This window comes from Silurus meridionalis, chromosome 15 (assembly GCF_014805685.1).
Source record: "Silurus meridionalis isolate SWU-2019-XX chromosome 15, ASM1480568v1, whole genome shotgun sequence".
NCBI classification, from domain to species: domain Eukaryota; kingdom Metazoa; phylum Chordata; class Actinopteri; order Siluriformes; family Siluridae; genus Silurus; species Silurus meridionalis.
This window is the reverse complement of record NC_060898.1, coordinates 12781845-12926023: the sequence shown is the minus strand read 5'-3', so window position 1 is coordinate 12926023 and position 144179 is coordinate 12781845. Positions and strand designations below refer to the sequence as shown.

At 36.2% G+C, this 144179-nt stretch overlaps 8 protein-coding genes across 11 annotated transcripts in view; 5 read left to right on the top strand and 3 right to left on the bottom strand.

Annotated features, from left to right (window-relative positions):
* Nucleotides 1-27739: 27739 nt before the first annotated feature.
* On the bottom strand, nucleotides 27740-38840 carry gpat3 (glycerol-3-phosphate acyltransferase 3). The gene is given in 14 exon segments (XM_046868756.1): nucleotides 27740-29058; nucleotides 29546-29570; nucleotides 29573-29624; nucleotides 29733-29861; nucleotides 30050-30135; nucleotides 32065-32120; nucleotides 32268-32383; nucleotides 33144-33237; nucleotides 33317-33406; nucleotides 33564-33638; nucleotides 33898-34192; nucleotides 35369-35435; nucleotides 35916-36068; nucleotides 38287-38840. Coding segments are annotated over 13 exon segments (1323 nt in total). The 5' UTR covers nucleotides 36063-36068; nucleotides 38287-38840; the 3' UTR covers nucleotides 27740-28967.
* A 3876-nt stretch (nucleotides 38841-42716) lies between these two features.
* On the top strand, nucleotides 42717-51303 carry abraxas1 (abraxas 1, BRCA1 A complex subunit). The gene is made up of 9 exons (XM_046868492.1): nucleotides 42717-42978; nucleotides 45065-45155; nucleotides 45285-45321; nucleotides 45423-45489; nucleotides 48179-48375; nucleotides 48514-48633; nucleotides 49030-49114; nucleotides 49193-49307; nucleotides 50657-51303. Exons 1-9 carry the CDS (start codon nucleotides 42892-42894, stop codon nucleotides 51043-51045), a joined length of 1188 nt encoding a protein of 395 aa, XP_046724448.1. The 5' UTR covers nucleotides 42717-42891; the 3' UTR covers nucleotides 51046-51303.
* Nucleotides 51304-51715: 412 nt separating this feature from the next.
* Nucleotides 51716-53517, bottom strand: mrps18c (mitochondrial ribosomal protein S18C). Its single transcript, XM_046868493.1, has 6 exons — nucleotides 53362-53517; nucleotides 52470-52525; nucleotides 52299-52382; nucleotides 52159-52216; nucleotides 52017-52076; nucleotides 51716-51863 (listed from the first exon to the last, which is right to left on the bottom strand). Exons 1-6 carry the CDS (start codon nucleotides 53432-53434, stop codon nucleotides 51787-51789), a joined length of 408 nt encoding a protein of 135 aa, XP_046724449.1. The 5' UTR covers nucleotides 53435-53517; the 3' UTR covers nucleotides 51716-51786.
* A 2442-nt stretch (nucleotides 53518-55959) lies between these two features.
* On the top strand, nucleotides 55960-69331 carry helq (helicase, POLQ like). The gene is given in 19 exon segments (XM_046867018.1): nucleotides 55960-56409; nucleotides 57237-57789; nucleotides 58450-58527; nucleotides 58530-58627; nucleotides 59700-59900; nucleotides 59996-60068; nucleotides 60148-60245; nucleotides 60349-60447; nucleotides 61778-61923; nucleotides 62013-62252; nucleotides 63532-63673; nucleotides 63749-63853; nucleotides 63937-64141; nucleotides 64777-64934; nucleotides 65915-66013; nucleotides 66178-66351; nucleotides 66534-66647; nucleotides 66978-67112; nucleotides 69066-69331. Coding segments are annotated over 19 exon segments (3009 nt in total). The 5' UTR covers nucleotides 55960-56217; the 3' UTR covers nucleotides 69165-69331.
* A 1637-nt stretch (nucleotides 69332-70968) lies between these two features.
* Nucleotides 70969-90324, top strand: hpse (heparanase). The gene is made up of 12 exons (XM_046868704.1): nucleotides 70969-71314; nucleotides 72741-72885; nucleotides 74381-74486; nucleotides 75285-75458; nucleotides 78659-78830; nucleotides 80496-80543; nucleotides 81371-81464; nucleotides 83944-84050; nucleotides 85384-85498; nucleotides 87751-87875; nucleotides 88083-88235; nucleotides 89714-90324. Exons 1-12 carry the CDS (start codon nucleotides 71088-71090, stop codon nucleotides 89868-89870), a joined length of 1623 nt encoding a protein of 540 aa, XP_046724660.1. The 5' UTR covers nucleotides 70969-71087; the 3' UTR covers nucleotides 89871-90324.
* A 1336-nt stretch (nucleotides 90325-91660) lies between these two features.
* LOC124397949 (myosin light chain 5-like) lies at nucleotides 91661-103473 on the bottom strand. 3 transcript variants are annotated; one of them, XM_046867855.1, is made up of 7 exons: nucleotides 103393-103473; nucleotides 94730-94837; nucleotides 93326-93401; nucleotides 93118-93222; nucleotides 92137-92215; nucleotides 91976-92024; nucleotides 91661-91877 (listed from the first exon to the last, which is right to left on the bottom strand). In XM_046867855.1, the coding sequence occupies exons 2-7, from the start codon at nucleotides 94763-94765 to the stop codon at nucleotides 91776-91778; spliced, it is 447 nt and encodes a 148-aa protein (XP_046723811.1). In that variant the 5' UTR covers nucleotides 94766-94837; nucleotides 103393-103473; the 3' UTR covers nucleotides 91661-91775. The 3 variants fall into 3 exon arrangements, with proteins under 3 accessions (XP_046723811.1, XP_046723812.1, XP_046723810.1); XM_046867856.1 differs by having other exon boundaries at nucleotides 103318-103420; XM_046867854.1 differs by lacking the exon at nucleotides 103393-103473 and adding an exon at nucleotides 94956-94987.
* Nucleotides 103474-104180: 707 nt separating this feature from the next.
* Nucleotides 104181-117183, top strand: btc (betacellulin, epidermal growth factor family member). Of its 2 annotated transcripts, none has more exons than XM_046868622.1 (6): nucleotides 104181-104542; nucleotides 106769-106870; nucleotides 108644-108761; nucleotides 108955-109101; nucleotides 111157-111281; nucleotides 116266-117183. In XM_046868622.1, the coding sequence occupies exons 1-5, from the start codon at nucleotides 104503-104505 to the stop codon at nucleotides 111278-111280; spliced, it is 531 nt and encodes a 176-aa protein (XP_046724578.1). In that variant the 5' UTR covers nucleotides 104181-104502; the 3' UTR covers nucleotide 111281; nucleotides 116266-117183. The 2 variants fall into 2 exon arrangements, with proteins under 2 accessions (XP_046724578.1, XP_046724577.1); XM_046868621.1 differs by having other exon boundaries at nucleotides 111154-111281.
* A 20523-nt stretch (nucleotides 117184-137706) lies between these two features.
* The window catches only part of amacr (alpha-methylacyl-CoA racemase), a 10525-nt gene continuing 4052 nt past the window's right edge, over nucleotides 137707-144179 (top strand). The window contains exons 1-5 of the mRNA XM_046868614.1: nucleotides 137707-137762; nucleotides 138930-139180; nucleotides 140190-140333; nucleotides 140696-140856; nucleotides 143890-144076. Of these exons, the coding sequence (XP_046724570.1) occupies nucleotides 138934-139180; nucleotides 140190-140333; nucleotides 140696-140856; nucleotides 143890-144076 (739 nt within the window). The 5' untranslated portion in view covers nucleotides 137707-137762; nucleotides 138930-138933. The remainder of the gene's footprint in view (nucleotides 137763-138929; nucleotides 139181-140189; nucleotides 140334-140695; nucleotides 140857-143889; nucleotides 144077-144179) is intronic.

The window sequence follows — 144179 nt, the reverse complement described above, 5'->3', positions numbered from 1 at the left end:
TGTTTCACACATAAAAAGGATTGCATTTGTATAAATATATTTTAATTTGGTACACGTGTATTAAATGCAATCTTTTTAATGTGCAGAACATAGTTCAATTTTGAGCTCTCACAAAAGTGGCAGAACGCAAGTGTGTTTAGTCTCTGCCTTGCACTTTCAGTTCATTTTTTTAAAATATTATTAAACGTGAAAATGCAGGGGGTGTATATATAACAACAAAAAAAACTAGAGATAGCACAGTCACTGTGAATACTCACTCTGTTCTGGAAATAAGATTTGTTTTGTGTATGCGTGAAAACAATAAAAATCAATAGTGCTAGTGTTTGCTGCTAACCTGCAAGTGGCTAGCGGCTAATGCTAGTTCTTTGGATTCTTTACAGTTTCATGTCCAGCTTCAATAATTTTGCTTAAAAGGATAAAATCCTGACAATTTCGCATATTGAGGGAGTGAATGAATGAAGGATTTTGGAAATTTCCGGACTGTGGGACAAATAAAGGTTCATCTTATCTTATCTTAATGATAGAAGAAATGAAGACATTTGTTAAAGTATGCTGAAATAAGTAGAACAGTTAAGTAGATCATATCTTTAGAAAATGAAATATTAAATGTAAAACACACACACCTATACACACACACACACACACACACACACACACACACACACACTTACACCTTTATTACCCAAATGGGGTCTTACAAATGTAAACTATTTAATTACATTTTTATATTTATTAAATTGTATTTAATACATTTAATTTGTCAATTTAATTGATTATTTAATCAATATAATTAAAAATATATTGAATTAATTGTATTTTTTTATCAAATAATAAAATATATTATTTTATTAATTATTTAACCAAGCAGGCATTTTATTTAAAATTGTTTTAGAGTCATAAACTGCATTAATAAAAAAAAAAAACGACAAGCACCAAGCACTTTTATGTATTTTATACTATTGCATTGAAAATAACACTAATAAATAAGGTGCAACCTTTTTGACTTCAGGGGCCTTTTACAGCTCTGTAAAACCTACTGCATGTGGCACGAGTGGACTCTTCGACGTCCAGAGATTAAATGCTTCTTCACGTTAGTAATGTCAGCACAAAATGTTTATCTTCTCTGAATAATTTATCCCCCAGCCTGTCTGCTTTAATTCTTTTATCTTTCTCCTCTTTTGGCTTTTTTCCCCCCTTCTTTTACTGAGGAGACGGTAAATGGCTGTTAGTCTTCCGAAAACCTATAGATTGTCTTTTCCATCAATCAATTAAAAAACACTTCCCTCACCCTTGCCATGATTTATATCTTGTTAATAGAATTGTCTCACGATATCCCTGCATTGTTATGCTCCTAAATTACATTAGCTGTTTTTAGCCTAATGCTTGTTCTGAAACTGACCTCGAAGAGGCAGAGAGAGAGAAGAGAGAGAGAGAGAGAGAGAGAGAGAGAAAGAAATGGAGGTTTAATAATAGAGCCTGTGCACTGATTGAGCTCTTTCTGTAGGTCACATTCCCCACTGAATCAGCTACACACCGGCGTGACCTCTTTATTGGCCCACATGTCGCTCCCCCCTCCCAGCTTTAAAGAGCTGCATCACCACACGGTGAGGAAGATTGATGCTCCTACTGGGGAATTTTAGAAGGCATCACAGTAAACATGAAGTTTCTGGAGGTTGGATCATCAGTGGCAAACTCCAGGAAAAAATGATGAGAAATTATGGTCTGAAATCAAAGAACTACATTATAAATGCCATTATATTGCACGTTTTACAGGGAGGCTACAATTCTCACAAAGCGAGTGTAAAATGCAATAATAATTGATTTAGAAAAATAGCATTTTCCTCCAAATTGCATTATATAGCTTTGGGATTTTTCAAAAATCAATCAAACATTTGATCAGACAAAGAATATTAGCCTTTAGAAGCACAAGCAATATTTTGAACTAAATTTGGAAATTAATTGTAAAAATATATATATATATATATATATATATATATATATATATATATATATATATATATATATATATATATATATATGTATACATCATTTAATTTTTACTTCATTTAACATTTATTTTATACAGAAAACTAAACTGTTTTGCAGGCCCAAAAACACCCAAAGGAAATAACAATAAGAACAACAATCAAAATAACAAAAACAACAACAATAATAATAATAATAATAATAATAATAATAATAATAATAATAATAATAATAATGAAATTAATAATAATAATAATAATAATAATAATAATAATAATAATAATTTCATGTCTTATTGCCAAACAAACATTTCACTTTTCGTAAAGACTGAATGTAAAGACAAAGCAGAGTGCATGACTGATGCTAATACACCGTTTAACGAAGGTCCCTCAACACAGCTGCATGTAAACTGCTTTTAAAATATTTATTACCACACGCCCTGAAGACCTATTACTGTCCTGAGATCCATGAAAGCCCCCGGGACACTGAGAGACAGCAGGATTTTACAGGGATGAGTCAAAAACTAGCAGGTAGTGTCGCTGAATAATCAATCATGCAGCTCAGCCATGACTGCACTCATCTGTTACTCAAACATGTTGCATAACATTTCAATACATTACATACAAATAAACAGCAAACGCATGGCACAGTTAGCTGCTTCAAAAAGCCAAAACTGACTGTAAACATTTCATAGCTATCCTTATTTAACTTTGATATTTTGTTTCTGAAAGAAGAAAGTGATGCTGAGCAGCAGGAATGAAGGTTGAATATTTTTCGCATACGGTTATTAATCTACGCAAGCTCTTTTTATTATATGTGGTGAGAAGACAAAGAATATACAATTATTTCATGCAAAAATATCTATCAGAAATAACAAAAATAAACAGCTTGTTCCTCTAAATTGATATTACAGTGCTTTGGAAATATGCTATATCAATCAAATAATCAGAAACTCAGAAACATGACCCATAATCTAAGTAGGCAAAAAGATTTGTACAAATAAGAAATAGAATAAAATGTACATTTGGAAATATCCTAAAAAAATGTATGTTTTACAAGGAAATTAAAATGTAGCAGGTAGCACAAAAATGTTCCTGTTATTTTTTTTTGGGGGGGGGGGCAACATTGTGTTTTACTTTAACCAATAATGTACCTCGGTTAATTATCTCAATGTGATTAATGTCATTCATGTTTTATATGTGTAATAATAAATATTTAGCATATTAATATTAAGAACATAAGAATATAAGCCTTAAAACAAAATTTAAATACACAAAAACTTACACGACTACTGCAACTATTTTTATTTTTATTTTTTGGACTAAAATGCTCCTTGTTCTATTTTTGTTTTACCAAAATTTTTCTTCAAAAATACATTAATAAGCCAGATATTATATCTTATATTTAACAGCGAAGTTGTAGCCATAGTGTACAACAAGGCTGCATCTATTTCACATGCAGTATTTTCTAAATTAGAATGCACTGACAAATCATTATATGCTGAAGCTTCATCCCTTATTACAATGTAACTAACAGAGCAATTCTGCATTAATATGGAAATGTGTAATCACAATCAATTTAAATAAGCAATTATACATTTTTTGGCAGCAGTACAATCTGCTGAATTGACAAAAGGTGATATAAGTTTAAACTAGGTTTGTTCAACAGCATACTCTGTGATTGTTATTTTTTTTTTGTGTTAAACCAGGCTAACAATGAACAAAGAAAAACATATTTTTTTAATGATGAAAAGAACAACATCCAAATGATTTGCTGGAATTATACACAATATTTGTACAAGTTTTGTTATTCTAAAGATATGCTTACCTATTACCTTAATAGATACCTATTTATTTATTTTCAATTTATGATAGTTAATATAACAATATAACAAACACAATATTTGAATGTATATTTCTGTTCGGCAATCAGGCAGTCAGCATGTGTCACCAGTGAGGGAAAAAAAAGTTATTTGTTTAAGTTAAACAAAAGCTGCAAATGTTTAATATTAAATGTCTTTTGTCTCTATGTGACAGGATCTTGAGCTGAAATCTGACGGAGCACGCCGTAGAGATGGGAATGGTTCAGAGAGCGGGAGGAGGTGTGAAATATCAGAGCCGGGGTTTGATCTGAAGAGACGGAGCGTACAGTAATAACAGGGCCGAGAGCACAGCCCCCCCGTTGTGAAAACACACGGCTCCAGAGCTCAAGCCAAACACACAGTTACACTTTATTAGATTATCCTAAATCCTCATGGCGTGATCAATAGCAATGTGTTTATTTTTGTGCCTTGAGTTATTCATTAGAAATTCAAACAGCCTTAAAGAGGCTCATTAGGGGCAGATCCAGCAGGGTTTTTGGAGACTTATTGTGCTGTTGTAAAGAAGAGAGAAAGACCAAGGCACAGAGAAGGGCATGTCCTTACACCACACCATATGCTAAGCTTCATACAGATGCCGATGTTTTATTAGATGTAGGATCTGTTGTATATTTATGGTTTGACACTATGACAAAATAAGCAGTGTGAAAAATGTGAAAGTGATCTGCACCTCTTGGACAGAAAGCCTAATATATATATAAAAAACAGAACATTTAAACGTCCCGTACTGATAGATGCTCTTGAAATTAAATCACGTAAGAAATGCAGGTCCTTTTAAAAGCCAGGCACTAAAAGCTATTTTGTCATTATCACGTTATTGCATTACGATTACTCGATGTACAGTAGCCGCTTGAGATAATTCATCACAATTGCATTAGGGAGCTCAGATCCCATTTGCCTGCATGGGGAAATAGAACATTAATTGGCATTTGTTCAAGCCAAACAAAGAAAGAACATCAGAGGAATACAGGCAAATTAAGAGACTTTCAAACGCACAGAATAAATCCTCAGTGACTGAGACAGCTTTTTTCCTAAAAAAAAAATGGACAGTAGGAGATGTCTTTTTTTAATCAACTAAATGTGAATTATACATATTTTAATTTGTATTTAATAACGGAGGCAACACTGTCTACTGTTACAGAGTCAGACATATACTACAAAAGCTTTTTTTATTTTATTTTTTTAGCTGCTTAACAGTAAAATTGTTTTTGCATGTGTGTAGTTTATAAGTAATTGAAGCCTATAACCACTGTAATACATACTTTTTTCACAACCAAACATTTTCATATCTGTACTTGTATTTGGCTTAAAATATACAGTGTATTTACAGTATGCATTTATGTATGAATGTATTTATTTTTGCATATTTTCAAATTAACCTTGTGCCTCTGGAAACATCTGGAAAAAAATATCTTGAAATGGCAGCACTGTAAGTACTGACTGTAAATTTTGACTCTGACAGTTCCTCAACTTCAGCTTCATCATTTCACTTCAAGATCGGTCTAAACAGCAGATTTGGTTAATTTTTATTTTATTTTTTTTATTATGCTTATGCATTATGTTTGTACCTAGTATCTATTTCAAACCAGCACCACCCTGACCAGGCAGTTACTAAGGAACACCTGATAATGGACATAGTCAATGCTTGTCTCATGACCTTAATTCTTAAAATCCACATGCTTACACCTGCATCATATGAAAATAAAAACCTCCCAAATTTTTAATAGAGTACGATGGGATCTATTTCAAATAGGTACAAAAAACATAAAAAGTACAATTCCTATTCTTGTATAGAATATTATATCTGTTCAGTCAAGTATTGTATTTGTATTTAGGGACATTCTTGATTTGTTTAATGCTTTGAACAGGGGAGCAAGTAAACAAAAATATCTATGAGTAATAACATAAGGAAAAAACCTGATTACTGCAAATTCTGTGATGGTTTTAGCAAAGCCAAGATGACAAGAAAGTAAATCTTTAACAAATAACTGTACCATGTTGTCCAGTTTGAAGGCTCCAAGAAGGTGGGTGGATTTTTTTTTTTCTTTTTATTTATTTATTTCTCGTCACTTTCCATCTGGGTGCACCTGAGTGAATTGATGAAATGACCTGGACTTGATCTTTGAGGGCAACATGCCTGATGGTTCCCAGGGATTGATAAATTGATTCAAAACTATTACCACAGTAAAAAAGCAATAAGGTCATAAAAATTGCATCGGTCCAGCTAAGTAAATCCCCAGGAATTTATTTTTGGGGAAGAGGTCGCGAAAAACGATGTGAGGAGCCGAGGGCATGAGACAGAATGAGAGAGCGAGAAATGACTTTGAAGAGCTCATCATCTCCAATCTATTTTTCCTGCCTGTGCTTCATGCTGCCGCATAGAGGCACTTCATTACAGGGGAATAACTGTACACAGGCTGAGGGGACAACCAAGCAACTGACAGACCGACCATGCCTCCTCCTCCTCCTACCACAATCCCCCCTTGGTTCCCTTGAGGAGTTGCTTGGGCTGCTTAATACCTCATCACCGGCTTCATTGAACGCTTTAATCTGCACTCCTGTGATCAATAGCTGCCCGCTGTAAATTAAAAGGGCCATTTCGTGTAATCAAGCCTGTTAATGCTCATTCCGAAAACCATTATTTGTGAAAGGCATTTAGGGGGGAAAACAGCTACGGTGACAAGCCCCCCGTGCTCACGGAGATTATCCAAGACTAAGGATTTGGATCAGGCGACCAGGAAAGGGCAAGAATCATAAGGGGGGTTGCTAGGCTGTCCCTCTGAGGAGTAACGTGCTGTGCAGACAGAGAAAGGGATTGAGAAAGGCAAGACAGGAGGAGGAAAATCTGTCTTTCACAGAATAAGCCAGAAAGACAGATAGACGACAGAGAAAGAGAGAAACAGAGAGAGGCAGAAAAAAAGTAAGAGACAAATACAGAGAGAATCAGAAACAGAGAGAAAGAGACTAAGAAAGAAAGAAAGAGATTGACCATTAAGGGAAGATGGCGGAGGGATAAGATAAGTTTAGAGAAGGGAGGTGCCTGTCTGCTCGGGCCTCATGCACGGCCGATAGGGGAAGAAAATGAAATTTTCCAGCCAGCCATTTCTGCGGCAAATTCAATTACTGCAGGCGCTTGTACAAAGAGCTGTAACTTCCCTGGGCCTGAAATTGAAAAAAGCTAAGTGCTGATGAGATGGTGAATAAGTGCACTGGGTTTGACAGCAGCCAGGTGTGAGAAAGTCCACAACGATCGCACTCAGCCTGCCGCACAGCTCATCGCGCTCAGGAAATGCAGAGCCTTGTGTAGATTAAATAAAACTGACTGAGTACCAACACAAGATACAGCTATTGTTCATGATGATACAAGCTAGATAGCAAATTGTGTTTTATATTGATTTATTATTTATCTTTATTTAATTATTATCATCTGTTTGTGTAATGCTAATAATTGAAATATTACATTGTTTAATGCTTTATTTTATAGGCTAATAGTTGCTAATTAACTGCCAAGCAATATTGTGCTATAAATATGTCATTGGCAAACGTTTGGTGTAACACAAAAAAAAGATCCCCTCACTGAGGAGCTATCATTTACTGTAACACTAATCAGATTCCTTAACCTAATTTAGTAGTTTATTTTATTGAGGGTCCCAAGTTTACTAGCTAATTATGTTTAGCTTCTTGAACGAGAGCCTATCATTGCCACAGCTAGCTAGCTACAAATTATGTTCATGTTCATAGTTGTGAGAATCATTTGGTGTTCCAATAAACACTGACTATATGTAAAAACCTAGTGGATTTAGCTTGTTAAATTTGTTTATTTACATTAATAACAACCTCTCTATCATCCATCTTTTTATATAATACATTAAAGTAATGTCATAGGAATAAATCTGTCTCATGGATGCTCTTTAACATTTAATGTAGCAGAAAATGTTTCAAAATAAATCATTATTCATTCATAAATGACAAATTGTATACAACTAGTAATAACAATTATTTATGTTAAATAACATATTTAGCAGCTTGTAAAGTTATCTACCATATTATTTAAAACAAGTCAATAAAAACAAACTAGACTTAATTTGCTTAACATTATTTTACATTGTAAAAAAAAAAAAAAAAAAAAGGGGTTTACCTGAATTGAAACAACACTTCGCAAGTTGAATTCCTGGCAATATTAAAGCTATTACAGGAATGTCACATTGGAAACTGAAATTAATAATTAAAATTTTTTTTTGTTTGTTTGTTTTGATGTGATTTTCCACTTCAGTACATCATAAACTCAGCTGTACCAGAAAAGTCAGGTTTTATCAAGCGGAAAATTAGTGGCCTTTCTTATCATCCTGATCTCCTTCCCTGTTTTCTTTGTAGTCTTTTTTAAATTCATTTTCAGCTCCACAATATCTCCGAGCACGATGACGAATATAAACAGATAGATTCTGTGGCACAGTAATCCTCCCGAGACTTCATAAGCCTTGAGAGAGAAAAAACAAGCTATTAAACTTGTATTTTTTAAAAGGTCAGTAACATTTATGTGTAATGACTTTGACTATGTAATCCAAATAAAATATGAGTCTGTGACTAGAAGCCCCATCTCTGGATGTTGATAGACTTGAGTGGCATTGAAGGATCTTCTAATGTCAAAGCATCAGAGAGTGAGTGATAATATGAAAACGGCACTTAGAAATTCGTGTTATCACAAAAACACATTGCCTTTCTTCTCAGTTATTCACATTGTTTGACTTGAAAGAAAATTGTCATGAAAATCAACTGCCATCGGTGAATATCAGCTCTCATCTCTAGTCTCTGCTCGATCTTCCCGGATATGTGATGTCATGTTTGCTCTTGTGGTGGCTCCTGAATCAACATCTCATCTGCAATGTGAGACAATTTCCGCACATGAAAGGACACTGTCTCGAGTCAATAGAGTATAAATTGCCCCTTGGTAATGAAATTATATTAAATAAAGGCCTGTTGGTGCCCCCATCACCCATCCCCCCAAGGTCTGGAGACAAACCCCGCCTTTTTTAATAATTGATATGTTTGGCAGGTTGGTCAATTTACTTTGCACCTCTGCTGTTCCAAAGGCCATCAATCAGTCTCACGATGCCTTAAAAGTCCTGCTACAGTATTACAGGTTATTAAAAGAGACGTCAAGAAGGCGGTCGCACATGTCAGCCAGCACCACTTTTCTCATTTAGTAAGAGTGTGAACCTGCGCATAATCTAGTGATTCATCTTCACCTTCGCAATCAACAAGTGGCAGGGGAGGCAGATCCCTAACACAGAGCTCTCCTTTTTATTTCACCTTCTAAACATGACCATTGTTTTTGCTCCACATCAATGCTTTTCCACTGCCGTTTCTTCTGGTTTTACTGAACACATATGCATCTATTTCTACGACCTAACTAATAATTAAATAATGGTAATAATATTTGATCAGACAAAGAATATTAGCCTTTAGAACCACAAGCAATATTTTGAACAAAATTTGAAAATTAATTGTAAAAATAAATAAATATATATATATATATATATATATATATATATATATATATATATATATATATATATATATATATATATGTATGTATACATAATTTACATAACAGACCCTCAGTGCCGGTCCCAAGCCCGGATAAATTGGGGAGGGTTGCGTTAGGAGGGGCATCCAGCGTAAAACATGTGCCAAATCAAACGTGCGGAGGATCCGCTGTAGCGCCCCCTAACGGGAGAAGCCGAAAGAAAGTTTTTAATAATAATAATATGAGGAAGAAGAGGAAGAGTGTGAAGAGATTGTATTATTATTGTATTTTATTTTGTATTATTTTTTTATTTTGGATTATAATGATTTGGTTGAGTTTCATTATTAAATTTAGTTTTAGTTCGTTTTAGTGTTTTAAGGATTAAATGATCTTAGTTAGCACTTCGTTTTCCATTTCATATATTTGGGTTAGATTTAGCTTTAGGTTATTTGATTTAGTAATTTAGGGATAAGGTTGGCTGTAATAGTTCTGTTTCTGATTAGATTGCTAATGTAATATTTGATGTGGGTTTAAGTTTATTATTTTCAGAGTTATGAGTGTTTTAGAATTTTTCTTGTGGTTTTGTGGGATATTTTTTTCAAAATCACTTTATCACAATCAACACGGCAATGGATAAGCAGCCAATCCACAAAAACACAAAAAAAGAGGTAAATTATTCTTAAATCGGCATATACAACACAGAGCTATAATTTCACAACAGCGATAGACACAATAGCTATAGCATGAGAGTTTTCTCAATTCTATGCAAATTGTTTTATGAAGTGATAAAGCAACATTTAACTGAATGTTCCCTGATGATACTTTTCAGTCAAAACCTACAAATAGCTTTCATTTACTGTTACTGTTTATTTTTCATTGGATTGCAAAATGGGCCCCACCCACAAATGCATGGATTTGCTACAAAATCACAAGTAAAAGACAAGCTACTTGTGACATAAGCAACTTGTTGCTCACAGCAGTTAGAAGGTTATGGTTTAGGAATTGACAACAAATCATCTGTTTAGAAAGACACTGTTTATGCTTTAAGGTCGTGTACTGAATGTATTTATTTCTGTTACATTGTCCTTTTGTTTGTGTATAAATAAAAAAAAGTGTGTCAGAAAGACTAAGGAACCACCAGCAGGTCTGTTTCAGATACTGAACAACTACACAAAACCTACTGTGCACCATGCTAAACTGGAGGCTATACGATTTTTTGTTATTGTCATTTGTTAGCTACATTATCCTTATATCTCTGGGCCTAACTGAACAAGTGAACTCACTCTCTTGGCTCGATCAGGACTGTGATGTAAGTGTAAGTTTGGGAGTCATGATTCCCCTCGAAATATAAGTGTCCTGATGAGATTGAATTTTACAGGAGTGTTCTTCAAAAAAAAAAAATGTCTTTGAAAAGTGATTTTTACAGTCAACAATGAAACCAGAGCTGGCAAAATAAAGGCAGGAAAAGTGCCACTTGTTACAGTTACATCACATTCAGCATATTTAACAGTGACATATCGAGGATGAATGATGGCCAGCTAAAATGTGGCCCATTTCCAGAGGTTGGGAAGGAAAAAAAAAAGATAAAAACTGAATGGACATTTAAATTGCAAATCATCCACTAAGACTCTTTTAGGAAGATTGATGGCAGATTTTAGGATTTTGATTAAGCTTTTGTGAAATTGCTCTGATTAGTCAGCACTTAAAGTCTGAGCAATATTAATCTTTTCACGAATTGAAAGAGGAATGTGTTATCATTTGGTATTTAAATAAGACAAATGATAGAAATCATTTCATCGCCTCTATGCGAAATGTGAAGCTATATTACCATCAGCATTAAGGACATTAATAATACCATTTTAAAATTTCCACACGTTAATCATCAGAAGCTAAGTGTTGTGTGTAAGGAATAATAATTGTGCTTTTGGTATAACCCAAGCAAAACCCTAATAACTAATATATTAAGCTTAAATTTACTTCAACCAGTGGCCTACACTCGTCATTTTTTACTTTATAAATTATATATATATATATATATATATATATATATATATATATATATATATATATATATATATATATATATATATATATATATATATATTTTTTTTTTTTTTCAAAAATACACATATTATATACAAATTAAATACTGGCAAATCAGATATTATTATATAGTAACTAAAATAAACATATATTGTCTTAGAGCTGTTTTGGAGGATGAACAAAGATTTTTAAATGCTATTTGTTAATGTCCAAGCCGTGATAGATTTATTAGAAAAGAGCAAACTGTCTCTGCCACCGTCACTCGGCTGACCCCATACATCACAGCCTCTGTGACCACATATTAAGTGCTTTTTTCATCCCACACCCATTAAAAGTAAATAATCTGCAGAGAATGAGACATTTGTTAGGGAGGTGTCCTATTTTTCATACGTGACAGCTATCTGTTCGCGCACGAATGGAAGGTGAAGCGGTGTGACTGGAATGATGATGAAATATCTAAAGACTGGTCCAGAGTTCATGTTCATGGTCCTGTTCAGTCCAAAAGACTTTGTGCAGATTTCTATTTATCGCATTTGAAGGAATACAAATCACAAGTTTATACTAATGTGCTTGTTCTAAATGCATTACAGTAATAGCTCCTGCACAAAGAATTGTATACCAAATGCTCCACATCAACAGAATTTTATATTCATGTGTGCAAATATTGCACAAAGCACAATGCAATATTTACGTATTGAAAAATATACAATAACAGTACAATAACAATAAACAAGTAAAGACAGTGCCTGCCAAAAGTTTCTCTAACAGAAGATCTTATGTAAGATGGAGAACAGTAGAGAAGATGTTACCCTCACACCAACAGTCAAACATGAAGGTAAAAGATTAACGATTTGGGTATGCTTTGAATTAGGCAAGGATGGAGACTTATTCCAGGTAAAAAATACTGAAATAACATTTCTACCATTCCCTACTTCGGCACCATTCAATTCTATTTGGACTGTGGCTATAAAACTATAAAACGATACTTTGAACAAATAAACAAAGACTACTGAGGAGACATCATTATACACCATGATAAAATGGAGACTATACAATTATTTGTTTCTAAATCTAATTAGTGTAACGTAAGTGATCTAATGTATTTTGTAGATGTTCCAATTTAACTATAAGTGGATGAAAACCATTGTTTTTTTTTTTTTTTTCAAGTGTCTACTACTTTTTACTTCACTACATTTTAATGTGTAATATCTTACTTTTTTCAAATACAATTCTGAAAAACATGCTTTTTCTCACTACATTGAAGAAAATACATAAATCACATTAATGATAAATGATAAACTGTAGTGAGACCACAAAACTTTGATATAGTAAGAGATTGCTTGAAGAAAGGGTACTCTCATTGTGTGTCTGAAACTACAAAAAACTCTTATTAAAAGGGTATAATGGGCAGGAGAATGGAACACTGAATTGCATAAATTATTGAAATATACGAGGTGGTATAAAAAGGTTTTGTTTTGGCAAAATATATCCTCCTGTGTACACCAGGAGCTGTGCAACTGGTTCCATTCTGACCACATGCGTTTTCACGTCTGTGTTACCACGTGCCCACCCTATCATCGAGATCTCCTTACACGTGAGTTTCTCACCGGAAACAACAAGATCTCACTTCTGTACCCACCCTACTCACCTGATGTGGCTCATGCGCACTTTGCCCTCTCCCCATAGTTGAAGACCCAGTCCAAAGGCTACTATTTTGAGACCAGAGTGGAGATCCAGCTTGAATAGCAGCAGGTGCTTGACACGCTTCAAAGAGAAGATTTCCAGGAGACATTCCAAAAGTGGCAGGAACGCTGTGAGTGCTGTATTGCTGTTCTAAGGGGACTTTTTTGAAGGTGATAGTGTGTAAATGTAAATAATTAAAGTATTTTTGTGTAAACAGAGCTAGTTTTAAAACTTTTAGATACCATCTCGTAGTTCTCATAGATCAGTACTGTTACTTTCGATGCTTAAATACATTTAAAAGTACTAGAAATGTCATTTTAAACAGATTATGTATTTTTATTCCACTACAAGAATGATGAACTTTATACTGATAAAAAGTAACACACCATTCTTTAATAAATAATAACAGCAAATTGTTTTTACAGAAGCAAAAAAAAAAAAAAAAAAACGTATAGGAGAATAGAAAGTTGTTGAAGAATAATGCACTTCATCACTCAATACAGTATATTTTACAATAACATTATAACACTACAGGTCAATTAAGAAATGGTGATGTGTTGAATTGTCGTTAATTTAATGCAAAAAGAATTGTAAATACATTTAAAAAAGGTATGAATATTAACTTCACCCTAACTCAACCCCTATGGCAAAACCACTAATCCCTGAATTTTAAATAAAATGAAATAAAATGTTGCAAACAATGATGATCAATACTCAAGTAGTCAATTTAAACATTCAATTAAATTTATTAAACCAAAAGTAAAGCTTAAGTCGATCTATGAAATGCTTATTAAGAATTTAATCATAATTAAATTATTCCTGTACACAAATAAGAAAAGAAAGTGTGCCCAATTATTTATTAAGTGCCTGGCATTTTGGAGCAAAGGAACATTATTCAGCTTATGCTGATTGCACATGCATGCATATTCATAATGCTAATTTGATCTAATATTCCTTATATAAATCATGCAACTTCATTAAGTGAAGGTTCGATTTTATTGCACCATATGAACTCTTGTTCAATGCACAAGGTGGCTTTGGAAAGGAGCCATAAGTGATGGTTACTTAGGGTTTATTTACAACCTGTCTATTAGTTTTATTATGCTTTAATATGCAGGTGGAAAACAACAAGCCATTTGGTTAGAATGGTTATTATGTCATCTACAAGCATTTGGAGCACATTATTCTAACATACTGTATATTCTCATAGTGGCTACATGACTGCATGAATGCCTTGATTTTGCACTAGAGCTATGCTTCTAATGTTGTTGACTAATGATATGGCACACTAAAAAGTATTTTCCAATGAAAACACCAGGTTTTTAAATATGCTTCACTTCCAGAGTTCTTTTAATTTGGTTCCTAAATTTTGAGAGGGGTGGGTGATACACATGGTATCGATTATGGTTCTGACAATGAAGCTTCTGAAATAAAGTGTTCTCCCTATGGTCTTGGGATCGTGTACAGGAATCTTGACAGTGCCAAAGACATCTGTGGCAGAGAGGCAAAGAAGCAAAAATGGTCATACTTTATGAGTGGGAGGGAAGTCATACTCTGTCTCACTACTGTCAATCATGATGACACAAGCTGAGGCAGAGAATAGGCAGAGAAGTGTGGATGGCATTATTCACTAAGTCTGGTAATAATGCATTGTATGCATTGTAATAAAGCATAGGCAGTAACCTTAGTAGATACATTTGGCTCTCTTTGCTTGTCTCAGAAGAATCGAGTGTTAGTCTTTAGCATCCCCATGGTAAGAATCTATTGTGTTGATTGAGAATTGGCAAGTGACCAAACTGGGAGAAAAATAAATGTGATTAAAATTTTAATTAATGCTAGTTTCAGTTGTATAACATGGTCTTTTTCTAAATGAAAAAATACCAAAACAATTGTTTCTCCTAATCGTTTTTTTTTTTTTTTTATAAATACAAATTGTTGTTCTTTTCAGTCTCCAAAAACACACCTTTTGTCCATTTTTGTCCACAGCTTGTTTCTAGGAGGTATTAATATTCAGTTGTACAAATGTAATAACTAAACACTCAAAAAGCATACCCTGCGGTCTAGTAAAGAATTTGTATTTTTTTTAACAATATAGATGCAACAATGTTATTATACATTTTTATTTGCATGTTAGCATAAAAAAAATAATAATTATAATACAGCAGTTTTCCAGCTGTATTTTAAGATATATATGGACAAAACGCTCAGTAGTTTCCAGCCTTTCCAGATTAAGCCCTTGCCTGCATTGCACTGAGTCTGTCAGCACAAAAGCCTCCTTAAATAAGATACTGCATATGTAGAACATTTGGCATATGACCAGGCCAGGGTGGAAATGATTAGTCGTGAATGGAAAATGGAAAACCCCTAGATAGGACCCCTGGTTTGGGTCGTAACACTGTGATTGTTCTTAACTAGTGTGAGTGAGGGAAGCCAGCTGGGTCGTATCTCCCTCATTAAGGACTCATTTTGAGAAGGGGGACCCTGATCTGGATTGCGCATTCGCGGCAATTTGGCACGATTAATATCCGAGGGTCACGGCGGGTCACTTTCAATTTCCACCCCAGAGAGCTGAGAAACGGACGCAACTCATTTGCACAGATCTGAATAATTTGCTAGTGTGGAGGGGAAAAAGGAGGGCAGAGGAAAAAGAAAGAAAGACAGACAGGATAAAGGGGTTGAGGGGCTTGAACGCGGCTGCACCTCGAACAATAAAAATCCGTGCAGCCTCCATCGGCTTGCATAAAGGCAGTAATGAATATGATGGAGGAGATGAATCCAGATGTAGGAATAAAGCCTGGCTTTCTCCTGCTGTCTCAGCCGGGCGTGTGCGTTTGCCTCGTGCAAGCTTTTTAAACTTATCATAAATGTATTAAGATTGCACTGGGCCATGAAACAGCTGTAGACAATTAATCTTCTGCAAATCTTATCTGAAGAATTGGTTTCTGCAAAGTAACATCTGCCGTGAGAGGCAATTATTCATGGGCGACGCGAGCACGACACGCTTTAATGCATAGGGCATGATCATTGGCAATGAAGTAAAAATTTATAGTTTTGCCTGTTCAGTAAAAAAAAAGAAAATAACATTCAGCAGCATTAAAACACCATCCATCAACATTGTCTCCGGGCCCCGGAACCCATCGTGAGCCGAGAAATTAAAGAAAATATTCATTTTTGTGTGAATGTGTAAGTGTGATGCTCCACTGGGCTGATTTTTTATTTTTTTTTCAGTAGCAATTTTTTCTTTCCCTCTTTGGAGAAAATGAAACTGAACGGTGCATTTCAATATCACTGCATCACAGCATTGCTTTTGGTCCTGATGTGAAATGTAGAAAGTGTGACTGCCATTACAATTTTCTCATGATCTGTGCTGAGGAAATAATGTCATTTCCTGAAGGTTTGCATAAAATAATTTTCAAATTTTTGAGCAGACATCATTAGCTATCGCAGCAAGCTATCCTTAATTAAACAGCGCTTATGTGTAGGCAGTTTGCCGTTTTCGGATGTGCTGTATTGCATACAAATGCTACACAGGGGAGCAAAGAATTCATACAGTGTTAGTGATAGAGGCATTCTTATTGCAGAAAAAAAAGAAAATCAACTCATAATGTTTTATGGAGACACTGCCTCTTTTATTTTCTCTACATTAATTATATTCATGTGACTTCTTATTTCCCAACTGTCGGCACCTCACAGATGGCGAGATTATTTACAATCCTCGGTGTGGCCTGGAAGCATGCCAACTGCAATCCTAATATCAATTTGATCATCTGTAACTCTACCAGCTTGTCAATTAGTACAATGTTCCAACAAATAAAGTGGTTCATTTTTATTTTCTGACAAAGTTTTTCTTTTTTTTTTTTTTTTTTTTATTATTCAGAATACATAAACATTGCATAATAAAGCAAATTATTAGGGTAAAAATAAAAGATTTATATATAACATCCTGGACTAAGAATACACTTAAAAAAAAAAACAACAGATCTTTAAAAAATAAATATACACAACTAGTCTTTTGCATCTGAATGACAAAGAGAATGAAGCCAACAGGTGAAAGAAGCTTGCAAAATGCATGTATAAATGAATACACCATAAACCGATTTATTAACTCCCTTACAGAAAAGTCACATATTATTTTTCACACTTGTGATTATGTGAATAATATGTGATCATTTATAAAAAAAAATAATAAAAAAGAAAACCTCACTTTTCACCATGTTATGCACTAAAAGTCAATGTTGTCATGTAATAATAACATGTGATGAATCATATGTAAAAATAAATGTACATCATTTACATCTGAATAGTTTAAATGAATTGTGAACAAATTTCATGTGAATAAAACTTGTTCATCAAATAGAAATGTTCACTACATGTGACATTTAGAATCTAAATAACAAGAAAAGGATCATAGTCGGTGTATCTGATCTTTAGGCACAAAAAGTGCTTTTGTTTTAGAGTTTACTTCTGCACCTGTGGTCCTGTGGCAGTTATTAACCTTCCTTTCCTGTTACCTGTACAAGATTGAGGTTGTATAGTTAATTTTCTTCTTCTTTCAGCTTCTGATCATCCGTCTGCAGACCCCCCTGTCCTCTACATCTGCCTCTTTCAAACCATTTCCCTGCATGTCTTCCCTCACCACATCCATAAACCTCCTCCTTGGTCTTCCTCTTTTCCTCCTTCCTGACGGCTCCATCCTCAGCATTCTCCTACCAATATACCCCATGTCCCTTTTCTGCACATGTCCAAACCATCTCAGTTAATACACCCCTTTAATGTTGCTTATATATATCCCGAGCTGTGCCTTTGGACAGGGATAGTCTGCCTTTTTTATGTGACTTCACAGTCCTCAACCGTCTTAGGCAAAGTCTAGAGATAGACATACTGAAGGGGAACAGTGGGAGAATGCATTTGTAAGAGGCCTTTCACTATGTGTCTCAATGGGTCTTAATTTGACCACAGGCCTCTAAAAAGCTGCTGCTCCTATGGATGAATAGGAGCCATTTGTGATAGTTGAGACACTTTGAGCACACCTTGTCAGCTCAGGCTACAGCTACACAGCGCAGTGGTCTCCAACCCCCGGGCTGTGGACAATTGGTACCGGGTCACACAAATAGATAACATAACTTACATTATTTCCGTTTGATTTATTATCTGATTCTGAAAGATGTTTTATTTTGGAAAATTACCAGATTCTCTCCGCCACATCTGTCTATGACACACTCTTGATGCATGTCATGATGCCTCGGTCACATGTCTTACCTACATCCTCTACCTTCTTAAAGGGGCTGCTCCGGCCGGTAACACAATACATTACCGGTAAATTGAAACCCCCAAGCTAGCAAAATGACCAAAAATCAACACTGTGGATTCACTGAAATGAGAGGTGCATAGGTTGATATGGTAAACTCTATTAGGAAATCCCACTGACCCTGAGCCAAACCAAGAGCCAGAGACATTATATAAGACAGTTGTCTTGGGACCTCCTGTGGACAAAGATGTCTGTTTAAATTAAATTAAATATTCTTGCATGTACTTGCAACCACCTGCGTTCTCCTAATTACATGACAGAATGGGATAGGCCTGGGATCTTTTGGGATAGGTTATATTTTAATGTAGAGAATCAAAGAATCACACCTTGGGGAAAGATTGAGACACTGAACAAAACTGATGTGGGATGTGATTTACACATGCAGATTTAGAGTGCCATGCTGAACAGGAAACTACAGTATATGTAAACTTGAATTGCTTGGTAGCTTGATTAACTTTATGACAACAGTGTTAAAGTAAAGAAAGGTCTTTATTTTTTGAAATGTGTAATTATATTAAGCACATTTTTATTAAGGGTAAAACACCAGATTTGTATTGATTTCTATTATTTATTTTATATATTGATATATATCTTGTATTATAGAAGTTGATTTCCTTTGTTTGTTTGAAGCCTGGTGCTTGGTTTCCCATTTGTTTTACACAAAACATCTGAAAGCACCTCCATTGTGATTATAATAGCCTATAATCCATGAATAAAATTCAAATTTTTTTATTTTTCTGCTTTTAAACAGGGATTAGGTTTGAATCTCTCTCTGTATTGTTCAATGCGACATGCTCAATTTATCATTAGTTGTGGAGAAAGAACGGATGAGTACACATTCAATTTAGTTCGGATGCTTTCTTCATTCATCACACGTCCCCATCCATCATTTCCTCCCTTTGATTTGGACAAAAAAAACACCCTTTCATAAGTTAAACACAATTAATCACGAGCCCAGATAATTTTCCATTAATGGACTGTGACCATTATTTCATTATTTATTTGATGAACTTGTAGAGTGAATTTTGCATGGAATATGTTCAGGGTAAAAAAAGCCCACCTGCTCACAGAGCACTTCTTTCTAACTCTCTGTTGCTTTTCTTTTGTGGCTATATGTACATTTTCACACACAGTCACTTCACTTTTTCTTCAATATGCCTGGATGTTGTCTCCATATAACAAGTCTTGACAAATTGGAAAAGTCGGAGCGATGGATTATGTGGTGACCCGGAAACAAAAGCAATCATGGTAAAGGGTGAAAGAGTGGAACGGTGAAGCGAGCACACATGCAGCGATGATTCAAGGTGAAATTCTTCCACTCTGTCAATAAAAATGGTGACTATTTATGACCAGGTTTATTTCATACTCACATTTCTCTAGCTGATAATAACAGAAAGCTCAAGACTGCATGCATGTTATAATTAGTGTGGAATTTATAACAGCATCTAAACACTTTAATCTTTTTTTGTTTAATGAATTATACATCACAATGGCCTTTGAATAGGCTATATCACCCGACTTCCATTAATTTGATATAGGACTATGTATGATTATGCAAATTAATTTGCATATTTATTTTAATTACTAATTAAAACAAAGTTTTATTCATTTTACTGGAATTAATTAGTGTGATATCTAAAATGCCCACACTTGAAATATTTTGGATTCTAGACTATTTTCATCCCAGAATAAAAGTTTATTTTAATTTATTATAGAATTAACTTTCATTCCAACATTACTACATTTTAATGACTGATAAACTTTCTAATGGAAGTTCAAGGCCATTAATGTCATTAATTCTAGCATTATAAATAATATTAGTGAAGGGAATCTTGATATTAAAGATTTTTCCAAAATGAAACAGCAATATAGCTATTATTGTAATGAATTCGCAAACGATAATTAAATACATACCTAATTATTTCTGGAGCTGAATAGTCCTGGATTTGCACCACAAATCAATCAGCCCGGTGGTGAAAGACATCAGGACTTCATCGGGTCTCAATCAAAAAGAGAAAAAAAATCGATGCAGCCCAATTATAGCCAGTTTCATTAAGTTATGTTAATCATGCTGAGCTGGGAGTGAGTTGGTGTTGTGTTTCCTCTCCTGGAGTCTCTCAGTACAGTGCAGTGTAAGGATTTCTGACAAACAGCATTCATTCAGGCACTGAAGGAGACAACTCAGGTGGAAATACAACTACAGGCAGGTGATGCACTGTACTTCGCTTTGAGAAAGGAATTAAACAAAGTGTCATTTACTTTTCTGTATCAGTGTTTTTTGTTTTTCTAATGAGGCAATGTGCAGTAGTTTGCCATTGTTTACCCTTTTAAACATTTTAAAGATGTGTCCATGTATTTAAAAACATTTGCATTTATAATATCCTCAAAAAGAATAACAATTTCTGTAGCACTGTAGTAGCTACAATAATTTTTCTCTGAATATTTCTGAGACTCCAATGTCTTGAAGACTTTGAAGCACCTTTTCATTTTACTTTTAAACACTTTGGTGTATCTATGTACCCTCACCCTGCCCCCAAACACACACACACACACACACACACACACACACACACACACACACACACACACACACACAAAAGTAAAGGTAGCTAATGCATGTCTATGTCACATGAAATCTTATATATGAATACATTTATATATATATATATATATATATATATATATATATATATATATATATATATATATATATATATATATATGAATTCATACATTTATACATTCCAAGTTGGCATAATAACTTTTATAAGTGGGTGGTGTAAATTTTACTAAACTTTATCATGCTGCTGGAAACAATCATATATGGCTGCCATACGGTCACTGTTACTCATGTCACTGGATGTTGCTACCTTTCACAAAAAAATTCATACATTCAAATTTACAGCATTTGGCAGATACCTTTCTAAGTTTATGCAACTGAGGGTTAAGAGCCTTACTCCAGGTACCCACAGTGGCAGTTTGTTAGTCCTGGGATTTGAACTCATGACCTGCTAGCCAAAATGCCACTAAGCTTACACTTACCACTGTGAGTCACTGTAGTTTATTATTATATATAAATTAATCTTAAAGCATATTTACCAACTACTATGCATTATTCAGTGATTACACTCCTTATCAAATACTTTAAGATTCTTTTGCATAATTCATAAGGGGTTTCTACACAGAATCCATTCTGATAGGGACATACTTGCAGTGGGGTTCCATACTTCCAGAGAGTTTAGATTTTCCCTAAGAAATAAAGAAGACAGTGGTTTATTTATAAAAAATAAATAAAATAAATAAGACTCAGGTTGTTGAAAACGAGTTTAAAATTAAGGTATTCACATCTTGTAGTCATATTTGCTAAAAAAAAAAATTAAGCATTGATCTGTGTGATAATCAGTTGTTTGATTTACATGTGACATGTTCAATGTCATAGTTTCAGTGGTGGCTTAGCAAAGCTAGCTACCTGTATTAGCTACACTGATCAGAGACAGCAATGATATCTGCAACTTTTAGACAAGCTTTTTAATATGTAACGTGTATAAAAACACAATGAGAGATTTTATATGACAGGATAAGATGAAACAACATTTATTATATTTTTTATTATTGTATTTTGCGCTTAACCGCGCATCAGTAAATAGGAACTAGCTACTAAAGTTGTGAGGGGGAAACTCTAGAAATTCACACTATATGCAGTATAGGATGGGTTAAAAAATCTTGATGTTTTTCTATGTAGCACCTAGTTTGCATAGAATCTAGAGAACCTCAAATTGAATGTCAAGTTATAATGGTGTCACTATTGGTTAGTGTGAACATAGGGCAAGTTAAGATGAAGTAGATTAGTTAAGGCTGAACTCACAAAGCCGTATATATAGTATTAGTGTATGAAGGACTACAATAAGAAACTAAACGCAGCAGTAGGAGATGTGAAACTATTACAATTAGCAAAAAGTTGACTTTTCATTGTAAGTCATTGTAAACAGATTGTTTCCTGAAATCAAGGCGTGCATCAGTGACATTGTTTAATGAAAAGCATGGATACATTGAATTTAATCAGGTTGTGTTTGTATCAGATCAAATATTAAGACCTATTACGGGATGTGGTGTCTGTGTGTGTGTGTGTGTGTGTGTGTGTGTGTGTGTGTGTGTGTGTGTGTGTGTGTGCGGAGATTTCACTCTATATTGATTTGTCCCTGTGAGACACCGTCTCTCGTTCCTTCACCATGTCCTGCATTAAGTGAAGCACGTCCACGTGGCTCACAGAGAGGATCGTAGAAGAATGTATTTAAAAAGCATTTCCCTCTCACTAATGGCGGCTGTAGGGCAGAAGCAGGGTCATTTGGCCTCCCGATTAGGTAAAGCACTCAGTCTTGGGCTTAAAATGATGTTCGGTTTGAACTCCATTCTCCGGGAAAATGATCTAATTCAGCGGTTTATTCATATTTACTGAGTGTACCGGCATTACATTTGTATAGATCAAACAGATGCAGAGAAAATCTAATCAAGTTCTCCCAGACATGATGGCCAATCATAAAGCTTATAGAGTCTCTCATGCATGGAGCTGAACCTTCAGGGGTCACACACACGCTTCTTTTTTTTTATGATGTCTTTCTAAAAAAAATCTATCCGAATCACATTAAATTGGATATAAAGATGTGCAGACACATACATCACAGTAAATGGTGTGGCGGAGCATCGAGGTGCACGATCCCACCTCAACAATCAGGTTATAAAACCGGCTTCAGGAGCCGATTAATAATTCACAATCCTGTTAGCAGAGAACAAACATTTCTGCTCAAACAATTTAAGGGTGCAGGATTGTTATTAAAGCCCATGGATGGAGGGAGGATAGAGAAAGCAGAATGTGAGCAGCTGAGGAAGAAAAGAGAGAGAGGAAAAGCTGTGAAATCTAAGCTCTGTGCTAAAGAAGAACTCGCTGCTATTTCACACTCACTGCTTTCTTTATTAAAGTGCCGTCACAGTAAACACGCCGCATTCATCCCTCAACCTCCCTCTCCCTCTGTGTGTTTATGTGTGTGTGTTAATATTTTGGTGGAGATTAAATGCTCCCAAAAGGATAAAAATATCTGACAGTTTGAAATTTTTTTTTAATGGATCATTTTATGGTTAGATTAAATTTATGGTTACACTTATGTGTAGCATAGCATTTATCACCTGCGTTAATTATTATGTCAATGGAAAGTTCTTATAAAAATGCAATAGGTGTGCGTTTATAAGGTTTTTCTGTTAAGGTCAGCAAAAACTTTTTGAGCAGAAAAAATTAATTTTGGCCAAAAGCTGCTCCAAGTCATTGGTCTCTAATGAGTTTATAACGACAGGCGTCGAAATTGAGCCACGTGTTAAACGAGTCACTAATATTGCAATCAGTAAGTCAATGATGCTCTTATCGTCATTAATGCTGAGTGACACCAGATGTCTTGGGAAAAAGTGTCAACTAAATCTTTGGTGTCAGTTGTACGGTTACAATCAGACTGGAAGCAATGTGTTTAGTGACCACAGTGTTCAGTGACCAGTGGTGCCAACTCATTTTTTAGGGGAATGTAGCTATTGTGTGCTCAAAAGTCAAAATGTGATAAAATTGCATATTCAGTGAAGGCAATGACAATCAGATATACTAAATCCAACAAAACAGAGAAGAGCAGAACAGAGCAGAACCAAGCAGAGCAAAACAGAAAAAAAGAAGAGCAAAACAGAAAAAAAGAAGAGCAAAACAGAACAGAACAGAGCAGAACAGAGCAGAACTAAACAGAGCAGAACAGAACAGAGCAGAGCAGAGCAGAATAGAACAGAGCAGAATAGAGCAGAGCAGAGCAGAGCAGAGCAGAGCAGAACAGAACAGAACAGAATAGAACATAACAGAATGAAACAGAGCAGAACAGAACAGAACAGAGCAGAAAAGAACAGAGCAGAAAGGAACAGAGCAGAGCAGAGCAGAGCAGAACAGAACAGAACAAAGCAGAAGAGAACAGAACAGAATAGAGCAGAACAGAACAGAACAGAACAGAACAGAACAGAACAGAATGAAACAGAGCAAAACAGAGCAAAACAGAGCAGAAAAGAGCAGAACAGAGCAGAAGAGAACAGAGCAGAACAGAACAGAACAGAATGGAATGGAACGGAACGGAGCAAAACAGAGCAGAGCAGAGCAGAACAGAGCAGAGCAGAGCAGAGCAGAACCCACCTGGACTGAACATGTCCAGTTTTGCTCTCTTGACTTCCAGCCATTGATGAATGTGGCATCATCTGGCTTTGGGGATAATTTCTTGACTATAGAGTGATTGTTTTTATTGTTTGAGTCTCAGGAGCTAGAACAGAACAGTGATGTATTAGAATGGAAATAACAGATTATAATTTATTTCTTATAGAAATAAATAAACCAGTAATAAAACAGTAATAAAACAGTTTTTTGAAAACAACACAGACAAAAGGAAGTAGTTTAAGTGAGCAGGCAGGAAATAGACACAAAGACTCAAAAGACACAAAAACTTTTTTTTTTACTGTATAGTATTTTTTTTTATATTATTACACATTTGCATTTTTACTGAATTGCTGTGAAGGTCACTAAGATGGTGTCTACAGCAAAGTGGACAGGTGGACAAACAATGGTGATCAGTGATTGAATGTTGGGAAAATTGGCTTTACACATTGATGCTGGGGCGTGCGAACCTGCTCCTTTAGCCCATATAACCAGCATCAGGAAAGTGAGCTGAAGATCTGTGCAGGACAGTTACTAACCACTGCTCAAACAGTCGCTAGTTTTGTTATTGGAATCTTTATTTTAAATGAAGTCACTAAAAGCATCTAGACCTTGACCAAAGCCTGTGTTTTGGTAAGACTACTAATGATTGTCCGATTGGCAACAAAGTTTAGTAAAATATTAAGAATTTTACCAGTGGGATTGTTGGACAGTGTTCTGTTTTGTTCATTGACTCTAAAACATTGTTTCTTCAAACTCGCCTCTACTGACCAAGTTATTGAAACTTTCTGTGCTGCGAAAAAATTATTTACCCCAAATAAAACAGTAAAGATAATTAAAATATATAAAACTATTAATTGTGGTTATCTGTAACCTATTGCCAAACAAGTTCAGCACTGGTATTGTAAATTATGGTGAAACAAAGCGTATATCACACCGACACAGATTTATTAGATTTAATAATAAAAAAAGATTTGTAGTAACTACTAGTAAAATAAGCATAAATGTAAAAAGTGCTCCTTCAAATAGCACAGAAATTATTTATCGCTCCAAAGTTTTTATTGTAAGATGTTATATTACTTTTATATTTTTAAGCTGTATGGTTCTTCAGAATATATTATAAGAAATTCAGCAATTTTCTTCCTATACTTCCTATATTCTTCCTTTACTTCTTTTAACTTTATGACACAGCAAGTTTGAATTAATTGTACTTGTATGAACCTTAACCAGCTTGGGAAAAAAAAATTATGATTTATTTTTCTATAGCAACAAATTCAGGTGATGGGGTATGAAATAATGCTTAAAGGCAGGGCTATACATTAAATAAAAAATAAAATAAAAAAAATCTTCATTACCAGGCATTATAATATAATGAGCTAGCATGGTAATATTGGAAAAACTGAAAGTCAGCATTTTCCATCGTGTATTTGATATGACCGTATCTCATTTGCACTACTGTACATTTCGCTCATTTATATTGTATATACTGTATTATACATACATTCATACTTGTACATGACTAGATCATGGGACTGAGGCCTTTCACCAGCAGCAGTTCTCACACACAGATTCTACTGCACCTTCTTTACATTATTTACCCTCATCCCTGTATATATGGACCTCATACCTTATTTATCTACTGTAATCTATTGTAAATAGGCCACTTATGCACTTCTGGTTAGATGCTAACTGCATTTCATTGGCTCTGTACACATACCATGCACAATGTCAATAAAGTTGAATCTAATCTAATCATGTCATTTAAGTATATTATTTTCTGACATGTCTATCTAAGCATAATCTTTACACAGTATATAGTATATTACTATATACACCATATATATTATTACCTACTGCACCTTTTGTACATTAATCACCTCATCCTTGTACATATGGACCTCGTGCCCTATTTATCTTATTGCTATTTATTGTAAATATGCCACTTATGCACTTCTGGTTAGATGCTAAATGCATTTCGTTGGCTCTGTACCTTCCACAATGACAATTAAGTTGAATCTAATCTCATGTTAAACTGTTATGAAATCCTTTATTACTTATTATAGGTTTATATCTATTTCTATATACGTTAGCTGACCTTGCTTTATTTCTATTTGGCCAAATTCACTTCTGTATATTGTGTCAAACAAGTTCTCACAAAAATCCGTTTGGTTGAAAGTTGTTTTATAGTTAATGATGTCGTATGTCAGTAAATACATTTGGCAATTTCTGAATAAAATTCTCTTTTTAGCAGATAAATGTTTTGCTCTAAGAACCCAAACATTTTCCTGAAGTTGTAGGTCCTTGCTGGGACTCTTACAGTTTTTCTCAGTTGCTTTGAAGCATGTCTGGAATCATCCTTAATATTTGTGCATTCTCAGAACAATTTGTACAAACAGCACAACACGTTGGATTACTGCAAAAGCCTGTCATTTTCTTGAAATCCTCAGTTCATCTCTTAAAAGTTAGTATTTGGGTCAATGAATGACAAGAATGACAAGTCCTTTTGTCGTTGTTTACAAACAAGGTCATCAATATGTTTAGTCATTTTGTCTGAATTAAAATGCACAAAGTTAAACAACTTCTGTATGGCATATATGAATTTTAACAGCACAAATTTATTTATTTGATTGCAAGAGACTGGACAGGATTCACACTTTTACTGTACTATAATAGTGTCCTTTTGTTTCTTGGTTGTTAATCCATTTTTAGAAATTGTAATTCTGTGTTTGGTTCAGTGTGTATATGCTTGCTAATTAAAGGTTCACGAGATTCACCTTTGACCTTTTTTTTAGAGAACTAGTTGATCATTGTTCGATCTGATGGCATACATTCCTCTTCTTTAGTGAAATTCGAGATTCATCTGCACAATTCATCAATTTAAGACACATTTACAAAAAAAGGTTTAATAGAAATTTAAGATGGCAGATGATGACAACCAGTTAAACCATTTTGCATTCAATGACTTATGCAATGAACCTAAATGCCTAAATATTTTAAGGGTTAAGATTATTAATCTGCAACCAGTATTATATATTTGAATCAACAACTTTAATGACAAACAACTGATGTTTGAAACAGGAAACAGCAGACGATTGTACACAATCGATTTATTGAATGTTACAAAGCATTCACAGTTTGATCAAAACAACGAGAAATGCTTTTATGATGTGCACAAGTGACTAAATGATGTGGAGGTTAAACAAGCAGTTTTGAGAATTTCATTTTGATCTGAGAAACTCTCTGAAACAAGTGATAAAATCTGTAACTAGACAAAACTGAAAAGGTAAATTGTTGGACATTTTCCTTTCTTGGTTTAGACTGACCTCTAGTGGTCTCATAACAAAAACAAAGTCAAAAAACAAAATCACTTCATGAACTCGTAACAAAAAAAGACTAATCTAAAAGCGACTTGGAAAACATATGCTGTAAAAAGACAGACATACTTATTACATAATTCCTGGCAACACAAATAAAACAACATATGAGTTAAAAGAACCCGTGATACTTAAACAGTTCACAAAGGAACAGCTGAACAGCAAAGTCCGTGTGAATATCACAGAGCAGCATTTCTGACCAGATGCACTGAATTTAAAATCACAAGGAAAATACAGAGTGCTCTAAATAGCATGCACACCATCCACTATCAAAAAAACTATATGCAAAAAGGTCCCCATGCAACCATGTAAAAAATATGAAGTGACATTCTTAATTCTTAAAAAAAAAAAAAAAAAGAAAGAAATACTGTAAGCTCTCTCATTATAAAACTACATAAACTATATAACAAGAAATAAAGATTTAGGCATGTGCTGTTATAGCAACATAATCAACTTTTGAGTGGTAACAGTGACTCCAAATAAAACTGTTTAGCAAAAAAAAAAAAAAAAAAAAAAGTGTCCAAATCTCAAACCCGCATTCAGTTCTTTAGGGATTTTATAAAGATGTGCTTTAGTGTTTTAAACTTGATTCAGTTTTAGTAACATACTACTAATACTTTGCATTGAATTTGTATAAAATCTATTTAAAAACATTATTTAATCAATAAGCATAGCAAATTTTTTTTTTTTTGTTGAAAAGTATAAGCATATGAGAATGTTTCCACTGAGGCATTTAAAATACATTAGGCCTACACACCCTCCAACTGACTTCATCTACGGAGAATTGACCTCCGTGGAACCACCTCAGTGGTTCATACCTTTTACCGCAATCACTCACTGTGAATAAAAGATTCATTACAGTGATTCTGTGTAACTTAGTCCATTAAGGTCTTCCATCTGGGTCAAAAAACAGACAACATGAAGAAAACATGAACGTGTGTCTTTCAGTCCTCTCCCACAATCATACTGCTGTACATTTTCTGTTGTTCCTCTTTTAACGATTGTTTGACCTTCTCTCGCTTTAATCCTCCGTCCCTGCGACACAGGCCACACAACATTTAAATCAATACTTCAGCAAGTATACAGTTTGTTCTCCTTACCCCATAAAAGTACAAACTTCCATACGTATGCCACAGACCCAAAATACACTTTTCCATCATTATGAATATGCAATTATATGATTTCTATTAAATAATTTATATGAACAATGTTAAGATGTCTACTCTAATATAAACAGATAAATGAACTGGTTGAAAAAAATTGCCCTTGTTAGGCTCGCAATGCTAGTTAGATTAGGGTTATGCTAACCATCATTCAAATCTATAAAAGGGAGAGTTAAAGGAAAAGATTGGAAAGAATTCAATATTGCACACCAAAAACCTTGACTAATTCGCATGGTGTAAGTATTCTTCATAAATGTGCTTATTTTAATGCTCAAAAGTATTTAAAAACTCAAGCACACGAAACATAAAAAAAGATATCTGGTGTACCGCGTTGTGATAGGGATGAACTGTATTCTCACCATGATAGATCAACCAGGCTTCCTGTCGTGCTATAGCTGATTTCACTCTATTGGCAAAGCTTACAGCATCCTCTCCATCCTAAAAAAAAAAAAAAAAAAAAGCCAATCAGCAAAAAAACCAAACATGACCTATGGATTTAAGCATTCATTATGTGCAACTGTGCATTATCACAGTTTCTTTTCCTACCAGGCGATTCATAGGGGGAAGGTACCAGACATTACACACTATGGCCCAGCTGGTCATCATCCTGAGGAGGTAGCTCACCATGTTATACTTTGCACTGTTCCAGAATGCATCTCCAAATTGAGGGTCATACTGAGAGAGAGAGGGAGAGAGGGAGAGAGGGAGAGAGGAGAAAGAGAGGGAGAAAGGAGAGAGAGAGAGAGAGAGAGAGAGAGAGAGAGAGAGAGAGAGAGAGACAGAAAGAGATGGACATCATGGTGTAGGTAAAACAGCTTAAATCATTTAGGGGCCCTTAAATTGACGGTGTGGGGCAGAAATACCTTAATTGCTACAGGATAAATCGTCGCTCCAATTTCAAAACTTCCCTTTTTAAACATCATGACAGACGTGTTATTGATGCAGGTTCCTGTCATGAGAAGACAAAGAAGCATTAACACAAAATTTGGTGCTCATGAAATATATATATATATCATATATAAAGATATATTTACATCCTTTGATTCACTTCTGAATCGTTTAAATAGAAAGGAGTTTCTGTTGTTTGTTACACTCCTTACACCATCAAGATTACAGCATTTCTATTACACACACAATTATCTTTTTGCAAAACTCAGTCAGTGTTTATGGCTACATTACATGCTACAAAAAAGTTTCAGGTGAGGAAGATGCTATAAACCATCTGAGACAGGTTAGCAAGCAAGCTAGATTGCTAGCAAAGCCCATGTACAAAACTCGTGATTATCCAGTGCTTGATTTAGTACTGCTAAACAGGTGTCACAAAACTGCCTTGCAAGCATGTTGCTAATATTCCAGTAATACTTAACAGGACATCAGAGAAACAAAAACAGTCCTAGCACCATTCTAAAAAGTTGATTAACTTTCAAAATTGTTCTTTCAGAGAGGTGGGCATAAACATTTAGCACTTGATTTGATTGCTATATATTTTATCTTGCAGACATTATTCCTTAGGCCAGGTTGTGCAGAGGCTGCAAGCTTCCCTAATTTATTAGCTACAGTAGCGGCATAGCTTCAGTAAAAAACAAAAGAAGACTACTTCAAATAAAAAGAACTTTGTCTACCTCATAATACTTGAGACAAATAATTTACACTCATCTGTATTACCACAAGGGTTCATTTATTTTCTCCCGACTCTGCAGTCCTTCAGTGAAAGAAGTCAGAGCTTATTAGCATTTTTTAGCCTTTGATACACAGTACAATGCAGTAATACTGCCAACTCCTACCCAAATTAATGCTCCTGGGAAAAAGTCGTGAGCCTTCCAGCTCAGGTAGAAATGCTGAAGTAGCAGATCTGAACAAAGCAGCCACCTGCAATTACTGCACCATAAAGCCTCTTTAATAGATGTTTTAAAAGAACACTTTGGCCAAACTGTCTTTATATGCTGCTGACTATCAATGAAATGGATGCTCAGAGGAAAGAAAATGGCCATTCTAACTGTCCTGGACTCTGTAATCATCAACTATGCATTAAACACTGTCCAGTACAGCTGTATTAACCAAACAGTAAAGACTGTCAGTTCTGGCAAAATGAGAGCATTTACTGTCACCCCTAGATTGTACATTTTTCACTAATGTCTATCCAAGACCAGCTCACAAACGCTGGTCCTGCTGTGAACTAATTTATAAGAGAAAGTAATAATTCAGCAGTAATAATAATAATAATAATAATAATAATAATTAACATCTTTGCTTTGTAACAGTAAGCTGATGTAAATTATCACCCAAAAATACACCACAAGTGTCTTCTGACCCAAACAAAAATATCAGATGACCGACAGTTGCGTAGGTCATGTGAACTTACTTATGCAAACTGACATTCCCTCTAACACCCTTCAAGCCAGTTGGGGTTTGTATATGCTTAGTTTTTACATTTATTTATATATACATTTACATTATGCTTATTTACTGTAATTATCAGGTTTCTTAAGAGAAAAGCTTCCATGGCTTCCATGACAGACGTTTGAAATGTAGATACTAGAAGAATTTACATGCACACCTTCAAGCATGTTGCACCGCTCCACTTTTTTTTTTCTTTTCCATGGAGTTACTAATGCACCTGGCAGTCAAAAAATGCAAACTACAATAATTCACTGCCTTCCTCTCGGCTTCCTATCACCTTGATTTCCCAAATCTGATTTTAAATTGACTGGTTTATTTATTTGAGCTTCACTCACCTTTTAAACTCTTTAACCTGTGAATACTATGGTGTGATGTCTTCATTTAAAATCTATTCTTATCTAGAAGCATGTAGAGGCATTGCTCTAATAAAGTGTACCTCAAATAATGCAATATAGAAATAAAGCATAACAGTCTTTACCCTCTGGGAAGATAAGAATTGGCAGCTTGGTTTTGTCATTAACATGATCTCTCAGCCTGCAGCACAAAAAAGGAACAGTATGTGTCAAAAACACCTTAGTTCACACGAGTTTATCAATAACAGGTCAGATTACTGCAATAAAGCATTTGCACTGTGTCTTTAAAAATAGATTTTTACTGGTTCAACATAATTTGTTTTGTTACCTTTTGGCCACTGCATGGCGGTCCTTCATCTCCGACCTCTCAAACCACACATGTGGACATGATTGAACCATTGCTCTCTGAATGACACCCATTATCCCTCCATGGACCTGCCCCACCTATAGACAGATCAGACATCTTCACAACATAGCAGGGCCTACATACAAACATTTCTGCTCCTGACACAATATTTATGTTCCTGTCTTGAACTCTACACATTCTGTTTTTGTCAGAAGGCCTACAATGTTCCAGTCTAATATTGATGACATCAGATGTCCTAATTCAGAGCTACTTACAAAAGTAGTAAGCATGTCTTAACAATTACAAGCTCATCCGTGCCCACAAACTTATATTCCCATGTTGCTTCTAAAGCTCCTGTTCCTGTAACGTGGCTCGCTGCCTCCTAATACTGCGTTTCTTAAGCTTTCGTCCCATTTCTTCTGCTATTGTCCCACTGGTCTACAAAATCCTGCTTAATCCTGAAGCCTCTGACCTCATATAACTGCCATGATCCTGTTTACAATCTCCTGCTCACAACTTGATGCCTACAAGGTTCCTAGCCTGAACCTTACATGCCCCTACTCATTTCACTGTGTCGAACCAGCTCATCCTTAGGCATGCAAATATTTTCCCATCACAAGTCTAATAAGCTTGTTCCTTGTTCTACAAACACCCGGTCCCATTCTACTAACCCTAGTTGTTCTATGGAATCCTAGAACTAACAAAATCTTGCTATTGTTCTAAAGCTAACCAGTACCTACTCCTTTTTCCAAATCCTAAAAGTTCCTATCCCCAAATTCTGCTTCTACTGTGAGACTTAGTACTACTGTTATGGTAAATAAATATTGTTGATATTAAACCCCATTTGATAATGCTTACCATGGCATAACATCCATCATTCGCCAAAATGACGACATCAATAGGAGAGGTGTGGTTAGCCACACAAATTCCACCTTTTTTCGGACGGTTTTCTCTGCAATAATAAACATACATGACATCAGCATTTCAAAGGAGTGTAATTAAATAAAGAAAAATTCTAAACAGTTACACACTTATTGTGGTAGCGGATGTTGGCTGACAGTCCTCTGGCACAGATCCTGTAGCACGTAATGTGAATCAGATCACTCAACCATTCTTTCACACTGGAGGAGACATATTTTACCATTAACACACAGTCCAACTTCAAATAAACCTAATTGTTCTTATAAGAAACATGTGATTTTAGTTGCCAGTCATCTGTTTCATACACTATTCATAGAAAACAACACCATGTTCATGTTATTTTTAACCAAAAATTACCTGCTGCTGGGTAGCAGACCTACAAGCGTTGTGCCGATCACCAGCCAGCTCAGTCCAATTGCAGCCAAGGTGACCCTGTTAATTTACAAAGAGGTAATGTAGCTAAAAAGGAAACCTTCTTGATTCTCTAAGAAGGAAAGGTACTTTTTTTCATAGTTAAGTATTTTTTTAAAAAGCATTCATTCCTAAGGCCATTGAATGCTACTGACATTTAAACATGCTTGAGAAAGACAGATCATTTCTGTGCAGTGTGAGTTCTTACTTATTATTTAGAGTCAGATTTTTTATATATTAGTAGATAATCCCATTGGGCTTTCAGTTATAGGATCCTCACCTGAGTGGCAGGAGCACACAGTAGCGAATAAACACTCCCAGACCCCATATAACAGTAAGTCGCACACTGATGTAGTGGAAGTTGTTGTTAGTGCGAGTCAGGAGGTTCCATGAAGCAAGCTCTTCTGATGTAAATCGCTGAGTGACTTCATCCTCCACGATGCTCGCGATACCCTTCTTGCAAAAATAAAAGACGTCAGACAGCATAAAGTCTCCCCCGTTCAGAGACTTTGGATGAGAGCGTCGCAGTTCCCCGATCTCTTCTTTCATAGAACCATCGTTCTTCTGTATAATTCCTGAAATGATCAGTAAGGAGAATGACATTGCTTTGAATTTAGGGGTGATCCAAGAAGAGATATTATTATTGTTGTTATTAACAACAAAATTTGTTATTAATATTATTACTTTTATAATGCAAGTGACAATATTTAGAATGGAAGGCGACAAAAGTGTGGTCTTTGCAATGTCATGTAGTTCGCTTGTGATGTATCGTTTTTGCTCTGCAAACAATGTTGATTTGTTGTAATATATACTCAATATAAGCATTGTAATTTAAATAACAGCCATCATTCTTGTCCCTTCAATCATTAATAATTGTTAAAAAAAAAAAATTACATTTAAAAGATTTTTGCTCCCAATTATTGATGTTCTTCTTCTGTAAAAGTTAATGTGCCATAGTCAACAAACCTCTAACTCTATCCTGGTTTAGAATAATACAACCCCCTGTAATGAAACACAGTCTCTGGAGATGATTACTGTGTTTTTTAAGATGGTTAAAGTTCAGCTGAACTTGGCAATGACGAAATGATTGACTTACTGCAATACTGCATTTGCTTGGTGTCAAGATTTTTTCCAATAAACAAACTATCAAAGTAATAACTTTACTCAATGCGTATAATAAGTGTATATTTTCACAATATAATGCGGTTTCGGTTTTAACATAAAAAAAGCTACAGGTTTGAAATACGCATCATCCATGGATCCTGTAGAAGCATGCAAAAATGTTGCATGATTAGGTTAGGCTTGCATTCATTATGTTTATTTTAACCTTTCAGATCAAATAGGACACTATCTTTAACTGCATAATGTAAGTAGCAATTATGATTCTAAGATTTTTTGCAGAGCTACTTGCAGAACCAATGCATTAGAGAATTAAGTGGGAAACATATAAACAAGAGTTGTTGGTATTTAACAACACTTCAGACGCTGCAGATAAATAGACAAAAGAAAGCACAAAAGACAAAAAAGAGACACTTATATATATATATATATATATATATATATATATATATATATATATATATATATATATAGTGTAAGTGTTCCTACAGTGCTTTTAGGAAAAATATCTCTTTTTTTATTTCCTATTAAACAAAACAAAACAAAAAAATTTCTGCAGACATGAAAATGACAAGAGAACAATCCTTAGGTTTCTTATGCTTTAAAGGTTCTGACAGTAAAAACATACTCACCATTGGGGAGATGTGCTGGCAGTTCAAGCTGTTTCTTTTGCCCTCTCTGGATCCTCCGGGTGGCCCACTGCCCACAAAACAATTTATTTTTGGATGACCTTTAACAAACATCCTCACACACTGGCTACAGCATATTACATTATGTTTGATCTGGGTTAGGGTCTGATGATTTCTTTAAGGAATCTACTAAGATTATTTTTTGCCTTTTTAAGATGGAAGTGATACTGATAATAATGCAATGCCTGTTTAGTAAAATGCTTATTTTAGATTGGAATTATGGTGCATTGCAATGTCCTTCTGAGATTCAGCCATTTATTTATGGACAAAATGTTGGCTTAGGAAGACTAACAAACAGGCACCATGCACCCAACATGCACTGTTTGACTGACTACGATGGGGTAAAGGGGATTCTTTGGACATTTAATGCTTTGGCCAATCTGAACCGTCTGTAATTATATTAACTCTTCAAAAAATAGTGTCATGATGTACACACCAGTCTTCATTTGTAAAGTTAATCTAAAAGCCCCTGAGATGTTCTCAGCTTTACCTCCAGTATTTTGACCAGCATTTTAATGTAGAGATCAGTGAAGCCCAGCGAAACCCCAAACATGGCAGGAAACACGATGAGCCCCATCACTGCACACAACCACATCTGGAGGATCCCAAAAATCACATCCCAGTATGTAGCCTCCATTTTACTCTGGTGATAGAGAACACTGAGGTCAGCTGACATGCAAAAAGGGAAAAAACACCATAAAAGTTCAGATTTTCTCTATAATCTTTAATGCCTGGTTAAAAAGGGTTTTTGTGATTGTGAAGAGCTCTAGATATGTTTGCTGGTCTGGAAAATGGACAAAGTTGTCATGTGTTTGTCTTTTCATCTCTGACAATTTTGTGGGAAACAAACCTTTCTGTTGTGGGAAATAAGATTTCTGTAATCTTTATTTCCTCTGATAAAAATGCACTAATATTAATTCTTAAGAGGTATTGTTGATGTAATTACTAATTTTTTATTTTTAGTAGTTTAAAAAAAAAAATGACTTTATAGTACATATTATTTAGCTATTGTAGCTCTTATTGCCTGGTCCCTACAAATAGTGGTAGCTCAGTGGCTAAGGCATTAGACTGTGGCTAAGGTCACAAGTTTAAATCTCAGAACCACCAAGCTGCCACTGCTAGGCTCTTGAGCAAGGCCCTTAACCCTCAACTTACCATAAATGTAAGTATCGATGGAATTATAATATGCAAAACTTAATCATTTAGAAGCAAAACAAAAATGACCATTTTAATTGGAACAGAAATAAGTGTAATTGGCCTTTAAAAATGTAAGTATGACCAGTTTTGGCAGAACAAGGTTTTTTTAGGCAAGTAGTTTACTTTCACTTTCTCATGCACACGTTCACACGTTCATACTCTTATAGGTACATTACCAACAGGTGTGTGTTTCTTACCGCTTGTCTCCCCCAGCCCTGCCCAACATTCACAAACACAATGAAATGAAAAATGGCGGATAATACGGGTTAAGCGGCAGCAGGAAAATGTGTGCGTGACAAGTCATGGGAGCATTTTATATTAAACGCAACAAAGAAGACTGTAACCTGGAAGTTATGCAAAACAGAGCGTGCGTGGGATGGAATTACCACAGTAATGCACCAGCACATGAAAAAAACACAGTGGTGTCACGGATGAAGATGAAACATCAGCACGATGAGTTTAATGAAGTGCTATTGTGTAAACTGTTTGTTTCTAACTTCAGAACAGTAGCACTGGATCTGTTCTGTCGTGAATCCTTAGCATCAGGTTGCGCAATCAGTTCGCTCACGACATAGTGATGGATTTAATTAAAACAGTGCGAACAAACACTAAATCTAAAAGCAGCGAATAACAGCAGCAGTAAACGATTACATTTTTAGTCACCGTTGTGGTTTTCAACAAATGATTATGCATCTGTACACCAATGCAAATTTTTCCTTTTTTTATTTAAATCAGACCTGTTAGCTTGCTGCGTTTTTTCATTCCATTCTCTTTTTATAGCATTTGTCTAATAAAACAGTAAACTTATCTGTTTTCTAACGTGATGCACTGCGGCTTTACTATACATTCAAATGCTTGTTTTCAATGTTTGTTTATTCAATATATGCATAGATCACTTAATTATTATACAAAATTAAATTCATGATACATTTCAGATGCTTAGATCTTCACTACTGAACAAAATGTCTATGCATTTTTTTACAAATTGTAAAAACTATGCTGTATATAATATACAAATAATAGAAATGTTGATTTACACAAATTGCTCCACCTTGCATAAACATTTGCTCTTTTTACAAAAAAGAAACAAACCAGCATTCGTTAAGTTTCAAAGGAGAAATCCCCCATGCACACCTCAACAAGCAGCTACTATAAGCGTATAATTAAAGATAGTTCATCTCAATATTTGGCTTTTGCATTTTTTAAGTACACTACATGAATTAGGATTATCAGATGTCAGCAAAATATCTCATTTCAAAATTTTTTTTTTTTTATCAATTATCAAAAAAGTTGCAGCCCTCATATAGATCAGATTTTCCCTCAGATTTAGAAATTGAAATTTCATTTCAAATCAGTGGGATTCATGATTTTATATAAAATCGATTAATTTGTACATCAATATCAAACAATAGGAAATAACAAATTTTAAAAGTTAGTTCTTTGCTATATCTGAAGTTGATTAAAGCATTTTCAAATAACTCATATGTACACATGGCTTTAGCTTATTAATCTGTCAATATGTTCTATTTTTCTGCTTGTACATTAATTAATTACTCCTTAATATTGTAATAATATTAAACTAATGTAAAGAATGCATTTATAGACATTAAACTCATAAGGATGTGGACTTTCAGACAAGTGTGTTGCTTACACATAATTCCTACCTTTAGCTGATCCCTCTGGTAACCTGAGACGGCTGTACGGTTTTCTCCGACAAGATAAAGTGAAACTCGAGTGTTTGTGTCTCGTTTTTGACAATCTTGTGCATTTTAACATCAGTACTCCCGCTTCTAAAAGACCTCGTGTTTAATGTTGTGTTTATCAGCTGATGATACAAACCGCTCCGCTCAAAACACGGTGACGTCACAAAACAACGGAAACGTTAGCAAAAAAATAAATAAAAGTTCATACCAAAAACTTCTCAGAGGCGCCTAGCGGAATCATTCTCATTCTACATGTCAGATATCTGTCTCAGCTTAGAAACTCTTTTTTTTTTCTCCAAGAGCGAGAAAAAGTTTTTAGTCCGGTCACAAAGTTCAAGTGCAACATTTCAATATTTTGAGCAACAGGGTAAAATCGAGGAGAAGCACAGAGCGCCTCCCCCTATTTCATCACTAATGGTTTCACCCACCCTACCTTCAGTTCAGGCCAGCTTCCAGCTGGTGACGCTATATCACCATCATCATCACCATCATCATCATCATCATCATCGTCACTATTAGTATTAGTAGTGATGGATATAGATGTGAGAATGAGTGAGAAAACTGAATATAACAGCATCTCAGAAATCTATCTTTTATTTATTTATATACAGTTCATCTAGATATGTTACACAACTTAGAACATGACACCTTTCAAGTAAACAAACAGCAGGTGACAACTAACTGTTTCTTGTCATTGAGGTGGACTCAGTTAAACTGATTGTTTAAACAATTAATAGCCCTGAATGTCTACTCTTAGTTCTAGGTTTTACATGTGAACAAACATAAATTAAAAAGCTGAGAAAAGAGAGTAAATCAATTAGAGCCATTGAACAGCCATTGAAGATTAAAGATTGAAAACCACTGTAGACCAAGAAAATCAATAGCAATGTATGATGGAAACATTGTAAATTCTGTGAAGAAACAACAGTGTCATTGCCAACAACCTCCAAAGGGCAGGGGTGAAGCTTTTACAATTCACCATTTAAACAAGAGAAGAAATTTCAAGGCTATACCATAAACTTCTTATCTGCAGTAAGAAATGGAAAGGATAGAATGAAACTTGCAAAGAAATATAGAGATGAGCCACAAACATTCTGGAACCTAGATATTCAAAAAATATATAAAATATACTTTTATATACCTAGGTGATAGAAGGCCAAAATGTTAAAAAAGAAAGGATCTTATCATGATCCTAAATATAAGAGCTTGCATGGCGGATACTGGAACAGGCTTGCTAATTATTACTTATGTTGTAACTCATGATGAAATTAGCAAACTCAAGTTAGAAGTGTACAGAAACATTTTGTCTGCTGATTTGCAAAGAAATCCACCGAATCGTATTTAAAGAAATTTTATCAGGTAGCAGGACACTGACCTAAAACATACTGCCAAATCAGCAAAACTGATAACTCAACTGAGCTTAAATTTCACCTCCGGAAAGCAACAAACACCAACTAAATCAAACTGCAATACAAGCCTGAAAAACATCATAAATGAAGAATGGCGATGTCAGTGGGTCTCTTACTTTCAAACCCAGAATTTTATGACAGTTCCAAAGCTTTTGCTCACCCACAGATGTGTTGGTCTGCTATTAAGGGTGCCATATTACCATATCAATTGGGTTCTTAAATTGTTGTTTTTGCGGTTATTTTCATATTTAATGTACATGTAGACCTTTTATATGCTCTATATACCTTATTTACAACCCACACTGACATAGACATCAGGTTACTCAGGCAGGGCAATCACTGATCTATTCTGGGAAGCTAGTTGTTTATTTAGTGCAGTGTTAAAGGCAATGTGTTTGCATCACAAATCGCCCTTGCAATTGCAGCTGTTGCAATAATTTCTCAGGCAATAACCAAACAGATGTGAAATGCAACACTGGGTTTACTTTAATATTAAGTTGCAGTCTAGGGACTATAATTCTGGATTAAACAAACAAACAAACAAATAAATAAATCAGATTGTTGAGACTTTGTCCAAATCTTTATGTAAGTGCACCATATTAAAGTACAAATTAAGATCTCATAAAGAAATTTTAACATTACCAAAAGCATTTGAAAATTAAAAAACCTCCCATTATAATGAATATTTATTTTCTTTTGTAACATAAGTCTAAGTAATCTCAGGTGAACAATCATTGGTGTTGAAAAGTTTTCTATTTGTTAACTGTCAATTATATAAAATTTTTAAAGGCGTTTTGGGTGTCATCTTTTTGTAACATGAGTAGATGTTACATAGCATAAAAAATAGCTAGATGAGAATATATATCAAGATTTTCTGTTCTGGCACTATGGTGGTGGAATGAACTTCCCCTAGATGTGAGAACAGCTGAGTCACTGCCTATCCTAAACGACGAGTTTTATTTCTTATGTTTAAAAAAAAAGGACAGAGTTTTAGGTTTATAATATCCTAGCTTTGCAACCTAGTGAACCAGTGTTGATTTTTTTATTGATAGAGACTTTGAAGCACATTTGTACATGACTCTGGATAAGGGCGGCTGCTAAATGCAGTAAATGTAAAATGTAAAATTGGCTTTGCTGGCTATTGCTGACATTAAAATATGTGATGTGTTTTTGTTTGGTATGGTAAAATGTGTAGTATACAGCAAGGGTCCCCTACCACCAAGCCTCAGATCAGTACTAGGCTGTGGATCATTTGGTACAGGCTCACACAAAAAAGAAATGTATTTTTTACATGTTATTTCTATTTTATTGACATTCACAGTTTGCAGTGTGTTTCATTTTTATTTACAAAAGGACTATTTAAGCCTATGCTAATTTCCCCACACTTGTTTCAGTTGCAGGTTTTTTATGCATTAACTGCACCCACTGATTCTGCATTATGGTGAGGATGAGTATGGGTTTTCTTTTTGAGTCTGGTTTCTCTCAAGGTTTCTTCCTTATAACATCTAAGGGAGGATTTCCTTGCCACAGTTGCCATGGCTGTTCATCAGGGATATATACACACCATTCACCAACTCTTGAAATTCTGTATAGCTGCTTTGAGACAATGTTTTTTGTGAAAAGCGCTATAGAAATAAACTTGACTTGACATGAGTTTAGACGGCCTTCTTTGCTGGCCTAATGGCCTATTTTGCTGGCCTAAACTCTGAATCACTGACTTACATTTTAATTAATTTTTTGTCCAAGAATATATAATAAATTATTCCAAATAGTCTTTATTTCATAGCACTTTTTGCCGATGCACTGCTTCAAGAAACCGCACACCCAATCATAAGTTTGCATTGGAGTTTCTATCCAATCAGATTTCAGCCACATCATGTGTTGGGGTCAAATGTATCTGTCTGCCACAAGGCCTTCACAATCAGCATCTGTGTGCATGCTTCTTTAGCGTAAACTCCAAATTGCTTGCAGCTGTTGCTTAATCCAATCGGATTTTGATTTGGCCACTCCAAGGGCCTCTAGAAGATTGGATAGTCAGAGAGTGTACTAGTCAGAGTTCATAAACCACATCTGCTGCAAACTGTACAAGATGAAATCATTTAGTATATACTTTTGCGTTTTCTTTCCTGTAGAAATTGCAGAAAAATACAAAAGCTGCCTTAATTTCAAATTCCCAGGAAAACCGTGATGCATGGGAAAAAATCACAAAATGAACAAAAAAACGGGATTATTTTTATGAGGTTAAATTTGATTCAGAAGAGGTTTCCTTCTGGGATGACGGCCATGCAAAATGCAAATCCTGGCAGCACTCATGCGTGTTTTTTTTAAGCAGCTTCTGCACCTGACGTACAGCACAAGGACTCTCTGGCCAGGGTCAAACCTCTGCATGACCCTGGCCACTATACTGTAGCTCAGTTTTAGGGTGATACTGATCTTCTTATAACCTCAGACATCTTTGTGAATTGCAACAAATTCTAATTCTCGAATCTTAATAGAGTTCTTTTCAATGAGGTGCCATGTTGAACATCCAGTGGTCAGTATAAGAGAATTGTACTTTAAGTGCCAAATTTTAACTGCTCTAATAAAAGATATACAAATGTTGTATGGTCTGGTCAAGTAGACGAAAACATAACCATGATTAATAGGACATGCAACTTTGCATGGTTACATGACGTACAGCTGCTATCACTTAGAGTTCACTCACTTTTGTTGTCAGCTATTTTGACAATATTGGCTGTATGGCGAGTTATTTTCAGAAGACAGCAAATATGTACTGCTATACAAGCTGCACATTGATCACTTTAAAATATATTGAAGTTTAATTTCTATAGAATTGTTCCTTGAGAAGAGACACTAAAATGGTTGCTGAAGTGAGAGTGGTGCACTCACTTTTTGTGAGATACTGTACCGTGTTTGTGTTGTGTACTATAGAAAGCAGGTGTTACTCCAGGCCGCGCGGTGGCGCTACACTGAAATCCCTATAAACTTTATTCGACATCTGTGCGGAGAACACAGTTGAGACAGTAGCTCCTAGAGTCCCTCATACGGATAAAGTTTCGGAAGATGCATGTGAGTGAAGTAGACCTGGGTATAGGAAATATCAGGTTTAATATAAAAGTCTAATTGAACTGAAATAAACAGTGTAGAAGGCGGCGGTATGGAGGAATACAGCACCACTGTGAGAACATCCGGATTCGTCTTGAGTTCATTGATGTTCCAGCATCTGAACAGTGACTGTGATGTGGTGAGTTTTTACTATAAAAGCTGATATTAATCAGAAATCCTGTTTACCACATTTAAACCCCCTTTGTTTTGCAAAGTGTCTCCAATTTGGACATACTGGTAAAACAGTTTTGCATAAAACTAGGTGGATTTTGAAAACCATACAGTACATACAGTAAACCTATTTTACATACAACCTGTATGTAAAATCACTTCCTGTTAACACAGTAAACACATTTGGCTCAGAGCGTTGTCATGAGGATAAAAAATGACAATAGATATGAATGACTATGTGTATGCAAAGAGTGAATAACATCTTAAAAAAGCTTTATGGAATACTGGATGATCTGTAATGAGCAGTGGTATTAAGAAAAAAAGACTCATGTGAGGACAAGGAAGAAGATTTGAGAGAGATCAGACTCTGTCTTTTCTAGGTAACCCCTAATAGTGGAATCATACAGTACGGTATTACTGAGGGTGTTAAAAGGTGTCTGAATAAGCGTCTGAGATGAATACTGGACGTCTGTGTTTTAGGGGTGTAACGGTACACGTATTCGTACCGAAATGTTGCGGTACAGGGCTTTCGGTTCGGTCCACACGTGTACCGAATGCAATCCTTTGTACATAGTTAAAATCTGAGTTCCCTCAGGAAGGTTTGTTTGTTTGCTAAAGTTTGTTTAGCCTCCGCTTCACACTTTGATTGCATTTTTTATTATAAATAATAATAATTAATATTATTATTAAGCTTGAAAACATACACAATGCAGGGGTATAAAAAAAACAACATATCGTTAGCCGCTAACCAGGAAGTGGCTAGCGGCTAACACTATGGATTCTTTAGCCTTTAAGAGTTTCTCTTGAAAGTAGAAAATCCTGACAATTCCGCATATTGGTGGAGTGAATGAATGAAGGATGGAAGGAATGAAGATATTTGTTAAAATATGTTGAAAAAAGTGACAGTTAAGTAGATCATATGACCGCAGTATTTGAGGATTCTTGACTGTGAGTCTGACGAGGATGATGGAGGGGAGTACAGAGAACTGATCCAGGACTTTGTGGACAGGTGCGAATGGAGCTGCCTCCAGATAAATGCGGGAAAACCAAAGAACTGTTGGTGGATTTCCGCAGGCACAAACACTTTTAATTTCACCAGTGAATATTCAGGGAAAGGACCATCTTCTATGAAGCGGTCTGCTGGTGTAGAAGCATCTCTACTGCAGACAGGAGGAGATTGGACGACTTGATCACGAAGGTCATCTTAGATCTGGGGATGCCCCTGGGAGAAAAGAGGATGGTAGCTAAGCTATTATTGCTGGAAAACGACTCTCACCACCTGTATGAAACAGTTGCATCTCTGAGCAGCTCCTTCAGCAATTCCAATGGTCGTTTCTTCCTGATGCTATTAGACTTTACAATCAGAGCTGCTCCCATCCACATAATGCTGTTTTTTTTAACTGTGCATTAACAGTAATTTAAATCTTGTTCAATAGCAGCTGTGCAATAACAACAATTTAAACTGTGCAATACGTCCCAGTGCAATTTGTTTGATAATGTAACTAGTACTATTATTATTATTGCTGTTTTTCTCTTTTGTATTTATCTACTGTACTGTGTATATTTGTACTGTGTTTCTGCTTCATATTTGCCCCTTTTTTTTCTTTTTATAAAATTAAATATTTAATGTAAAAAACACACTTTTCATATACATCTGTATAACCCAAATAGGGTCTAACAAATGTAAACTGTTTTATAAAATATTTGCTTTTATTAAATTAAATTTAATCATTTAAATTACTCAATTTAATCAATATAATAAAATAGGTTTATTGCATTAATTTGATTTATTATATTTTAGTCTTTATAAAATCTTATTTTATATCTTATTTAACTCAGCAGGCATTTTTTTTAAATGTTTTTTAAAATGGAAACTGTTCAACTGTTGTTGATCCCAAGTGTTAATAATAATAATAAACTGCGATAATAAAAAAACGACAAGCAATTAAGTTTTCTTCCTCCTAACTGTACCGAAATTGTGACTTAAAAACAGAGGTACGTACCGTGGATTTTGTGCACCGTTCCACCCCTACTGTGTTTTGTCTGTCATACAGGAGGGATTATTACTTGGTGAGAGTGTCGGAGAGGAGAACAGCAAAATCACAGACTCCCAGACGGACCACATACAGTTCGTACATACAATAAGTAAGTAATTCTTACCATATACATATCTGAGTAGATGCAGGTGTGATGTGAGTATAAATCCTGTGATTGTCTCTTTTTTCATGGAGGGAAAGTAATGAAATAATGCACTGTGCTGCTTTTTGTTTTCAGACATTCAAAAACACATCACTTGCAAGACCACTCACAGGTATTTCAGACCATTTCAGTTCTGCCCTCTTGCTCTCCATTAATGCTTTTTTGCATTTTTATTTTCTTTTTTTGCGTTATCTTAATTTTTTTTCCTTTTAGCTTCTACAACAACACCTGTGAAGTGGACCAAGAGAAGATTAGGCAGGTTCTGTCCAATCTCAAAGAGGTATCCTAAGCATTATCAGAGTTGAGCAACACCATACACTTGTATACCATAGTCAGTCTGAATACTTGACTTTAATTAGGAACCATTGGACACAGATTTTTTCGGGTCCGTTTAATCATAGTTCTGAATAAATGCGTCGCCTGTAACGATAGTAACATGCAGTCACGTTTGCATCCAGAGTGCGACAGTCATTGTAACCATTTCCTTATTACTTTAATTGTCTAAATCAATAAATGAACGATTTCTGTATCTTTCAGCTTCGTTGTTAGTACAGACGGAGATCAATAATACACAGTGTTACTCTTTTTCTATGCATTACTGTTCATTCGATTAAATTCGATCTCATAGCATTCGATCTCTGTGTATTACTTAAAGCAGGCAGAAATTTCAATAAAAATAAACTCAAAAATGAAATTTTATCCACTATAAAAACTGACTAGCTTGTCAATACTGGCAGGTGATCATGGTATAACCCGGATGTACAGTAGAGAGCACTTCTGGCCCGAGATGGAAGTAGGTGACTAGTTTGCAAGCAAAAAAAGATCCTTATCAGTCTTTTTCTCTTCCTCCTTTGCCTCAGTATCATGCATTCAAATCATATGACAGACACCAAGCCATAAATTATCTCGTACTTTTACTGCACTGTTTTGAATGCCTTAATTCTGAATAGTCAGATATTCTTAGATAATATTCTATAACAGCAGATCTAATAATGCAGCTGCACAACATATTAATGTAGTCCCTCAAATATGGTTTTGTATTTGGTAACAGTTTAATCACATTAAAAACTAATAATAATCGCATGAAAGCTATTGAACACGGTGCTGCTTTTGCATATAAAGGAGTCTACTCTTCGCAGTTGCCTTGTTAACTCCATGTAAGAGAAAAAACAAGGAACTAACTAACATTTCATAACATTAATTTTATCATTTGTTCATTAATTTAATATAGCGGTGTGCCGATCAGGATTTTTGCGGCCGATCACTGAAAGCTGTACTGTCCGATGCCGATCACGATCACAGGGTCTTCTATTTATCTATCTATTTATTTTTGATATCAATAAACAACCTCAAATAGCATCTAGTAAAGTGAAGTGTTGGGTAACCCTAACTCAGTGGTTTTTAAGCTTTTTCAGCAGGAGGTCCCCTTGTGTAGCGTGAATCCTTTTGTGGCCCCCAAAAGAAAACTCATTACACAAAACATCCTCAAACTTACAATTTTACTTAAACATTTTAGATTGTACCAAAAACGAAGGAATTTGTACAATTTTGTTTTTTAGTCTTATTTCTCTGATGTTGAATATACAAATTATTTTAAATTTTACATTTCATAATATACAGTAGTACATCATTTTGGTGGTTTTGTTGATGTTTCAGCGTAGTGTGCTGCGTAGAATTAATATATATATATATATATATATATATATATATATATATATATATATATATATATATATATATATATATATATATATATATTTATTTCTATTTTTCTATTTTTTTTTATCAATTATAGTTTACATAGGTTGACAATCCTGACATGGATGTAAAATATTTTCTTTCAATAATTTTCTGATCTATATTCTAGAATTTCTTTGCGGCCCCCTAGCGACATCTGGTGGCCTCTAACTGATGTTGTTTTAATTTACTTGCATTAATGACTTACCGAAATTGACAACACTTTAAGAACCAATGACGTAACGTGAACCCAAGTAAGGACGTGTTGCCGGAATCGTTCGTCTTTCACAATAGACAGCGGCTGATAATGAAGGCATATGAATTCCATAATTTTATGATATTTCTTTATGCTTCTTACCGTCCTTACGGTAGAATTGCTGTCTTTTGAAACCTCTCTGGTTTCCTGGTAATTTTCCTAGTACATTTTTCTGGTACATTCTGCAGATTGCCAATCTATTGTCTTTTTCACAAACAAAAAATTTGTCACAAGTTTTGCACCATCTGATCTGGCTCTTCGGGATCGGCCTTAATAAAGGCCGCGGATCAAACTTCCTGGCACAATTATCGGCCGATTATGATCGACAACCGATCAATCGGAGCTCCCTTAAATAAAAAGATTTGCATTTTCTGGCTATGATGGAAGAAGAAAAAACCCACTACTTGTATTCACCGTAACACCATTTATAACAACAGTGTATTATAATAATAATCCACGGTGCTGCTGATGAATGTTTTTATACAACATGAGCTCAGGCAGTAGTTCCATTTGAATTATATATGAATTATAGTGTTTTATTAATTTGCATGCTCTAATAAGTTGTAATTTGAATAGCAGTAGGTCATTCACAGTGAGCTGTGTTATAATAAACGGGCTTTAAAAAAGATAAATAGAAGATTTAGGTGAGGATATATTTAAGATTGATATAAGGGGTTGTCAGTATCAGTGCTTTATAATGAGGTAAAGCTGCGATTTTTCCAACACAGGAAGGTTTTCAAGACAGATGAGTTTTTAAGCAGTTGCTCAACTATAACCCAAGATCATAGTAGGACCTCATCTATTTTTCCACCATTTTCTAACTGTTTATATATCAGGCGCCTTCTGTTAGCTTGGCAATGATTCCCTTTTTCATTGTGATGATTTTCAGCATGTTTTATGATAATGATTAATTTTATTATTATTATAAATATTATGTGCCATTTTTAACGGGATTTCTCTCTCATTTTGAGTAAAGGAGAACGTGATTGGCTGGTATCGCCAGCGGAGGAACACCAGTCAACAAATGACTTTAAAAGAGCAGTTGGTCCATCAGAATTTGAGGAAGCTGCTGCCCTATCAGGAACTTGTTTTCTTGCTCCTCACACCATCCGAGGTGACGATGTCTCACTCCACCCACCGCCTAGAGTACACAGCCTTCTTATGGAATGGCAGGTCAGGACAAACTGCTGCTCGTGTTATAATAAAGGAAGCAGTTCTGCCAAAAGATAACATTTGTTTAGCTCAACACATGCTTGGATATGTTTGTTGTATGTCTAACTTTGATGATTTTTTTTTTCTTCTGTGCTACAGTCAGTACAGTAATATCCCAGTCTCAGTGAGCAACCTGGGGACTCTGGAGCAGCAGGATTACTGGAGAGTCTCTGCTACATGTCCATCTCTGAGTCACTGTCAAGCCATTAAACAACACAGGTGCTGTAAACATCTGACTGTCATTTCTGCTTCTTTACACATGCGGCACTGAGCCCTGACACAATCGTAACATTAATGGTCATGAATTTATTCCTTTTTTTATTTATCGGTGCTATAATGTAAGTTTCATGGACATTTCACAGCATTACAATAAAATTATAAAAAGTATGACATGGCATTCTTTAAATAATACACATTTTTATTGGGGTTGGGGGTTCGAAAGTCTGCATCCATAAAGTCTTTTTATCATGCTCTGGTCACCAAGGGTTATATCAGTAACTCTGTAATTCTCTGCCTCTTTCTTGATTATTGTCCCATAACCACATTTTTCTCCTCGTTCTCTTTTATGATCGTTTCTGTACAGATAGTTTACGCATTTCTTTCTGTTTTATTTAGAGCCAAATTCTTCTCTTCGGAGCAGGATCTCCGAGAGGTGGAGAACGTCAACGACATGAACGACGCCTTGTTAGATGAAATGAAGGTATCTTTTGGGAAACTGCTCCAAGTTGCAGTCAGTACGCCTATACTCGCTCCTACACAGCACTATGTTTTGTTTCAGAGCGCGTGTGTGAGAGTGGAGAGGAGCGAGCGGAGAGTGGAAAAGCTACAGGCAGAGATCGCGGAGCTCAAAAAGGCCATCAGAGAGCGGAGGAAAAAACAGCAGGCCAATGAGAGTAAGGCAGCTTGTGGTTTTAGGTGTTTTTAAATGTGAGCGAATGTGCAAATAGTGATTAATAGGGCTGCTGCTGTCGATTACTTTAGTGATCGAGTATTCTAACGATTATTCGGATACAAAGTGATTTTTCTTTATTAATGAGCAATACTAAATACGAGAGAGAAAATAAGACATAAAAAGTAATTTGCATACAAGAATATCAGTGAAAACTAAACCCATTTAGTGCATTTAATAGCCATATTATAGCCAAGTCCCTCTGCAGTGGAGTGTAGAGTAGGTTATGGGAAACTATTCGTTTAATGAAACTCATAATTATTCTCACTCATGTATTATTGTATTAAATCTTGCGCAGTATCGCAATGTGGTTTTCTTGTTTCAGGAAAAGCTGCTCGAAATTTTCCACTAAATATAAATCTGTTTTTATCGCCAGCTCTAAAAAAGTGCTCCACTACCTGCTCTACACGACCACTGCCTAGGGTCTTTTTGAACGCAATAAATAAATGTATATGAATAAAAATATACAAATCAATTTCAAACGACTTTAAAAAAAACAAAAAGGTAACCGCACTGTACAGCGTTTTCTTTGTTTTAGTTTGAAATGATCCCAAACCTTGAAAGATTTCTGTCTTGTTCTTCGGCCTGAATCTTCTCCTCATTCCTTCATTTTTTCATTCTGCAGTCTTCTGTGTTACTTGTCCAGCGCGGTCCAGAGTTTAGCGGGTGGTACGTCAGTAATTATTGTCCGTAGGGAAACACAGGGCATCGTGTTTAGTAAAATGGACTAAGCGGATTTTTTTATAATCGAGTTACATGTAGAATCTTTACAGCTCTAGTGGTTAGTGATCTAAATGTGCAGGTGTAAAAGTACAAAATAAATGAGACAAGCTTAGTGACATTACACATATACATCTTCAAACCAGATGATTTCAGTTACAAATTGGGAAGAATAATAATTTTACCACAGCTGTTCATGCACTTGTATCCTGAACTCTTAGTTACTTTATCTGTTACAAAGCACTGAGTCACAGAATCTCCTTTAATAAATGTTATATAAACATGTACAGTCTGCCATACAAGTCCCTGTAATCAAACCATAGTGTTTGTAAGTTAGTATAAAAGTAATAACATATTACAGCACGTTATTTAATACACAGTAAACCTGAGAGCTGCAATATCTTCTGACCAATTCATGAGAATTCAACAGCACTTTAGATAATAAAATATAATTAGAACTGTACAGCTGCAATGTAGATATTGGTGTAACAGCACACTACTTGTCAGAGATATACATTTTTATTTTAGTAGATTTAAAACTACAGTAAATCATTACAAAACTTGTCGTTTTAGCCACAGAAAGTTCTCCTGCTGAAGAACCCAAGGAGAACGTGCTGCTTTGCACGGCTCTGAAAGCACTGTTCCCCAACACACCATCGTTACGCTGCCAGACTCTGAGTGTTGAGGGTTTCCCCGTACTGAACAGGTGCTGCGTCGAGGACCACGGGGTCGATGTTTCTACCAGAATGCCGCTTCTGCTACTGCAGTGTGGTAACGTGGCGAGGAAAAGGAGGATAAACTCGGGCTACAGGCCAAAGGGGAAATTTCAGTCCACGGGAATTTTACAGAAAGGTAAAAAGAGGAAAGTGGAAACGGAGCTGAGCGAGGTGCTGTCTGGAAGCGAGTCTGGCACGGAGGTGGAGGTGAGCAGCCCAAACCAGGGCAACTCGCCTGTATTTTAAATACTCGCTTAGAGAACAAGGAATAAATCAGAGTAGAATATCCTTAAAACAAGGTACTTCCTGTCAGCATTTATGGTGTAAATATGTATATTTTTTGAAAGATGAATGCAGAAAAATGTGCCTGATGTGTTCACTGTTAAATCCCGTTGTGCAATTTCTTAATGATTTTACTTTTTTTTTAAATACCTATGGTTTTTCTACTTCCTGTTCAGTTTGTTTACATGTATGCATTATAACATTAAACATCCACTTAATCTATGTGTCCTTTCGTTTATTAAAGATCTAAATGTCTGCTGTTTGTCACAGTTCTGAAATGTTCTGTTTAATTGCCTCTTTTTATCCCATTTGCAACAGAGATGCAATAACGAATCGTGTTTATCTATAAATTACATAAGTGGGTTAATAAAGAATACAAAAACAATGTTCTATAGCACCTTTCATGTTTTAATGACGTGAGCTGGTTCTCAGTGATGAATATTTTTGAAAGTGTTGGGTTGTGTTGTAGGATAACAGTTTTAATTTATTTATAAATTAAAGTTGTTCTTTTTTTTTTTTATCTATTAAGCATTTCAGTTTATCAATAAACATCATTAAGTTAATGATACAATTGTGAAGGATGTAATTATAAGCATTTTATTTTAGGCAAAAAGCTTTAATATTGCAATGAAAGTAAGGGGGAAAAACGTTTTATTATATTTTTTATTCGTTTCATTAATAAAGCACACTTATTTCATGTTCTTCCTACTCCATGTGTCTGATGCCACAAATGTTGGGGTCTTTAATAAACTCTGGATCTTTCAGTGTAACGGACATGAAACCTGTTAAAGGGACAAAAAATTATTTTTTTAGATCTAAAACTTTTAACTGGTTACAATTTATATTCATCAGCACAGTTATAAATAACAACAACAACAAAAAAACGTGTATGTGTATATATATAAAAAAACAAAAACAAACAATAGAAATGTTACCCATTGAGCGAGCTCTCTTAATGGCTTTTGTCACTTCTCTCTGCTTGTGTCCGCACAGACCTGCAGGAGAAACAAACACCAGTTATTTCCTCAAGTATTAAACATTCAGGAACACATACGGAACGTGGTGGGAATGGCTCACCCGTGATGTGCCGGCCGTATATTCTGCCTGTGTGCGGTGAGATGAACTGTGACAACAACTGCAAACAATAGTTTATTTGTGTTATATTGAATGGAAATATAAAAGTTCATGCTTCTGAATCCTGCATTTAAACAACTCACCTGGATGTTTTTATAATCCACTGACACGTTACATAGGATGCAGCCCTTCTGCGGTTCTTTATATGGATTTTCAATTTGAATGGGCTAAAAAAAAAAAAACCATACTAAATGCCTGCATTTAACTGATTTCTATATGTTCTGTATATGCAGAGATAGACACTGAGTACGTACCATATCTTTTAATTTGTCCTCTTGTGGGGTGCTGGAAAGACTTCTGAGATATTGTACTATAAATTACAGGGGAAAATTATAAAAAAAACATTTAATGGTTACCATATATAAAGAAGCTTTATCAGTCTTTAATTAAACTAAAGGTGTGAGAAATATATAGTCAAATTGTAAAAAAGCAAACATGAGTTGAAGGACACTGAATTGGCCATGTATAACAGTCTAGTAAAGAATTTAATTGGCTATAAAACCAGAAAACAGTGACGATTGTCACTTTTTATTGCTAAAAGAAATCAAGCATAACACGTTATACCAACATCTTATGTAGTTATTTGTATAGAAAAAAGATGACAGTTAGTTAGTTATTTGTGATTTATTTATATATACAGGTTTTTCTAAACATATTCTACTGCGTTTAAAGCACAATGGAATACTGATGATACATTTGGAGAGGATTTTTTCCCCCTCAGATTTACATTTACGGCATTCAGCAGACGACCTTCTCCACATTCGGCCAGGTAATAGTGACAAAATGTATGAGCCATGCTTCTTCAGAATCTGAATGAACCATTTCCCTTCTGAACACATTCAGTATCGTGATCCCAATATGTTTCTATTAATAGTAAGAAAATAGAGACAAGAATCAAATAAAATATATAGATCATTGTGACCTCCCAGCAGGGGCTGAATCCCAAATGACTGGAGAACTGTACCACACTACCTTGCATGTACAGAGCACATTTCCTACGAAGTGCACTTATGTCATATTACTAAGGCGTTTAAGACTCGACCATGAACTACCACGAAAAACAGCAATGTAGATTAATGGATGAATATAACACACAAACACTTCGCTTGTCAATTAAGAAAATATTATAAATATCGTATTTAGTACCTGGAATTTTAGGTATGATCCCATGTTTTGACAAGGCTGTCTGTAACACTCGATAATTTAAAAGGGCGAGCATCTTCTTAGTGCTGGATCAGTGAGCCGCCATGACACTTCTTCCTCGTTTGTATACTGAAGGAAGATTCGTCGCGTAATTTTGACGCACCGCCATCTAGTGGATCTGAGACGTATGTATGTATGTATGTATGTATGTATGTATGTATGTATGTATGTATGTATGTATACATATATATATATAATATAACATAATATATTTTATATATTATGTATATAATGTATATTAAGAAATGTATTTCATATTCTGTATTTTTTGTATTATTTACCGTTTAGCTTGTGCATTAATTTTTTTTTCATCTTCCTTTTTTATTATTATTATTATTATTATTAATATCATCATTATCATTATAATTCCTATTATAATTATAATTATTAAATATTACTGTTGTTGCTTATTTACTGTTTCTTTATTATTAAGATTATTATTCGAGGTTTTTTTTTTGTCATATGCACAGAAAATGTAACACTACAATTTAATGCTTTCTGTGCATTCCTTCCAATCACCATCGTGTGTGTGTGTGTGTGTGTGTGTGTGTGTGTGTGTGTGTGTGTGTGTGTGTGTGTGTGCATGTGCAGTGTATGTGTATATATGTATATTGTGCAGTACATATTGAAACTATGATATGATATATTAATATACTACAAATAGACACGTGAGAGTCTGTAGTACAAAAATGTTTGTCATAAGGAAGGAAAGGAAGGAGAAAAGGATTTATACCGATTGGCCAGGCAGAGAGACAGAGCTGGGAAGGATGTGCTGCAAGTTAGAGCAATAAAGGATGGAGATGGAAATGTGTTGACTAGTGAGGCGAGTGTGTTGAGAAGATGGCGGGAGTATTTTGAGCAGCCGATGAATGAGGAAAATGAGAGAGAGAGAAAGTTGGATGAGGTGGAAATGGTGAAGCAGGAAGTTGATTGGATTAGTAAGGAGGAAGTGAGAGCAGCAATTAAGAGGATGAAGAGTGGAAAGTCGGTAGGACCCAATGACATACCGGTAGAAGCGTGGAGATGTTTAGGAGAGATGGCAGTGGAGTTTTTAACAAGGTTGTTTAACAGGATTTTGGAAGTTGAGAGGATGCCTGAGGAATGGAAAAGGCATATGCTGGTACCAATCTTTAAGAATAAGGGAGATGTGCAGACCTGCAGTAACTACAGGAGAATAAAGTTGATCAGTCACACCTTAAAGTTGTGGTAAAGAGTAGTGGAAGCGAGGCTGAGAGAAGAGGTGACCACCTGTGAGCAGCAGTATGGTATCATGCCGAGGAAGAGCACCACAGACACATTATTTGTTTTGAGAATGTTGATGGAGAAGTATAGAGAAGGTCAGAAGGAGTTGCATTGTGTGTTTGTGGATTTCAAGAAAGCGTACGACAGGGTGCTGAGAGAGGAGTTGGTGTATTGTATGAGGAAGTCAGGTGTGTCAGAGAAGTATGTGAGGGTGGTGCAGGACATGTATGAGGACAGTGTGACAGCAGTGAAGTGTGCAGTAGGAATGACAGACTGGTTCAAGGTGGAGGTAGGACTGCATCGGCTCTGAGCCCTTTCCTGTTTGCAGTGGTGATGGACAGGTTGACAGATGAGGTCAGACAGGAGTCTCCGTGGACTATGATGTTTGCGGATGATATTGTGATTTGAGGTGAGAATAGGGAGCAGGTTGAGAAGAGCCTATAGGGGTGGAGATATGCGCTGGAGAGAAGGGGAATGAAAGTCAGTAGGAGTAAGACAGAGTACATGTGTGTGAATGAGAGGGAGGGCAGTGGAGGGGTGTGGTTGCAGGGAGAAGAGGTGAAGAAGGTGGAGGAGTTCAGGTACCTGGGGTCAACAGTGCAAAGTAATGGAGAGTGTTAGTGAAGTAAAGAAAAGAGTGCAGGCAGGGTGGAGTGGGTGCAGAAGAGTTTTAGGAGTGATTTGTGATAGATAGGGTATCTGCATGAGTGAAAGGAGAAGTTTATAGGACTGTGGTGAGACCTGCGATTTTGGAAGGTTTAGTGACAGTGGCATAGAGTGAAAGACAGGAGGTAGCAGGGCTGAAGATGTTGAGGTTTTTGTTGGGAGTGACGAGGATGGACAGGATAAGAAATGAGTTTATTAAAGGGACAGCGCATGTAGGACGTTTTGGAGGCAAGGTGAGGGAGGCGAGATTGAGATGGTTTGGACATGTGCAGAGGAGACATAGGGTATATCTGTAGGAGAATGCTGAGGATGAAGCTACCAGGAAGGAGAAAAGAGGAAGGCCAAGGAGGAGGTTTATGGATGTGGTGAGGGAAGACATGCAGGTGGTTGGGTTGAAAGAGGCAGATGTAGAGGACAGGGGGGTATGGAGCTGCTGTGGTGACCCATAATGGGAGAAACCGAAAGAAGAAGAAAAAGAAGATATTAAATGAAATTGAAGTAGGCTGCATTTCATTAGAGCAGGGTAAACTGCACACAATATTTTTTTTTACAATCAAACCTGGCCTGTTTTAATATATTACACTATGGGGCAGTTCCGGTCACGTGTTGCAACTTCTGCCTCGGGATTGGATGGTTTCTCATTGCTATCCTTTTGAAACAGACCTCCCCTCAGCATCACAATGTTGTTGACAGCTTAGCATGTTGTTACAGCAGAAGCACCCTATAGCTCGTCTAAGAGTTTAGTTATGATCCCGATGAGGCTTATTCATAAATATCCATATTCGTTATAACAGAAAATGGATGCAGTGTGCAACACGCGGCTGCTACTTGAGTTATAGAGCGGTAGCAGTTCAGATAGCGAGGGTAGCCTGACGATACCGAGAGACAGAGATGAGCAAAGACTCCGAAGTCCAGAGTGAAATAGTTGTAAAACGCAGCTGCTCGAACAAAAAGAGAAATCGAGATGGAATGAAAAGTGATTTAACTCCGGCCAAGAAGCGGCTCAGTGCTGAGCACTGCAAAACAACTGAACATAGAAATCTGATGAAGATCAAGAGAGAAGAAGACCCTGTGACCGAGCAGGTAACCCACTGTATTGTTTATCAGTCTAGCCAAATATTTCATTAACAGCATTTCATTCACAATTAAAGTCAAAACCAAAACATGACAGGTTTTAACAGTGGATAAATGGCAGAGCTGAAAATTGTTCTGCTGTTCGCATGTGTCGACTCTTTCATCGTTGCAAAGTGCAGAGTCGATTCTTATACATTCCTCTTATAAAGTGCAGAGTCGACTCTATACATTGTTTTACTGCTTTAAACGAGCCATGTACAAGAGCCGACTCCAAAAGTAAAGCAACTTTACTATGAGTTGACTTTGCACTTTGCGTTGCATAAAGAGTCGACTCCTTTAAAAGACAATTCAATGTTCTTTCATCCAGTAAAACCATAAACATTGACAGGCAAATGTTTGCATTGTAGTGATGCAAAATGTAGAGTCGACTCTTCTAGTATCGGGCATTAAACTTTATTGTATATATTGGATTGTTTCAATGTTTTTCATTATATTAGAAGTTTCATTGAACTGGAAAATATTGTAAATAATTTATTTATTTATAAATATTTTGAAAGGGGCAACTAATTTTAATATAATAAATTTTGCTCTAATGCAACATTTTCTTTCGATCCTTGGCCCTTAATAAAATTTACAATTTATTGGCACTTTATTGGAAAACATTTAGGCAGCTCTGGAATAGAAACCGCAATTGTGCACCTTTAAAAATGTGTACTCTACATTTCAGCTGACTTTTTTTGTTACTCGTTTATTTTTACATTTAATATTTGCATGAATACAATTTTGCACAAATTTGGAATATATCATAGAGTTTTTGGTCTCTGATCATTTTCCAGTGCTGTAGTGACAGTGAGGATCTCTTTGATGGCTACGATAGCATCATCGCTGACTCCTCCTTCCTAGCCAAGCTGGAAGATATTGAACAAGTAACGCCACAAACCACCACAAGCACTGCTGATCATCTCGCAGACTTCACAGACGGTTTCCATGATGCATCACTACGAGATTTACCGAGTTCCCAGCTTGCGTTTCAGCAAGTTGTTCAAAATCAATTGCATCTTACCCACACAGATAGACCTGGCAACACATCTACTCCTGATAAGAAACACTCAATGCAGTCTGTCTGTGAAGATCAGTACAAACCAGCCAGGAGGGCCAGGAGAAGTATGGCTGACCAGCTGAAGAGGGCCATGAAGGAAAACGCAGCTTCTTCAAACACTGTGTCAAAGACAGTTCTTCAGAAACAGGCAGCAGTGAGTGAAGAAATCAGTGTTGCTGTGCAGACCATTGAGTCTGTGACCTCAGAAGGAGACCTGGGTCCTTTCTTTGGGCTTCCATCCAAAGTTAAGGATCTAATCATGAGACTGAAGAGGATCGAGGACTTGTATGGTGATTAATTTATTAGCTTTTTTTAATATAAATTTGATTAAATATGTACCTCAGTCACAGCAAATATCTTCTCCTAGCTTACCTAGAGTAATTTTAATAGATGCAGATAATTGATTTGCTGTTTCTTCAGGGATAATGATAAATGGCACATGAACACCCTTACGGGGTTGAATATTGGAAATGAGCAACGGCGAGTTTTTGAAATGGTAATAGACCTAGACATACAATTCCTTTGTCAAATTGCAACTAGTTTACATGTAACTGAAAGGAGCCAAATATTATCAGCAGCAGAATCTGAAATGTTTTGCATGTGACCTAAATCAAAGCGCTTTTACAAGAATCAGAGAGGAAATGCACAAAATACATTCACAAAGCAGAACTATTCATCAATCATACAATTATAAAATATAATATAATTGGGACGTTTACATAAAGACGTTGTTTATGTTCATTCTATTGACCAATCAGTAATGAACCCAATTTCTATCCCTTCCCACATTTCCTATATAATTTTTTCTGCGTTTACATTAGTAATTACATCATAGCTGTTTAAATGATTACTTACTACAATCTTTTTAAATAACATATAAAAGAGTTTCATGCAGCATAGACAGTCCTGGTACAGTCCATACATCTAATGACGCCTGTTTTTGTTTTTAGAGTGGCAAAAGGCGTGCCTAAATTTGGACTCAGTTCACCACAGAAAGAATCTGATCTACTCTCTACCAACGAGTGGAGGAAGACGCTAGTGGCGGAGATCCTCATTCTTAAAGAGATTCTCTGTAGGAAGAAAGATGCGCTGCTGATATTACCATATGTGTCCTTGGTGCAAGAAAAGGTATTTTTTTTTTTTTTTTTGTTCAGCAGCAGGAAAAATCTAATGTTATTTCTAGAATTTTATGAATAGCTAAAGAGAATTGGGACTGTACATATGCTTGCATATATAAAAAAAAAGTTTATATTGAAAAACATTGTGGATGCCTTGTATTCTAAGTGCTCATGCTTTTGTCATCAATCAGTTCTAATTGTGTAAACATACAAATACCTTTAATATCACATACTCTGCCCTATACTCTGGATTTTGCATAGTGGCATATGTTTTGACATGATATACTCATTTTCCCATGTTCTCTGTTTACTGAAATTTATTTCACTGTACACTCTAATCGTTCAGAAGATGTTTAAACAAAATGTAATGATCTTTCAACCATAAAACTTTCTTTGTGGCTGCAGGGCAAATCACAGGCTTATATTAATGCACCGATTCTAAGACATGTTTGTTTCTCTAATAACAACTCAATCGAAATGGTTTGAATATGGAAGTGCCACACAGTAAGCACAAACAGAGTAAAATAAAAGGACTTATAATCATCGCTATGTGATGTATGTTTTTCCAGAAGGAGTCTCCAGTGTCAGAGCTGTGTTACAGTCAGGAGTAAAGTTATAACATTAGGTTTTGTGACATGGGGAGGTTTTAAGGACAGCAGCTACTTTGTGTAAATGAAAGCTGTTGTTGGGTATTTTTTGTCCCATTAACTGTAAGAGAGAGAAAGACATGCTGATGAGGGAACAGCTGCTTATAGCTGCTTAAATGTAAGTGATGACAGGAACTTGTTTTGTGAACATTCCATATGATTGAAATGTCAAGAAACCATATTCTGGTTGTATTTAATACCTTGTGTGCCTAGTAACAACCTACAATTAACAAAATTCAGTCTGACTTTGAGGGAAGGAAAAACTGCAGCTTGTTGCTGTGAACACTTTTGGCAAAAGAACAGTTTTTAAATAGGAACTATACAGGTAGCTGATTGATGCATACGATTGTACGTATACATATATTTGGTATAGGGCTCCATATCAAAAGCGATAAATGAAACAAATCAGAGTAAGCAGAGTTTTATTTCCTGTAGGTTCGAGGCTTGGCGAGTTTTGGTATTGAGTTGGACTTCTTAGTAGAAGAGTATGCTGGGAGTAAAGGAAAATTTCCTCCTGTAAAAAGACGAACCAAGAACTCACTTTACATCGCCACAATCGAGAAAGGCCACAGCCTAGTGAACTCGCTGATCGAGACAAACCGACTGGACAACATCGGCCTGGTGGTGGTGGATGAGGTTGGTTCCAGCATGTGGTTTATTCTTGTGCAAAATATTCAAATGTTTCAGTTATTTAAATGTTTTTTTTTATGTTTCTCCTCCACTTTAATCAGCTCCACATGCTTGGAGATGGCAGCAGAGGAGCGATTCTTGAGATGACTCTGGCTAAAGTGCTGTACATAAGCAGTAAGTCAATTGCCAGTAAAGCCTCTGTCTCAGAGCAGATTACGCCACAAAGGTTGTACTAACAAGATACTTTAAACAGAAAGCACCCAGATCATTGGGATGAGTGCAACGCTGGGCAACGTAGCGGATCTCCTGAACTTCCTTGGGGCGGAGAACTACACAAATGACTTTAGACCTGTAGATATCCCTTTTCTCTACGCTTTAATAAATGAATTTGTTAGAGGTGTTGTATACGAGGCGGATGTTTCACCTCTCTGACATCTGCGTTGTTGTTTTGCAGGTCCAGTTGAATGAATACGTGAAACTGAAAGACAGTATTTATGAAGTCGATCCAAAAGAGGAGCAGTGTTTCCGGTTCTCACGCTTACTGACTTTTAAAGTAGGTCCCTGGTTGATTATTTGCCATTCCTACCCACTAGCAAGCTCTTTGTTTAAGGCAAACAAATGCTTTCCATAAGACATAGCATGAAGCTGCCATATCTTTTTGAGCTGCTGCTCATGCTGCTTAGAAACTTCTCTCCTGCCCTGTACTACCAGCCATACCACTAAATAAACATGGCTAATTCTGATCTCTTGGATACAAACTGACCACAGGATGAAGGGAAATTTTTTTCTGTTGCTTCCTTCCCCACCAGACACTGTTTTTTACACAATAAATGGTTAAATGTTTGCATCATACATGATCTTTGATTGTGCATTGTTTGACTATGCATATTCCATTGGAAAGAAGTCACATATAGAGCATCTCTGACAATAGCTTTTCATACATTATGATTTCCACTGACATTGCCAATGAATTACCTTCTACAATGTGATACTATCCGACCTAGTTGTCCGTTAAAAGATTTGCACATCATTAAATAGATTCAATATTTTCTTTAAACACCAATGGCCTGTCCTTTTTTAATACTGCTTGAATTATAGTCAAGAATACTCGGTTATAATTGAAAGTATTTGATTTATTATATGCCTCAGCTTATTTCAGTGGTTGTCTTTTTATGCATTGATCCAAGATTTACAATCTGCTTTTGTTATACTGCTACATGTTATATTGTAGGGTTAAAGAGACCGTTCTTTGGTTACAGGGTGGCACGTTTTCTTTTCAGCAGAAAAGATACTCCAGCCAGCACTTTTTCTTTTGTATATGTATATACATATATATACAAATTACATTAGAGATTTGGCAAATTCAGTTTCATCAAGTGCCAAAAGATCAACTTTTTTTGCCAGTGCATCAATAAACACAGCAGAAAAACTCAAGTTCAGTTTCAGTAGGAACAGTGTTGTTGAAATCCTTATTTTGCCAGTTCATCAAAGTCTGGGGTAAGTTTTGTTGGGGCAATTTTCAGGATAGATCCGAGGTGTTTGTCAGAAACTGTCGCAGTTTTTAAAGAATATCAGATTAAACTCTCTTAAGAGAAGAAGAGAGTATTGCACGCGAACAACGTCAATGGAGCTGAAGTGCGACATCTTTAGGGGAAACGTGGGTATTACAGGGGAAAGGTAAATTGAACAAGATTTACCCGTACCTCTTTTTAATAGAAATTGGTCACGTTCGGCGGGCCGGATTAATAAACCCAACGGGCCATGTGTGGCCCGCGGGCCGTAGTTTGCCCATGTCTGGTATAGGGGAAAAAAAAGCACAAACCTGCTGACTTGATGCTATGTGTAGATTTAAATTTTGTATTAATTTATATTTGTTTGAACAGTACTCTAGTGGGATGCAAAAACTGGATCCAGACCACATCATTGCTCTGGTTACTGAAGTAATCCCCCAGCAGTCCTGTTTGATATTCTGCGCCACTAAGAAGAACTGTGAAAATGTAGCTGGTATGATCTGCAAGTATTTGAATAAGTAAGTATACCATTTGATATCAAATAGCACCTGTTCATATCATACACGTTTACAGAATTGATATCTTTAGTTTTCATCTGTTTTTACAGAGAATTTCTAAAGCACAGAGAAGAGGGGAAAACGACTCTGTTATCTGAGCTGAGGAAAAGTGGGAACGGCTCGCTGTGTCCTGTGCTGCAGAAGACCGTTCCCTATGGCCTGGCATACCACCACAGTGGTCTGACCAGTGATGAAAGGAAGCTGCTGGAGGAGGCGTACTCGTCCGGAGTGCTCTGTCTCCTCGCCTGTACGTCCACCCTGGCTGCAGGAATCAACCTCCCCGCCCGGAGGTATGTCACAGTTATTCTATTATAGCTGCACAATATAATACCACAAGACATTGAAACTACATCTGCATCTTTCAAACTAACTACCTGCATGTCTTCCCTCGCCACAACCATAAAACTACTCTTTGGCCTTTTTCTCTTTCCTGGCGGCTCCATCCTCAGCATTCTTCTACCTGTATAACTTCATGTCCCTCCTCTGCACATGTCCAAACCATCTCAATCTTGCCCCTCTCACCTTGTCTCCAAAACGTCCTACATGCACTGTTCCTCTAATAAACTCTTTTCTAATCTTGTCTATCCTCATCACTCCCAACAAAAACCTCAACATCTTCAGCTCTGCTACCTCCAGCTCCACCTCCTGTCTTTTACTCAATGCCACTGTCTCTAAACCACACATCACAGGTCTCACCACAGTCCTATAAACTTTCCCTTTCATTCTTGCAGATACTCTTTTATCACAAATCACTCCTGCCACTCTTCTCCACCCACTCCACCCTGCCTGCACTCTTTACTTCTCTAACACACTCTCCATTACTTTGCACTGTTGACCCCAGGTACCTGAACTCCTCCACCTTATCCATCTCTTCTCCCTGCAACCCTGTCTTAGGCTTTCTCTAAATCCACAAACACACAATGCAACTCCTTCTGACCTTCTCTATACTTCTCCATCAACATTCTTGGGCTTGGGACTGGTACTAAGAGTGCACTGGCTTGTGCAAGCCTAATGGTTTCAAACAGGAAAAAAAAAGTAATGCAGATTTACCTTGAATATTATAATTAGGTATTAAAAAATGTTTTGAAATATCAAGCTGGTCAGTTTTATTATATTCACAGATTTTTCTGTGTATAGAGAGGGAAAATATTTTTCAAAAATCATTTTATTTGACTTTTTTATGAAAATTAACTTTAATTCTTTCATATATCGTAATTTTTTTTGAGTGATTAAAAAGCCATCTGAAGCTATCTGTTGCAGCTAAAAATATTTAATTAGGCAATTACAGAAGCTACCATTTTACTATATTTGTGTATCGTCAGATAGAGTCCAAACGTATCTTTTTTAACATTTTTACATGGTATAATATTCAGCATGCTCATCTTTTACATCATTTATTATTTTCCTCCTGTATTTTTGGGAACAGCTGCAGAATTGAAAGATTTTGTAAAAAGTTTATTGTGACTAAATATAAAATACAAGGTTTAAATTATTAATCTTGTCAATCTGGGCTTTCTCAAGGTCTGTTTTTGTATTCATCTACACATCCTTAAAATCCTGTGTATTCAGAGTGATCCTCCGCTCGCCGTATGTGGGCACGGACTTCTTAAAGAGGAGTCAGTACAAGCAGATGGTGGGAAGAGCAGGCCGTGCTGGGATTGATTCGATGGGCGAGAGCATCCTCATCCTGCAGGACAAAGACAGAGACAGAGTGAGAATTTTTGCCTCTTTTACTCTGCTAAGGTTCAGCATAGACAACATTAACTTGTCTTATTTTGTTGGTTAGGCCAAACAGCTGGTGTGTGCGCCAATAGAGAACTGTTATAGCAACCTGTTACAGGATGGAAGTTGCAGTCTTCAAAGTCTTATCCTCTCACTCATCGGCCTTAATGTGAGTGACAGCTGTCAATCTCGGCCTCAGAATCCGTCGATGAAGCCCAGGTTGTTAATTTAAACTTTTTTTGTTTTTCCCAGATAACATCCACTGTAGAGCAGGTCCTGGAGTTCATCTCCAGGACATTACTCAGTGTCCAGGAGACTCGACTTTGTCAGCAGAAGAGTCTTCGTGAGCTTGTAGTGGAGTCTGTAGACATACTGAAAGAGAAGGGGCTCATCGGCATTTCTCCACACGAGCAATCTTTGCTAAATGTCACCAAACTGGGAAGAGCAACATATAAAGGTGTAAATAAATGAATATTGTATTGTAATGCAGCATTTTAGTTTACTATCAAATTTTTTTTGTGCCACTAGTAATCTATTTCCCCTTTTTGTAATTTGAAAAATTGCAGTAGCATTTTGATTCTGATTTTTCAGAAGTTGTTGATTTCTACAACAGGTTCAATTTATGATTTATGATAAAATGTTAATAAAAAATATAAAATGTATTAAAAAATAATTCTCTAACTACTTATAAGTAGTTAGAGAATTATTTATTAATACATTTTATATTTTTTATTAACATTTTAAAGGCCAAACATTATAATAAAAAGCTCTATTTAACTATCCTCATTATACTTTAGCTCAATAAGTATTTACATTACGGCACACAAACAATATTCTTTGTTTTACTTTAGCAGTGTGTATATGTGCTCATAATTGAAGACCAATACCAGTAGCTTTAGTCAAATAGAGCTTTTTTATTATAATGGTTGGCCTTTAAAATGTTAATAAAAAAAAAAACATATTAATGGATAATTCTCTAAATACTTAAATACTGTATTTACTTATAAATAATATACTGTATCTCTATAATAGTTGGATTCTATGTGCATTGCTTCTGTCTCACTTGCATTTTCTGCTTTGACCTCTGCTCAGGCTCAGTAGACCTGAGATACTCTGATGTCCTCTACAAAGACCTGTCTAAGGGTCTGGAGGGTCTGCTGCTGAACAGTTTCCTGCATTTAGTGTATCTGGTCACTCCATATGACCTTTTGTCCCAAATCAAACCAGACTGGATGATCTACTTCAGCCAGGTAAAACTTTACAAATCCATTTGAAGAAGCATTTCATTGCAAAACATCATGGAAATCTGCCAAAATTATACACCCTGAAACAAAATAAGGACAAACAAATCTGTTATTAACTGTCTCAAGGTCATTTTTAGGTGGACAGTTTTGTAATTACAGATGGCAGGAGTTTGTGATTAAAATGTGTGTTTTTAATGAAAGCTCCAGCGCAAGTGGCACAAAAAATTGTGACATAAAAAAGTCGAAAAAGATACAGAAGGATATGTATGCATTAATGTTAATGAAGAGTTAATGAAGACTCGGCTAAAGGATTCTGGGAATTATAATACCCAGAGATTAATTAGGTAATACACAAACCAGGCATATTCCATTCCATTAAACGAAGAGTACGTCTCTTAAAAAAAAAATAATAATTAAAAGAAACAAAAATGCCAGGAATGTAAAATTGTCTAATCAGAACTGATAATTAGATGAATTGCCTAGACAGATTAAATTGAAGTGAGCTGTTCTCTTTCCAGTAGGAGTCAAGTGAAATACTATGTGGTCAAAAGAAAAAGTATTTTTATATTGTTCTGTATCTAAAAGTTCATTGTTTCTTACTGTTTAGACCCGTGTTTGCCTTGTTTTGTGGTAGTTTAGCGCTGTATGTTTTATTTTTATTTTTTATTTATTTATTTATTTTTTATTAATTTAATTTTTTTTCTGCTACCATCCTGTAGCATATAAATGAATGTGTATATGATTTCTTTGAATTGCCTATTTTAATTTTTTTTACTTACCCTAATGCCTGGAGATGGAAATTTCATGAAATCTTTCCATGGAATCCTTATGATGCAACGATAAAAAATTAAAAATTTAACTATTTAAGATTGCATCATTCATTTTACAAGGAGTTTATTGTTTTTTTTAACTGTAGATTCCATAATGCTAATTAGCTTCTTGCAAATGTATTTTATGATTATTTTTTATCTACTTTTTAAAATTAGTTAACAAAGTTGTCTGTGGCTGAACAGAAGATGGCGGCCGCTATTGGAGTACCCGAGAGCTTCCTAGTTCGGAAGGCAGCTGGGCAGAGTGTTAGGAAGGTGGGACTATTTTAAGACTTGGTGCAGCCGTTTTGTGGGGAATGAACATTCCATTTCACCTAGCTCAAAAAAAAGATGTAGCAGCTAACATATATGGGAAGTACTTTTCAGTCTCATGGATTGACCTAATTTGTGTTAACACTATTTATGTGTGGGTGTGTTAGAGTGTGGACTCTGCAGTGGTGAACAGACTGTACCTGGCTCTGGTGCTTTATTCTCTCCTGAATGAGACAAACATATGGAACGTTTCTGACAGATTCCAATTGGCCCGAGGCCTCATTCAGACCCTCGTCAGTTCCGCCTCAGCATTCTGCTCCTGCGTACTGCATTTCACTGAGGTCAGTTTAAGGACAACCATGATAATGGTTGTTGGCCAGGCTTGATGTGTAATTTAAGGATTATGGCTATGGCTATGGAGTATAATTAGTGCTATTATTATTATTATCATTATTATTATTATTATTATTATTATTATATACACACATTCACATGCGTACATTTTGTTCCTGTGGTCTTCTAGGAGTTGGAGGAGTTTTGGGCCTATAAAGCTCTCCTCACTGAGCTGACCCGCAGACTGACCTACTGCGTACAGGCCGAGCTCATTCCGCTAATGGAGGTCGCTGGAGTCATGGAGGTGTGTGTTTTGTTTTTGTTAAATTTCAATAAGTGTCAATCATTTTGAAAATATTTTCTTGTTCGTGATTGCTGTTTTACCAGGGTAGAGATATGAAGTGACACACAAGCTAAATTCATTTGGGCATTTATCAAATTCACCAACATGAGCAGGATTAGAGTGATAGAAGCATCATTGTGTTGTTTTATAATGTATTTAAAATGAATAAGAAAATAAAGTACTGACCCATAGCAGGATATTGGGAGCACAAAGTAACTATTACTTAATACAATGCCCATATCAAGTTTGTTCATCTCAGTAGCATTCCTTTCTATCTCTTCTACTTCTCAGTTCCGAGCTAAGCAGCTGTACAACGCTGGCTATAAGACGCTGGCTCATCTGGCCAATGCTGACCCGAGCATGCTGGTGAAAACTGTGGAGAATCTTAATAAAAGACAGGCTAATCTGATTGTGGCCTCAGCAAAAGTTAGTGCATTTTAAATTTCTTCCCTGCATGCTTCCTTTTTTTTTGGTTTTGCTTCCCTTCAAAAGATTTTGGAGTATAGGTGTTAAAAATGGCTACTTATGCCTTCTTTGTTACAGAATAATAATTCCTGTGCTAAAGATTTTTTCTGTATATCATAGTACTTTGAACAGTCGGCTTGTCACAATGCAGTTTTATATAAATCCATGGCACTCTGCACATTTTCTCCAAGTTTACAACTTCTGTATACGTTTCAGTGCTTCGTAATTATTGTATTTTCTGTAGGTTTGATTCATATATCCACAATTTAGCTTTAGCTGGTGGTCTAATGAGTCACAGATCCTGTCAAATCACAGTGATTTTTTCATTTTTGTAACCCAGACATGCTACTTTGTTTACTCCTAATGCTGTTAACAAATTCCTTTTTTTGGTTTGTTTGTTTTTTTTCAATGTCATGAACTTAAACTTTGGTTAAGGAGCCTTTCCTGAGTTTAGGGGGAATGTCCTTTGTTTTCATGATCTAAAACTTCCACAGTTTGGGTATAGTTGTAAGGACACCAAGGCAGTACATAATTGAGAAATAATGACTTTAGTAGTTCAAGTTTATTTCTATAGCACTTTTCACAATGGACATTGTCTTAAAGCAGCTTCATAGAACTTAAGAATTAAAGTGAATTATGTGTATTTATCCCTGATGAGCAGCCTGGGGCAACTGTGGCAAGGAAAAACTCCCTAGATGTTCTAAGGAAGACCTTGAGAGGAACCAGACTCAAAAGGGGAACCTGTCCTCATTTGGGTGATATCAAGAGTGTGTTTATGAATCTTAAAACAATACAAAACACTGGAGAGTGAGAACTACCATAAGTACCGGAGTGTGAGATTTTGAGTAATGTCCTTTTTACAGTCTTATACAGTCAGTTGACATTGTGGAACCAGGAGCTACTCTACTAGGTAAGTAGCAATAGTTTGTAGTCGATTTTAAACTTAACAGGTAGCCAGTGTAGGGATGATAAAATTGGGGTTATATGGTCATATTTTCTCAACCTTGTGAGAACTCTGGCTGCTACATTCTGGACTAATTGTAGCTTGTTTATTAATGATGCAGGTCCATTAATAAACACATCCTGACACTTGTTCACAGACTAGGTATACCATCAGTTGGAAAACTTTGCTGGGAAAGTAATATAAGAATCTGAATGCAGATACCACTATGTCAGGTTTATCCAGAAGGAAATGTAAATAGTCAAAATTCCCCTGCAAGTGTGCCCCTTGTTCCTCGGTTATACTGGGATTTTTTTTTTCATCAAAAATAGCAAATGGGTCATGGTTAGTTTCGGTTCCACCAGAAGTTTTGTTTTCCTTTTAACTCCATCTTTTTTGTGGTTCCTACCATTTTTATTGTTGCTCTCAGGACATTTTTTTTTTTATTATTTTCACATTACTATAATTTCTTAAGTGAAAAGGTGTGCATGTATTAATAGAAAAGCTAGTTATTTTAACAAAATGATTTCTTGCAGTATAATATATGAATAATGATTGGTCATTGTATCCATATACACTGGTATGGATTTGATTACATTGTGTAAATATAGTTATATATAAGAAAGCGTTATTATTCACAGAATGCTTATTGACTGATTTGGTAGTTGGGCAAAAGAAAGAAAAGCACTATCTGGCTTTAATATAATTTTATCCCAATCTATATATATATAAATATATCGTTTTAGGTTTTTTATTTGAAATTCTGTAAAGCTGTTTTTGATAATGCCCATTGTGAAAGTACTGTATAAATGAAATTGAATTGGGACAGTCCACACAGTTGTCTTGAGAGAATCTATGTAGACACTGTGTTTTGTATTGTGTGTATTGAAAGAAATAGCTCAGATCTTATTTATTAACCAGTGATTTGCCTGTTTATGAAAACTCTTACAACTTGTATGTTGATGCTGTTGTAGATGCTGTTACAGGAGAAAGCAGAAGCTCTGCAGGAGGAGGTGGATGAGCTGCTTATGTTCCCTGCTGACCTGCCTGAATCTGTATATAATGCAATTTAATTTAACATATACTGTTACATATGTATTTATATTTATTTGTAAATGTTATTGCATGTGTTTAAATGATAAGAAATATACACTGTGAATTTCTCAGTTTGTATATGCTTTTTTTTGTCGATCATGAAAGCCATCTGTTCAATAAATGAATACCAAATATAATATAACTATTTCTTGCTATCTCTGGTCATCTGTACAATCCTTTATAGCATGTAAAGCTTAAATCCCATTTAAAGGACACATATTGGGCAGAGTGAACTATACAAGTCTTTATTATATAACCCCAGTTCCAAAAATGTTGAAGTAAATGTGCCATTTTAAGGAAAAGTAAATTAAAGTAAATTTTGGCAATATAGTGTATGTGTACAATGAGTACAGCATGGGACTCAGAACACAACCCTGAGGAGCTCCAGTGCTGAGGGTGAGGGAGGATGAGGTGTGTTTGCCCACCCATACAACTTGTGGTCTGTCAAGAAGTTGGAGATCCAATGACACGGGTTGGCTGAGTCCCAGAACTTAGAGGTGACTGTAGAGGGAATTATGGTGTTGAATGTTGAGCTATAGTCCACAAACAGTATTTTCATTACCATTTCTTAAGTCCAGGTAGCTCATTTTTGTGTGGAGAAGATGTTTAATGGCATCCTCAGTAGACTGGTTTTGTCTGTAAGTGAACTGTACTGTGGATCCAGAGTGATCCAGTAGTGAAGCATTTGTCTTCAGCAAAAAGTTGATAATTATAAAGACCAATAGAGCGGTCGGTCTGAGATAAATAAGGTTGAATTCTAGTCAAACCTGAAAGATTGTCAAAACTAAGACCTACAAAGAAATAAGTATTAGTCAAGATTAAGGCTTATATAGTCAAGTCAAGTTTAATTTTATAGCGCTTTTCACAACAGACATTGTCTCAAAGCAGCTTTAAAGAAATCAACAGTTAAGGTGAAAGGTGTGCATTTATCCCTGATGAACAAGCCATGGCGTCTGTGGCAAGGAAAAACTCCCTTAGATGTTATGAGGAAGAAACCTTGAGAGGAACCAGACTCAAAAGGGGAACCCATCCTTATTTGGGTGACATCAAGAGTTTGAACATAAATCTTTTAACAATATTAGGGTGTAATCTGAGTTTGATCAAGACAAATGTTTTAAGACTGTCAAAAGCAAAATGAGCTAGGTGGCAAGTTTAAGTCAAAATAAACTTAAGACAAAATTAAACAGCGAGGCAAGTTTTAATCAAGCTTGAGAGAAATAGGAAGCTGAGTCAATATCAAGATAAAGTGTCAAAACTGTGTGTGTGCTCAGTCTATATCAAAAAGTAAGAACAAGTACACAAGAAGAGGAAGGTAGGTCTGTTAAGACCTACAGGAAATCAAGTATGAGTCAAAACCATTACCGACAGGAAATTTAGTCAGACCTAGTCAAAACAGAGATCAACAGGGGGTGACGTCAAGACCACCAGGGACGAATTGAAGTTGATGCAAAATCGTATCAAAGGTGACAAGAATGGCAAAAGAAAAAGGGAAAAAAACGCATCTCAAATTTACACCATCTCAGTAGAGCAGGAACGACTAAACATGTAGAACAATTTAAACATCAGTACTTCAACAAAAAGGTTTAAAAGCAGAGACATCACTCTATAGGAGACATCAGAAGGACTGCAGGAAAGGAAGGAAAGCCTCATGGAGTTCATCACTGCTCTCTGAAACACTGTGCTCATGGGCGTGGCTTTCACAAAGATTCTGTCCAATCGGTTGTTACTTGAATATGATTAGGCCACACCCACAGGACCCAATCACGCCTTGTTTGTTTGTAGTAGCCGGTCGTTCTGAGCAGGAAATAGTGTCCGGGTGCTTCAAACTTGTTACGGTTAAATATATATTTTATTGTATGATCAGTGTTAAATATACATGATTATATAGGGTAGTTTAGATAATGATAATGGGACATCCAGGGTCCGGGAACCGATCCGCCTTAGTTGCGCGTTTCTTTACTTTTTCTCTTTTACTTTGTAAAACATTTCTCATCTCGGCGCTGAATTTCAATTCAGTTAATGTAGATGTGGATCTCTTTCGTGTGGCCCGAAAAGTGGATAAAAGGTTTTTGTCTGTGACTATAGATGCGAGTTTGATGGCGGAGGAGAAGTTCATGTATCTTCTGGGGTGAGTGTCAGTTAAAGCGCATGATTCAAAGCAATGCTGCTGTTAATGAGGAATAATTCTTACACATCTGTTTGTCCAGTCTAGCCATAAACACAGATTCTTCAGAGATCTATTAACCATTTTTTTACCAGATCTTTCAGAAATCCTTGCTTTTCGTTGTCTAATTTGTTTACTATTGCTTCAGAATATGCCTTCTGTCTGGTTCAGATGCGAGATGTGATCATTTCTTTAATCCAGTTGAATAAAACTCGGAAGATGTGGAAGAACTGTCCCAAAAACAACTGGATTTTATACTGAGGTTTATCAGAGTAATTAAATTGAACACGAGATTTATGTGATTAGTTCATTCTGAGCACAGACAATGATTACTGCAAATAATACTTATTATTGCAATGTATACAATTCATTTGTTACATTATATATATATATATATATATATATATATATATATATATATATATATATATATATATATAAAAGCAAAAAAAGGGTTTTAAAAAGCATTTAATATTTTACCATATGTTCAGTTCAGTCAGTGCATTATCTGTGCTTTCACACTGCACAAGTTAAACATTGAACAAACTTTTCCTTCCTTGTGTGGTTTTTACCTCTACTGCTGAAGGAATAAAGGAATAAAGGAAATACAGCAACACAAAGAAAGTAAACACATTTTACATCTTTCAGTGTAAAAGAGAATATATTGTGTTTTGTGTGGAGATTTTCTTCAGCTTTTTAACCTGCTGCTTAACTCAGGTGAACATCGAAATGCACTTTTAATGGTGCAGGTTATACGGATTATGAAAATGGTTTAGAAAAGCAACAGAGTCTCTCAGCTCCTACACCTTTTCCATAAACGACAACTTAGCATACGTGATCTATATACACAAAAGTATTGGGACACTTGACCTTTTTTCCAGCCATGTGGTTCTTATCCAAACTTCAGTTGTATAGGGTGTTTTTGGATGTAGTAACATTATATTAAACTAGGAGACCCAAACCCTTTCTACCATGACAATACAATCCTGTGCACAAAGTGAGCTCCAGGAAGATATGGTTTACACGGGTTGGAGTGGAAGATCTTTAGTGGCCTGCTATAGATCTATGATTTCAATCTGGAATGAATTGGAACACTTATTGCATCCCAGACCTCCTCACCGTATATCAGTACCTGACTTCCCCCCAGCACACTCCAAAATCGAATCCTTCCGAAAAGAGTGGCGGTTATTACAATGGAAAATAGGGACTAAATGTGGAAAGTACATACGAATGTTATGGTTAGGTGTCCACAAACGTTTGTCCATATAGTGTATCTAACATTAAGGTTGTTGTTAATGTAATCTCTAGGATTATGTGCTATAACATTCTCATTTTATTTTATTTATTTATTTGTGATCTTTAAACAACACTAACATATCTGATGTTTCAGGTCTCCAAAACTGAGGACCCTTGCCAAAGCTTTGACGCCTGCATTTTTACGCTTTGGAGGAACTCAACAAGATTTTATGAAGTTTATACCACCGAGTGAATTTTATATACCAAAAGCTACAGTGGAGATTCTCGTTCTCATTCAGGTACTCATCACATTTTTGGCATAGTTTCAGATTGCTCGATAGTCATGTGATCTCTTTCGCATGACTCTAACTTTGTTTAGTTAGCAAACAAAAAGAGGAGATTTGAACAGTAACTCGTACACTGAGTACAACTGAAGTAGACAGAGTACAACTCTTTTTTTTTTCTTTGTTTTGTCAATGCAATTCTGTGCATTGGTCATATTTTGTACAGTGTGTGTGTGTGTGTGTGTGTGTGTGTGTGTGTGTGTGTGTGTGTGTGTGTGTGTGTGTAGGGATATTAAGCTGAGGTGCAATGTAATCAAGCCAGACTAGTTTCTTAGTGGATTTAAGTATATTTAGCATTGCTTCAATTTCATTACTCTTTTTCCAAACAGATCTGTCACACATAGTCACATTTTTTTTTCCTTTTTTTTTTCAGGCATCTACAGATAGTTAAATACAATTCAAAATGTGACAAAAGAAATGTATTCATTCTTTTAAGGTTTCTGCATTTTACTTTTGATTGACTCTTTGTACACTGATTTGCATATGCAGTGTCTAAAATCAATATTAGTTTATAATGATTCATTTAATTTTACATTTTCAAAATGTTTCTTTTTGAAAAATAGACGGTGGTCTTAAAACTCTCCCCAGCATTTTGAGACCTAATATATTCAAATTCTAATTGTATTTGTCACATACACATTCACACAGTGTATGACATATAGTGAAATGCTTTTTTTAATGTTTAACTTGTAAACATAAAAAGAAATACAATTAAAATATTAAATTATGAGTAAAGTAAAAATAAATAAAAAAAGGTATAAAATTATGTTAAAATATAGTCTGACTACAGAGTATTAAAGGTTAAGCATAAAAAATATTATATGTATGTATATATAAAGTGTGTGTGTGTGAGTGTGTGTGTGTGTGTGTGTGTGTGTATAAACACATACATGAATTAAACAGAAGGGATGGATAGATATGTATGACATATATTCCAATCCAGAGTTAGATCGGCTCGGTCCAGTGTTAAAGTGTTAAAGCACCTTTGTGCTCTGAACAAGGGCATCTGCTAAATGTTGCAAATTTAAATGCAAATGTAAAGTTTCACTAGTGCAAGTAATGCAAATAATAGTGAATAATTCAGAATGATTGTAAATAATAGTTGTGCAGTGAAGGAAGCAAAATAGAATATATATATATATATATATATATATATATATATATATATATATATATATATATATATATATATATATATACTGTATATACTGTATATTGTAACTTTAGTTTGATGCAGTTTGTAGATTTGTGGTTAAGACATTGAATTGCTGACCATAAATCCCATGGGGTCATTTCTTCTACTGCAATGCACTCACTTGCATAAAAGTGATAAATAAAACCATAAAATGATTTAACTGACAGTGAATAGGTTTAGTTGCTTCATTGCAGAAATCTTGGACATGACTATTTTGGGATTCTTTTTGTAGGAACTGCATGTAGAAAATTTGAGCTGCCACCAGTGCTGGAGGAAAAGCTGAAGCGAGACTGGGCGTTACAGGCATTATTCTTACGCCAGGAGGATGTGCAGAGAAAATACAAGCAAGTAAAGTTTTCTGGTAAGCAGGTCAACCCTCTGCATTCTGCCATCACATGAGTTTCTAGGTATAGCCACAATCTACAATGGCACTCTGACTGCTGTATATACTATTAAAAACATAAATGTAAATGCTAATAAAATGTCTTTTATAAAATATAAATAAAGATTGTAATACAATATTTATGTTTAGCTTGGTTGGTTTAGTAGTCAGGCTCATGTGACCTAAATCAGGTTGATAAAAGAGAACTTCTGCATTCTGGGTTTAAGACATAGACCTGAAAAGGAACAGACAATTGTTAAATTTCAATACCTTTTTTTTTAACCATTTCTGTTATTTCTAACTTGTTAAAAAAAATGTTTTCTTTGTAAAATTATTCTAAATGATCATTCAAGCACTGGAGCTCATTCTAATTCAGTGTTTGTTGCTCATATTTCAAAATTCAAACAGATATACATTAGTATTGAATTATGTTTTAGTCAGCTTTTTTCAGGAGAAAAGAAACTGCAGAAGCTTCATTTTTGCTGAAATAATAAAATATTTCTTACACATCACACACTGTAACAAGGACATGTGGGTGTCTGAAGCACAGCACTGTCATCATTTTTACCCACAAGTAGAGCTATGCAATTTTTGCAGTTGGACAAAGAGACATCTTTTACACACTCTGGCAGGGGAGCGTTCTAAAGTTTGGTGTTTTTAATATTGTTGATGTAAAAACATTACGGTGATGAGAAGATTTAGCTGGATTTAGAATAAAGGAGAAGAGAACTGTGTATATTTCATTGTTGCTTGTTGACTACCTTTTCATTTTTACAGGGCATGCAGTGGATCTGCTTTACTCGTTTGTAAATTGCTCGGGGTTGGAGTTGATCTTCGGATTAAATGCACTACTACGAACTCCTGAAAATGTCTGGGAGAGTCAGAATGCTGAGCTGCTGCTGAATTACTGCGAGCGACGAAAATATATTATGTCCTGGGAGCTGGGCAATGGTGAGACCAAGTATTTTTATTTTTGCTCAGAAACGTTACTTATTGCATTTTAAATTGTTAGTAAAAGTTCTTAGCAGTACTACTTAAAGCAGACATGGGCCACACACGGCCCGTTGGGTTTATTAATCCTGCCTGCCGAACGTGACCAAATTCTATTAAAGTAGGTACAGGTAAACATTGTTCAATTTACCTTTCCCCTGTAATGCCCACGTTTCCCCTAAAGATGTCGCACTTAAGCTCCATTGACGTTGTTCGCGTGCAATACTCCCTTCTTCTCTTAAGAGAGTTTAATCTGATACTCTTTAAAAACTGCAACAGTTTCTGACAAACACCTCGGATCTATCCTGAGAATTGCAACAACAAAACTTACTCCAGACTTTGATGAACTGGCAAAATTAGGAGTTCAACAACACTGTTCCTACTGAAACTGAACTTCAGTTTTTCTGCTGTGTTTATTGAGGCACTGGCAAAAAAAAAAAATCAACAATTTGATCTTTTGGCACTTGATAAATATATATATATATATATATATATATATATATATATATATATATATATATATATATATATATAAGTTTGCAAGTTCTCCCACTTAGAAATCATGGAGGGGTCTGAAATTGTCATCGTAGGTGCATGTCCACTGTAAGAAACATATTGTAAAAAAAAAAATCCCTAAATAACAATGTATGATTTTTTAACTATTTATTTGTATGATACAGCTGCAAATAAGTATTTGAACACCTGAGAAAGTCAATGTTAATATTTGGTACAGTAGCCTTTGTTTGCAATTACAGAGGTCAAACGTTTCCTGTAGTTTTTCACCAGGTTTGCACACACTGCGGGAGGGATTTTGGCCCACTCCTCCACACAGATCTTCTCTAGATCAGGTTTCTGGCCTGTCACTGAGAAACATGGAGTTTGAGCTCCCTCCAAAGATTCTCTATTGGGTTTAGGTCTGGAGACTGGCTAGGCCACGCCAGAACCTTGATATGCTTCTTACAGAGCCACTCCTTGGTTATCCTGGCTGTGTGCTTCGGGTCTTTGTCATGCTGGAAGACCCAACCTCGACCCATCTTTAATGCTCTAACTGAGGGAAGGAGGTTGTTCCCCAAAATCTCACAATACATGGCCCCGGTCATCCTCTCCTTAATACAGTGCAGTCGCCTGTCCCATGTGCAGAAAAACACCCCAAAGCATGATGCTACCACCCCATGCTTCACAGTAGGGATGGTGTTCTTCGGATGGTACTCATCATTCTTCTTCCTCCAAACACGTTTAGTGGAATTATGACCCAAAAGTTCTATTTTGGTCTCATCTGACCACATGACTTTCTCCCATGACTCCTCTGGATCATCCAAATGGTCATTGGCAAACTTAAGACGTGCCTGGACATGTGCTGGTTTAAGCAGGGGAACCTTCCGTGCCATGCATGATTTCAAACCATGACGTCTTAGTGTATTATCAACAGTAACCTTGGATACGGTGGTCCCGGCTCTTTTCAGGTCATTGACCAGCTCCTCTCATGTAGTTCTGGGCTGATTTCTCACCTTCCTTAGGATCATTGAGACCCCACGAGGTGAGATCTTGCATGGAGCCCCAGTCCGAGGAGATTGACAGTCATGTTTAGCTTCTTCCATTTTCTAATGATTGCTCCAACAGTGGACCTTTTTCACCAAGCTGCTTGGCAATTTCCCGTAGCCCTTTCCAGCCTTGTGGAGGTGTACAATTTTGTCTCTAGTGTCTTTGGACAGCTCTTTGGTCTTGGCCATGTTAGTAGTTGGATTCTTACTGATTGTATGGGGTGGACAGGTGTCTTTATGCAGCTAACGACCTCAAACAGGTGCATCTAATTTAGGATAATAAATGTAGTGGAGGTGGACATTTTAAAGGCAGACTAACAGGTCATTGAGGGTCAGAATTCTAGCTGATAGACAGGTGTTCAAATACTTATTTGCAGCTGTATCATACAAATAAATAGTTTAAAAATGATAAATTGTGGTTTCTGGATTTTTTTTTTTTTATCATGTCTCTCACAGTGGACATGCACCTACGATGACAATTTCAGACCCCACCATGATTTCTAAGTGGGAGAACTTGCAAAATAGCAGGGTGTTCAAATACTTATTTTCCTCACTGTATATATATATATATATATATATATATATATATATATATATATATATATATATATATATATATATATATAATATAATATAATATAATATAATAAATAAGTAATTAAATTGAACACGAGATTTATGTGATTAGTTCATTCTGAGCACAGACAATGATTACTGCAAATAATACTTATTATTGAAATGTATACAATTCCTTTGTTACATTATATATATATATATATACACACACAGTATATGTGTGTATATGTATATGTATGACCCGGCCCCTCTGTCAGATTTTAGAACCCATTGTGGCCCGTGAGTCAAAAAGTTTGCCCACCCCTGACTTGAAGATTAAGTTCTTGTTGCCACACCAAAGTTAAATTTTCCTGTAACAGCTGCACTGAAATGTTGTATTCCTCTTACATAGTAGTGGTTTGCCAAAGTCTTTTTTTTTTTTTTTTTGACACGTTATAAGTTTATCTGTTTATAGTTGCATTTAATGTGGTTAGTCACAAATTCCTGTTATTATGTAGGTTACAGCATCTGTACTTTTTTTTTTTTTTTAAGTTGAAAAGGAAAAAGAAACACTTGAAAAGCTTGTAATGTTACAAGGATATTGCAAACCCCACTATCAGGAAGATTTTCCCATGTTGGAAAACTGACAGAAATCTTTTCCGTCAATGATAAGTTTCAGCATGTTTTTTAATCAGTTTGTTTGGTGCATCAACATATAAGTCCCTATGAATGAGCTATTACTATAGAAATAATAATATGTTAGTGTCAGACCTCAGCCTTTTAAAATTTCAGTTCCCAGCAGCCAACACAGCCTCTAAATATGGATGCCTTCGACTCAAACCGAACCACAGACACACTTACTCACCCTCAGTCTCCCTGCTACTGACAGACTACAGGAATCCACAATTACATGGCCAAACACACACACACACACATAAAAAGGACACTCTCAAAAACTGTGTATACTCATTGTAAATGTTGTTCCTTGACTGTCACAAGCATAAAATGCTCCATTTATTAAGTGGAACAAATTCAAACTTATTGTTCTGTTGGTTTCACTTTTAGAACCCAACAGTTACGAGAAGAAAGCTGCGATCAGGCTAACCGGTTCCCAGTTGGGAGAGGATTTCCTCTATCTGCGTAACATCCTGCAGAAATCAGCACTGTACAATTCCTCGGGTCTGTACGGACCAGATGTCAGTCAGCCACGAGACCATCGCAAAGACCTCCTTACTGGGTCAGACACCTGTACCTCCTTTAACTTGTTTATGAAGTTTAGCCTTATGATAAAATATGATTTAATATATGTAGAATAAAACAAACCTTCAAGACAAGAACAATTTTCCTAGAGCTGCCAACCATAGTTTGAACCTAAACCATTGGTTAGGAGCTCTTTTATTTTACATTTTAATATTTACAATTTTTAAAGTATTGAGTCTTTTGAATCTGAGTACAAATATGGAAAGTTTGACAGTTGTGTAGCATTTCTTTTAAGGTTACTGATGTTACCTTCCACCTGTGAAATGTACTATCAATATGTCTGACCCAAAACATTTTCAGATATCATGATATACTGTATGTTTATTAAAGTTGCACACAAAAAATGACTAAAATATAAGATTTAATAGGCCTATAATCTTTTCAAATAATTTCAATGAGATTTGGTAAGTGAATAAAAAAGCTATTTGCTATTCTGCGACAGTCACTGTAGACACATTTAACAGTATGGTGAAGTGTGTCAAAGGTAAAAACTGGAGTGTTCAAGAATTTAAATTATAAAAAGACAAATGACAGTGCAATTTGATTACTGTAAAAGCCCATATACTGTGCAGGATCTAAATTCCCATTTTTTACAAGCAGACTTGAATTATTAAGTTAATCCAGTTTTGCAGTACAGAATCACCATATTTATTCAGAAAAGTCTGAGTGAAAGAATGCTAGAACAAACTAGCAAGTGAGATTGAATTTAATAAAACAGCAAGTGAAAGATAGTATAATGTCTAAAAACTTTTAAAGGGAAGCTAATCTAGTAATTGAAAGCTAGATTTACAAGCAAAATGTTTGCCGTGGCAACAGAGTCAGGGTCTCAGAAAGAGTGCTGTCATTCAAGCAGGCTCAATAGAACATTCCACTTCACCCTTATGCTCACTGTGATCAGTCATTTTAGCTGCTCTTTGAAAATCTTAAGATTTTTAATACAACACTTAAATAATAAGTTTGATTGTTTACAATCAATGATGTAATATTTTTATGCATCATTTTAATCTTATGTAATACAATTTTACAATTATATACAGTACAGACCAAAAGTTTGGACACACCTTCTCATTCAAAGAGTTTTCTTTATTTTCATGACTATGAAAATTGTAGATTCACACTGAAGTTCACAAAACTATGAATTAACACATGTGGAATTATATACATAACAAAAAAGTGTGAAACAACTGAAAAATGTCATATTCTAGGTTCTTCAAAGTAGCCACCTTTTGCTTTGATCACTGCTTTGCACACTCTTGGCATTCTCTTGATGAGCTTCAAGAGGTAGTCACCTGAAATGGTCTTCCAACAGTCTTGAAGGACTTCCTCGAGAGATGCTTGGCACTTGTTGGCCCTTTTGCCTTCACTCTGCGGTCCAGCTCACCCCTAAACCATCTCGATTGGGTTCAGGTCCGGTGACTGTGGAGGCCAGGTCATCTGGCGCAGCACCCCATCACTCTCCTTCTTGGTCAAATAGCCCTTGATGCCTTCAGTGTGACTCTACAATTTTCATAGTCATGAAAATAAAGAAAACTCTTTGAATGAGAAGGTGTGTCCAAACTTTTGGTCTGTACTGTATGTCTAAACATAAAGACTGATGTATGTTGCACACAACTTCCTTTAATGAGTCTGTATATTTTTGTAGATTTTTGGAGAGTGGAGCTAAGGCCATTGATGCATGTACCTGGCACCAGTACGTATCATGCACACTTAATCATGCATACGAGGTGGAATCAAAAGTACTTAAATTATCTACCTGTACACACCGTCACCTTCAAAATAGTCCCTTTGCACAACAATACAGCATCTGGATCTAAGCGGTGGTGTCAAAACAGTGACCATTTGAGCTGGACCTTCATCTTCAGTAGAAGGGTGAAGTCCTCAAGAGCCAAATCTGGCGAGTAGGGTGGGTGCGGAAGTGATATGTTTTGGATTGCTCTCAGACGATCATCATGCACAAGTTGCTGAACGGTTTCAACATTTTTGTGGGTTGAGCTCGTTGAAGGTCTTTCTGTGTTCTGAGTGGCACGTCACTCAAAACAACTTGAATGACTCATTATAGCATCACCGTATGTCAAATAGATGTCTCTCAAACATCTCTGTGGCAGATTTGCCCAGTTTCATGCAGAATTTCACGTGTGCTCTTTGTTCTAACTGTCCGTGATGAAAATGCAGATGTGGCAATGCACATGATCAGAATAGTGCAAGTTAGCACCGAAACCTTTTATACCACCTCGTACATGCGGTCCTTTGTCTATACTTGTAAGGACATTCCGTTGATATAATTATTAATACAGATAATTACTGCTTTGCTACACCAAAATTAACCAGAATTTCTTTTTTTTTAAAGCCTGAAAAAATGTAGGGATCACATAATATCCATTAGTTGTTTGTTTTTTATTCAAAGTATCAAAACATGCTTGCTTGTGCAGATGTGCAAATGCAGATGTGTACAGACCTGTTTACCAATTTTGCCTCCATGCTAATTGTACTTGCATGTCTTCTTATATTTGTTGTTAGCTATTATGTCAATGGCAGAGATGCATCTTTGGATGATTTCCTCAATCCCAAAGTGCTCGATATGCTGGCTGTTAAAACAGACAAGGTCCTCAAGGTAACACTGCTGACTTTATCCTGGTTATCCACATGATTAATGTGGTTAGTGATAACAGAGCTGCAAATCAAAACGTATTATGCTTGTAAATGTAGTTACGGAGCATCCACACCGCACTGATATTAGCAAAAAATATATTGTTGTGTTTCAAAAGCTTTTCTTGAAGTCTGCTGGGATTTCATTTAGCTGGCAGAATGACAATTGACTCTGTGTAAACAAATGAATTATGTAAGTCTGCAGTCTATAAGATTAGTCAGGACACTGTGGGGTTTCTGTGTGTAGAGTACTATGACTCAGTTTAGCTGCTGGTGAACAGAACAATAGGAAAGGCAGGGGTTTGAGCCCCCTGCTATGACATTCAACAACAATTTTAATCTTTCCACAAAAACATTGGTACTGAGCTACTGCAACAATCTTTTTTGATAGTAGTTTTAAAACAAACAAACAAAAACAAACTCTCAATAGATTTCTTCCATTTAAACATAGTATGCTTAAAGAAATAAAATCATTTTATAAATATTGTAATAATAATGTAATTTTAAAGCTTTGAATACTTTTTTGATATGAGAGAGCCATTAACCACGGCTTTGTAGTGTAACATCACAAATAACTAATTGTGGAAAACAGCATCCCAAAACAAGTAAAAATTCCATATTTTATTATTACATACAATACAATTTAATATCATACCTGTACATGGTACATGGTTGTGCTAATTAGTTATCAATAATAGATTTAGTACTGGATTCATCTTTACTGGGATCTATGGCTTTGTCTTTCATTTAAAATGGCCTGGAGGCAAAAGAGCAAAATAGTTTACTGTCATAGAGAGGCATGTTATTGTAGCGAATTTAGTTCGCAAAAAGGGAAATATTTATGAGTACGTATAACAGGTTATATTTAACCATAAATATTTAAATGAAGTTTTGGAATTAACAATAATGGAATTAATTATACCAGTTATTTGGTCTGTTCATCCACCAAACAGACAGTATAATCTTTTATTAATTCTACAGAAGGGTTATCTCCCTGGCCAAGAAAGACACAACCCCCCCTTTACTTTATACCGTACAAGTAATTTAGCATGAAGCAAAATCAAAATATTGCAGTGACTTTTAAATGTGAGCAGCACTCAGAGACAATCACTTATGAAAATACGGCGTTTAATGAATGAGACCACGCAACATAGAACTAAACTACACAAACATACATAAAAAGAAATGAAGAATATGTAGAGGGAGGAAGAGAAGTAAAAAGAAGAAAGAGAGAGAAAGGAAGAAAAGGAATGGCAATTTTAATTTCAAATTGAACACAACCTTAATGAGAAATTCAAATTCACCTTATTAAAGGGGCTTGAGCTTAATCACGCACCTAAATTGTTGGTAAAACGGTTATTTGCATTGGCTTTGTTGCTAAACAAGAGTCTGTTAGGAGGGAGTTTAGATGTTTTGCCAGGTCCTCCTTAAGATCAGAGTAGGAGAAGTTCTTGGAGGTAAAGCTTGCCGGAGGATCTATCTCAAAGGGTTTGAGTCCTGTCTCGAATAAAGGTTCTTGAGCAACTATTAGAGGGGGTTTAGGACATTTAAAGGTCCCCTAGCCACACCCATCTTTGGTGGAATGGCCAAAGCCAGGTATGAACTTTTAGAGGGAGAAACTTTCTTTGTCTTCGTTTTGTGGCCTGCTTGCAGTTTCATGGTTGGTTTAGAGAACATATGAAGTTTTACTCAAAGTGTATTAAAAACAGTACGGTACACCTCATGGTCATATAACATGCACCATAATTTGAGGAATAGAGAGCAGATCATTTTGATATTAGGCATAAAAGAAAGAGACGGCAATAAAGCAGAGTTACATTAATATACTGGGACATAAGCTTTTAAAGTGTAACTTGTGTTAATACAGAGTTATATTCTGGCATATAATATGCACCCTTGTTTGGAAAATAAAGAGCAGATCATTTTGATATCAATTTCGATATCAAGCATGCAAAGAAAAGACAGCATCACAGAAGAGATACATTAATAAACCTTTAAAGTGTAATTACTGTTGATACAGAGTTAAACGCAAGAATATAATAACCCCAATATAAGTGTAAACCGTGGGGCCCATTCTGTGATTGATATGCAGATGTTAAAGGCTAAAAGGAATGCCTGGGACAGGTAATCTAGCTGATACACAAAATACCCAGAGGTTACATTATACTCTCTGTTCCATTTTCTGATTTTTGTATGCATAATATTTATGCAGTCAGAGTCAGGTCATGAATGCCTTGTGTTGAGTTTAATGTAAAGGTTATGTTGTTTAAACAGTATGTGTCAGAGTAGCTGAAAAGAGCACACAAAGGCACACATTTAATGCAAAGCAGATGACAGTTATTTGGTGTAATCTGTTTATTAGTGTGACAGGTTAAACTAAAGTTATATCACATAATATTATATGGTATAGAATTTTATATTGCATTACATTTGTCTTTATGTAGATTGTTCATTCTCTGTCTCCTGGAAAAAAAGTGTGGCTTGGAGAAACAAGCTCGGCATATGGTGGAGGTGCAGCTGGTCTCTCTGACTCTTTTGTTGCTGGTTTTATGTGAGTATATGCATGTGTTTTGCTAAATTTGTCTGTGTGGAAATTTTGTTAATACACTATATGGGACACCTGCCTTTTTCAGCCAAATGTGTTTTTCCCCCCAAACTATCACCACAAACTTGAACTAGAAGACCCTGGGAGATTTCCTGCTTAAAGGCCTGTCCTCAATCCTATTGAAAACCTTTGGGATAAATTGGGACACTGACTGTACCGCACGCCTCCTCACCATAAATCATGATTTTGTGTCTAAATGAGCATATATATCCAGAAGCACACTAGTGAAACATCTTTCCAGAAGTGTAGAGGTTATTATAACAGCAAATAGAGCTAAATGTTGAATGTTCAACAGGCACATACAAATATTATGGTCAGCTGTCCATACAGTGTAGGTCAGTAGTGAGGGAACAATTCGTTGTTTTTTTTCCCTCAAATATTTAATTAGGTTTTATGTATTACATTACAAACAAAGCTAAAACAAGGATTTAGTGTAATGTGGTGTCTTTAAACAAGATCAGGTCATATCCTGGTCACATTTCAAACTCATTTTACAGCTTACAAACACTTATTAAAATGAACACTGTTTACAGTTGAATTGACTGAGAAATCTATATTGGAAATACAAGGTTTGTGTTATGATTAATTTACAATAGTATATTTCTTTAAAAAAATGGAAAATTCTTTTAAAGAAAATTAAGAATATACTAAGAAAATAAAAATGATAAAATTTAAAATAACTTTTTTCTTTTCTTTTCTTTTTTTTTTGTAAAGTTAGGTGAATAAAATATAAAATATGATTATATAATTGGGAAGCTACTACCTAGTAGTAATTAAAGGCCTCCAACCGTTTTCTTTTCTTAAATTTTTTTTTTTATTATTTGGCCACTAAATTCCCAGAGGCATTTTGTAGAAATAGTAAAAGTTTAAAGAAGCATGTATGGTTTAGCAAAATTTGCAAACACTTGCACTCTACTGGATTTAGTAGAAATATTCTACAAAGCATTTACAAAATAAAAATTAGTAATATATCTGTACAGTACTACTAAGGCTTTCCACTAAAATTTGCATTGTGATTGTGGAGATTTGTGTTCATTAAGTCACAAGAGCAGTCAGTGATATCAGGCAACACATTTAGTGTTCCAGTTCTAAATGTGTTCAGTGGCATTGAGGTCGTAGTTGGACAATTATGTTTTCCCACACCAACCTTCAATTATATACAACTGTGTTCTTTTAATTTAAGTGTAACTGTTCAGGGAAGATCTACATGTTGGTTGAATATGTTTATATTTGTTATAAATGTATACTCAATAAATCCTTGTGTGTTTGGTTCATAAAGGTGGTTGGATAAACTCGGTCTCTCAGCTAAGCTGGGGTTGGACGTGGTCATGAGACAGGTGTTAATTGGCTCTGGGACGTACCACCTTGTGGATAATAATCTTGAGCCACTTCCGGTAGGTTACTTGCTGCTCAGGCCACATAAACATTCATTACCATATTGTTCGGTTTATAAATTTATACGAATTTACACTGTAGCATGAGGTGATTTTATTATATGTAAAATGCAGCTTTATTATTTATAACATTTTTATTTATTTATTTATAATACTGTATAATACAATCTGCATGTAAATTAATGTCAGCATCCCCAAGTGGTGTGATTTATTTTAGTGTGTTCTGTTAGTGCTGGTAGTTCAGCGATATTTAACACTAAATCATAATAAGCTTGTGTTTGGATACTGACATGCATTTTTGAAGATTTAGTATAACTGTTAGATTTTTTTAAGTTATTATAGTAACAGTATTGATGATGATAATAATAATAATAATAATAATAATAATAATAATAATAATAATAATAATAATATTAATAATAACACTAATTTCTGGTGTTATCATGCCATTCCAGAATTGATGACGCATGCAGAATTTTTAAAGATTGTATACCCTAAGGATAAAATGAAAATGAAGAGACCAAAAATCATTTTTATAGATTTTTTTTTTATATTTAATTATATTATATATTATTATATATTAATTATATATAATTCTGAAATAATGTCATCTTCACTGCTCAACAGTTGAAGGAGTTTTTGTCCTGTCTGTACCATGCTACCAGAACACCTTTTCCACAAAATAACTAAGGCATTAAAAAAAAACATTATTTTGCAGAAAACACACTGATCAAAATTAGAGAACAACAATGACTGTAGCATGAAAAAAGATTACAACAAAATTTTCTGAAGGTTACAACAGTCAGCAATTAGTAGGAAGTGTACAGGCCTCTGCTCTGAATGACTTCAGCACATCTGCAGCACAGGACAGCACTAGTCTCTCACACTGCTCTGGTGTGATTTTGGTCCACTCTTCTTCCAGTCTCCTCCACAGTTCGGTGACTGTAGTGTGTTTCTTGGCCATAACTTTGTCACCAAGGATTTTCCAGAGGTTCTCTATTGGGTTGAGATCAGGACTCTGGGCAGGCCATGTCATTATTTCAATGTTTTCAGTTTCAAGGAACTGCTTTACCCGTTTTGCTGTGTGACATGGAGCGTTGTCCTGCATGAACACTGCGGGTTGATCGGGTGATGAAGGCAGGGAAGGAACCATATGCTGTTGAAGAAGGTTCTGATAAACATTTGCATTCACTCTGCCATGTAGCTGTATAAGAGGCCCAACTCCTGTTGCAGAAAACATGCCTCAAACCATGACACTTCCTCCTCCACTTTTCACTGACTTCTTTACACACTTTGGGTTCAGTCTTTCTCCAGTTTGTCGAACATAATGTTTTCCATCGGACCCAAATAAATTAAACTTGCTTTCATCACTGAAGTGAACTTTGGACCAGTTCTCCTCTGTCCACACAACATGCTCCTCAGCAAAGCTTAGTCTAGCCTTCTGATTCTTTCTGCTAATGAGAGGTTTGGTCACTGCAGAGTGGGCTTTCAGTCCAAATGCTCTTAAACGTCGAGACACTGTATGACGAGACAGATCCTTACCCTGTTCAGCGCTGAACTGGTGAGCAATTCCAGCTGCAGTGTGGAAACGATTGCCCATTGAGATCCTCCGCAGTATCCTGTCCTCTCTTGTATTTGTCTTCCGTGGACAACCAGCCTTCTTGGCGGACTTGAATGAGTTTGTGATGTTGTAAAGATTCAATATTCTTGAAATCACAGATTTGGAACGACCAACTTGTCTTGCTATGGCTGATAGGGTCATCCCTTTGGCCTTCATCTGGACAACCCGCTGCCGGAAGCTTTCAGTCACTTTAGAACGGCCCACCATCTAGCAGAGTCAGTGAAACTGGAAGTTAGGCTGCCAGTTAAATAGGCGTTGACAGATAATCAAGGAAATTAGCACCAGGTACCAGATTAACACCAATAACTGGGAGGTATCTGAAAGTGTTCTCTAATTTTGATCAGTGTGTTTTCTGCAAAATAATGTTTATTTTTTTAATGCCTTAGTTAATTTGTGGAAAAGGTGTTCTGGTAGCATGTTATAGACAGGACAAAAACTCCTTCAAATGTTGAGCAGTGAAGATGACATATTTCAGAATTGTTCAATTGTTTATAAATTGTTCTCTAATTTTGATCGCCAGTGTACATCATAATTTGCCACATCATAGACTCATTAACTATGAGTTTACAATGTCATGCAGTATGACGTCTGAATCAGGGTTTTTAATTGAATGACTGTGTGTTTGTGGCAGGATTATTGGCTTTCGCTTTTGTATAAAAGACTCGTAGGACCTGAAGTGCTGAAAATACAGGTTCTGCCAAGTTCAACAAATAAGCAACTTTTACGGGTGTATCTTCATTGCACCAACAAAGAAAGGTACAACATTCTGAGCCTCCACTATGAACTTTCCGTTAAGCTGTACACACACCAGAATGTCCAGGAATTAAGGAGTAAAAACATGACTGGGTAGTTTATACATTTTTTGTATTTATTTTACAAAAGGTTTACACCTTCTTACAGCTTCTTACTTCTTCTAACCAATCCAATATTAAAATAAAATAAGGAATGTTTTGTTCTCCTCAGTTCCAGTTACAGAAAAGGTGCGGTCACTTTGTTCGCCTTAAACCTGAGCAAAAAGCAAATGGTTATCAAGCTGCCGGCACTAATCTCCAACAGCACAGTGGAAGTATTTGTGCTTCAGTCAGCTGAGGCAGGCATAGATGGCCTCCGCTCCAGGTAATGTTCCAGACACTAGTGCATTTCTCATTTTGTGTGCGTTCATGATTGATCTCTGTTCCGTCATTTCAATTTCACAACCCAAAATGTGGGTGACCTAGCAACAAGGAAGAATAGAAAGACTTTCATTTGGTTTACAGACACAGTGATGGCATGCCGGTTGACTTTACGTTTTAATCTTTTAAATTTAATAATAAAATAAGTCAGGGAACAGACACTTTTTGTGCCAAATGAGCAAATATAAAAATCACACTGTTTTTAATATGAACATTTGTTTGGCATTGTCAGCTACATCAGTATTGACTGGCTGCTCACCCAATTACCAAAATACACAGTAGTTATCTTTCTGTAGGTCTATTGCCTGTTCCAATATTCTGGCTTATATCTGCTAAATACTATGTATTCTTTTTATTTTAAATAGCATTAATTTGTCTTTTATTAATTTATTACTATGTGTAACCAGAAAAAACTGAATTCACCTGATTTGAGTGTAAAATTGTGGGATGTAATTAATCTTTTTGGATTTTATTGCTGACTTAATGCTTCTTCTTCTTCTTCTTCCGGCTGCTCCCATTAGTGGTCGCCACATTGGATCATCCGTCTCTATACTACTCTGTCCTCTACATCCTTTTTCAAACCAAATACCTGCATGTCTTCCTTCACCACATCCATAAACCTCCTTCTTGGTCTTCCTCTTTTCCTCCTTCCTGGTGGCTCCATCCTCATGGCTCCATCCTCATCCTCATGGGGTACTGATATAACCCATGTCCCTCCTCTGCACATTTCCAAACCATCTCAATCGCACCTCGCTCACCTTGTCTCCAAAACGTCCTACATGTGCTGTCCCTGTAATAAACTAATTTCTAATCCTGTCCATCCTCATCACTCCCAACGAAAACCTCAACATCTTCAGCTCTGCTACCTCCAGCTCCATCTCCTGTCTTTTACTCAATGCCACTGTCTCTAAACCAAACAACATCGCAGGTCTCACCACAGCCCTATACACTTTTCTTTCACTCTTGCAGATACTCTTCTATCACAAATCACTCCTGCCACTCTTCTCCACCCACTCCACCCTGCCTGCACTCTTTTCTTAACTTCTCTAACACACTCTCCATTACTTTGCACTGTTGTCCCCAGGTACTTAAACTTATCCACATTCACCACCTCCTTTCTCCCACTGACTTGCATTCTCCTTCTCTCCAGCACATACCTCCATTTCTCCAGGCTCTTTTTAACCTGCTCCCTTACTTAATGCATAAGTTAAAAAAAAAGTGGGGTTGAGATCAGTGCTCTAATCAGGGCTTGACATTGACAAACCATGTCTTCATAGAGCTCACAAAGACGTTTTAGACACATAGTATGTTCATCTTCTGTGCATGCATGACTTACAGGTCAGGAGGTATGAACTTGGTTTTTATTTGCCTTTGGCACGTTTAGTAATTGTTCTTTTTGGATTAAACCATTTTAATCTGCAGGTCTGTCAGGATGAACGGTGATGTGCTGAAGATGGTAGATGAAAGAACTCTTCCACCACTGCAGGGAGTTGAACTTCCTCCTGTGGAACATCTCAACCTTCCAGCTCTATCCTTTGCATTTTACGTGCTGAAACAAGCTGCTTCTCCTGTGTGCTGAGGATTTTATTCTGAAAGTTTACTGAAAATTTTGACTTGAATCTAAAAATTGCACTGGTAATATTTATTTATTTTGATTTATATGTTACCTTGATATATATATACAAACAAGGTAGCATCAGCAGAATACAGAACATCATGCAAGTTCTGCTAATACTCAAATATCAGATTGGAGGAAAACATGACCTAAGTGACTGTTGACTGTGGCGTGTTTTTTATGCCAGTAGGATTGTTTCTTCTGAGATTATCACGCACTGCTGATTCTTAGTTACACCTCAAATAATTATTTTTGATACAAGTGAAAGTGAAGCTGCTTTTTTGCTCTGTCTTGTGCAATATTAATGATTTTTTTTAATTGTGTTGATGTCAAAATGAGCCCAGATGGAATTCTATTTTACTTACCAAATTACAAGGATTTATTATACTATTAAATGAAATATTTTGCATCAAAATCATTTTGGTATTATTAATTTTAATTATGTATGTTTTCTTTGGCTACCTGTTCATTTAACTGTTTTTAGAAAGTAGCGTTTTAGCCTTTTTTAGTATTTTTTTCTATCACGGAGGTCAAATAATGCTAGATTCTGAAAAGTGCCATACAAGATCTGGTTATTTCTACAATATCTAATTTCAGCAACAATTTTAGTATATCTTCTCAAGGGACAATACTATATAAATGAAAGTTGGATATATTTTAGAGTTTGTACAGCGGTACAGATTTACTGTATCTGAAAAATAACTTAACATAGTCATTATTGTTAAAATAACTGCAAACATATGTGAATACACCCTGGGGAAACCTGTCAAAAATATGTCCGAAGTGTCGATATTTTGTGTGAGCACCAGTGTTATCCAGCACTGCCTTAATCCTCCTGGGCATGGAATTCACCAGAGCTGCACAGGTTGTTGCTGGGATCCTCTTCCACTCCTCCATAATGACATCATGGAGCTGCTGAATGTTAGACACATGAAACTTCTCCACCTTCTGCTTGAAGATCCCCACAGGTGCTCAATAGGGTTCAGGTCTGGAGACATACTTGGCCACTCAATCAGCTTCAGCTTCCTCAACAAGGCAGTTGTCATCTTGGTGGTGTGCTTAGTGTCGTTATTATTTTGGAAAACTGCCTTTTGGCCCAGTTCCTGAAGGGAGGGGCATCAGGTTCTGCTTCAAAATGTCACAGTACATGTTGGAATCCATGTTTCCCTCAATGAACCGCAGCTCCTCAGTATCAGCAGCACTCATGCAGCCCCAGACCACGATGCTTCCACCACCATGCTTGACTGTAAACAAGACACAATTTTCTTGGTACTCCTCTCCAGGCCGTCTTCACACATGCTGAACACCATCTGAGCTAAACACATTTATCTCATCAGACCACAGAACATTGTCAACTGTTTGTGGGCTTTCTTGTGGGTCAACTTCAGAAGAGGCTTCCTTCTGGGATGACACAAACCAACTTGTTGCAGTGTGGGCAGCGTATGGTCAGAGCAATGACAAGCGGACCTTCTGGTTTGTTTGTTTTTTTGTGTGTTTTTTTTTTTTTTTTTTTACTTCAAAAGCTTGTGCAAATTAGGCTATAGGTGTTGTGTCAAGTTAGAGTTTCATTTAGAAAAACACAACATTCAATTTATTTTTAAAGAAATAAATAATATCAATTAAAGGGGTGAACAATACTCAGTAAATAGACTTTATGCACTTATTTTCTTTTATACATCATGAATTCCATTTTTTTTGTATTGTAATCTGAACTAGTAATCATTTTATTCAGTGATGTTCACAAAGAACAAGCATTTAGTTCAGTAAAAACATTTTATTTAATAACTGATAAATGCAATGGTGTTTTTTTTATTAGCAGATGGTATACAAAGTAAACAGCAGCAGGAATAACACATGGATGTAGTTTCTTCACTCTTCCTGCTGCTCTCCGTGTGTAATGATGTAACAGAGTGATTTGTAATCCAGGTTTCCTGCTGTGTCGATGTTAGAAGACTGGAACATCTGACGGACCTTTCATTAAAGCACAGCATAATATGTGTGTGTAGAAATGTCCCCAAAGCAAGAATTTTTTTTCTAAGATTTTGCAGATGATCAGTATGATGCCTTACCTCCTCTGCACTAAACTTGTCTGCTTGTGTCATAAGCATGTGTTGTAATCTGGAAATGTAGGGTAACATTTTATTTAAAAAAACACTTAAATGCTTGATTCTCATTGATCATAAGATGTAGATTATTTTTCTATAATAGCAGTTGCATAATGCTAACTTACTCAGCTGTGTGTATGTATCCCTTTGATTCAGGATCAAACATCTTAAAAGCATTAAGTATGGTGTCCTCAGGGTCAGTACCTACATTCAGAGACATATAATTATTTTTTTTCTTGTTTTTGATACACAAAGAAATTATACAAATGAAACAGCTGAGGCTTTCTGGTTGTCTGTAGTTTGTTTATACTGGCATATTTTTTTTGTACTAGCAAGCAGGAAGTGATGAGGATGACAACGGTGTTTAACTTTGAATATTCAGACATGTAGAAATGTCAGATATACAAAAATTACTTGTTTTAAAGTTGCATTAGTTATGTTGGATTCATATACACATTAAGTAAAATGATTCATGACCGAGTACAACAGGTGGCAAACGAGACCAATACCACAAATGGCCAAATTCATGGCAAGACCAAGACAGAATGGTGATGTGTTAATTTCCTGGTTGGAGTTTGTTCCTAAACTGGCCTAAAATTTCTGTTTAAAGTAACTAAAATAAGTCAATAAATAAAATGAATAAAAACTAGCATTTGTTTTGGCTCAAACAACTGTGCATTACAGGAACTTTTGCTATGTTGTTTTGAACATAAGGAGATGAAACATTGTTGAACATCAAGTAGTACATTGTCATAAAATTGTTATGTCTCTGGTGGTGTCTAAAATGATCTTGTGTCTTCAGATATTTAAAAAAGTTTATAACAAGACAAAGACTGGTCACAAATCTGGATTTAAAACCAAGACACTATGAAATTGTATTACAGCTTTAGTGTAAATATAATCCAAAATTACAGGAAACTATTCATTTAGTAATCTTGAGTTCTACGTTACTTTGCATTAACCAATGCAATGTAGTAGCTCAGTTTTAGTCAGTATATATATATATATATATATATATATATATATATATATATATATATATATATATATATATATATATATAGTATAGTAAATTTTGCTTAATTATTGGCACATTAGTTACTTACCATGCAGTTTTTCTCCAAAAAGAGTAAGAAACATTGTGAAATTGATTGGACCACTGGCTTCTTTAAGCATGTCTTCCAGTTCATTGTCTTTGACATTCAATTTACCTGTGGATTGGAACAACCATGTAAATTAAACAGAAACATTGGTTTAATGCATGTAAATTATTTGAACAATGTTTCATTTTATTAAAAATACAAACACACTAACCTAAAGATGCATATATGTCTTTAAGGTCCTCCTGGTCTATGAAACCGTCTCTATTTTGATCAATAAGCGTGAAAGCCTGCACCAAAGAGAAATCACCGAAAATGGTCATTGCTATTAGACAGCACGATTAAGTTTTTAAACTTCATATATTTAGTAACCATTGATTTAATACTGACACTCTGAATTAAGTTGATATCAATCCAATCAATACTCTTTTAAAGTGTCCTCATTATGATGCTTAACATTCAGCAGTGATCTTATTGTTGTGAAACATTTGGGAAATTTGACCCAAATTAGTTTTGACCCTTTATGCTGCAGGTTTACATTTGACACAAACATTTAAATCGCCCCTGCAATTATTACAGTTAAGATGATTCTGAAACAGCACTATGAGGCATATGAAATTATTCAGTTATATGAATTATTATTCTCCATCCTACTGAATTCTATAGAATGAGCTATAACATTTGTTCTCCATGTCAGATCATACAGGGAATATCCTCTAATGACAGATTCATGAAAGAAAATTACTATTCTCTGATTACATTATCAGTCAGTACAATCAGGGTTTGTGCAGTTAAAGGGTTCGCATAGTCACAAAATAACTTCTTCTTTCCGCTTCTCTCATTATACCTCAGAATCTCAACATCTTCAGCTCTGCTACCTTCAGCTCCACCTCCTGTCTTTTACTGAATGCCACTGTCTCTAAACCATACAACATTAAAGGTCCCTATAAACTTTCCCTTTTACTCTTGCAGATACCCTTCTATCAAAAATCACTCCTGCCACTCTTCTTCACCCACTCCACCCTGCCTGCACTCTTTTCTTCACTTCTCTAACACACTCTCCATTACTTTTCAGTGTTGACCCCAGGTACTTAAACTCATCCACCTTCTCCACCTCTTCTCCCTGCAACCGCACCACTCCACTGCTCTCCCTCTCATTCACACACCTGTAACAAAATGCCTTTATATAATAGTAGCAATTTTATGCCTTAAGAAAAAACTACTAATTTGTTCTAATTTAAGTCTAACACATAACATTCACAATTTCTTATTGCCAGTACTATATCATATATAATACTATATTTCTAAAACATAAAAAAATATATATATAGATTTTTAAAGAAATCAAGTCCTGTTTTGTTCTGGCACGAAGGTGGTGAAAAGACCTACTTCTTCAGAGGATGTTAAGAAAAATGATTGCTAATCATTTTTTCCTCAACAGTTTTAGATGGAAATTATTTTTAGAATGTAATTATTAAGGCGGTCTGTCAAATGCGATAAATGTAAATGTAATGTAAATCTAACCCAATAGGATGAAGATTTATTGTGGAATGTTGAAATATGGGCATGGGGAATCCCTGAGTGTTTTCTGGGCTGCTGGTAAAAGCAAAATTCATACCTCTTTAAATTCCTGGATCTGAGTCTGCTCGAACATGGAGAACACATTGGAAGAAGCCCTTTGAGCACGTTTTGCACCTCCTTCCTTCTTCTTAGTCTTCCTGCTGGCCTGAAATGGAGTTATATTACTTAAACCTCAAAAAAAAAAAGTTCGAAAAAGAAATCATAATTTTATGTATAGAAACATCTATTTAAAATATACAAATTATTCACAAAAGCCATTTTACCATCTTCCTCTGGCACTGATGCTGCTCTCTGAAAGATTGTGTCAAATCATGGTGAAAAAGCTGAGCTTAAATATAGCAGCTGTCAGTGAGAGGGAGAGGCTCTGAATGTGTTATTGGGTACAAGAATGGTCCAGCAGGAACAGTACATAGGCCAAAGGTCCATACATGGACACATTGTTGGACAAGAACCGAGTTCTCCAGAGGATAAATTAGATAATGAAGAGAAAGTCTTTACCTTCTTAGTTAAAATCTGACTAGTGACATGTTTCATTATTTATATACAAAATACATACAATTTAATTCATACAAAATCATGTACTTATTTCAAAATATGTAAAAAATATTTGATCACATTTCAAAATAAAGTAAAAGGGCTTTTTAGCTGTTATGCTCTGAGGTTGTACTCGTAAAGCCTAAGTTCTGTTACATGGCATGTGTCCAGTTGTGTCCTGTGAACAAAATGTCAATGAACGTTGTACACTACTGCTTGCAATGCGAAGATAAAGGAATCCTCAAAAAAATACATAAACAAATAGAGATAAAATTATATTAAATATAAACAAATATTTTTTTTTTTTAGAATGGTTTAGGTCAGATTGTTATTGTTAACTGAAATTTCCAAAAATGTAAGTGAATTTAGGTTTTATAACTTTGCTCTTTTAAATTGAATTGGTTTTATAACCTATAGGTTTATAATATTACTCTTCAAAGAGTGTAGGTTTCATACCCTTTCTCGATCAATGAGAATAGGTTTTATACCTTTACCCTGTAATGAGTATAGTATTAATACCCTTACCCTCTAATGAGTATAGATTTTATACCCTTACCCTCTAATGAGTATATATTTTATACCCTTACCCTCTAATGAGTATAGATTTTATACCCTTACCCTCTAATGAGTATAGATTGTATACCCTTATCCTCTAATGAGTATAGTATTTATACCCTTACCCTCTAATGAGTGTAGGTTTTGTACCCTAACCCTTCATTGAGTACAGTTTTTATACCCTTACCCTATATCAAATATAGGTTTTATACCCTTACCCTCTAATGTGTGGCCACTTCCAACTCCACAACCATCATCAAGTTTGCTGACGACACCGTTGTGGTGGGCCTGATCTCCAACAACAACGAGACGGCCTACCTACAGGAGGTTAAAAACCTGGAGAGATGGTGCCAGGAGAACAACCTTCTCCTGAACGTCAGCAAGACTAAGGAGTTGATCGTGGACTTCAGCACGAAGCAGGAGCGGTCATACCAACCGCTAAACATCTGCGGGACTCCAGTGGAAAGAGTGGACAGTTTCCGGTACCTGGGTGTTCACATCACACAGGACCTGTCTTGGTCCTGTCACATCAACACCCTGGTGAAGAAGGCCAGGCAGCGTCTGTACCATCTGAGACGCTTAAGGGACTTTAAACTACCCTCTCAGGTGCTTAAGACTTTTTACACTTGCACTATTGAGAGTGTTCTGACGGGTAGCATCACTTCCTGGTTCGGGAACAGCACCATGCAGGACAGACGAGCCCTCCAGAGGGTGGTGCGTTCAGCTGAACGTACCATTCACACCAAGCTCCCTGACCTGCAGGACATCTACAGCACGCGGTGCAGGACCAGAGCCAGGAAAATCGTGAAGGACCTCAGCCATCCCAACAATGGACTCTTTTCTCTGTACGCTTCCGCTCCCTGAAGGCGAACACAGAGAGAATGAGGAGGAGCTTCTTCCGCAGGCCATTCGGTGTTTAAACCAGGAAACACCCAGGATCTAAAACTGGCCCACTCTCCATCATCACCCTTTTTCCCTGCACAATCACACTTTTCGTGCTACGGCATATTATACACTGGACTTGCACAGCACAGTGCACTTTACTTTTCACTTTTCATAATTTCATTTTCTTTTTCATATTTATTTCATATTTCTTATATTCTTTTTTTTATACCACACCATTCCGCACAAGGACACTTTACACCACACCTTACTGCACACGGACACTTAAGGACAATCAAAAACATGCCTAACTTGTTTACTGTTTACTGTTGTTTACTGGTTAACTGCACACTGCCATAAACATTTTCTGTGAATGTGTATATATATGTATATATGTATATGTATGTATATATACATACATATTTAGATATCTTTATATCTTTATTTATCTGCCTTTTTCTTACTATATTTTTCTTTAAATTTTTGTTATTATATTTATATTTTTATTCCCCTTTTTTAACCTATTTTATTCCCTCATGCTGGACCGTCGTTAAAAGCATTTCACTGCATGTCGTACCCTGTATGTATGTGTATGTGACAAATAAAATTTGATTTGATTTGATTTGATGAGTATATGAATTATACCCTTACTCTCTAATGAGTGTAGGTTTATACCCTTACCCATTAATGAGTATAGTTTTTATACCCTTACCCTCTAATAAGTATAGGATTTATACCCTTACCCTCTAATGAGTATAGGATTTATACCCTTTCCCTCTAATGAGTATAGGATTTATACCCTTACCTCTAATGAGTATAGATTTATACCCTTACCCTCTAATAAGTATAGATTTATACCCTTACCCTCTAATGAGTATAGGATTTATACCCTTTCCCTCTAATGAGTATAGGATTTATACCCTTACCCTCTAATGAGTATAGGATTTATACCCTTACCCTCTAATGAGTATAGGATTTATACCCTTACCCTCTAATGAGTATAGGATTTATACCCTTACCCTCTAATGAGTATAGGATTTATACCCTTACCCTCTAATGAGTATAGGTTTGTACCCTTACCCTCTAATGAGTATCGTTTTTATACCCTTACCCTTTAATGAGTATAGGATTTATACCTTTACCCTCTAATGAGTGTAGGTTTATACCCTTACCCTTTAATGAGTGTAGGTTTATACCCTTACCCTCTAATTACCCTCACAACAGACATTGTCTCAAAGCAGCTTTACAGAAATCAACTTGACTTGACTTGACTTGACTTAATTAATGTAGGTTTTATACCCTTACCCTTCATTGTGTATAGGATTTATACCCTTACCCCTCATTAAATATACATACACATTTAAAAACACATTTATCATTAGACTTAACTTATATAAAGCAAATAAAAATATGTTTATTAAGTTTATTATAGGCTTTGAATTATGTGGTTTGTTTGCAATAGACATCTGAATTGATCAAAATGATTGTTAGAGCTGCTGATAAATAAAAATGTATTAATGCCTTCTATCAAGATGCTCTCACACAATCACACACATTAATGAACTATTCACTGCACATTCGAGAATAGTCTGACATTGTAAGTTTTCATTTTATAAATGTAAAATAAACATGCAGGGAAGTTAACAAATAAAATCGCTGTATAACTTTAAACATTTGTTCATAATGGCACCATCTGCTTTGTATATATCAAGAGAACATTAACACAGTCTATAATTAACCTCAAAATTGCGAATCTCACCCGAGAGGTTTGATTTTTTTAGGCAACTAATTATAAAGCACCATCTGATGAAGGCAACTGGAAAGTCATTGTTGAGACCCAAGAGTATGAACAAAGTCATGATATCATAAACAGGAGTAGATGTGCCTTCAGTGATTATATTAAAATGATCACCTATCACCCTTTTTTAAATTCATAATATTTTTATGTTGAATTCACTGCTTTATTAGTAGGATTTTTTTATTATTATTACCTTTTATATAGCATTACAGTCACATAAGATGTTTAATTTTATTCTTATCTATATCTATCTAACCATCCAATCATTTGTATACAATTCAGATGGATAGCAACTGTGTAATAGAGTTACTTGCTCTGTAAAATAATTAGATTTAAAAAATTTAATCTAAAAACCTGAGGTTTTTATCCTTCTAGGGGAACCTTAAATAGTTTTAGAACCTCCTTTTCTAATATTGCTTTTTAGATTTAAGGAGGTGAAAGCTTAGTGGTTGTTAGAGTTAAGATGGGCCTCACACTGGTTCTCTAAACACATTCCTATGTTGTCTGTTTAGTGTCTATAGGATCTTTACAATGTGCGTATGTAAGGTATACAGAAAGTCTTTGTCTGGGTTCACACACCTCTGGTTACTATGTCTTCTAACCCAATCAGAACAGTTTTAGCTTAGGTTTTTTTTTCCAGTGTGTGTATATACTTGTCTGTTATCTGCAATAAACTGAAGAAGAACATTTCTGTGTGCTGTGTGATTCTTCCCTGATCAGAAAAGGCACAACAAGCATCGTAGATCGCATGGAAAACTTCTCCAAAAATTTTGTTTTGGCATGATAAAAATCTAACAGTGGTTAAGTATTCGACTTTGGCTCCGAAGGTTCAAATCAGCCACATCAAGTGGCCACTTCTGGGCCCCTAAGAAAGGCCCTTAACCCCATATCTGCTGAAGGTGATAATTGTAAGTCGCTCTGTATAAGGGCTGTAAATGTAAATGTCAAAATAAGAATAAATGAATAAATGCATGTTGCACTGGTAAGGATTTCTTTAAGTATGTGTATTTAATGTTGGTAATTTATAGAATTAATGAAAAAAAAAAAAAACATATAGAAGATATAGTAGAAAATAAAATATACTGATCAGTGTGATCAGTGATCAGTGTATCAGTGCACTCTTATAAAGCTGCATAATAGTTACCATCCTAAAGTATATTTCTTTATATTACTTTCCCACAAACTGACACCAATGCATTTTACAAGAATGTATTTGTATGATACATGTATATTTTTCAAGTAAGAGATCTGAGAGGTCCAAACCTCTTTCAGTATGTCAGTGCCCATGGGTCAAAACTGAGGGCCATAAAGACATGGTTTGCCAAAATTGGCATGGAAGAACTTAAGTGGCCTGAACAGAGCCCTGATGTCATCCCCACTAAATACCTTTGAGATGAATTAAATGCTGACTGCTCTTCAATAAGAAAATGAACCACAAAAGTACTTAGGATCTAAAAAAGGCTCTATTCGAAATGATCATGATCTAAAACATACATACTTCTCAATCAGGCATGTTAGAAGTAATGCATGGCTACTTATGGAACATGTTTACTAATTCTTATTGATAATGTAACATATGATGGTAGCAGCAGAATGATTTCCGTGTACAGAACACAATGCACAATGATTTCAATGTACAGAAATCTGCCAATTTGCATCCAATCTAATTGAAAGGATTTTTATCCTTCTTCAAGACAATGAACATAATACAACAAAATAATTAATCAGTGAAAAGGTGGAAATGTTTAGTCTGGACAAGTCAATCACCAGCCCCCAATAAGCAGCATGTCACCTCCTAATTAGGGACTGAAGGGAGAAACTTCTGAAACCAAATAACAACTGAAAGAAGCTGAAAGACAAGCCTGGATAAGCATAAAAATGGAATATGCAAAAGTCTAGTGATGTCAGTAGATCCCAGACTTAATGCAGTTTTTGCAACCAAGAGATAAATGTGTTACTTACATTAATTTGCTATGTTTTTGTTCAAAAAATAATCATAAATATAAATTGGGTTGTCTGCCACCAAAAGTGCTATGTTATAATGTTATAAAGAAATATCAGACACAGATTTTTTTTCCCTCTGCATATATTTTAAGCTTTAACACATTTCGTTTAGACAAAAAACTCAAGAATCAACCTTGATTATTTTTTTCAATACTTTGAAGAGGACTGTATACTATTTAACATTGCAAATATTTCGAAATCAAACAGTGATCAAATTTTCAGCGATTAGAAGTTAGAGGATAGTATTATTGTCCAGCAGGTGGCGGTGTTTCCAAATTGTATACGCTTACATAAAATGTGCCTATACAATTATTTGTATAAATTATTAATGATAATAAAGTCTGGCGTTAATTTAATACAATAACTGAAAATAGTGCTGCAGCAAAAACTTTTATGTGGATTTAGTTTTTTGTTTCTTATGACTACCTTGGTTTCAAATCAAATCAAATCAAATCAAATCAAATCAAATCAAATCGTATTCATCACATACACATACATACAGGGTACGACATGCAGTGAAATGCTTTATACAACGGTCCGGCATGAGGGAATAGGATGGGGAAAAAGAAGGTTTACTCCAGAGATGGCAAAAATTACACACACAAGTACAGATACTCATGTTTTAAAAGTCTGTGGTAAAAGTTGAATTACTGACTAAAAAGCAGACATTACTACTACCTGCTTTAGTCTCATACATATATTGTGTATCATACATTTATAGCATTCTGCATGCAGTTCATGCTGAGATTTTAATCTATCATATAATGCCATGTGTAATTCTAAAAGTTTATTACAAGTTGTATTTACAAGCCTAAAGTTTTATCAAGCAATCATAATCATATCTTGAATAAGTGGGATAATTAAGGCTTATCTTTCTCTTCATATTCCTGTAAGATGCTTTATTAAATGTATGATTTATTAAATCTGACATCTAGAAATTTCAAACTGAGTCTAAGGGGCTCATTATGTGTTGTGCAGACAAGGTCTGGCTTGTTGGTGTTAAGGTCATGCCAGCTCCACATCTTCTCAGTCTCATGGGAAAGAGCTTGTGGCCTGCTGGTTAGCTACACAAACACACATTCTAAACGGGCAGCTCAGGGCAACATAGCTACCCTCCAGCTCTTAGCTTCAGTAACGGGCGCCATGTGGCTGCAAACTTTTCATACACTCATCCTCAATACTGCAGTGTCAAAGCTGTGTGGCGCACAATGGATTTTATCTTATACAAGAGATTACAAGAGATAAATTGCATTATTGGGAAGGTGATGAAGAAAAATAAGAATTTTCTAATTACAGGAAAGTAATTAAACCTGGATTTCATCTTCTTGAGAGCGGTCTTACAATGTTACATTGATACATATAGCACAGGACATATTTCAGCACTTAATTAAAGTAGCCTCGATGGTCAAGTCTATGTGAACGAGTTACATAAGAATTGACAACATTTTGTAATAAGTGTCTTGATATGTTATTGACAGAGCACTTCTGTGCTATTGTAAGAGCTGCTGTTAACAGAATGATCAATACCTTTTGACCAATTAGAAGACTTCTATGAAGACTTCTACAGATGTTTTATAAAGATAAAGTATGTATATAGTTTGCAGTACTGTGCAAAATTTTAACAAAATGGAACAGAAGAGAAATCCAAATCAAATAAATATTGTGTGTGATCATCCTTTGCCTGCAAAATAGCATCATTTTTTCTTTTTGAAGGAGGTAGGTAGGTTGTTTCAAACATAGTACTAATTGCTGTATCTAAATTACTAACTAACAAAAGATCTTCTGAAGAATGTAGGCTTGCTCAAATCCTTCTGTCTCTTCATGTAATCCCAGACAGACTTGATAATGTTTAAATCAGGGCTCTGTGGTGACCAAACCATCATTTCCAGGACTACTTTTCTTCTCTATACCGAAGAGAGTTCTTAATGACACTCACTGTATGTTTGGGGTCATTGTCCTACTGCAAAATAATTTTGTGGCAAATCAAATGCTTACCTGATGGTATTGCATGATGGATAAATATCAGCCTGTAATTCTTAGCATTGAGAACACCATTAATCCTGAACAAATCTCCAACTTCATTTGCAAAAATCGGCCTTGTGTTCACATTGGATTTCTCCAGATTGTAGATTGTAGACATGGGTCCCATTGGATTTCACTAGTTTTTTGCTGATTGCACTGCTGGACATCCTTTTAATATTGAAGGTAGGTACATTATATGTCTCTTTCTGCTTTAAGTTTTCTTGGCTGACCATTGTGTATCTTTGTACTTTTTCAAAAAAGCTTGAATAACACATCTTACAACTTGAAACATCCTGAAAATCTTTGAAATCTTTGCCTGAGAGAAGAGATGGCAAAAGTACACACATAATTCACTTAAGTAAAAGTACAGATAATTATGTTTTAAAAGACTGGTAAAGGTGAAAGTACTGACTACATTTTTTCACTTAAGTTAAAGTAAAGAAGTTTGGTCTCTGACATGTACTTAAGTAAAAAGTAGCCATTACTACTTCTTTTTTTATGTCAGGCCCGTAACTGGAACTCACATTATATTAATATATTGATACGAGAGAATTTCAAATGTTGTTTTCTAATGCATGTATTCAGGCTGAACAACCACCAGAAAAGATGATGATGATCAGGTGATCAGGAATGTCTCTGTTCTCAATCATGTTTACATTGCTGACTCCCTCTGTCTCATCCACGTTAGCCCCATACTTCTTGTTGCCTTCTGCTTTGCTCATTGTTAGCTCCATAGACTAGCTTACAGCTGTGATGCGTGAAAGCCAGGAAATAATAAAACAGTGGAAAAGCCGTGCACTGATTTTTTTCTCTGCCTGGGAGAGAACTACCTCGAATCGTCTTGCGTTGTTTAGTCATGCCAATGTGTATGTCCTGTGATATGAAACTGACTTTCACAACCTCACCTTAGAAGCAGAGTCTGGCTGTTCCTTTCATTGTTTTAAACCACTTACACAGCTGTTCCTGTTTCATTTATTCACTGTTTCAACCTTGATGATCATTAGCACCTGCTTGGTATAATTGGTTAATCATACACTTTTCATAGATCCTAAGAAATCACTGACTTTGTGCAAGTGTGCAAGTGTAAGAATGTATACAGGTTGGAAGCCAAAGGGCATAAAACACCAAATATTGATCTGATTTAGATTTTAAATGTAAAAAAGTATTCTTATTTTACAGCATTTCTTCACACCTGCCTAAAACCTTGCACAGTATTGTATATACACCATTCAGCAGGCAGCAAGCAATAATAATAACAATAATAATAATAATAATAATAATAATAATAATAAATAAAATCAAGTAATTATTGTTAATAGGTATAATAAATAATACATTTTCTCTCTACATTTTCTTTCTTTCTTTCTTTCTTTCTTTCTTTCTTTCTTTCTTTCTTTCTTTCCCTTTTTTTGTTTGCGCGCGCAGTTTATGAATGAAGTCGAATGAATTATCCCTTATAAGAAAAACAGTATAATAACTTTGCATGTCAAACTAATTAGAAAATATTTACTTATGTTCCAATCAAAAAGTATTGCGAAATGTAATTATTGTTTATTTTAAAAATATATATGAACATTCCATACGTGTCGGTTCATTTTATAAATTTTTATTTATATGTAATGAAAGAAAGACGCTGTGGTTAATGTGCTCCATGTTTGGCCGGTTATTAATAGTTCAGTAGTGGGTGTGTCCAAACCCGTTCCACAGGCCACGCCCCCTTTCTGTGGGGAAACCCAACCTGTGTGCGCGTGCACGCTGCGCTCCGCACTAGGCCAGCTAACGCGGCTAAAACATTTACCTCAGGAAAGTCAGTGAAGTTCACCGCGCTGAGCATGTAGACTCTAACTTCTATAACTCTAATTTCTTATGTACGCCGGTAGAGCAGCGCAGGAAGACCAGAATTAGTGAGGAAAGCGATTTATTAGTGTCCTGGTTAGAGAGAGAGAGAGAGAGAGAGAGAGAGATAGAGAGAAAGTGGTGACCTGACCTGAAAATGAACTGTTGATTTGGAACCGATGGAGAAGACACATAAACTGCTGCTGGGGATTTTTACAGGTGAGAAAATTTCCTTTCCCTACATTAACATAACTTAAATATTTATGCAGTAAATTGATTTATTATATAATCCTAGTCATAAATAAATATTTATGGTAGTTTCTGTGACCTATATTATCTATTACCTATATAATCTATTTCTAAACTTAGATATTTTATTAATATATACTTATATTGGAAGAAAGGATGTACTACTTGCATAAATAACCTTTGTGTTTTCTGTAAATTTAAGACAGGAAGCCCATTCGTACAGGTTAGGCCTAATAAGATGTAATACTGTGGATTATTCTGTGACGTAATGAGAAATAGAACATGTTGTATAATGGTTTGAGTTATACTGGTATGAATTGCAATTCATAGTAAGGTGTGCTGAGCGCTTTACTAACAAGGCATTTGTTCAGAATTTGGTTCTGAACAAAAGATTTACCACAGCAAAGGACGGAAATCAAGCAAGCAGCAGCTTCATACCTTCAGTGTATAACAATGTATGAGCATCAGCAATGTATAACAGCTTTTCTGGCAATGAATCATGGGTATTAACTCGCCTTTAATGGTTTGTAGCTGCAATCGGACGAATAAAACACTTCTGAAATTGGAAAAAATCCACTTTTGCGGTGGAAAGAATAACTTTGCTTTTAAACCTTGATTCCTTCCAGATTTTTTATTATTATATGCCTTATATGCATTATATGCTAAATGATCACATCAGCAAACAAGACAAGTTGAATTTTTAGATCATGATACAAAACGTTGGTGAGATTCCGTTGGCCGATTGGACATATTTCATTGGTACACACCAGCAAGGTCCGTGTAACGTAGGGTAATATTTAAAAGCTCAAAGAAATTCTCAAGCATGCAAAAAACACGTTCCTTTTGATTAGGAGGTCTGTGCTGTTTCCTGCACATGAATGAAAGCGGTAGGGAGTGGTGCAGTGTGGGTGTGTAAAAAGTGTGTGTACCAAAATGCCTGCTGATAATCCAGGCCAGACTATTTTGTTTCCAAAAAAGTTTTAAGCGTGCTGTAACTTTTACAACTTTTTCTTCCATATTTATTTGGCATTTGCTTAGTTTTGTTGCAGTGCTCCTGAGTTGCTTGTCTGATGCTCAATGGATGATTCCTTCAACTTTGGTGCACAATATTGTATAAAATTAAAGCTCGTTTAATGGAAATCCCAGTGGATGAGCAAATTTTAGTCAGTATAATGTATATGCATGTTTTGATTCACTGTGCTGCTGACACGGTTGGCTGATTTAGATAACTGTGTGAATGTGCAGGTGTTCTTAATAAAGAGGCCAGGAAATATAGATTATGTAATCCTGTATATTACATCTCACTAGGCATAATGTTCAGTAAAACAACTGTAATTCTAAATTACCTGTTTCTAAAGTGACACCCTGAGGCAATAATATCAACATCAAACCGCTTGAACAGACTGGATGTTTGACCGCACATATTTTCTTACAACTGCACACTGACTTACTCTCTGAGACAATGTATATATTTCCTAAAATAAAATAAAAAGCCTACTTTCAAAATGGTTTTAGGTTTTCTTGACTGACAATCTTTAAACCAGATTAGTATCCTTTTTCTGAAATGATAAACAACTTCATTTTGGCTGTTCCAAAGAAATTGAACTTCATTATAAAAATGGCAGAATAATAAATAGGAGGGTGCCGTTTATAGCAACTAAAGTGCAAGTAATAACAAGAAATAACTTGTTTTGTAGTTATTTCACAACATTATCTGTAACTAAAGCTGTATGACCGGCACTTCACTGATTTAATAAATATAAATAAATGTTGTCAATGGAAAGATGTTGTGTTAGGAAAATAAAATACTATGAGAGACACTGTTATAGAAACCTATGAGCTCCAGGTGGGTAACAGTAACTGTACACAGTCACTGTATATTTGCCTATATCAGCACAGCACTGTGTTTTAATCCTACCTGCTGATTATTCAGTGGAGATGAAATATCAACTTTTTAAAACCTGTTTTCAGATTGCTGATTATATTCTGGATATTTATGGCATGCAATGTGACCACTGCTAGCTTATTATCTGCTGCAGGAGAATGATGGCAAAAGTATTGCTAATTGGTGTTGCTCTTTATTCTGTCTCTCAGCCTCGAGTCCATTTCATTTAACTTGGACCTTTAGATATTGTGTTGAGGATTTATATGGATTATTGCTCAGACTGTGCCACCTTTTTTGTTTTTGCCTCGTAGTTGCCCTATGCAAATACTCGCAGGCTGAATGGAACACAACGAGGGACGCGGCGAATAAGACCGTGTCCTGTGGTCCCCATGACAACAGCAGCAACTGCACAGGTAAATATCCTGGTCTCGTACCTCCCTGTTCATTTGCAATTATCTGCTCCAGACTTGGCACTTTGAGCCAGTGCTTTTACTCTTTTGCTGAATTCACTCTTTTGCTGATCGATTCCTATACAGTGGAAAGCAAAGCACAACATTTTGACACATTGTTCAAATAATGCCTAGTCATTTATTTTTATAATTTCTCTTTATTATAAAGGCTGTATCATACAATCTTCCCCCCAGAGTCCTAGCTCATGTTCTAAGATGTGTGAAATGAGTATCCTAACTAGTGTTTATTTTGATAAGGATTCTTGTGTAGAGTTGTATAAATATGATGTGATGGTTGTAATAATAAAAAAAAATTAATACCCATAACTTAAAGTTTTATAACGTTACTTGGAAATACACAAGAGGATGCTTTATTTCCTTCCTTTAATATTTTCGCAGAGGCTAGTTTACACTTTTCCAGATAGCTGTAAGATTTTGTATTTCGTTCATTAATGGGTAACATGCATTCGGTTTACTCCAAGCAGTATTAACTGGTTTGTTTTTTGTGTGTACATTTTAATTAAACACACGAGAACAGACTATTAGCTGAGTGAAATACTGGTAATAATTTATGTTTGCTTCACTTGAATTGAATGCACTTTTAATACATTTATATTCTGCGGCCCGGGTTCGATTCCCGGTCAGGGAACCTTCCCCAGCCATTAGTGTTGCACAAGCCAGTGCACTCTTAGTGCCGGTCCCAAGAGCAGATAAATGGGGAGGGTTGCGTTAGGAAGGGCATTTAGCATAAAAACGTGCCAAATCAAACATGCGGATCATGAATACTATCCCTAATGGGAGAAGCCGAAAGAAAGTTAACCATATGCAGTCTTCATACCTGACCACTCGCCTGCATTATAAATCCTTGTCAAAGTCTACAAGCAAAAGAATGGGTGAAGCAGAATGTTACAGATGTGCATTAAATTCTAAAATTACCTGAATTATCATAGTCAGAGAGAATAAATGGAATAAGTGTTTAATATTAATGCTGTGATAAAAACGTACTTAAATTTAATCCCTAAATACTAAACAAATGTGGACTGAATGTGTGAAATGTATTAATGTACCAGGTTAGTCATAGCTGCAGGCGTCGTCTCGCTTAAAACCAGTAACCTATTATGCTTAGAGCACATTTATCAACACTAGTTTTCACCCAGAAGTGATTAATTATTTAATCAGTAGTTAATATTTTGACTTTGGAAGGACAAACTGAGCTCATATTTGATTAAAACTTCATATTAAGTAGTGGTTATTAACGCACAGAAATTTGTCATCATTCACAAATTGAACTCGGGTGCCAAAATGTAAGAATAATAAATAAAAAAATGATTTTAACAATTTGCTAGTTATGCTAGTGAGCCATAGCTGATCTTGTAACAAAAAAGTGTCACCTGGCAGGGATCACTGCATAATAATACCTGAAAGCATGCATATAATATAAGAGCTAGTCGTCCTACAATGAGCTAGCCTATCATATTGCAATCATTGATGCCACTGTAATCAGATCCTGCGACATTCATCCTTTAGTACAAGTCTTTAGTATTAAAAGCTTCAGGTTTCACAATGTTATATTTTTCAAATTAACATACAAACTACAAATCAGGCTTGAATTTAAAGGAAAATGGAGAAGCACTTATGTGAGCTTTACTTTTAGAGAACTGTGCCAAAAATTATTTTATTATACCGACAAATTTACATTCACTTTGGCATCATCATGTAATTGTTTCTCCTGCACAGAAATAAAGTATGTCCCGCAGTGGAGCGGCCATTTCTCAAACTGTCCCTATCAGTACATGCATTACTGTGTCCATGGGATGTGCCGTTTTGTGGAGGAGCAGAACACGCCTACCTGCAGGTAATCCGTGATTTGACTCCTACCTTAGAACAGGTTTATACCTGAAACTCAAATACACAATCCTAGGGATTTTATAGTCTGCTTTTTCATTCTGCTTTTGTCATTGTTTAGTAACTCTTGCATTCTTCTGCATTTCTTCTTCTTCTGCATTCTCCATACTGTGGTACTGATCTCTTTCGTGCTTATCACACAGATGTGAAAGTGGATACATCGGTGCCAGGTGCGAATATTTGGATCTCGGCTGGTTGGTGGGTGAACGGAGGGAAATAGTCATCATTAGCATTATATCTGGACTGGTCATTCTCCTTCTCATCATTGTCTTTATATGCATCTGTGCACAGTGAGTCTGCATGCCACAAACATTTATCTTTATTAGTGTAGTAAACATATTTTTACAACGTGCCTCATGTTCTTGTCAGACATCAGATGCTGGGGTTATTGACAAAGGTTTACATAAAACTGCTGATCTGTAGCTTTGTTTACTGTTTATCACATAAATATAACTAGATTTTTTTCTATTTTAGCTACAATTTAATCTGAATAGTGCATTCCTCTCGTCTCATATTTCTATTTATGATAAGACAGAGCAGTAAATCATGGTCATTGTCAATAAATTTTGTATTTATTATTTTTTCTAAAACAGCCATTTTAATCAGATTAAATGTGGCCAGTATTGATCTGTAATTTAAAAGAATATATGCAGGCTGTTGGTATTCAGTAGATCCTAGTCAGTCCACATATTTGTGTTTAATTCCAGCTCCAAACACATTAGAGGCTGATACCGAGGGTTTAGAATGCTGATATTCCGGTTTATAGGGGTTGGAAACAGGAATATGTGGTGATTATTGGTCCTGGCTCAGGACTAGATTAATTACATTATGCATTTATTCAGATACACAGGATCTAATCAGTGAAACTTACCAAAAATAAGCATGAAACTGTTGCATTAGTTGGTCTCTAACAAGCTTTTTAATTAGCATTGCAGTCAAATTAAGGTTTTTGTCTCTTATTTTCATATCATATACGCATGAATCTGAGAAGACACTCATTTACAGAAGCACTCTTTAAAATATTGTATGAAATTAATATAAACATAAATTTACATACTATTTCATTTAAACCCACTACTAGTTTCCTCTAATGTTTTAAACCAATAAAATTCTTGATGGCCTTAACATTTTTTTTATTTTCTTATTTACTTATATTAGATATACAGTGATGAACTTGTCATGATTCTGTTTGATTTTTAATACTGCCTTAATGAGCCACAATTCAATTCAGTTTTCAAAAAAATCTAATGAAAAAAAAATCAAAATCAAGAGGAAAAAATAGGACTCATTTTATTTCTGTATAATAATTAAATGCATTTTGGTCTTTTATAAAGCTTAATAAATCATACAAAGGTTGAACATTTTAAACAGAATTTACTCATTCGCTTTTTTTAAATACATTAATACATTCAATTTATGAATTCTCGCCAAAGGTTTATTAAATAAACAAAGTCATCAAACTGGGGGAAATGATGACTGAAACGTGTTGAGCTTCACAGCAGCATCTGTTGTGCTGTTGTACAGGAAATAGAGCTTCATCGATGTCTAAATTGTCCGAGCTTTACAGCTTTCTTCTAGCGCAGCTTAGATTGCAGGAACAAGGAGCTGATATAAATAGATCATGTAACAGTGTAACTAGTGCATGTTCTCTGTATTTAATATGTAGCACAGTTTGAGACATCTGGTGTTTAACCAGTGCAATTGCATTAGGTGGACAATAATAACATTTTTATACCCAATACGAATTGCAAATTCCCATGAAGCAGCTCATCGAAGGACAATTGCACCCAGAACTAATATGCATATTATTTACATAATCCACATACTGATTTTAAATTATGCATATGTTTTACATATTATATTTACATGCATTTTTAAATCAATATGAATGTGATTTTACATTATAGAACAAAATAATTGTCAACACAATTGTTTGACCAGTTCATCTGAATACAATCTAAACCAGGGGTCACCAACGTGGTGCCCGCTGGCGCCAGGTAGCCCGCAAGGACCACATGAGTAGCCTGCGGGTCTTTTCCAAAAATAGCTTTCATACTAGTTTCCTACTTTGTTAAATCATTGTTAATAATTATTATGAGAAATTATTAACATGATCAGTGTCTTTACATAGATGAATATCATTAATTATTAATAATAACATATAATAAAAGGTAAATTGAGCAAATTTGTTATTTCAGATCAAACTGAAAACTGTGTGTATCAAACTGGTAGCCCTTCACATTAATTTGATCACCCAAGAAGTAGCTCTCAGTTTCAAAAAGGTTGGAGACCCCTGATCTGTGCACTACACTGAGCAAAAATCCAATGCTTAATTTTCTCAGCAGAAGGCTTTATCGGAAAAAGAGAAGAAAACAAAAGGAAAGGGATGAAATGGAGCGGTTGAACACACTAAATACCAACGAAGGTTTACCTGATATCAGAGATGTTGCTGACACAAACACAGTATGAGGTGAGTATTTCTACCTCAAATACATATTGCCTATTCAATAATGTTCACTAGGTTCGGGTCAAATAACCATAAACAAAAATATATTCAAAAACCTGATGTTTATTTATATATATATATATATATATATATATATATATATATATATATAATATACTGCCCGTGCAAAAAATGTCACACACTTTAATATTTTGTTGGACTGCCTTTAGCTTTGATTTGCCATGGCATCGTTTCGATAAGCTTCTGCAATGTCAAACATTGGTTCCTGTCCAGAGTTGCAGTAATTTTTCACCAACATCTTGTATTGATGATCGGACCGCTGCACATCCTAAACATTTGCAATGGGGTTATGGTCTGGACTCTGTGGTGGACAGACCATGTGTGAAATTGATCTCTCATGCTCCCTGAACAATCTTTTACAATTTGAGCCCGATGAATGCTGGCATTGTCCTCTTGGAATATGCCCGTGCCATCAGGGGAAAAAAAAAATCTATTGATGGAATAACCTGCTCATTCAGTATATTCATGTAGTCAGCTGACCCCATTCTTTGGACACATAACGTTGCTGAACCGAGACCTGACAAACTGCAGCATCCCCAGATCATAACACTGCCCCCACAGGCTTGTATGGTAGGTACTAGGCAGGAGTGCCGCCTCTCTTCTTACCCCGATGCACCCATCACTCTGGAAAAGGGATAAGTCTGGACTCATCAGACCACATGATCTTCTTCCTTTGCTCCAGATCTTTATGCTCCCTAGCAAATTGAAGCTTGGTCCCAAAGCTTTTGAGTTCTCTTCGCATTGTGCGTGTGGAAATGCTCTTACTTTCACTATTAAACATAGCCGTAAGTTCCACTGTTGTTTTTTTACGATTTGATTACACCAAACGTTTAAGTGATCAATGATCACAATCATTAAAGATTATTTTCCAGCCACATTTCTTCCTTAAGGAGAATGGTTCCCCACTATCCTTCCAGTTTTGAGTAATGCGTTGGACAGTTCTTAACCCAATTTTAGTAGTTTTAGCAATCTTCAGACCACAGGATGTGTCAAAATGGTTGTTTAAGAAATGAGAAGCTACTCACTGCATCAGTTAGGGTTAAAAAAAAAACTTGTTGCCAGCTGAATCATCATCATCCATGCAGTAATTATTAAATAGGAGTCTCTTACTTACTTGCTCAGTTAAATCCAGGTGGTGATTACTTTTTTGGACGAGTTTAAAAGATTTGTATATGTCTGAAAGCAGTCCCACAGCTGAGACCTTTCTAAATCACAGCTGTGCCACTCACTTCAATATTTTTTTTTTACATAATTAGATTAATGTTTAGAAAAATGCATTTGTAGATGAAGTTTTCATCTACAACAAACGTTAATTCTGTTTAATTGGAAAAGTGACCCATCCATATTGTTTGCTATTCTTGATGCTGACTGACCAACCTTTCGGTTTGTCTGGGACTGAAAATCATGTATGAATTCAATAATTACAGCCCATAATTTCAGCAATTTATAATAAAAACGATGTTCTACCATAAGCTTTATTGTTGTGCAGCAATTCTGGGACTTTTAAAGCTCTGCCATGTCCACACGACATGAATCTCCTACCTCTTAAGCTCAGTTGAAATCCATCTATTAGATGAATGAATGGCAGCAGTAACCATGTTTCCATTCCGTAAATGGACAATGAATGTGATCCCCACTGAGCCACGTTAACAGCAGGAGGGCACCGTTTCAGGCTCTAAAAGGAAACCATCTGCATAATGTCAACAACTCTAGAGCATGTCTACTGCGGTGGGCATTATGTTCATACCCCATCACATCCGGCCACAATAATACGGACTATTTGCTTTTTCTCTCTCCGGATTGTATGTGGGTGTTTATTTACGTGGGTCTTTATATAGCTGTCTGTTTATCTGTTAATCTAACTATTTATTCAGCTTTATATATTTACTTATTTTTTTGCCCAGCAGGAATACTAATTGCATTTTAACCTGACATTTCTATACCTTTACAGATCCACATCTGCTGATTGATTAAAAACAAATACAAACTCGGGTCAGAATAAGAAAATAATATTTAATACACCAGTTCCTGGTCTTTATTTGAATACCTCAATCAGATTTTATGGTTTATCAATTGTCAGAATATTTGGGAAATCCTAGTAGTAGGTGCTTTTATCATGCTGTTAATGTCGACAGGCTTTGATAAATCCCATAACCTCTGAAAAATCTTGCAGGAATTGCACATTTCCCCAGTGTGTTTGTTGTCAGGGTGACAAGTCAATTTTGGTCATTTTTGATAATTAGAGATGTTATCTGTCACTGCTGGCAGGTCACTGTAGAGGATGTCCACTCTGTCAGGCATTGCTGCTTTTAAAAATATGACTTTTGGATCGTTTTTTTTTTTTTAATCCTTTTAAATATTTGGAATGAGTTCTTTTTTTAAAAGGCTATTCAGAAGTCCTGTTATAATGTACTGGAGTATGGAAGCAGATAGATTCAAGCCACCACATTGGTGGTGTACAAAAAATACCTTTTTATATAAAGCAGAAATTCTCTTGTTATCTTAACATTAAAGTCTGAGATGTTATTCTACGTATAGCACAATGATTTGAGAATGATTACACCTTTATAGTTAGATTTGTTATAGAACATCCACAAGATATTTAGTTTTTATGATAATTGATATTGCTTGTATTATAGCAGCTACAAGCAGTCTCAGTGGCCTTTTTCAAAAAATTTGACCAAAGGGGAAAAAAAAAAATGCAGCTTGTCAGAAATCATAAATTCCTCTGTCCTAAAGATCTAGGATGCAAAACTGAAAATGCATTAATCTTACTGTCCTCTCTGTCTGCTGCTCACAGTATGCACACATCAGAATTAGCGTGAACATTGAATGAGAAAAAACAAGTAGAACTCTGCAGCACTGGTTTCGATTGGGGAAGTCATGCCATGTTTCTTACTAATTTGTATAACCTAAATACCACTGAACAAGATTGGAACAATGCCTAAATGTAATCGGTTCATCACTGGTGCTGCAGTAGAAAGGCTAAATCCATACAAATCCTACATTTAATCTCTAACTTTTGAGATATTGAACAAGGAAGAATTTCCAACAAGCAACTCGTTGCCTAGTAGCAAAACTGAACAGAAAGAGGGAGAACTGAGTGGTTAAACTTTTGTAGATATAAACAGCAGATTACCTGAATAGATTTTGGAAATAATCCAAACAATGTCACAGCAAGGTAAAATGTCAGAAACTTTTCTTCACTGGTCCCTTTTTGTATAAGGTACATAATATAAGACAGACAAAATATTAATAGAAGGACTGCTTTTGTTTTCCCCCCTTTATTTACAGAATTAATCTGTGTGAAATGTGCTTGTGTTAGTTTGTTCTATGATTTAAAACTTGCATTGGCAGAGTAGCAAAGCAAACACATTCATTCCAAATAATTTTTCTCTTTGCAATGTCTACATAAGAGGTTGCAGGTTTACACTAACTGCTCGTACCAACGGAGTGAGATCTGAGAAACGTCGGACCATGCCTACTATAGGGTTGCTCTCTAGAATCTAATTGAACCATTTGTTTGAAATTGTGGTGGTATCATGGAAAATCATGGCTGTATTTGTGTGAATGGTGAACATGCATCAAGTTGTCTTTGATTTTTTTTTTTTATTAATTTTTTTCCATTTTGATTTTTGATTTTTACACTTGAGTTTTTAGTATACTTGCCTTTAAAGCATTTGGTTGTTCTGTAGCCATATGGCTATCCAATAATAATCTTACTGTCCAAATATGTTGCTCCCTAATTTATATTATATTGAGAGTAAATGGTAATTTTTTATTTAGTTATTTTCTCATTTGCATATTTCTAGGTCAGATCTAAAGTAGGTCAAGAATATAAATGGGGGAAAAAAAGAATAGTTTTTTTTTTTTTTTATAAAAAAAATAATACATGCAGTAACAGACACACACAAAAAAATAAAAATTTTTGGGGGAGAACTCTGCTTAAAAATAGTTTTGGGTACACTGAATTTTATAAGAAAATTGACTAGTAAATTTTAATTAGCATGTTAAAAAATGCTGACTGCTCTTCAGGATTTTTGTCAAACTTGCTTTTTTTTTCCCAGAAAGCAAACTCCAAAAGCATCTATACACCTCTATAACTTCTAAAGCCACTATTATAACTGTCTTAGAGTTCCATATTCTCATGTAAAATATTCAACTGCATGATCTGATTTTTTTACACCACTTTTTGATTAAACGTCACACACCACATACTTTATATCTGGTCTTGTCATCAAAATTCCCTTTTTGCTTTCCCTGCCAGATAAGCCTTTTAGGAATTAAGCAATCTTCTCAAGATGTGTGCTTTTGTGGTTGGTTATTTTTTAGCATGTCCTGAAGTATTTTATTCTTCCTATATAAGTTGACAACTATTGCTATTTCTGTGCGCTCGAGAATGACCACCTGTTATCCTTTTATAGTTAGTTTGTTATTATTTACATTATTACAAAGAAGAATGTCCTCACCGAAACATTCGTTTCTCTTTATTGGAATAAGACATAAAAAGGAAAGCACACAGCCTGCCAGTGGTTAAGTCTGCCCTGTAGAATTTCCCGTGTCAAAAAATGGTTACATTTACAGCTTAAACTCTTGACTGATGCAAAGTTCTGACACAGTTTATTATTAGCTTTAAATTATCCGGAACATTTGGCATGGTGTTTGTCAATAAGCTGTAACTACAGAAACAAGAATGCATTATACAAGCGTATTCTTTATAAACCTTCAAAACTGCTCAAACCTTTGACCAATCAGAGTTCAAAATTTAACAGTACAGAAAGAAAACAAAAAAATGGATAATACAAAACGTTTCATATATATAATGTCTAGCGCTGTGATGAAAAAGCGCATTTACGTTTTTAACTGAAAAGGGCAACTCTGTCATTCTATTTGTAATAATGCAAACCCACTGTGTATTCTTCTGTAGAGTTGTAAAGCCAGTCTACAGAGAGTTCTCCTGCTGGACAGGAAGACACCTGCCTGAATAATGAACCCGAGGCCTTTAAATGGACCCAAAGGATTCAGCGTGTGATCCAACTCCAGACTTTATTATGTCAGCTGCAATTGGGAATGATTGCAAAGGCAGGAAGGTAACCAGGAAAAGACAATGTGCTGTGTACTTTTTGTCCAGGCTTTAACACCAGCAGCAGTGCATTTCAAATGTTATGGGCACAGGAGCAAGAATCTCTGTTCCTCGTTTAACAAGATAGATTTACAGCTTAAATGAACAGTCAACTGTAGCATGGATTTTTAAAAGGTGGTAATATTATACAAGCAGATTCTATTGTATAAGGACGATTAATTGTTTGCAGTTAAAAAAAAGAAAGAAAAAAAAGTCTATTAAAAAGTATATAATATAGTGAATTGACCTAACATGTCTCATTGTGATTATGATAAAACAAATGCAACATAATCGAGCCAACATCAACATATTTGTTTAACTCCATGAACTCATGTAAAGCTTGAAACTGTCTTCTACTGGCAGATCATTGGACTTTATTTTAGAACTGCTGAGCAAAATGTTGTATAGCGGCTTGATCGTCCTGTATTTCGTTTAATATCACAATAATAAATATGACCCAAAACAGTGTGCAATGAGAATAAAATACATTTGCATCATTCAAAGGCAGTTACCTCAGAATTAAGATAAGTTGCTGCACTGTTTGATTTCAAAGAATTTCTATATTTCTATATTATACTTTGTTATAACATAATACACTGGTCTATTTATTGCTTAAAATATGTAAAATATTAAATCATTATTCTGTTAATGTAGTGTTATGTGTTGTTTTCCTTGCTATGTAGATAGAAAGTTTCAGTAAAGTTTAATCAATCATGAATTAAGCATTTATTGCCATGTGTTTACTTGTTTGCATGGATGTTATTGAATCCTTTCATACACGGAGTATCAATTCCACTGCTGATAAATTTGTTTAAAACCCGGCTATTGTTACAAAGAGAAAAAAGAGATTGCGGATGCCACACCGATTACAAACTAACTTTGGTATGCAGTTTCCATTTTCATAAGGTATATTAACCTGTGTTCCACCTGCTTTGTCCGATGACTTGGCTGTAATGTTTGCGCATTTGTGAGTGGAAACATTTTAACATTTTGTCACATATAAGCAGTTAAATAGTGTCTGCTGCAATTTTTTGTTTAAACCGAATAATGCAGAGCACTTAATTTATTGTCAAAACATAAATTCACCTTATCAGGACGTTTGGTCCTGAAGTGAAAATAACGAACGGTGGGGTGATGTGATGAAGCACCCCAGTAACTTTCCAATAGTCACATTTTATTATTTATTAATAAACATCAACCAAAAAAAATCTATTTAGGAAACTCTAGTTACAGCTGTACCTCTAACTGTTACAAAGTGCTGACACTGAGACTCCTTGCATAAATGTTAAATAAACATCACTTTATCCACAATTACATGCTTTAATCTGTTTATGTGGAGCTTCCAGCACACAAGTTTAAGTAGATATGTTGTTTTAGAGATGATAAAGCATTAAAATGAGCATTAGTATAAACTGTTAATGTTTATTTGCTAAACTTCTAAACAGAGGAAAAAAAACCAAACGAAAAACACATTAGAATGCCATTACTTTTGAGATAATTTGCTAGTTGTTCATCGATCTATTTAGCATAACGCAGAGTATTGGGACACCTGACTTTTCCCCTGCCATTTGTAGTTCTTCCCCAAAATGTTATCACAAAGTTGCAGGCACTCAATTGTTGTATATTTGGATGTGGTAGCAATTAATCATCCCTTTACTTAAACTATGAGACCAAAACCTGTTCCAGCTGTTCCTGTTCAGTGCCCCTGTACACAAATCAAGCTCCATAAAGATATGATTTACAAGGGTAGGAGTGTAAGAGCTCTGACCTCAAACCCATTGAACACCTTTGGGATTAATTGAAATGCTGACCGAACCTCAGGCCTCCTCACCCTACACGAACACCCTTTTGGCTAAATAAACACAAATCTCCACAACCACACTCCAAAATCTGGTGAAACATCTTCCCAAATAAGTGGCCATCATTAAAATGGCAGACGGGGACGAAATGTGGAATAAGATGTTCAAGAAGCATATACACATTTTTATGGTCAGGTGTCCACAAACTTTTGTCCATGTACTTTTGTACATGTAAGTGCTTATCAGCAGTCATAGCATTTAAAGCCGATCTGTCCAAACTCATATTAGCCGGTGAATTTACACAAACTCAGTCAAATATTTTTCTATTATAGGTTTTTGGATTTTTATTTTCACCAAAAAACATGATTTTCATTAACACAGCATGTGACCGCATATTTGGGGATATATTTGAGGATATTTTAGATATTTAACTCCGCACAGGAGTACAAGGAGATGCGGCAGCAGGTGAAGAGGGATGTGGCGAAAGCCAAGGAAAAGGCATGTGAGGAGCTGTATGAGAAGTTGGACACTAAGGAAGGAGAAAAGGATTTAAGTAAAAGACAGGAGGTGGAGCTGGAGGTGGCAGAGCTGAAGATGAGGTTTTCATTGGGAGTGACGAGGATGGACAGGATTAGAAATGAGTTTATTAGAGGGACAGCGCATTTGGAGACAAGGTGAGGGAGGTGAGATTGAGATGGTTTAGACATGTTCAGAGGAGGAATATGGGGTATATTGGTAGGAGAATGCTGAAGATGGAGCCACCAGGAAGGAGGAAAAGAGGAAGACCAAGGAGGGGGTTTATGCAGGTGGTGAGGGAAGACATGCAGGTGGATGGTTTGAAAGAGGCAGAAAGAGGACAGGGGGTATGGAGACGGATGATCTAAAGACGAAGATTAATGTGACCAACTAGAATAAATTTCCAGTAAACTGTACTAATAGAAAACAGTGGGTTGGTAACTGTAATGAATCATGTACACTTCTATAGAAAAATACCACAAAAATCATGCTTGAGAAAAGCAGCAAAGGTTTCCATGACCTGCATCAGGACCTGGAAGATTGCTCCAGATTCTTAAAATCTGATGTACGAGAGCTCTTTAGCGTTTTTGTTACCATGCTGATGGCCTCTGAGTAATGAACCAAAACCTTACAAGCTAAATCAGCCAATATATGTATTCTAAACATACCACAATTATTTGAACTTTAGTTTGTGGACACCTGACCATGTATGTGCTTTTTGAACACCCTTTTCAACATCAGGTCCCCATTTGCTGTTATAATAACACTCTTCTGGAAAAAGGTTCCACTAAGTTTTGGAGTGTGCATGTGGAGATTTGTGATCATTCAACCACCAGGGCATCATAATGATGTAAGGTGAGGAGGCCTGGGTTAATAGGGTTGAGGTCAGCGCTCTATATCAGGCCAATCATGACTATACACTTCAACCCATGTAAACCTATATGATCATGGAACTGGCTCTGTGTGCAGACTGGAACAGGTTTGGGTTTAAGTGAAGGGAAATTATATGACACTGTCCCTTAAGACACATCCTGTTTAATTGTGTGCCTCCAAATTTGTGGTAACAAATAGGGCAGTGGTTCTCAAAGTGTGGGGCATGCTCCTCTAGTGGTGAATAAAGACATGACAGTTGGGGTGCAATGAACCCTAGGACTGATATAATTTGTTTGTGTTCTTTATTCATCATTTATGATTTTCTCGATTAAAATAGTGTATACACTCAAAGCAACCACAAACAATTAGGTCATTAATACCTACCTAACACAACTACACTTTTATTTTCTCAATTTCATGAACTTAATACTTAATAATATACATAATAACTTTGATGTTATTGATTTAGAACTTGATACTGTATTTCAATGAATTTGACATTTTTAAATGTGAACTATTTAATTACTATTTTATGGGGAGATTATAGGGAGGTAGATTTTCAAGCCCCACCTGTCCTCAAAGACGGGAATGGCAAGGGGAATTACGGAAAGATCCACATATGGCTGGAAAGTTCAGGTGTCCCAATACTTTTGTCCATATAGTGTGTATCTGACACTACTCTCCTCTGTTAGTCTTACCAGTCAAAGATAGAGAGCTGCGTATCTTGGACAGCAGTAACAGCGGTTCACACATACCCCCCTTGTCAGTCGCACTAGTGAAACTTAACTATGTTTAATTTTTTGGGTTTTGTGAATCATTTATTAGGTTTCTTGTGTCTCTAATAATGATTTTTTTTTTTTCAATTAGAAAACAGATAACTAGGCAACTATTCCTCCAACACGAAAACACCATATGGTGTCAATGAATTTTGCATATGCTGACACTACCTAATGCAGTAAGAAAGCCTTTGTGTGTTTGCAGTGTACTGAAGTTGACGTGCACCCGAGCTTGGATTAAATTTCTGTGCCTCGGGTCATGTTGCTAAGTGAGACGACGCAGCAAGATGACACTCCCTCCAGTTTACTGCTTTGCTTTTTGTCCTTTGTGTCTATAGTGCTATTAAACCCGATGCTAGCTGATAAAACACTTTGAAGTGCAGTGGATTTGCAAGCTGCGGTTATTGCTCCGGAGTCTTTCAAGTGAGCGATTTTTCACACTGAGCCTGGCTGTAAATAGCTCCCACTGTAAAGATTCCTCTTTCAACATGAATCCGGTACACACAGGAGTGCTTTACAACTGCTGCACCTTGCTTGTGCGTGTCCTAACAAATGGTTCAAACAGCACTGGAGCATGAGCATCCACGTGAAGTCCAGGTGCTGCTCTGTGAAAATAATAATTGAGGGGTCTCTAGTGTAAGCAAATTTGTATCATGGCGGGTGCCTGTATGCTTTGCAGTTTTGTGGTAACGTGGTACATTGCATTTTTTCACCTTGCATTCAAAGAAGCAAAAAAACAAACAAAAACAAAAATCGAGCTGAGGAACAACTGTTTATAGATGTCATAAGATGACTTATAACAGGAACTGACTTGATTTGCTGACATTCCACAACAACTATAAATTGATAAAAGGTATGATGATCTGTGGCACTCTTACAGGGTGGCTCAGGAATGAGGAAATCGGAGTCAGGCATGGGATTAAAAAAAGTAAGCTCTATTTTTTTTGTTTTATATTTTCTTTTGAAACCTATATTTTGAAACATACCCACACACAAACTTGATGCTGTGCTGCTTAGTTCTCTCTCTCTGTCATGGCTTTCGTTTCGTCCGCTTTTATATCTATACAGCTCACTGAAACACAACACGTTAGAACAATCCCAGATGGCTGATTCTTATCACTCACTTCCAAGCAGCACCCCTGCCCCCCAAAAAAAAAAAAAAAACGGTGTTTCAACATTCCCCTGAATGACTCTTTGCCAAGAATTAATTTTAATAATTTATTAAAGTAATGTAATAGAAAGATATAATGGAAATTAAACACTTGGTAATCAGTAACCAGGATCAGTAAAGCTGCCTTGAATTTACATCAGATGTGCCAAATTAGAGCACAACTTGAAGTAATTACTTAAATTTGCCCTATTAATGTTGCATTGGAGTTACAAGGCTACAGAATAGTTAACAAGCAATGGAAGTTTATAGTCTGCAGTGCAGCATTGTGGAAATTCCATGTTTAAATAAACTTCAAAGTTGCTTTAAACACATTTTAGTATATCACTGAAATGCCATATGATTTTGGCAGATGTTCTAAAGCTTGTTTCAGCCAGCCATTTTTATGTGGACATATAAATTCCACTGTCCCTCACTGGCTCCCTTCAGAAACTTGAGTGTTCACGCTCTGAAATAATAATTGTAATCATTCAATAATTGGACACTGGCTGTCACCGGCAGGGTGACGTCACGACCAGGAATTATAAAATGCATATGGAGTGAGTCAGCGCAGCTTCTGTATTGTTTGTAAAAAAAAAAAATAGTACATGAAAGCAAGCAAGAAAGTGAAGCACCAAGCTCGATATAATTTGGCCAGCTCATGAGCAAAAAGTGTTTTCATCCAGCCGTCTGACACCTGTGTCACAACCTCCTCGACGGGGTCTTTCATTCTTTCCCGATCCCGAGGTATCTAGGTCATGGGTTAAGCCTTTATCAGCCCGCCCCTTTACCCCTAGTTCCACTGTGTATTCCCACATTATGGAGCGGAAAGAACATGGGTATGAGGCTATGCCGCGGGTTAAAGAGATTCTTGCCAGCTATCTCTCTTCCGGGATCGCCTCCCCTAAGACCCTGACACCACCCATGAAGCCCCACGCAATACATCGGCGCTCATGGGTCAAGCCGCTGCATCCCTGCACACCATGGCGGTGCTTCAGGCATATCAGGCTGACCTGATGGGCAGCCATTTTGATGAGCTTTGCCGCATGGCGAATCTGGCTCTCCGAGCCACTAGAGAGACCTTTAGGGCCATTGGCCGGTCTATGGCTGCCTTGGTGTCCACAGAAAGGCACCTGTGGCTCGCTCTGTCAGAGATGTGTCATAGAGACAGGGCTGTACTGCTGGACGCCCTGCTAACCTCTTCTGGCCTCTTCTGCGACTCTGTAAGCTCTGTGGTCGAAAGGTTTCAGGGGAATAAGAAACAGGCGGCGGCGTTCCAGCAGTACCTCGGTGGGCGCAACCCCCAACCGCAACCCTCCTCCCACTGGGAGGTACAGAGATGCAACGGCGCGACTTGTTCTCCCCCTGTGAGTGATCCTCGTGAGGTGACGGTTCTAAGGACTGTCATCTTCAACAGGAAGGTTTGACGAAAAAGTCCTAAGACAGGACCTTCTGGGGATCCGGACAAGAAGGGGCATGCCACACCGCTGTATCCTGTGCCCGCCCTGTCCAGGCCCCCTCAGGGACCTGGTCTGTTAACCCTGCCACCCTCGGTGCTTCGGGGCACGGCCAGCTCCAGCAAACTATCTCCTTGGTCTCCATTTGGCATCATAGTGGTCCAGGAGATCTCGCAGCCTCCCTTGAGTCATTTCAGGACACACCAGAGGTCAGTCTTGAGAGACTGATACCCTGAAGGCCCCTTCTGGCAGTTTGAAAAGCTCTTCCAGATGTGTCTCAGTGGGTCCTGCACACTGTAGAGCCAGGCTACTTGATTCAGTTAGAGTCTCCTATGCCCCGTTTTCACGGGATCCTTTCCATCCTGGTGGAAGCCAGCAGACTCTGGTCATGAAACAGTTAGTAAACACTACCAGGAGGTACAGAGATGCAGTGTTGTGATTTGCTCTCCCCCTGTGAGTGATTTTGCGAGGCACTCGGCATCTAAGCCTTGTGAGGTGACAGATCTAAGGACTGTCATCTTAAACAGGAAGGTTCGACGATAAAGTCCTGACACAGGACCTTCTGGGGATCCGGCCGTGTAGGGGCACTGCTGTATCCTTTGCTCGCCCTGTCCCGGCCCCACCGGGGACCTGGTCTGTTAACCCTGCCACCTTCAGTGCTTCAGGGCATGGGCAGCTCCAGCAAACTCTTTCTTTGGTCTCCACCTGGCATCGTAGTGGTTCAGGAGATCTCGCAGCCTCCCTTGAGGCCCCTAGGCACTTTCTGGCAGCTTGGAAAGCTCTTCCAGATGTGTCTTAGTTGGTCCAAGTTCAATATGCTGACCCTCAAGCAGGTCGTGCTTCAAATCAGATCTGAGGACTGGTTTGTCACGGTAGATCTAAAGGATGCATACTTTCATGTATCCATCCTACCTTCTCACAGGAACTGCCTGAGGTTTTTTCCGGGCTGAAGCTTACCAAAATCGGGTTCTTCAGTTTAGCCTTGCCCCCTCGCCCCATACCTTTACAAAATCTTTGGTTCCCCTGAGGTCTCAGGGCATCCGCATCCTCAACTACATCGACAATTGGTTGATCTTAGCTCAATCAGAGCAGTTGGCAGTCCGGCATCGAGATGTCGTTCTCGCCCACATTAAGGTGTTGGGGTTTTGGCTGAATGCCTGGAAGAGTGTGCTTTCTCTATTACAGAGAACCACCTATCTGGGTTTCATATGGGATTTCGCTGCCCATACTGTGGCCAACCTTACGGCCGTAAGGAAGGTTAGAGAAGGACAGCCTCTCAGTCAAACATTTCCAGAAACTGCTAGGGCTTTTGGCAGCTGTGTCCAGTGTTATTCTACTTGGCTTGCTGTACATGAGACCCCTTCAGTGGTGGCTCAGGACCCGTGGGTTCTCATGGAGGAGCAATCTGCTCCGCACCATCAAAGTCACGCAGCAATGCCTACGTGACTAAGATATTTGGAGAGATTCCGAGTTCCTATATCTAGGCCCCATTCTGGGAGTCCCCGGTCATCGCTTAATGCTAACAATGGATGCGTCCCTCATGGAGTGGGGAGCGATCATGAGTGGACGCTCCGCCCAAGGTTTGTGGGAAGACCCCATCTATGTTGGCACATCAACTGCCTAGAGATGCTGGCCGTGCTTCTAGCACTGAGCATTTCCACTCACACCTCAGGTGTCACCACGTGTTGGTCCTTACGGTAACACTGCGGTGGTCTCCTACATCAACTATTAATGTGCAGGCTGGTGCACCATATCCTGCTTTGGTATGACCTAGAGTGCGTGGGTGGGACCTGGCCATTGTTTTGGGGGCTCTGTCTGAGCCCGCTTCGAGCCTCTACCCGAGGCATCTTGGAGGCACCTTTACAATTAGACCTTTATCTTGTTGGCCATCTGCTCTATCAAGAGAGTAGGGGAATTGCAGGCCCTTTCTGTGACCCCCTCCTTTTGGAGTTTACCCCTTGGGTGCCCTCTGTCGTCCCACAATCCATAAGATTACAGGCATTCTATCCTCCTCCGTTCCAGGCCCCAGACCAGGAATGCATGCACTGGACACCTATGTCCACAGAACAGTTCTTGGAGGAAGACCAATCAGCTGCTCGTCTGCTACTGCCCTGCCAAGAGAAGCCTCCCTGCTTATAAGCAGACTCTGAGCAGGTTGATTGTTAATGCCATCGCATCATCTAATGAGTCATCTGGTCTCCCTGCTCCTTTCTGGGTCACAGCTCACTTCACCCGGAGTGTGGCTGCCTCAAAAGCTTGGTCCTCTGGAGATCCCCTCCAAGACAAATGTAACGCAAATGTAATGATTGGTCCACCCCGCTGACCTTTGTGCGGTTTTATAACCTGGACCGCATGTGCCACTCCTGGACCCTCTGTCCTCCTCTAGCTTTGTTTGACAGATACACACTTGGCAGAGACTGATCAGTCTGGCGTGATTGGACACTCCTTTCGATGCAGCTCTAGTTCCTTAAGGGGAATGTCTCTAGGTTATGTAATTGTGCCTAGGTGTGTGTGGCATGAAGATGGACCTGCACTACAAATTCTCCTGCCCTGAATTTGGTGGACTGAGTTTAAAAACTTGTTTAATTTGCATTTTGGATTTAACCCATTTATTTTAGGCAGCCCTGCAAACAGGCTAATAACGCTAAGTACTTAATAATAAATATAACAACTTGGACAAAATTAGCTTATAATAATAAAGTCAATAATTGAGTACATGGATGGAGAGCAATATGAGGAATCAAGTAATTGCTGGAAAACACTGCCCTCTAGCATAAAATTTCAGTTATTGTCAAGTCTGAGCCATGGTGGCCCCATCCCACAACAAGTTAACAACTTAAAGTACCATTAAGTGCTATACCATCTTAGTGCCAAATTCCACAGGGTTCATTGTCTTACAGTCAGTACCTCAGCGTGGAGTAGCTGTTTGTGTGCTTAAATTATGCACTTGGCCATAATGATTTAGTTTCAAGCATTTCACACACAATATGAAAGCATTATTTATAAAGGTCACTTAGTTTACATTAACATTACATCACAGAGTTTAATTCTCACATATTGCACGGTTCTCTATAAAACCAAAGGGTAAAGTTTTTTTTTTTTTTTTTGTCTAAGAACATGCAGATTAGCATCTTTATTAAAAGCCGTCTAGCACGTGTTCGAGACTGTGAAAGATTTCTGCCACTCAGTCTACTTGCTTTACTGCAGCTTTTTAAACAATGTGAAGAAATATGAGCTTTGTGTTTTATCGCATGAAATCAATCATATATAATACATTATGAACATGAATGAGTGACAGGGTGGTGTGATTAAATAAAGCTCATTAGTTTTCTCAGCTTATTTCTCTTATAAAGTAGCAATTTGTGTCTCTTGGGCCAAGGAAAACCCTGGGGAATCTGTGGGAAAGTGCAGAATGGTGATACCACAGGGTTTGTTTAAATCCATTTCTCAGTAGATTGACATTGTATATATTTGTTTGGTCTCCTACCTGGCTGTTGCAGGCCGATTTTCTCGAAGAACATTTATGGGCCTTGCTAGCAGGCTAGGAACTTGCAGGCTGTGCTTGGCACCAGAAGTAGCACCCCTATTCTACTACCTTGGTTGTGCGGGACGGTTATATGTCTGCCACTGTTCTGCTTGTGCTTCCTATTGTTTTACAATTGGTGCTACCCTGTCTATCCGATCCTGCATCTCTTGTACATATTCAATCAATCGGTGCTAGACTGACATCCTTATGCGTTTTACCTGCAACAGCCGACAAAGATCTGACATTAGTTTAGACACAAAAGGTGTACCATGTTTAGTTAAAAGGTCCTTTGGGATTCCTACGCAGCTGAAGAGTAGCATTAGCTCTTTGGCTATGTTTTTCGTGGTGGCTTTCCTAAAGGGGACTGCTTCTGGTTATTGGGTGGCATAGTCGACCATGACCAGTATGTACTTGTGTCCCCATGCCGATTTTGGGAGTGGACCCATGGGGTCTATATCGAGTCTCTTGGAGGGAATCCCTCTGATTGTCAAATAAGGGGTGTTTGGACGGTGAAATGTGTTGGCATTGGGGGCACATTTCTGCCTACATGCCCGGTTAATGGAACCTGTCTCTTAGCTTCTCTAATGTGTTTCTTGCCCCTAAGTGTCCGCCCAGAGGGGGTGTGTAAGCCAGTTGCATTACTGAGTCTGTCTTACTTTTAGGAACTACCAGAAGGTTGCATGGTTGTCCCCGTCAACTTTTGTGGTAGTGTAATAACCCATTCTATATCATAAAATATGCATGGGGTAGATGCTGACCTGGTTGTCTGTTCACCCTTGATTTGTAGTACCTGGCTCCAGTGGTGTTTCAGGCGGTCATCTTCCTTTTGTTCCTGTCTGAAGTTGCTTTCGCTGGAAGCCTGATTGCACACGTTAGACATGGGATTAGTGTTATTTGACTATATGTGTTCTCAATGTCGTCCTCACGGACCATTAATGCTCCCTGGGTCCGCCTATTTTCCCCTGAAGTTCTTCTGAGTTGGGAACCTCGGCCTATCCCTACCTATAAGTGAGTGTACAGGCAGGTCAGGGATCACACCCACTTGCAATGGCTACTTACCTTCTTTGCTCGTGACCTGGACCCTGGCAGTGGACAGTTCTCATACGAGACGTGCCACTGGGATAGATATGCACACATGCCACTGGGATAGTTTCTGTCATTTTGACCTCGCGGGCTATGGCTGAAGGTCTGACCAGTGCAAAACTGATACCCATGTCCAACAGTGCCTTGGTGTCCCTGCCATCTACTTTCACAGTGATGACTGGTGTCCGGGGCTGTGCTGTTGTGTGCATGGTACACCCTGCCATCCACAGTTTTTGAGACTATGTCATGGACCTTACTCCCAAATCGGTAGTCATTTGTTCATCTAGTGGCAGGGAAAACTTAGGGTTTGTTTTCTGTCTTTGTTTTACACTAGTCCATTCCTGCCATTTAAATAAACATCTCGAGAGTGGAGAGAGCACACATTCAGGGGCTTCCACTACCTCTTGAGGGAATTTGGTATCTCGCATTCCTACAGCTTTGCGTTCGTTGAGTGGTAGCGCCCTTATAAATTTGTCCATTGCCACTCTGTTATTTCTATGGCTGATTTTCTTTTGCCAGTTAGAGCTACCTTTTTTGTGGTCCGTAGCAGGTCCTTCATTTGTGCTCTTGGTTTACTTCCTGTTTAGTACGCACATTTAATGGAATTCCGCAGCCGCGTTTCTCGGCTATAAGCTGTAGCAATTGAGGATATCCTCCTTTAAGGCATCATAGTTTGCGGCCGTTTCAATCGGGAGGCTGTAGTTTGTGAGCTAGTTTTGGCCAGCCCTCGTGTGTCGTGATGCACTAGAACGTGTGCAGGAACGGCATTTTAGTCATAAGACACTGTGGTTCTTGTGCAGAGCTGGGGGCTGGGGCGGTGGCAGTTTCTTGTCTTTTCTGCAGCTCGAGGAGCTCTTCTGTTGCCTCATAGATCCCCTTTGCCAGTTCCTGCATGACCCCCTGGATGTTAGTCTCCAACAGGTGCTTCATAACTGGGTCCATGGTTAGTGAAGGGCTGGGGCTCTCACTGTGGTTCGCTGGAGTCCCAAAGCTTTAGAAATGGCTTTATAACCTTTTCCAGACTGATAGATCTCAATTCCTTTTTTTCTCATCTGTTTCTGAATTTCTTTGGATCTCGGCATGATTGTAGTTATTGAGTATCTTTTGGTCTACTCCACTTTGTCAGGCAGGTCCTATTTAAGAGATTTCTTGATTGCGAACAGGTGTGGCAATAATCAGGCCTGGGTGTTGCTAGAGAAATTTAACTCGGGTGTAAAAAACAGTTTTAACAGGGGGCAAACACTTTTTCACACAGGGCCATGTAGTTTTGGTTTTTGTTACTAATTTACTAATATTTAAATTAGTTTGATGATCTAAAACAAGTGACAAACATGCAAAAAAAAAGATAGATGGGTAGATGAGACAAAATTATATGAATATGACAAAATTATATTATATGAAAAAACAAAGAATATGAATATGAATATTCTCTAATATATGTGTATAATAAAGCTGTGGTATACTGTACTATAGGTGCATGCTCTGTTTCTGCTTAGGCTTTTAGGCATATCAGTCCTTGTCACAAATTTGTGTGTCTGTGTGTGTGTCCGTGTGCATGTGTGTGAGTTCACACACATACGGGATCAGGCTGGAAGATCAAACGTGAAACATAATCTTAGCTTGAAAGTGCTTAGCAGCTGAGTATAACACGTGTAGTACAGCGTGCAGCCTCTCAGGCCTTGATGTTGAGTCTCTGCCGTGCCACTTGCTCTTCAACCAGGTTTAAACAGATTTCAGAGAATTTCATATTAACCCCTGTGAGCGGGGTTTGTGCATGTCATCAACATTAGCACAGTTGAGCTATAGATAACAACTAGGATTGGGAAGATTGTGTATGAGAGCAACTCATCTATAGGTTTTGCTTTGGAATAAATTAATTAAATAACAAGCCTCAGCAACCTCAGCTTCAAGGACACAGTGACAGTGTTTTTATTCCCCCCTTTAATTAATTTCCTTTAGTGAATGTTTACATTATGTGTATTGTTGTGCATTATAAAATAAAGGCATGGCATAATCTGATCTGCCAGTTCAATATTTATTACATAAACTTAACCAACTTAATGTACAAAAACATTAACAATGAGCTTTTCAGCTGGTATTTAACACCAGCTGTTTGACTTTAAAGGTTTAAGTATATTGTATTGGGTTCCATTAATCCATTTGATTTAATGCATTAAAAATATCTACATATATTTTCCCCACAGTCCAGAAAGCGATTTTCTGTTAATTCTCTTAAACCATATTTAATACTTAAGCTCATGTAAAAGTCTAAAACCATATTATCCTTCAACAACAATATCATTTGATCAAAACATTGTAATTCTGTTATGCAAGGAGTAACAAATAAATGCAGACAAATATTTGTCCCCCTTAATAAGCACATTAAAGGGTTCTATTGTGCATGAAATGATACAGTTGGGGATGTGGAAAGAACATGGAAATGAAAGACTATTTTTGCATTCCCTGTTCAATTTATGTGAACTTTGACCTGCAAATGAACACGCCTCTAACTTGAGTGGCAATATGAAACAAATGCATGAATTACATAAGGTGAGTAAATCAATGTGTGCGTGTGTGGTGGTGGTGTTGATGGGGTCGTTGTAAAACCAAATTACTCCACCCAGTGTGTTTACAGTGAAAAGAAAATAAAGCACAATGCCAAGCAAACATCCTTTTAACCAACAGGAACATGTCCATAAGATAGATGTATGATTCGTATCAATGGGAGACAGGATGTGTTTTGATTTGTATTGATGCGCTCACTGAGGAAAATTGCACGGTTTAACTATCAATTTGGGGGGTTTCTGACTGAATGCTTGTCTGAGTCATCAAATAGTAAAAAAAAGGCCAAACCTCTAGTGGAATACAATTCCTGAAACATTCATAACAAAATATGATGTTATTACAACCATTAAAAATATATACTGAAATATAAAAGGAAAATTCTGTCTCTTTCCTTGGGTTTTTTTCATAAACAGTGTGTGACCATTTTTAAAATATAACCTAGTGCTATAATCCTAGTGCTTCTAGTGCTCCTGCTTTTCATGATTTCTTTCAGTGTTATAGACATGAATATAATAGAACATCCAGGAAAAAAATTAAATCAAATTGACAACCATGGCTTAGTAGGGTTTTCATGACACAAAGTTAATATAAACAACCCTGGCATTGCTGCCTCAGCTAATGATATACACATTTTACAAGACTCATCCACAAACTTTTCTGTTACTAATTCCTGAAACCTTTGCCAATTTGTCACACGTGGATGGATGAATTATCAACCACTGCTAGTGCCCCTATGATATGCTTTTGCTTCCAGAATTGTATAATGACTGGCACTCATGGACATGCATATGCACACACCTCACATTGACCAGTTAAGCTTCTCCCAGTGACCCAGTGTAATCTGTTGCATACTTACTGACATGTGGTATAATCCTGGATAATAATTATGATTTCATAATAGTACCCTGATCCTGGCAATGCATCTGCATCCTGCCCAGGCTTGGCCACAATTCTGGTGCTCATGGAAGGGGCTACTTGAAGGAGGGGCATTGCTGAAGAAGTAGAAGAAAGTGATTAAAAGCAGGGAGAAAACTGGGTTCTGGGAAAATAACAGTATGCATAAAGCACCTCTCAAATTACTAAGTTCTAGACTTTGATCAAAAACTCTGAAAGTATGCATGGATTTTGAAATGGATTAACAATTAAATAAAAACCCCAACTTAGTCATGTGAATGTTAAAAAGTTTGAAACCAAAGGTGTTTGGAGAATTGCCAGACTAAAACTTGTCAACTGAAAAAAATGTATTCAATGTTTATCAGAAAATCATTGTTCATACACTACAAGATGCATTTAAGATTTGAAAAAATCACAAAAGCTACAATTAAAATTTTTGGATCATTAATTTTACATTACACAAGTTCCTCTGAGTTCCCTTGAAATTCCCAAACAAAGAGAATATCTTTTAATCTGTTCATGATCTAAAAGTCAGAGAACAACATTTGCCTCACCACAGCAGGACATGCAGCACACTGCTATGCTTAATGAGGATGAACATGCCATTCCTAGAGCTCAAACTTTTTTCTTTTTCTTTGATATTAAATAATAGGTTAGGTTTTCAGAGTACTCAATTATGATCTGCAATTTCAGAGGTGTGATTACCAGGATGCTTACAATGCGCTCAATCAATCAACTCTGACTGTATCTGTAATGTGTAACTTTTCACAGTGATTGTCTTTCTTGTCCCGCAATAAAGCTATGCTAATAAGATGAATGATTGCTTATGGCTAGAGCTGCTGATAGTAATTGCAAGGCCAATCTGGAATACAAATTCTTCAGGGTTGAAAGGATTTCATGCTGTTCTAAGTTTGAACAGCACAGTGTGAAACACATTGGTCCAGCTCAATAATCACTGTAGTTACAAGAACATATATAAAAGGTTGAGTTTTTTAGATACTGTGGGTTTTGTTTGTTTGGTTTTTTATATCGAAACATTTTTGACCAGAGTAGCACTTGTGTCAATATAATGAAAAGCATTTCAATTGCGATCCACTGTAAGTATAATAATGCTCTTCAGTCCTGCAAGTAATTGTAACTTAATAGTCTATATTTCTTATTATATTAGATTGTTTCTCAGTAATGAAAAAGAAATACAAATGGGTTGTTTGACTTGCAGCATTGGAGAAATAATTTGAGCTGCCGATGTGTAAGGAGAAACTGTTGAAGTAGGTTTTATGGGAAATGTTTTCAAAATAGACAATACTGCCAAAAAATTTGTTTAGATGCACAGTGCAATCTTTTAACAATAGACATTTTTCCAGAATAACGATTATTGAGAATAATACATTTTTACTGGCATACTGTCTTCCATGTACACTATATGGACAAAAGTTTGTGTAAGTGTAATAAATGCCTTATTAAACATTTCCATTTTAGTTATCATTTGCTGTTCATAACCTTCACTTTTCCTTGGAAAATATTCCTCTAGGTCCTTTAGTAAAGTCAGGCACTGATGTAGGCTGAGGAGGCCTTTGGTGCAGTCAGTGTTCCAGTTCATCCAGTTCATTTGGGTTGAGGTCAGAGCTTTATATCAGGCCACTCAAGAACTACTCAAAGCCATGTAAACTATATCTTCATAGAGATCACTTTGTGCACAGGGACATTGTCATGATGAAACAGGTTCGGGTCTTTTAGTTCAAATGAAGGGAATATGTTATGCTAATTCATCCTGCTCCACGGTTAAGGCATTGGACTTTGGATCCGAAGGTCACAGGTTCAAATCCCACCACCACAAGCTGCCACTGCTAGGGACCCTTGAGCAAGGCCCTTAACCCTCCCCTGCTCAGTTGTAAGTCGCTCTGTATAAGGGGGTCATGCCAAATGCCATAAATCCAAAGGCATCTTATTCACCTAGTGCCTTTAACTTTGTAATAATAATTTAAAAGGACCAGATCGTTAGGTGTTTTAATAAGTTTTTATGAGGTAAAAAAAAAAAAACTTTGGCAAAGTTAGATTTTTTAAAGTTATGACAAAAGAAATGCAGATAAGAGCATTCTTTTAAAGGGGTGCAATCCTGCCTGATATTTTAGTGACAGTTGTCTGTGTCTTTTTGCTGGTATCCTATTGCATAATGCTGGTCTTACTGTGTTATTTTTCCTCATATAGCTCATATAGCTGTCTCATCACTACATTTCCATTTCAGTGCGTCTTCCAGTCTACCGCTGGGGCACATTGTGCACTTTTTCTTTAGAAAACTGTTACAGAAAAAGGCTGCAAACTGTGAAAACTTTCTGTGCAAATGTATTTTAGCAGCAAAGCTGGGGAATATTTAATAAGAATGTTCTGTAAGTGCAAGTATGAGTCACTGCTCATGCAAAGCTGTATACTATAGATTTAAACAGTCCTATGTGTTGAAATATGAGCATTAGGATTATTTTTTGATTAATTAGGTATTACAGTTAAGTACAGTATATAGTATCAAAGTAAGTAATCCAATGTTCAGCATTCGAACACATCAAGATCTGCTCCTTTATCTAAGAGAAAGATTTTAACATGAGGTTTGATCTAGCGAGAACTGTAGATTTTCAGAATAGACTTTAAGAGAGTGAGATTGAGTCCTGAACACTAATTGGAAGCCTGCTCTCTAACTGTAGGGCTTTGTAAGAAAAAAAAAAAGCTTTGCCCCATGCTGTAGTCATCATTATTATGGTTGGAGCTTGCACCTTTTGATCAAAGCCAGCATGGCGGATCATAAAAGACCAAAAAGACTCTCAGTTAATGTAGTGCAAGGCCATTCAGTGCTCTATAAATCAAAAGTACTATTTTTATAATCAATGTGCTATTTTTTTCTATAGTCAAAAGCAGTATGGATAAGACAGGGGTGATAGGATCAGACTGCTGCTATACAACAACTATAAGTTGTTTATGCACTAACTGGAACATCAAGACAAGAAGTCATTACAATGGGAGATTTTGAACGTGTTTATCTGCGTTGTGTAAAGACAATGTACCATATTCCTCAGCATTATTTCTAAAATGAAACAAACCATGTCCTTTTAAAAGTGCCTTTTGTTGCTGTACATGATGTAATTAAAAGGCCATCCAGGGTTATTATGTAATCATTATGCTTACTTTAAGCTGTCTGATGTTCTAGTAAAATTACTTCTGTCTCATCATAATGATGTTAATCAGCATCCAGTGTCTAATGTCCCTCAGGGTATGAAGAAGACTTGCCCCAAGACTCTTCTCTGTTCTGGCACGTAGGTGGCAAAACGAACTTCCACTTGATGTTCTGTCTGAACAACTGAGTCTCTACAGTTTCCAAACAAGATGTAAAGAGATACCTCTTCCGAGGGTTCTTTAATGACCACATATCACATATAGCACTCTCGTTATAATGATAAAGAGTAACTTATAACTATATTGACTTTATATAAACAATTAGATCCTTGACTACTTATTAGATCAATCAGTGAGGTCAAATAGTGATGAAATCAAGGTCAACAAACCATGCAATTCAAGCACGTGTTGCATGGATTTCCATCTGGGACCAATAAAGTTTAATTCAATTTAATCGTTTTTATTTGTATAGCACTTTTAACAATGACCATTGTCTCAAAGCAGCTTTATACAGATAATATGGTGATAAAAATGAATAAGATGTTCTTTGTAAGTGTAAGTTTGTCCCTGATGAGCAAGCTGGTGGCAACTGTGGCAAGGAAAAACTCCCTGAGATGGCATAAGGAAGAAACTTGAGAGGAACCAGATTTAAGAGGGAACCTGTCCTAATCTGGGGAAAGTGATCTATCTATCAACACTATATTGGCAAAAGTTTGCGGACATATTTTTGGTCATAAGTACGGTATGTGCTTTTTGAGGATTGCATTCCACATTTGGTCCCAATATTTGCTGTTATAATATCCTCCATTCTTCTGTAAACATTTTCCACTAGATTTTGAAGTGTTCATCAGCCACAAGAGTGTTAGCAAAGTCAAGTACTGATGTAGAGTGAAGTTGCCTGGGGTGCAGTCAGTGTTCAAATTTCTCCCAAACGTGTTCAGTATGGTTGAGATTAGAGCTCTATAGCAGGCCACTCATGATCTTCCACTCCAACCAATGTAAACCATATCTTTATGGAGCTCGATTTGTGCACAGAGGCATTATAACAATAAGAATATTTAACAATCCTTGTTTTTCCCTCCCTGTCACCTCTCTCTCTCTCTCTCTCTCTCTCTCTCTCTCTCTCTCTCTCTCTCTCTCTCTCTCTCTCTCTCTCTCTGTCAAGTTAAACAAACTCCTGATGTACTAGTGACCAATAATCCTGTCTCTTTCTTTTTTTAAGATCTGCTTGATTCATCTTGATTCCCTAGCTCTGGGTTGAGTTCTCTTTACTTCAAAACCTCTCTGTGGAGCTGGGGATGGTTCCTCATTAACAGCCTAAAGATCCATGAAGTAACTGAGCAACTCAAGAACCTTATAGATGGATTTGGACTGTAATTAATATCAACAGACTGCTATGATGGCTTGAGACCACGGTTTGCATGGACAACAATGATAAAAATGTAATAAATGCAAATTCAGTGCCATGTAGATAAGGATGGGTCACCTTTTGAGTCTGGTTCCTGTCAAGGTTTCTTTTCCATGCCATCTCAGGGAGGTTTTCCTTGCCAGTATTGCCACTGGCTCACTCGTTAGGAATAAACTTAAAATTTTAAAAGGACCAAACTTATATGTACTAAACTTATACATTCAAATATATTAACTTCTTTATCTCTGTCAAGCTCCTCTGGAAAAATGTCTATTGTTAAAATAAAAATGAGCTGAATTGAATGATGGTTTAATTAGACAGCTTCAGACTGGGACTGCTTGAATATGACTTTTACATAATATTTGAATAAAATGCAAGTTTTAAACAAAAACATGCAGCAATGAGTGGGTCATGATAGGTTCTGATTAACGCCTACTGAATCCAGAATAGACACAAATAATGTTGTCAAAAGATCTTGTAGTTATTTACCAGTTTTTAATCAGCTTTCAGAACATAAGCAATAAATAGTACTTTCAAAATTTTTACTTTCTACTAATTATACTAATTAATTGCTCATAAATATGTGCATCTCCACAGCCGACTGTCTTGAAGACAAGTACATAACCAAGGCAGAGAGGTCTGTGGCTTAGAAGCAAAAAGCTGTTCAAAGGACACTGCAGATGGATTAAAATAATAGCTATCATTATATTTTGAGTTTGATATATGTTTTTTCTTTCTTTCTTTTTTTTTTTTATATCAAGAACCATGGATGATGCTTTTCAAAAGTTTGTACCAGACTTTTTAATCTTGATGCACTTTGTTGAGGCTTCTTCTCAAACCACTTCTGGGGCCTTCCAGAAACAGATGTATTTACTGTATTTTGGAATCACATCCTATTTCACTTGCAAACAACTTGACATTCAACTAATTTAGCAACTTCTGATGTCATCTGGTTTCCAAGGAAAATAATTTAACAGTAACAGTGGGGGAATTCTTATGCAATCACAATGGTGGGTTTTTGTTAAATGTGAGCCAAAATCATCAAAATGAAAAGAAATAAACACTTGAAATATATCAGTCTGTGTTTTTTTTCAATCTTCTGTTAAAGATGATGTTTACAGGTTGTAGTGAAAGGAGACTTGTTGAATTGTGTTCACTGAGTTTCTTCTCTTTCTCTGCTTTAGTAATTGCATTCGTTCTCACTGCATGATACATGTCTGTGATGTAGCGCTCTGTTATACTGCATTTCTATATTGTAATATTGATGTTTTTTATAGACGTGTATCATAATGATAGTATTAAGAAATGGATTGTTTCAGAAAGGGACCCCACTGAAGGCCTAAAATTTACAGTCCACCACTGGTTATTCCTATACAAACGATACAGTGTTAGAAACAAATAGATAATACAGACGTGTGATTTGCTGCTGCACTACTGTCACTTTACTTTTCATGCCTTGAAATATCTGTACAAAGGAAATCTGTAGCAAACAAAATAAAAGAGATTAGACATATATTGAATGAATGGTTAAATGTATTGTTACATATTATTTAATGTAAGATATGAATTGTAAATTGCAGTCTTTTTTTTAATTCACTTTTTTAATATTTTTAATATTTTTAGTCATCCCAAGAGCTTTTTTTGCACTACATTGTTCTGTTCTGTTCTGTTTGTATTCTCTCCTGGGTATAGTTTTTACATTTCTCCTTACACAGTACTGTATAATCAATTATACAGTAGGTTTACTAGTCGGCGCTATACTTGGTTTTTTTGTCTTTGTCTTGTCTTGTGTGGTCTGTCTGTACTGTTTTTTGTTTGCACTGTTTGCACCAGGTTGCACTCGATGCACTTTATGTTTGTGTTGTAGCTCTATGCTGTTGTTGTTTAGTGTAGCACCAGGGTTCTGGAGGAACGTTGTTTTTTTTACTGTGTACTGTAGTAAATAGTAAAAATGACAATAAAAGCCTCTTGACTTGACTCTTGACTTGAACTAGTAGTGAACTACAAGGCCCACAAAACGGCGCTCTTTATGACGTCATCTCTAAGCGACAAACAAAGTTACCTTTGCCCTGCTCCGGAGTGTCATTTTCTGTAAGGTAGGTTTAAAGCGTTTCTTTTATTTTCCTGAATGTATTTAATGTATTTTAATTATATGCTTGTCGTATTTTTTTGTGCAAGAGTTGGACAAATGTTATATAGATTTATTTGGTCGCTAGTTAAATTTCTACTTAATGAACTATGGCCTGAGTAAGTTGCGGAGTTATCAGTCAGTACAATCTGATTTACTGACAGTTTTACTCACATTATGCATTTTATTCCAGGAAGTGTTTTCTCATCAGAAGCAACGAGATCACATATATTATGTGGAATTATCTTTGTGCACAAATGTTGCATACATTTAAAATCAGTAATACTGATCCTGCAGAATGATATAGATTTATATATTTTTTCTTTTATATAAGAACATATTTTTGCATAAGTTGAAGTGGGATACTTTATTATTTTGCTTAATATTTTTCAGATTATGATTGTGCGTCATAGGTGCCACATTGTCACATTTATTGCATATTAAGTTTATTCCACTTCAGTATATTTAAACAGGACATTGGTGCTTACAAAGCTCCAGAAAAAAACATAAATGATAAAATGCATAATTTATGCACAAGCAGCGGGAAACCTCTGTGATTTGGTAATCTACAAAGCTGATATGGTAATGACAACTAATAAAGACAACATATGCAGCTGTGATCTATATTTTAATAGGTAAATATTAATATTCTTACACTGTAGCTTGTTTATTAAGAATACCTACAGGTGGATAAATTGTACATATACGTATATATATAAATACTAAATAAAAGCCATATTTTACAATATATTATTAATTCCATTAACATATTCAGGAATTTACAGTATATCTTTTAATAGGCATAAAAATTAACATGTAAAATTTATCTTGACAAATTAAATTGCATATAATGGGGAATCTATCGTAAGTTTTTGAAAGTTTGTTGCTTTTGAGCTGCACAAAAGATTTTTCTTTTTTATATATAAAATACTGCATGTATTACTACAGTGTAAAATTATATTCAGTAATAAGCTATAGATGCAAACTATGTATACCATGTATACTATGTATACAAACTATTATAACTTAAAATAACTTGAAATAATATGCTAAAAAATGTTCCTATTTTCTGCAATCTGTACTTTTCTGCGATCTTGACTCCGTACTCTGCAAATATGTGTATTGTTTTGTTCAGAGAGATGGCGCTAGCTGGAGTGCGTGTGATTGAGTTAGCCGGACTCGCCCCAGCACCCTTCTGTGGAATGATCTTGTCTGATTTCGGGGCCCGGGTGATCCGTGTAGATCGGACAAAGGTCACCATGGCGATGGACTCACAAGCAAGAGGCAAACGATCTGTTGCTTTGAACCTGAAGAGTCCACAGGGTGTGGCTGTGCTGAAAAAACTGTGCCTTCAGGCAGATGTAGTTCTTGAACCCTTTCGGAAAGGTCAGTCCAAATAAATTGTGCACAATAAAATAGAACATTCTGTAAAACCTTTTTAGAGGTCAATAAATGTACAAAATATTTGGTTTAGCATCTGTCAAATTAATTTTTAACTTAAAAAAAAAAAAAAAAAAACAGTTTCTGCCACAACACAACTGTAGTCTCTTTTAAAATTGGCCAAAGATGAAAAAAGTTTGTTAAACAGCAGCTATAACATGCACAACACCAGTTTTATATCAATAAGCTATTATTTTAAAAGTTGTTTAATTGCAATTTATATAATATAAATGTGTTGTAGACTAAAACTCATTAAAGGATTATATACAGATACTAAGTCATAGTCTTATAATTAGACATTTGTTTAATTAATAATAGTAATAATAATAGTTAACTTAAGTCCTATGCAATACAAGAGTTATATACTGTATGTACAGTATATGGACAAAAGTAGATTTGAACAATTTCAAATTTAGTCCACATTTGCCGTTATATAATAACCTCCACTCTTCTTGGAAGGTTTTGGAGTGTGCTTATGGAGATTTGTGCTCATTCAGCCACAAGGGTGTTGGTAAAGTCATGTGCTGATGTCGAGTGATGAGTCCTGGGATGCAGTCAGTGTTTCATTTTATTGAGGTCACAGCTCTATAGCAGGCCACTGAAGATCTTTCACTACAACACTTGTAAACCATATCTTCATTGAAGTGTCTTGGGTAAAGGGTATTGTCATGTTGGAAGAGGTTTGAGTCTTGTAGTTCAAGTGAAGGAAAAATGTATACCAGCACATGTACAATTGTGTGCCTCCAACTTTTGCAACTCTAGCAACAGTTTGGGGAAGAACCACAGCTGGAAGTCAAGTGTACTAATACTTTTGTCCATATAGTATGTATAAATAGTGATTCAAAATAAAGGCCAAGTGTATAACTGAACGTATTTTTTTTGTGCTGAGTTTTAGAGTAGTAACCTTTTATTTATTTATTTATTTATTTTTACCTGTGTTGTGTTTGGGTTGAAGGCGTGATGGAAAAACTGGGTTTGGGCCCTGAAGTGCTGCTGGAGGAAAATCCTCGGCTTATTTATGCTCGGCTCACAGGTTATGGACAGAGTGGCTCCTACGCCAAAGCTGCAGGACACGACATTAACTACCTAGCCATGTCTGGTACATACTTCACCTCCATCTTCTCTTTATACTGTCTGATTATTATAATGAGATATAGTAATACAAATACTACTACTTATAACAATAGTAATTCATTGATTCAACTTTCTGTGGAAAGTCTGACGGTGCTGAAAACAAATAAAAACTTGTATTATTAATTGGTAAATATTTCGATTACAGAAGGCGTCTCCAGTGTCAGGGCTTTGTAGCAGTAGGATATATAGGTGTAACTAAAAGTTTTCCAGCATAGTAACTTTCTGACACAAGAGTTTATATAATTTGTGTTCATGTGTTTGAGAATCAGTTTAATTAACTTTATATTTGTACTTCATGGTGTTTTTGATTTTTCCTGTCTGAAACAGGACTACTATCCATGCTGGGCCGTAGTTCAGAGAAACCCTACGCCCCACTAAACTTGATGGCTGACTTTGCAGGAGGAGGCCTGATGTGTACTTTAGGGATCGTTCTGGCTTTACTGGAGAGGAGCAAATCAGGCCAGGGGCAAATTATTGATGCCAGTATGGTGCGTCCTCTGACACACACTGACACTTTTGTACAAAGTCATCATTCATTCACAGTAACAAATTAAGCAAAAGCTCACCGTCTGAGAGAGAAGCCTGAGTTGGCATTCACTTAACACTTATTTATCAGGGTAAAAGGTACTGAACCATGAATAGTGTGTCCTTTCTTAATTAAATATTGTGAGTATTGTGGATGGAACCACTTAGAAAGCATTGAGTTGTCTTTAGACTACGATTGCCTCAAACAGTTTAAAAAAAGAAAAAAGATATATTTTCCCTGCCAGTGTGCAGACTCCAACAAAATAGACATTCAGTACACACTTTTAAAAGGAAATGATTTATAATGACACTATCTAGCGTGAACCATAAAAGGCTGGGTTCCCTTTTGAGACTGCTTCCTTCCTCTCAAGGTCTTTTCCTTATATTTGTATCAGGATTTTTTCTTTTTTTTCACCATCCACCTTTGACTTGCCTGTTTAATAAAATAGAAATAAATCTATAAATGAAAAATCACATCTAGAATGCATTTATTTTTGTAAAGCTGAATTGAATGAAAAGAATCATCTAGTAAACGACTACAAAAATGCAATCACTTGTTCTTAAGATATTGTGGCAATTAGAATTCTATGCTGGCCACCAGAAAATATAATAGAAACGAATAAACACTTTTCAACACCTGGACTTGGACTATATTATCTATAAAATATTACAATTACAGTAATTCAACATTTTTGCAAATTTTCAAACTTATGTGATGGTGGGAAGTAAAGTGATAAACAAAGTTTGCACTTGTTTGAAATCCATGATTAATATTTGTACTATTAATAATAATAATATAAAAATATTTATGAGGTTAAATGTTTTAAACAGCATAATCTGTCAATAGATTATAAAGCATAAATCGCTTTTTTTTCCCAGGTTGAAAATTTCCTCTTGATTGGTGACTCTTTCCATGTGTCTCTTCACAGAAAAATTCACCTCATCAATAATAATGAGTTTGTTGTTTAATTAATACACTTTCATTTATCATTAAGCATAGATTATGTAAAATCTTTGCCACATGTGATTGAACTATTTTATAAATGCATTCAATTATAATGTAATAGAATCATGGCATTAATATAAATTTGTGTTTTGCAGCTAAACAACTGACAGCTGCTGTTCTAGAAATGCGTCAACACCAATCAGACGCATGTCCAATCAAATTCTGGAATTCAACAGCACTGTCTGTTAGTTCCATTGCACTTTTATTTGGGTGTACTCACGCTCATGTTGGCCAGTGCAGGGAAACTTGATGCAAAACTTTACGTCATTAAAAATAAGTAGCATTACAATGTGCCTGTGATTCGCGTACATGTGCTATAATGCTTTCGTTAAATGCGTAATTATACATCGTTGTGTATAAATGCAGATTTTTTAGTGTCTAAGCTTCATTGAGAAAGGATGTCTCATTACGTTTGTCCTTGCTTCCTTTCCTCGAATCTTCAGCAGAGCGAGGACGACACAAGAAATGAGGAAAGGAAACAAGGAGATGCAATTAGAGAGATGAGAGAGAAGCGCTTCTTTTATGATTGGGTATAAAGAATGAAAGCCTTATGATAAGTGATTGTCCACTTCAGCACCACATCGTTCCAAGTGCATGTGGCTCTGATCTGAGCGTAGACCTGCATTATACACATTATCTGTGAGTTCAAACATAAATAAAAAACACAGAAACTTGCACATATGACTCCGAAACATGTCTGAAACTGCGTAAACATACACACATTCGCAAGTTACGTATTTGTATTTGAAATGAATGCGTATGAAACATAATTATGTAATTACGCACTGGGGAAATCTTTAGTGCGGCATGGCTGCTGTCATGATAATTAGCTCTTTCTCTGATGAGCAGTGATGATATCTGTCATATAATTCCCTTAACAGTTTCACTGCACCTGCAAGATTAAACAGGGGTTTGGCAGTGGCTAAGTAGCAGAGTATCATCTCTGTTCTCGATGTCAAACCAGCATGACAGCCAAGTCACACTGTGCCTAATTAAGATTTCATTATCTTTGTCCACTCACATTAGTGTGGATATTGTCACTGTAGCGTTTTGGACGAATCCCATTTTTGTTTGCTTATGCAAACTTCTGTTTGATTATGGAGAAAGGTTTTACATAATACTATACATACATATATACATTATGGCTTTTATTCTTTATGGGTGAGCTGAATTCTAATGGAATTAGCTGGATTGGTTTCTTTTAGAAAATCTTTGATGAGTGATAATCTAATGGATGTAATATGAGATCTAATGGAAATCATCTGAAATTGAGATAACATCACATCTTTTAAATATTCTAAGAGATAATCTATAGATTATCTCCTTAAAGTGATAGTTGAGGGTAACTGTGGAGTAACTGAGGTAGTCAGAGGAAATGAGAGGAACCAATAATCTGACATCTTTGAGATAGTCTACCGAGATAATCTGAGCTACTGTTAACTATCAAACTAAGGTAGTATGGGATACTTCAAATAATTGAACATCAAATAATCTGATATCAGTTAGATCTGAGATGTTACATATATACTATGTGAATCAAATTCTTTTAGACTATCTCAAATATGTCAGAATATAATAATTATCTCATTTCTAGCTTGCTATAACAGATAATCTTTCATAACTGTGAATGTCTATATCTCACCTTTCAATTATTGCACATCAAAAGCAAAACTTTTCATTGACGAATGAGAAAGTACAGAGGTTTTAAGTGGACAGAAAGTTTTATATGCAATTATGTATTTAAATGGACAAAAAGTAATTATACAAACATCATCAAATTGTAAAGCCTAGTCATGAGTTACTACAGTTCTGCTCTTATTATTTTATTTATGTCCTTTTCTAGAGAAACCCCATATATTGCAAGAATACTTAGGAAAAAAAAGCTCTTTCTGTATACAGACATAATAAAAAAAAAATCCGTCCATTAATGTCTTGAATTGCGATAATAACCAGAAAAACTTCAACCAGCTCATTGTGCATTTGTGTTTAGGTGGAGGGAGCAGCGTATGTCGGTTCCTTCATGTGGAAGTCTCGCAGCCTCGGTCTGTGGAACCGGCCCCGTGGGGAGAACTTGCTGGACAGTGGTGCTCCGTTCTATGACACGTATCAGACCTCTGATGGGAAGCACATGGCTGTGGGAGCCATTGAACCACAGTTTTATGAACAACTGATCCAAGGTGAGAGCAAACTTTTTTTTTTAAACTTTAGCTTTGAAATGAGAATGAAATTAAAACATATAAACAGCCTTTGTGTAAGTGCTTCTGTGACTGTACCTTCTAT

Coding starts and splice junctions, on each gene's coding strand:
- btc (XM_046868621.1), top strand. CDS start 104,503: ATGGAGAAGACACATAAACTGCTGCTGGGGATTTTTACAG. Junction 104,543..106,768: donor GCTGCTGGGGATTTTTACAG/GTGAGAAAATTT, acceptor TTTGCCTCGTAG/TTGCCCTATGCAAATACTCG. Junction 109,102..111,153: donor TTTATATGCATCTGTGCACA/GTGAGTCTGCAT, acceptor TAATTTTCTCAG/CAGAAGGCTTTATCGGAAAA.
- mrps18c (XM_046868493.1), bottom strand. CDS start 53,434: ATGCTCGCCCTTTTAAATTATCGAGTGTTACAGACAGCCTTGTCAAAA. Junction 52,383..52,469: donor AGGACAAATTAAAAGATATG/GTACGTACTCAG, acceptor TTTTTTTTTTAG/CCCATTCAAATTGAAAATCC. Junction 52,077..52,158: donor ATACGGCCGGCACATCACGG/GTGAGCCATTCC, acceptor TTTCTCCTGCAG/GTCTGTGCGGACACAAGCAG.
- hpse (XM_046868704.1), top strand. CDS start 71,088: ATGATAATGGGACATCCAGGGTCCGGGAACCGATCCGCCTTAGTTGCG. Junction 72,886..74,380: donor AGATTCTCGTTCTCATTCAG/GTACTCATCACA, acceptor AGAAAATTTGAG/CTGCCACCAGTGCTGGAGGA. Junction 78,831..80,495: donor CGCAAAGACCTCCTTACTGG/GTCAGACACCTG, acceptor ATATTTTTGTAG/ATTTTTGGAGAGTGGAGCTA.
- LOC124397949 (XM_046867854.1), bottom strand. Junction 93,402..94,729: donor AGATCCAGGAATTTAAAGAG/GTATGAATTTTG, acceptor TCTTTGGTGCAG/GCTTTCACGCTTATTGATCA. Junction 91,878..91,975: donor ACAAGTTTAGTGCAGAGGAG/GTAAGGCATCAT, acceptor CTTTAATGAAAG/GTCCGTCAGATGTTCCAGTC.
- abraxas1 (XM_046868492.1), top strand. CDS start 42,892: ATGGAGGAATACAGCACCACTGTGAGAACATCCGGATTCGTCTTGAGT. Junction 49,115..49,192: donor CCTTGTTAGATGAAATGAAG/GTATCTTTTGGG, acceptor GTTTTGTTTCAG/AGCGCGTGTGTGAGAGTGGA. Junction 49,308..50,656: donor AAAACAGCAGGCCAATGAGA/GTAAGGCAGCTT, acceptor TTGTCGTTTTAG/CCACAGAAAGTTCTCCTGCT.